The following is a 119033-nucleotide window of genomic DNA, read 5'->3' as shown; positions in this document are numbered from 1 at the left end:
AACTTTTTTGTTTTCACGCCGGGAGGCTCTTAACAATATTTAGGTTATGAAAGAATATGAAAAAAAAAATCTTGTTTTTTTATTTGAAAAAAAAAAAGAAACTTTGGGACTGCTAAATAACAAACGAAATAAATATATAAAGCAACGGAGCCATCATAGTATTTTTGAACTACTCCAAAAACAAAAAGAATGGTGGTTATTGGATCATTTACCAACCCGAGTCTGATAGACCCTATATTTAATTTATTTGATATTTAAGTAAGGTAAAAATGAATTCCATTATAGAGCCGTATACTATGCAATGCGTAAAAGATGCATGTACGGTTGTTCCATTCTATATTTTATTATTCTTTATCTCTTCACCTTATCATCATGCGAGATAGAATAAACATTTATTATGTTATATCATCAAGGTAATGATCCATCAACCTGCTAGTTCTTTTTATGAGGCACATATGGGAGAATTTATCTTGGAAGCGGAAGAACTTTTGAAGCTGCGCGAAACCGTCACAAGGGTTTATGTACAAAGGATAGGCAAACCCTTATGGGTTGTATCCGAAAATATGGAAAGAGATGTTTTTATGTTAGCAACAGAAACCCAAGCTCATGGAATTGTTGATCTTGTAGTGACTGAATAAAAAAGAAAAAATAACAAAAATTTCAGACGAATTGGTGATTTGAGATTTTATCTTCTTACCGAATTTAATAATCTATTCATTAATCTATTAATATAGAAATAAAATAATTTATAATCATCCGATTAAGATCAATCTAAACCAGGCCATTATGTATATGATTCAATATGCCAACCATTAAACAACTTATTAAAAACACAAGACAGCCAATCAGAAATGTCACGAAATCCCCCGTTCTTGGGAGATGTCCTCAGCGACGAGGAACAAGTACTAGGGTGTATGTGCGACTCGTTCAGATCATGGGCTAGGACAAAAGAAAGAAAACAATTGATCCAGTATCAACGATCAGTACCAGTGAATAGACTAGAATGGAAGAACTCCATTCAATATCTAAAAATAAAAAATATCTATCCTTCTATTATGGTATCAAATGTATGGTTTCCGTTGGTGCAAATCCAATCAACTCCGTTTTAAATTTAAGATGAGAAAGAATTCTCCATAGATAGCAAATGATATCCATTAAGCAGGGGAAATACTATTTTAAAAAGCAGAAAAAGTATGCCTTACTCTTGCAAGAACGGACTAACAGGGTCAGCTACTCAGCTAATCTTCATAATTAAATACCGTTACTGTATAAGTAGATCTCATTGTGAAAGACCTCGTACTGGATAATTATGGGTAAAGCCAAAGAGTGTGAACTGTACAAGTTAACAATAACATCGACTAAACGAAAGAAGGGCTCCGGTGTATAGAGAGGACCTCACCGTTTAAAAAGTAACCATAGAAACGATGGAACCCACTATATCCATTTATATTTACTACTTTTATGTGTTTTTGATACCTAATATCAATACAATTTTTTTCTAGGCATTTCACCTAGAAAAAAAAATCGTGGTAGGGAAGGTTATAGTAGCAAAAGCCATTAGAATTTAAATTTTATACATTGGAAGAATCCGTTTTGTTATTAATAGACTAGGATACAGGAAGGGAATAACTGAAAGAAAGGAAATCGATTAGTTATTCATCAAAGTTTCATTTATTCAATGACCAGAATTAAACGAGGGTATATAGCTCGAAGACGTAGAACAAAAATTCGTTTATTTGCATCAACCTTTCGAGGGGCTCATTCAAGACTTACTCGTACTATTACTCAACAGAAAATAAGAGCTTTAGTTTCGGCTCATCGGGATAAAGGTAGACAAAAGAGAGATTTTCGTCGGTTGTGGATCACTCGGATAAATGCAGTAATTCGTGAGAATAAAGTATACTTCAGTTATAGTAAATTTATACACAATCTGTACAAGAGACAGTTACTTCTTAATTGTAAAATACTTGCACAAATAGCTATATTAAATAAGAGTTGTCTTTATATGATTTCCAATGAGATCATAAAATAAAGAGATTGGAAGGAATCCGTTGGAATAGTTTAAATGGAGTTCCCTGGAGAATGAACTCTGGGAATGTAGAGTAGAAATTAGTATGATAAAATATGATAAAGTCATCAAAATGAAGAAAGACGTTAAATAAAAAATATTTATTCCTCTTCTCCCATTTTTTTTCTTACGACAGGACATTTCGATTTTACGATTTTTCAAACAAAAAAAAAACGTCAATCCGCATTTGAGTTTGGATTGGAATTTTATTTTGATTCAATTCAATTGAAGAGTCAACCTATTTTTTTTCTGGTTCTAAGACCAGAAGCTCTAGCGGTTGACTCGCTTCTTTCAAATTGTTTCTCATTATTAAGAAAAGGTAACGGAGATCAAATACGAGCTTGTTTTATAGCACTAGTAATTAATCGTTGTTGTTTTAAGGTCAATATATTCACCCGTCTAGATAATATTTTTCCTTGTTCGCTAATAAATCGACTAATTAAACTCATGTTTCTATAATCAATTCGATCCCCCGATTGGATCGGAGGCAAACGCCTACGAAAAGATCACTTAGATTTAAGAAAGATTCGCTTGGATTTATCCATGGTTTGCTTATTCCTTATCCTGAAAATCCCAATCATATTTCTTAATTCTACATCATCTTTGATCCGATCGAAATAGGATTTGGTTTGTTTCTATTTATTTGTTTATATTTATTTATATTTAAATAAATTCAAAAATAAATTTTATATATATATATATATATATATTGTTATATATAATATGTAATTTTTCATCTTCCTTGGAAGACTGACACGAGCGATCGGTTCGATCTATTTCTTTATCTCCCCATGAATCGTATGTTTGTAACAACAGGGACAAAATTTTCTCAATTCCAATTGTACGCGGATGTGTATATGTAGTTAATGACTTACCACTTGTACGCAGAGTTCATAATTCAAATTGAAATGTACAAAATAGATATTTATTAAAAGAAAAAATACGTCCATTTCCGCCTTAAATTCCAAAAAAATATTAATTTTTTTGTGGTAGATTTCATATTTATTTCATACTTTATATAAGTCTTTTACCATATTATATGTTTGTTATATGATATATGAGACCAAAAGGAAGAAGGAAGAAATGATAAGATAGTTTGTGTATATCAATGTAGGAAATAAAGATGTGGAAAACAAGACAGGGATTCTCTACAATGACACTGTAGACCAATTGAAAGGGATGTAGCGCCATTTGGTAGCGCGCTTGTTTTGGGTACAAAATGTCATGGGTTCAAATCATGTCATCCCTACCTATTACTTATCTTCTGAGCAGTAACGAGGGATCAATTGAGATCAATTAATAAAATTGTACATACATAATTAAATAAATATTTCATTTTTATTTTTTATAGTATATATATATATATATATATATATATGCAAGATAAATTGGGGTTACAAAATATTTATTGTGATAATAAAGTGCTCTTAGTTCAGCTCGGTAGAACGTGGGTCTCCAAAACCCGATGTCGTAGGTTCAAATCCTACAGGGCGTGATTTTGTGTTCTTGTTAATCGCGGGAGGTCAAAATTACACTAATATAATTGAGCAGTAACCTAAATTTGACATCCCGCGGATTAAAGGAAGTAGGAGGTCAATAAAAAACGAGATGTTAATTAATCAAAGATCCAATTGATCACCACGTCTGTATTGTAAATAGGCAGTTACGAATAATCCAGCCAAAGTAATAGGAATTAGACCTAAGACGATTCCAAATAGAAGAACTTTAATCATTTCAATTTGTTTGAAAGAGGGAAGGGAGAGGTAATATTTATCCTTAAATATTAATCTGTATTGACTATTGTTGACCCTAAAAACTACCAAGCCTACGTGGCGCGCAGGCCGAGTAATTAGTAAGTTAACTACGTCCTTCGGTTGTATGCGGAGCGTGCCAACTCGTCGGCCGAGCTCGGCCGACGAGTAAAATTTGTTGATATTGCATTGGGTGCGCTGCTGACTTCTGAATCTCGCGATTGCGGCCGAGGAAGGAACTTGTCTCGGCACTCTCTATGACAGAAATAGTCTCTTCAAAAGTTTTTGTCATAAGGCTCGCAATGCGCACCCTGTATTTCTTCTTCCAACATTCATTCTTCCAACATTCAAAAGGTCGTTGGGGAGGCAGTAGTATTCCTAGTGTTATATGTAGATGACATATTACTATTCGGGAATGACACTGCAGTACTTTCTTCTGTAAAAATGTGGTTGTCCAAAACCTTCCACATGAAAGATTTAGGAGATGCATCTTATGTACTTGGGATAAAGCTCTATCGTGATAGATCCAGAAAATTAATTGGATTATCCCAATCTATATACATTGATAAGGTGCTAAGTAGGTTCCAAATGGAACAATCTAAGAAAGGTTTTCTTCCTGTTGGACATGGAATTCACCTTTCTAAATCCATGGAACCTAAGACTCCTGAAGAGATACGGCAAATGAGTTGTATTCCTTATGCTTCTGCCATAGGGAGTCTCATGTATGCCATGATATGCACAAGGCCTGATATCGCATATGCTGTGAGCATTACTAGTCGATATCAATCTAACCCAGGATCAGAACACTGGACAGCTGTCAAGACGGTCCTTAAGTACTTAAGAAGAACTAAGGACATGTTCCTTGTATATGGAGGAGCAGCAGAGTTGCGAGTGGAAGGCTATACAGACGCAGATTTCCAATCTGACGTCGATGATAGAAGTTCCAACTCCGGATATGTATTCACTCTGAATGGTGGGGCTGTCAGTTGGAAAAGCAAGAAGCAAAGTGTAATTGCTGATTCCACGACAGAGGCTGAATATGTCGCTGCAGCTGAAGCCGGCAAAGAAGCGTTCTGGATGAAGAAGTTCATTACTGAACTTGGAGTGGTTCCAACCATTACATCACCAGTAACTTTGTACTGTGATAATAGTGGGGCGATAGCTCAAGCCAAGGAACCCAGGGCACATCAAAAGAACAAGCATATTGACAGACGCTTTAATATCATTAGAAGATATGCTGCCGAGGGGAAAATAAACATCCTCAAAGTTGCTTCAGCCGATAACGTAGCAGATCCACTAACAAAGCCAATGTCTCAAATCCAGCTTGACCGTCATATGGAAAAGATGGGTATTAGATACATGGGAAGGTGGCTTTGAGTGCAAGTGGGAGATTGTTGGAAGTATGCCCATAAAGCCACTCATTTGATGTAATAGTTTTTGGAATACTTATTATGTTAAACTTTTATATGTTTAATGGAGGGCAAATCTTATTGTTAATCACTGTTTATTGCATCATGTGTTTAAGCAATAAGTGAATCCAAGGAATGTATTTGTTCTAAGAGATAAGTGATCTAAGTGAGTTAGATTATCGAGACCTTTCTCTTATGTTCATTCCTAAAACGTTCCTAGCCATAGGATTGCCAATTGGGCATTGACAATCCGCTAAGGTTAGTATGTGTTATGTTGACTCAAGCGTGAGTATGACTAGTCTCAAGTGATTTGGTGTTGGACACTAAGACAGACACATAGGTGCTCGAAAGAGTAATCGAGTACACTGAACTACGATCAAATCAGAGTTCGAACATACATGTCATGTAAGAACTCTAAGGTTGCAATATGCAAAGTAGTCCTTTGACCTGAGGCATCATAGATGTCTAATGGTTAGGTCCTTGATCTTTGATCCTGTCAATGGCATTCCCTCGGAGTGTCCACGGCATTGTTGGGGTCAAGCTATCTAGTCATGTAGGCATATGAATGTACAACAAGGGATCTCTAACCTTCCATGGTGGAGGGAGAATACTCTAAGATATGATTCTAAAGTCTTTGGCCAAAGCAAATGAATATGACTAAAGGAAGGATGTTCCAAATCATATTCAAGGGAATCATATAAGAAAGTATCACATTGGATAGTAGACATGAAACAAACTATCACTTAAACTATGTGATTAAGAGTATTGTATTAGAGAATGACCGTATTGCATTGTAGTTGTAACTGGATAGGTTCTCCAACCAATTCTACTTAGCTTGGCTAACCATGACATGCTGCTAGGCGTCAACCATGGTTTGTGGAAGCCCTAATGGTTAGCAAATACTAATCAATAAAAGGGAGAATTGAAATGTGGTTTCAATTCACAATCGATAGTTAAGAGTAACATCGCCCACTGCCTCGCTAATTAGAACCTAATGGATCGTACACCGAGTAAGGATGTATGTGAAGAAATCAAATGAAATGGATAAGCAATTAAATGGTTTAATTGAAGAATGGTCAAGATTAATTAATTAGTTAATTAATTATACGAAAGGTTCGTATTGGGCTTATATGTTGGTTTTGGGTTTCGGGGCCCAAAAGCGTTTTGGTCCAAAATGCCCATTATGTTTAAGTTGTATGACAACTAAAACAAAATGGGCAAATAGCCCAATAACACCAAGGAGGCCGGCCATTAGGGTTGGAAGGGCAAAGTTTACTTAATTGCAAGTTTGCCACTCACCAAAGAAATGAAGTATAAATTCAACTTTATAGCTTCAAGGGTTTTCAAGTTGAAATTGGGTGAGACATTTTCTCTCTATTTCTTCTAAGAGGCCGGCCATTAAAGGAAGAAACATCTAGCAATCTCTTCTTCTTTTAATCATCCATATCATCTTCACAAGATACAACCTTGGTGAAAAGACTTAGAGACATCAAGCTTTTGGTGTTTTGGAGAACAAATCTTTTTTCCTCAAATCATCAAAGGAGCACTAAAGGGAGGAAAACACAAGAAGGATTCAAGGAGCATGGAGGTGACTTGAAGGCCCTCCACTTGGGTGAATCCCTTGTGTAAACAAGGATGAGCTTCAAGGGTAAAGAATCACTAAATTCTTCTTTCTCTTTAATGTTGTTAAAGAGTTTATTTTGGTTCACCATATACTAGGCTTTGAAAGTCATGGGTTTTATTGAATTGTTTTTGGATGCATGCCTATATTAATGAGTTAATAGTATGCATATGTATTCAAATGTTCATACTTGTTCTTAGCTAGGACAAAATTTTTCCTTCAGCTTTCATAGTGCTGTTGATGCCAACGGAAGATGTGTCAGTGAGAGTTGTTAATGCCAACGGAAGATGTGTCAGTGAGAGTTGTTAATGCCAACGGCTGATTCAAGTTGTTGAGAGAGTTTGCGCAGGGCAGTTGTGTGTTGAATTGGAGGGGGTTTCAACGTTGCACCGAGCCTTGTATTTATAATATTCATATTTTTTGCTTGGCAAGGTCTGACAATATTTGTAAAGTCCAACTGCAACTTAAACTTGTGAAAAGAAATTTGATCCATATCAGAGGGCAATCCTTCAACTGCCGTGCCTTCTCAAACAAATCAAAAGCCTGTCAAGGCTTATCACATCATCTGACCAAATAGTGATAACCACTATTTTATATATATATATATAGATATTTGGGAGACTCACGGCATAGCCGTATAGGCATGCAGGCTATATATATAATAGATATTTGGGAGACTTACGACTCACGGTATAGCAGTATAGGCATGCAGGCCTACTATATATATATATATATATATATATAATAGAGTAGATATTTGAGAGATTTTCGCACGCACGGCATCTCATCATACTGATCATCCCATTACATCCTTGTAGAATTACTCCACGCAGTTCTGTATGCAAGATATAATCACATAACCTCAATTAATTCGAACTCTATTGTTGTTGCCTTCATTGGAGGTAATGAGAATCCCACTTATCCCGTCGTAAAAAGAAAATGAATCTAAAAGATAATTATTACGATAATGATCATAATAACAAAACTATTTTCATCTTTCATCCAACGGTTAGGAACTAGCTCTCTCAACGGCCTCGATTACTTGGGCCGATGGTGTAAAATCGGCTCCAAACAACTATACATCTCAATGACCAAGAATTGAACTACCATATAAAGATTTTTTTATAAATTGTTCATTAAATTAATTTCAAATAAGTCGTATCTTGCTCAGACCAATAAATAGAGCTGAGGTTATAGTCAAAGATGCTAGTAGAAAACCAAAATAACTAGTTATAGTAGGCATGAAAATGCTAAATAAAATATGCGATTACAAATTTCTTTAATTTTCATTAAAGGTAACCGATATTATTATTCTTAATTTTTTATATTAAATTTGTATATCAACATTTCCAGCTCACAGCCACCAAGGCCCGCATAGCCACAAAAGATCTCTCAAAAAGAGCAAAAGAAAAGAAAAGGAATGAAAGAAAGCCCCTGAGGCGGGCACTTGCGCCGTCATTCCGTCTGTGACTTTGCGGGCAGTCAGTGTCACCCTAATCGACCAAACCCAACTCCAAAGGAAGTCTCCAATCTTCATCCATGAATCCAATTATTTCACAAACTCCATTAATAATCTCTACTACTGATACTCTTAATCCTGATTATCCATTAATCCACCTCCAAATTCAATGAAACCTCTGCTTGCTTAACCAAAAACCCACCATAAAGTCCCCATCTTGGTACCCAGTTCATCACTCTTTCCACCCAAAAGAGGTAAGCAAGAGTTTCTCTCTCCTCTCTTTTTTTTTTTTTGTCCTTTGACTTTCTTTACTGGCAATTGGGTTCTTACTTCTTAATCCTCGAAAACCATTTAGTTGAATTTGTAGTCCGAGGATGACAGTGTTCTTGGATTTAAGGTTGTAGGGTTGGGAGCTGGTTCTTGTATTTGCAGAATTTCCCAAAAAAGTTAGCAGCTTGAGGTGCATCATAGAAAATATTTAGGACATATGTTGTTGATGGAATGGAAAATCTAGCAACTTGGTTGTTCTTATGTTACTTTTGCTGTTTTTTTTATGGCTTAAATTTGTGGGATTGTGACATGATTGGGAAGCAACTGTAATGCTTTTTTTTTTTTTTTTTTTTTTTTTTTGTGGCTTAAATTTGCAGGATTGACATTTGCTGTTTTTATGTTACATACATTTGTTGTTATTAATGACTGAAGATGTATGATAATGTTGTTATAGGCGCCGCGGCCGCGGTTGATGGATGAATTTGATGAGATGGGATATTCACTCAGTAGATTGATACCAGAATCCGACCATTTTGATCATGGAAATGCTGCCCTCCATCCCAACAAACCATTGCATAATATAGAGCATGAAGTAGCCCAGCTCACAAAGTTGAGATCAAATCCCAATGAGCGGCTTACCCGAATTGGACCTAGAAGGCAGGACTTACCTGTTTCCACGATCAGGATGCTTGCTGGTCGAGAGGGTAATTATTCGGGAAGAGGGGGAAGGTTCTCATCCGCAGATCGTTGCCATGTTCTAAGTAGATATTTGCCGGTCAATGGTCCTTGGCTTGTCGACAAAATGTCTAGCCGAGCTTATGTATCTCAGTTTTCGGCAGATGGATCTCTTTTCATTGCTGGGTTTCAGGTAACATGTTTATTGCTCGCACTCGATGCTAAAGTTGGCAAATTGTCCTGGCCTCTATTCTTTATTGAGTTCATCTACCAATTGAAAAGAAATCAAAAGATAGCGGCGTTGTTTCTTCAGTTACGAAGCTGAAAGATATTTGAACTTGGAAATGTGTAAATTTCAAATACAGGGGTTGTCGATGATATGATGGGCTTGACTTTAGTTATTGTTCAAATGTTTGTTGCAGGATAGCCATATTAGAATATACAATGTGGATAGAGGGTGGAAAGTCCAGAAGAACATCCATGCCAAAAGTATGCAATGGTCTGTCACTGATACGTCTCTTTCCCCGGATCAACGCCATCTTGTGAGGCCCTGTATATTGTTATCTTAATTTCATGAAAAATTAGTCCCTTGGCCTTCGATATGAAACAAGAAATCATGATTAATGAAATGATGGTGTAAGGAAGGATATCAAAGTACTATATATGCATATCAAGCACTAAATGTACGGAAATAGGAAGCTATTAATAATCTCTCAAAACACCCAGAGGTCTACATGGCAATGCTTCTCAAAAATCTAATCTTTATTTAATTTGTGTTCCGCAATTTCAGGTTTATGCGAGTATGTCCCCTATTGTTCATATGGTAGATGTGGGATCTTCTGAAACGGAGTCTCCTGCAAATATAACGGTATACAAATGTGCTCTCTTATGTTTTTTCGAATTTTCTAGAGTTTGCATTTTCAACAATTCTCTTGTCTTCTACAGTTCTACTTGTTAGAAACACTCAGGGAAGATATTGGGTGTGCAAAATTTCTTCTGAAACTGGGATTTAGTTTTGCTTTGATGATAAGTTTGCTGACATTCAGAGAATGATTTTATATGCAGGAAATCCATGAGGGTTTGGATTTTTCCTCTGGTGATGATGATGGAGGGTACTCATTTGGTATTTTCTCCATAAAATTCTCAACAGATGGGCATGAACTTGTTGCTGGAAGTAGTGATGATTCCATATATGTTTATGATCTTGAAGCCAATAAGCTCTCCCTTCGGATTCCGGCACACTCTGTATAAGCATTTCTGAACGCTTTTATGATTCTATCTTGTCCTTTTGTATTTCATCTATTGATTGTCCTTATTCTTCAATATTGTTGTTTTCTTTTACTGTTTTCCTTGTCATATTGAAGAATACTGAAGTGTAATGTGTTGACTGCTCTTTGAATGAGAGTGGAACCTTAGAGGTTGGAAATTTGAATGGTGCTTTATTTTGCAGTCTGATGTGAACACTGTATGCTTTGCCGATGAAAGTGACCATCTTATTTATTCTGGGAGTGACGATACTCTCTGTAAGGTAAACTTGTCGTCCATGTTACTTCTAGTTTTGAGTTTCCCGTTGTCCATAACTACGTCTGAGAGTGATGATACTCTCTGTTAGGTAAAATTTCTGTCATTATTTGACTCACATGAGATGCATCTGGAAACTCATATAAGGTGTGGCTTTGTGCAGGTGTGGGACAGACGTTGCCTTAAAACCACAGGGAAGCCAGCAGGAGTCTTGACAGGACACCTAGAAGGTATTGCATTCATTGACAGCAAGGGAGATGGTCGTTATTTCATTTCGAATGGTAAAGATCAGACCATTAAACTTTGGGATATCAGGAAAATTTCTTCTAGTCCCACTCGGTATGTTAACATCCTAGCTTCCCCTGGTTCCCTTGGAATCATATGAATTTAATGTTTCTACTATTTAATCATGGTCGGTGAACACTATGATATTGCAAGTGGCTTGTAGCTCGGTTAAGAGCATTTGCGCATGCACTTGAGGTCCCATGTTTGAATCCCCCTCCCCGTAGTTTAGTAGATTGTCCTATCGTTTATCCCAAAAAAAAGTGAACACTGATATTAATCCTGTTACAAACATCAAAATATCATCTTTTCATTCAAGATCAGGATAGTTTGGAAGGGCTTCGTTGTATAGCTCTAAATTACTTTATTCGGGCCATGAAAGTTTGGTCGCTTGAAATTTCCAGTTATTTTGCTACTGCTAGAGAATAACAATCCTTCAATTTGTTCCAGCACTCCAGGGATTAGGATTTCTGATTGGGATTACGGATGGATGGACTACCCATCTCAGGCAAAAGATATGAAACATCCCTCTGATCAATCAGTAGCCACGTATAGAGGACATTCAGTCTTGCGCACGCTTATTCGCTGCTACTTTTCTCCGGCATATAGGTAAGCGTTAGTAAAAATCTTTTTCTTCATATTTCTCTAGAGGTCTGGAATCTGTTTTCAGATCCTAGTCAAGTTTTTTATGTTCAAATGCAGTGTTCAACTGCTTTCGACTCAATTAAATTTCGGTACAAGCTTCTTACCCCGTTTTCAGTATTGTCATTTGTATTGTTCGAGACTTTTTGACAGATTTCATCTACCTTAAATTTGCAGCACCGGTCAGAAGTACATCTACACGGGGTCTCATAACTCTTACGTTTATATATATGATTTGGTATGTGCTGTGCATTTTATTCTCTCTGCTAGGAATTCAGTCCGTAGTTTATGGTAATTTCGGTTAAATCTTTGTAGGTGACTGGAGCCCAAGTTGCAACGCTCAAGCATCATAAAGAACCTGTAAGAGACTGTAGCTGGCACCCCTATTACCCGATGCTCATAAGCTCTTCTTGGGACGGGGGAGTTGTTAGATGGGAATTCCCCGGGAGTGGAGAAGCGCCGGCGCCTTACCCCCGAAAGAGACTCTGGAGGAGACAGTTTTATTGAACAAACTGAACGGAGTTTCACACGATCCGGCGAATGTATCTGCATTGGATGCGTGCATTAATAATTTCATTCACCAGATTCAGTTGTACATAAATAAATAGCCATGTACGTGCTAAATATGATTTATCGATCTTCCAAACCATTCCTATTTGTACTGGTTCTTGTTTTTTCGTTTGGTTACTTTCGAGTGCTCCCAGATTTTCGAAAAGAAATCATATGATGCTTTGTCGCATTGGACCGGAAATTTTGAGTTCGATTCCTGTAACTTGAAACCAAATTCACACAATCAGCCGGAAATTTGAGTTCAATTTGAGCCCAAGTTGCCACATCTTTTGAACTCACAGAGTCACACTGTTATCAACGGTGTTATGAAATAAATCTCGGGAAGTCAAATTTACAATAGCAATAGAAAATAAAATTCTTTTCATGCAACTAAAAATTTACGTTAAACTGTATTATAAGTCGGTCAAATATGTTTAGGGGAAAAACCTTAATAGGGAAAGTAGATCCCTTTCTTGGTTTCATCCTCACTCTGAAACTCTGTACATTATGGTTAATCTGGCCTCGTTCGTGTCGACGTGACAACTTTTTAGTAACTTATCTTACATGTACGATCACGTGACACCCTTACTGAAGTTTCTCTTCATTTTTATAGGAAAACTTCAAAATACATGTTAAGGCGTGATTCGTCTATAATACTATCACAGTGACATCCTATGTGTGGGGACTAGGGAATAAAGAAATTGGGTTGAGTTTGGCCTGCAGTAACCAAAACCCTAGAGACCAAGAAGAAGAGACAACAAAGGAGTCAATTGGTTTTCTTTTTATTTTAGTTGAAGTGTCATTACCTTGTTGTAGCTTGTGTTGCCTGCTAGCTTTGTTCTTCTCCTTTCATGGGCTCCCTCTCTCTCCTCTCTGTACTCTTTGTCGATCCAACTCCCACCTAATCCCAGCTACCTTCACATGTCCTCTCCCATGGCTTACATAAGAAAGAAGGGCAAGATTATATAGCTTTCAAGAGGAAAAATACAACCATAGACTCTCTAGGTTGAACTAAATATGCCCTTGTTCTACTATTTTAACGTGTTATTTTGCGACTTGCCAGCATATATCCACGATTGGCTCGAGATTCTTGCATACAACCGGATATTTCTCTTTTTTTCTCTCTACCTATTCTTATGGTACTAATCATGTGGCTAAGCCGCATATAGCACCCACTTATCAACACTGTACATGACAGAATAATAAATTATCCTATAGAACTCATCATGTGATGAATGTCGTAGGAAGAGACAGATATATCTTCGGAAAAGGCCATGTCTTTCTCTATCACCACCCACCATTATAGGTGTTAAAAACAGGTTGTGTTATATTTTATATTGAATCGCATATATGCAATATGCAATACAAGTATCGCAGATATACAATGTGAAGGTCAAAGTGTCAACTGTCAATTACCTAACTGCAGCATAAGATAAACTATTGTTATACGATGGAGTGAATAAAGCATCAGGTTCCCAAAGTGTGAAATAATGAGAGACTGTTGCTTCACATTTCTCGCAACTAGCCATGCAGCTGGCTCCAATCATGAATAGTGTAATTTGGTCTGAAGCCCGTGCATGGCAAAAGCTGAAAAGCAGAAGCACCCCACACAGTGCTTCTCTATCTTCTTCTATCAGAAAGAAAGCAAATGAAGAGGAGGCTGCTCATCAAAACAATCATAACTCGAAAAAATTTCAGTGTGACTGTCACATCTTAGCGTTTGTAAAACAAACTTAGGGAGGGCTTTGTGATCAAGGTTGACATGAGGTTGCATAATATTACCCAATTTCTTCAATCTCCCAACCCAATTTTTCTTTCTCATCAAAGTAATTCAGCAATTTATGAATTCTAAAAACTAATCATTCAAAACTCAAACCAAGCAACCGCACGTAACAATTTGTCTAGCATCTAGCGGCACACAGCCTCCACTTTATTCCATAAAACTTCAATTTAATGATTTGTTTAGCGGCACACAGTCTTTACACACCACGAAATATTCATGTTTATGTCAAAAAATTCTTCATATTTATAATAACAAAATAGTAGAGCATGAATTTCCCTACATGGTTACACTATCTCTGACTATCCACAATCTTTTCATTATTCATATTTCACCCCAAAATAAATAAATGAATCTTAAAATAACCCCCAACCCACAAAACGTAACAAAATATTAACTCTCCTTTAAAAATAAAATAAAAAATAAATGCCATACGAATTTCCCAATTTAACCCCTCCACTCGTTACACTGCGCCGTCGGCCGAGTCTTCTGGTTCCCAGCCTTGAGCGGGCACGGCGTCTGTATGGGCGGGACCATGCAATTATACTGCAGACACAGCGAGCTGCTCACCGGAATCTCAGCGGTCGGATTGATCTGAATCCCCGTCAGAAAGTTGTGCTGTAAATACAGTATCTGTATGTTCGCCGCCAATAGCCGGTCCACGAAGCTACCCGGAACCTGACCCGTGAACCGGTTGTTGTTCAAGTAGAGGCTCTGTACGGTCGAGAACAACGGCGAGATTTCACCGGATAGCCGATTGTAGCTGAGATCAATGGTAGCGATTGAAACTTGATTATCCGGTAGGATCCGACCCGAAAACGAGTTTCTCTGCAGTTGGAGGTTTGTGATTGGGAATGTGAAGATCCGACCCGGAATCGTACCCGTGAACTGGTTCATGCTTAGGTCGAGGTAGTTGAGCTGGTCGAGCCGGTTCAGAAGTCGGTCGACCGGACCGGAGAGCCGGTTCCAGGAGAGAGAGAGGTATTGGAGAGATGGAGGGAGGGAGTCGGGGGCGAGCGAACCGGAGAGGTCGTTGTGCTTTAAGTCGAGCCGGGTCAGGGTTTGGGAGGTGAACGGAGGGACAGAACCGGAGAGGCGGTTGTGGCAGAGTATGAGGTTGGAAAGCTCCGGGAGGGATGCGACGGAGGTGGGGATTGCTCCGGCGAAGAGGTTGTAGCTGAGGTCGAGCGTTCTGAGGTTGCTGAGCTGGCCCAGACTCGCCGGAATCGGACCGGAGATGAAGTTGCGGCTGACGGCGAGGAACCGGAGGCTCTTCAGCTGGGAGATTGACTGGGGCAGAGCGCCGAAGATCCGACCCGGAACGATTGATAGCTCGGCGAGTGCAGAAAGCCTGCCGATTGCCGAGTCGAGCCGACCCGTCAGACCCGGCGCATCGGCTCTTGGGTCGCCGAGATTGAGGGAAATAACCTTGTCGGAGTCGCAGTAGACGCCGGCGAAGTTGCAGGGGTCGGAGGTGAAGTCCCAGGAAGAGAAGTAATTTGATCCCGGCATGTCTTCCAGCGACTTCCGAATCGATTGCAGAGCCAGGAAATCAACCGGTTCGAGAATGGCGACGGCGACAGGAATGGGAATGGGATTCCACTGAATCAAACAGAGGAAGAACACAATGCACACAAACCCATTACTCCTCTGCTTTTCCGCCATTGGAAGCAAGCTCCGACACTCTGTGAGTGAAAGAAATGGGTTTGGCGGTATGGGTTTTATAGGGGGGAGGAAGAAAGTGCTTCTGGTGGGGAAGAAAAGCGCTTTTCCGTGAGAGAAGCTACAGATTTCTCGTGGGAAAGGGGAAATCACAGAGCGGTGATAACTTTAATGGTGGGAAACATTAAGCATCCACAAAAAAAGATGGTGGCTTGGAGAAGAAGGCAATCGATTGAATCTTATACTGTAATTCTACTCGAGCTCAGATTTCATCCAAAGATTTCTGCTTTTTTTCTGATTATTTTTGGGGGTTTTGGCTTCTCGGAGAAGACGCAGTAACTCACTCTGCTGCTATACTGTAAACAGAGCCACTGAAGGAGTTCTTCAATTTTTATTTATTTTATTATTATTATTAATGTTACTGTTTTTGTTTCTTTATTGGGCGTTGGATTCGGGGTCAAACGGCTGTCCGAGCCTACGTGGAAGGCGGGGCCTCAGGTTCGGGATCCAGGTTGGCGCACTATGGACGGCGGGGATCACGTGACATTGCGGTTTAACATCCAACAGGATCCTCCTGAACCCTTTTAGTGAGGATCTTGAAGATTCGTGAATTATATTCGTTTTTCGTACATTGTACGATCAGTTTTTGTCAAGTACTGTTTGTGTTTAATTTTAAATAAAAATATTCAAAATAATTTCTTATCACACGATGTACGATTAACGTACATGATTTATGGATTCCCGGATTCTGGTAAAGAGGATCCGGCGAGGACCCGGATTCGTTTAACATGAGATTTTTTATCTGACGTGGAACTTGAGAGGTTGGAAAATGATCATTGCCGGATCCTTTTCCTAGGGATCTTAGGGATTCTATGATCGTGACTGTTCATTGCATATCGTGAGATCAATTTTCGTTAGGTACTATTTATATTTAATTTTAAACTTTAAATTTTGAAATGATTTCTGATTGTACAATATACGATAAACGATTACGATCATAAAATCTCTAGGATTTCCAAAAAAATAATCCGGCAAGGATCCTATTCCGCTAATTGCCAGCAGGGTTTGGTCCTTCTACTTACAATAAAAGGGTACTACTTGTCGTTGGTAGGGCTTGGATTCCTACTCACAAAGGAGAATATTGTAATTTGCTTTTTGTTTATAATACTTTCATGCGTTTTTACTAGGAAAGGAATAGGTATGTGTTTTCGTGTCATAATCGATAATCTAATATTTTTTTGGTTGAATCATATTTTAATTCGTAAATAGATTGATTTGGGGTAGTTATATCGACTTATACTCCTTTATTATGTCTTTAATTTTTAATTTTTTCTAATTCACGATAGTTCTCAAATAAGTAAATATGTCGTTAGAGCATTTTCAAATAAGATGTTAAATATAATATGTCAAAATTTTATTTGATGGCTGATGTATCAAATTGAATACAAGTGCTAAATTCTCTTATTTTCCAATTGATGTGTCAAATATTTATTTTATTATTTTATTGGGCCTAAAGTTACATTAACTATTTAAAAATAAGCAAAATTAATTGTAATTTTTATTTTATTGGTTGTTAATGGGACCCATATATTAAAAAAATCAATTAAATATATTTGACTCATTTTTTATTTGCTGTAAAAAAAGACAGCTAAAAAGCAAGGAGTCAAATAACTCACATGCCACATCATATATGACATATCCATTGGAGAACACCTAAATATCTTTTAATCCTATTTGGTATATTTGACATCTCCTTTTAAAATAGTCTTAGAAATTACAGTTAAACTACCAAAAAATTGCTCATAAAATATAATTGAGGTTTTTCCACTTGGGGAAGTGTTTTGGGAAAGAAAAAGCTTTCACTAATAAAAACTTAGATTTGATTTGGGATTTTGGATTGTACGTAAAAGCTCACCAAAGATCAAAATTCCACAATAATAAGGAGAAATTTTCAGTGTTCGGAAACACAACCTAGTACACTAAGTATCATAATGCAGATAGTTAAAAAAAAAATTAGTTTTCAACCACTTGTGTTATGATACTTAGTGTATCAAACTTATTCTCGGCACACTGAAATCTCTCTCCAATAACAAGAGTTTATTACGGTGGTATAGGCAGAACTTTTACTTTCTATTAAATTTTTGTTACTTTTCTATTTATGTAGGCTGTCAAATGTTCTTCAAAACTTTAAATTCTTAGCTAATTTGTTAGAATTGCTCTCAACACCCACTCTTTTCAATTAATTAATATCCTACCAAAATCTTTTATGAAGTTGCATAATTGCCTTCACCTCTCAATTCAATTGTACAAAGAAATTATAACAAATTAAAAAGGAGAAATGCTAGGAAAACTCTCTTAAAAATGAAAATTTTCATGGACTCTCTGTCACCTCACGTTTTTTGCACAATATTTTATAATGTTGTTACATAAATTAACTTTAAAATATGAGGTGATAGAACGTCTATAAAAAGAGTTATACTTTAAGTGAGTCTCCTTAGCATTTCTCATTAGAAAAATGGCATTTATTCTTGAAACTTCCTCTCCATTTCGTTGGATGTTGGGAGTATTGGAGTATCCAACGAAAGATGGTAAAACAAAAGTTGCTAACTTCTTGTCCACTCCTCCGTCTTTGTGGTCCTTTCTTGGTTTCACAAACTGCCTGGCTGGAGTAAAAAAGTTTAGCAAGAAATAAAAAATCATATTAGGTAACTGCTTTAAATTATTACAAGATGGAATATATAACTACGCTCGACTCTTTACGTGTGTAAAAAGTCATTTACTCTTACAAGGGATTATTATTTTGTACGCATTTATAATGCATAGTTATAGTTTTCTAATAAATAATATCTTTGATGATTTACTAATGAAAATAATGATTACAAACTTGTCAAACTGTAATTTGCAGCGAGTCGAAAACAATCGATGTTCACAAAATTACATGAGCAAATAACGTGTGTGTGTACAAATATGTACCAATGTGGATGGTATTATTATGGAAGCATAAATTTGGCAGGTAATGTTGAGCAGGAAGCAAGAAAGCAAAGCTAGCAACCCTATCTGGCATATGCAATGACGCCCCACAGATGGAGAGATTTATATGTATGTGCCAAGAACACAGTCTGGTACATCAAGCGTAATAGTACAATTGTTGAAAACTTAAAAAAAAATTCTAACCAATTATATTTTGACACTTGACATACCGAGTCGTGTTCTCGCATATTGGAAATTTTCTCTCACAGATGTCATAACCACTCCAACAACTAAAACACCCCCACATTCCTCCTCTTGGTTTTTGGATATGGTACATTTGCCATACTTGATAGAGCTTGCAATCTTCGTGTCCCTTTCATCAAGCTACACCACCTTCCACACAAAATGAGCTTCCTCTGTGTGAGTACTAGGAGACGAGTTGTGCGTGAGAAGATAATTAATCTGCCTTACCATTAGAGATATATCTTGTTGTTTGTGAGTGATGTAAGCACAAAATGGTTATGCCTCGATTGCAACATATTTGATCGCCTGAAGCAAGTTAATACAATTGAGGAGATATTTAAGTTGTCGATGAGTGCTCAAAACAGAACAGGATTATCCTTGATAACAAGAGATTTTTTTGTGTCAGATGTTAATCTGTCATATAATCAAAGATAATCTAATTACTAATGAGTGCGGTAAACACAAGAAGGCTTTTCCGAGACGGCAACGTATTTTGTTGTGTGAGGTAAGTTGTCGAGTGCGACGTATGCGGTTGCTAGAGCAAGGAGAGAAACAAATACTAACAATGTACATGATAGTAGGGTTTTTGTCCACTCTCAAGATTTTTAGGCATTTATGGGTTCATTTGTTTTTTGTCATAGAAGCTAACAAACACTTGAAGGATGACAAAAAACTTGCTCTAACTGGTAGCCTTTGAAGGGAATCAAATCCACCCTGGATCTCTGTGCTTGAATCCCACAAATTGAGAGATTTGCACGTTTCAAGAAAGAGATTTCGACTGTTCAAGTTTTTGAGTTTTTGTGAAATGGATCAATAAGAAGGGCTAATAGGGGCTGTAGGATTGGAACATAATGGTCCATGCCTCTCTCAATCCGCAGGATCTGGTGTGGATCTCAATCCATAAGTATTATTTGTAGAAAAAGTTGTGGCTTAACTTCTACCTTTGAGCGACAAAAACAACTTTCAAGAAAAGCACTTTTGTGGTTCTTAATCTTATGATCCAACAGGCCCAAACAATAATAGAGAAAAATCAATCTTATGATCCAAGTTTTGGTGAAATAGTGGGCTGTGGGGGAGCATTTTAACCAAACTGGATCATATAGGCTTTTGCCAAGTTCAACGATAAAAGTTTCCTCACTAACAAAATAACAAGAAAGATGATCAATTACTGCGTCCGATGAAGGGAGCCTTGCATTACATTCCTCCAAGAAGGTTATTACGCTACATCGTCACGAAAATGCTAGGCGGAATACACGAAAATTTTCACTACATCAAAGTAAAATCGATCACGCTAAAGGACTTACGAAAACTCTGATATGCATATTTCTTGACAAATTTCATAGCAGTGGATTCCATTGCAGGATTTACTCCATCGTAGGAATTGACCCGCCAGCAGCCACGATCTGTTGCTCAAACTACAGAAACCAAAGGGGCAAAGTCAATGAGCGGACGAGATATAGGCAAAGAAGCTAATATGAAATCCAAACTGAGATTGTTCGTGGTAGCAGTCCGAGGATGCTTTGGAGGATCCAAAGCGATGAATATGTCAAGGACAGAACGTAAGTTATATCCCCGAGCTCACAAGCAGGGGTTATGCCAAGGAGGTCCTTTAGATAATCAATCCCGGAAAATGCAAGCTGCCTAGTAAAATTTTCATGTACTTACGCTAAATAGAGTTTCGAGCTTGTTCTTCAGTGCAGAGCTTTCTTGCTGCAGTTGTTGCAAACATCTCAAACACCTACACCAAACATTATTGTGTCACAATTAGGTGCAACTGCCCTGCTACAAACCCTTTCTTCATCGCGAGAGTCGAGTACAAACACAAATGAAATACAAGTCGAACATCAGATCCCTGCTTCTCTTGAATCATAGTGGGAATGTTCATTATTTTTTTTTTAACATTATTGTAGTTGAACTATGATTTTCTGTCAATGAAATAACCGGCTTACAAATTTCTAGTCCGAATTGTGATTAATATTATAGAGTTAATGGAAGGAAGAGCATATACATTGACAAATTTCCGATTGATGGTATAATATAAATCAATCACTGAAAACATCACCAATCACCATGAAGCAAAAACACTTACCCTTCAAGGTTCTGGGCCTCACAAAAATTTCTGAAGTTGATGCATGCATTTTTAAGTCTCAATGCACCTATCCTGCAAACCGACGAAATCAATTTCCAATTAGAAACCTCAAAAACCAACGAAGTACAAAAAATTAGCGTACCATATATATAAGAACGATAAGAACAGCCGTTCACAGCAAGTTAGGCATTCAAGTGACACAGAGAATTGACAATCAAATAAGTAAGGAAAAGAGCTTGGAATTACCAGGCACTGCTACCCTTGAATTGATGAACATAGACATCTACCTGTTCGAAATTTACAACGTTCTGTTCTCTACGAAAAATAAACGAAACCCAAATTAACATTGTTTTCACACAGCTACCAACAACAACAACAAAGCCTTTTCCCACTAAGTGGGGTTGGCTATATGAATCATAGAACGCCATTGTGCTCGGTTCTGTTTTCACACAGCTACCACCACAAAATTTGTCCGAAAGCGAAGCAAATCAAAGAATATCACTCAGGGTTAAGACAAGAGAACTCACAGAGCCCTGGCCATATTGTTGAGAAGCTTCTCAGTATCTTGAAAGAAAAGAGAAACAACTTCAACTACAAAATCTGGGCTGTTTTCATCCTGCAGCTTCTTTAGCTGAGCAAATTGATCGTCCAAGAATCCCTTTTCACCACCACAAAAACCCCACAAATTAAAATTAGTTCAACGGCCCAAAATTCCAAAAACAAGGGGAATAAAAATTCCACTTTTAAACCACAAATGGAAGTGCTTCTGGAAAACTAATTCTGGTATCCAGTAATTCTACAAACATTTCATCCTTTTAATCTGAAAGTTCCTTTTTTTTTTTTTTTTATCAAAGTAATCTCAAAGTTCCCAACTTTTTAAGTTTTATGGTGAAATTAACAAAACCCATAAAACTTTTCCACTGAAAACAAACAGTTGCCAGCAGAGAAAACCCAGAAAACTTTCCACGCAAACAAACAGATACCAGCAGAGAAACCCCAGAAAATTTTCCATGGAAACAAACAGAGGCCAGCAGAGAAAACCCAAAAAATTTCCATGGAAACAAACAGAATTCAGCAGAGAAAACCCAGTGGAGATAAACTAAAACATCAACGGACAAAAGGGAAAAAACCAGAAAAACCTCTCGGTGCAGATACTGAGTGTAGTCGAACCACTGCTTCTGCCACTGAGTCACGGCGTCCATGGCTGCCTTCTCGCTCAGTTCCTACCTCCACAGCGGCTAGTTTTTCACTCGGCAGACAACTCAGGAACAATAATGCGGAAGCGGGCAGATCTTATATAATATGTGTACAGGAGGAAAAACGAGTTATAAATGTGTGGAAATTGAAATGGAAAGGCTCTTTCTTTTTTCCTGGAAGCAAACGTTTCGAAGAAAAACGTCTTTAGCGACAAAATACAGAGTAACTGACTGACTGACAGAGACCGCCTAGGAGGGAAGATTTTTGTCAACGTCACCGGAATAAGCTCTATTTTTATTTAATTTCCCCAAATAATTATAAATATAGGCTATCTTAGTCTATTACCAAATAAAAATAGAGAGTTTTAACGACATTTCATGTACTGTTCATTTTTAAAGAAAAACTACATTTTTACTTTTATTTGATACTATTTATTACACATTTATTTGTCATTTTCCTTTAAAACTAAAGTTTTTTTGGACCTTTCGTTAGTTTTTCTATAAAAATAATGTTCTTTTTTCCACCTAGTATTGCAGTGTGCAATTTGTGTAAGTTGTACGTCCGAATCTTATAAATGATAAGTTCGACACCAATTTATTTCTCTATTGTTCACGTAAGGTGTCTTTTGCAGCTAACACATGCACATTCAAAAGAAATGCAAAAGAGGACCAACTGGTGGCATTTCTTGACCACCATTGTGTAATTTACCAGTGCTAAAAAATCTAATCCATGACACGTCACTTTTGCACTTGGGATTTAATTATGATCATTTTAGACAAGTATCTCTATAAATTTTACTTTTTCAAGAAAAAAATAATCTACACGAAATTAATTTAAATTATTAAAAAAATTTAAATTTGTACGTAGAGAAAGAAGCCCACTACTCTCAACATTTTTCAAATTTATTAATTTAAACTACGAAAGAAATTCGAACTTACGCAGGTTGCAGAAAAAGAAATATACTGCTCTGGACAATTTGAATTCATTAATGGACATCCTTATCCTAACGTTCTGGTTGCTTACTAAAAAAAGTCCGCGACCGGCTTTGACAAGTCCTTTTTTGGGTGGACACACGGCGGCAGCCACCACCACACAAGCCGTATGAGGTGTCCTCATGACTAATTTGGTATTATGCTTTGATTAAACACGTGTCAATTTCTTAGGCATACAAGGAAATTAAATTATTCGACCAAAACACAAACAAATTAAAATTAAGGATTTGAAACAATCAATAAAATTCTATATGTTGGTGGGGCGGTGCATGATCCATGGAGGATCCATATCCAAATCCACGTAAGCGGTCATATATTGTTGCCCACAGATTTTGGAAACTTGGCATAGGAAGAGGATTCTCCGAATCAGGGTCTTTATATTCTAGCTGTTCATTGTATATCGTACGGTTAGTTTCGTTAGGTACTATTTATGTTTAATTTTAAATAAAAAAATCAAATAATTTCTGACTGCATGATACATGATGAATGACTAAAATATGAGGATTCTTAGAAAGAAAAACTATTGAAAAATGTTTGAAAATTTTGAGTTTTAATAATAAGGATAAAATAAAAGGTAAAATAAATAGTACCAATATTAAATTTTTAGTGTAAAAATATATTTTTTCATTAAAGTAAATTTTACCAAAAAAATTTTGTTAAAATTTCCTACTTACCATAAATGGATCCGGGTAGAATCCAAATTCTGATAGAATGTCAAGCCCACGACCAAATCCAATGTTGGAGATTCACTACTTTTCGGAAAGCTTCCACCCAAGAGGCCATCAAATCAATATTCGGATTCATGGATATGGCTACTTTTAAAGAAATTGTGAAGTGCATGTATGGCACGAAAGTTGAAGGAAAAGTTTTATAGGACTAAAATAATGTTACTGATGCTTCATGACACGAAATATTGAGCGTTTAAAATATAGCATGTGCAAAAAAAAAATAATGTAAGAGAGATTAGAATACTTCGTTAGATGTGTGAGCATACGAAAAATAGTAAGATTAAGAACATGGACATCAGAGGTAAAGTGAACCAAAGATCTAGAGATGTTCCAGTTAGAGGATGCACTATGAGCTTAAAGAGTGTAGAGGAAGATTTGGAAATAGACTTCAAGAAAAATATGAAGTACTTGGGAGTTAAAGGATGACTTGGCGCAAAACCAAGCAGATTACGTTCTAGAATTTATATAGCCGATCCTACTTAATGGAATACGCCTTTGTTTATGTTGTATGTATGCAAGCACATGAATATTCGATTTAGCGTCATTCAATCCATGTTTGTTGGATTTTTATGTCATTTAGTCTACTTTTGTTGAAAAGTTCCAAGTTCGAATCATATAAAAACAATTGTTGATAGGTCTCAATTTTGTTAACATTATAAGTTTTGGCATTTGCCTGTTGCATGCACGCCCGTATTATTGTTGAAGAAACCAACTAGGTTATAGTTTAGTTGCACTTCTCTTCCCAATGTCGAAAGATGTTTCGAATTCAAAACCATATTTAGATCTTCAAATCAAAGCAAAACCATATTTGGATCTTCAAATCAAAGGCATTTGTAAATCTTGTAGCTTAACTTGTGAGAATGCACATCACACAATCAAACCGTGTACTCCGTTTTGACAAAACTGGCCTGATTTGCACTCACGGTTGTGTAATTCCAACCAGAACAACCAAGCCTTATCTCACTAAGCGAGGTCGTCGGTATGAATCTTAAAACGCCATTGCGCTTCGTTTTGCGGCCTGTGAAATTGCAATTTACAAAAATTACAAGTAATAGCATTTTCTTTTCTTTTTTTTTTTTTGGGGTTTCCATTTCATCATATCAGAAGAATAAAAGTATAGTTGTACAAACTTGGAGAGAACTTTGTTTCATACCAAATTTATCTGTACAGGACATAAGAGGAGGATCGGCAAATAGTTAAACGCGAGCAATACCAATTCCAAAATCCACTTTCTACAAAGCCTTGTCAACCCACAGCTACCACAATCCATAAAACCTTTTGAATTTCCATCTACAATATGTACAACTCCGAGAGCGAGAGAAGAGAAGTTACCTTTGCTTTGGCGACAGATTAACGTCGTGCATTTCTTATTGATTGTCGGAATAGGCAACACGCAGCTTGAACTTATAGATCAACCTGCCAGAAGAAAATCCAACGACGCCGTTGCTATCAACTCATTTAAACATGTTATTGAAATCAAAAGTTAGCTTGTGCGATGATGCAGTGAAGCAATAGCTTTATAGTTTAACCTTCATCAGAAAAAGCAAACATGCCTCCAAGCATTTCACCATCTTCCTCATTTTCGGGTTTCACCTTATCGCAGTGGCTACTGTCGCTGTCAACATCATCGGCTACGACTTCAGTTAACCCATTGCATCCGTTCTTCTCCAGTGCGTTACAATGCTCCTCCTGGAAAAACTGTGAAAGATCTATTGGATGCTGCAAAGTGGAAGCCCCCTCTGCAACAATATCGGTACTCGAAGCATGTTGATCAGAGTATAAAACTGAGACCTCCCTGATCCCAATTGCTTTCAATGCTAGGCCTTCTTCGGCAGAAACTCTTCCTCCTGGAATCATGGTACTTTCTAACACAGGCAAACCGTTGGTGACACAGCTGTTGATTTGAGAATTGATGTTCTTAAAATGTTCAGATGGAGTACACAGAATGCTGAAAGAGATATGGTTTTCTAATGAAGGCTCAACAATTGTATTGGCCCTTCTTTCCGAGCCATTCAAGGTCTGATAAACTGTTGTGCGGGGCTTCTCATTGTTTATTTGATCGAAGTCAACAAAATGCTCAATTCTTCTTGACGAACCTGATAGAGATTCAAAATAGTAATTATGTGGACATAATTAGTTAAAATGATCAGGATGGAACATCAGCTATAAGAAAGAATTTTGTAAGAGCCCCAACACCGGGCACTTGGAAAATTTTCTCTAAAACAGATGGAGAAGTCGCAACGTAAAATGGACAGAGAGTTCTCATTTTTATCCATTTGGAGAACTGAAAGATATTAAATAATGATTGAAGCATATTTTTTATCATTGTATCATACCCCCATCTGAGCTTTCAGTGGAGCTAAGCGATGCAGGCTTCGAGTGACATATAACAGTCTCTTCCAAGATCTTGTTTTCAGCTTGATGAGGCGGCGAAGTATGACTGGGATACCTCCCACCAGCAAGGCCTCTGAATCATACAATGAAGGCAGAATTTAACAAGTATCAGAATTGTGGAAGGACAAAACACACAGAGGACCATGCTTAAGCATGAAACATATAATATAACAGTATCTTTACCCAGCGCCTGGTAAGCTCAGACGCCAGCTTATATTATTTAGATTATAGAGTTACAACAATGTGTGTGGAACTATAGATAAAACGGTCGTCACCTGTCATCCCAGCTTGATTTGATGGAATGGAACTGCTCGAAAACAGGGACCTTTTCAATTTCAAACTCTCCACCAGTGAAACTATCAGCTCTTGGATCGCCCATCGTGTAAAAACAAATCTAGAACAGTGAAAAGTAAATTACCACCAAAACATAGAAAAATGTTAACTGGATATGTAACTTTGAATTTTGAAATAAGAACTACCGTAGACTTTTGCCATATTGGTAATCTCAAAGAACTGATCTGCACCTCTGCATTAGAGAGGTACCAGTGGGACCCATCATGGACCTTCCCAGAATAAGTTTCCGGTCTCCTTTTCCCCCCAACAGCACCATTTAAGTCTAGAGATTCCATTCCATGAATACCATCAGAACCTGATTTGTTCTGAAGAATGCCAGCCACCTCTTGTCTATCGAATGTGGTACCAAGACTACTGTCCTCTCTTTCCTGCCAGTCTGACCGCCTACATACATCCCACCATTGAATGGGTTCAACTTTCACTCTCAGCTCTTCGTCCTGAATATACATAGACGTGGCTGCCTGGGTACTTAGACCGCTATGACTCTGTTCTACCCCTATCCTTGGCTGAAGTTCATGTTGAACTACATGACCTGACGGAGTATAAACTAATAGATGTTCCAAGGTACTGGTCCTTGAGTTACTGTGCTGAACACTTTGAGATAAGGAATTATGGAAAACTGCAGCAACAGCACCAGATGGCACAAAGACCTTCCCTGTCGCTGAAGCAGTGGCATTGTTGGCTGTGCTAAGCCATCCAAAACTACTGTACTTTATCCTGCTCACCACAGAAAGAGCAACGGATGGTGGCGGTGGAAAAGATTGCTGATTAATGACCCAAGAAGAAGCAGACCACCAAGGTAGAGATAAAACTGGACACAGGGAGGGTTCTTCACCGTGACTATTAAGAAGCCGAAATCCAGCATCGCCACCAAAAGGGGATAAAACAAAAACATGGCAGGTCCCCTTGGATGAAACAATTGCAACCCACTGACTGTAATGACTAAAGCAAATGTCCTGGATCATCTGTCAGAATGATAAAAAATCAGAAAAATGTGGGTGGAAAATACAACAAAGATTACAGAACATCTCAAAAACTCATATATACTAACAGCTGATGTTATTCCACGATGCAGTTTGTAAAGATGCACATGAGAAGTGCTCCAATCGAAGTTTTGACCACCTGATCCAGTGCGTTTACATGAAGGCATTATCCGGAAAATGTTAATATTATTTCCATACACTGAGGCAGTAACCAGAAGGGTCCCACTAGGATCGAAACACAGCGCAGATATTGGACTAGTATGAGCCTTAAACTGTGATATAACAGCTCGGGTAACAAAATCTTTGACAACAACCTGCAAGAAATTATTTTACCAAGTAATGAATAAGAGCTTTTGAGTTTTGACTCAAAAGCATAACACAAAATTGTCCTGAACATCTGATAACCAACACGTAATAGTTTCATATCTCATTTCTTTTTCCTCAAGGTTATAGTTCTTATAGGCTAAAATATTAACAACTCAATTTACGTTTATATTCAAAATAGTAAAGGCAAAGAGGGCAGTCTATAAGGATGCAATATTGCTTTGTGCTCTATGTCAGTCTTGAGTGTAATATAGATAAGTATCATGGTGAAAAGCTAGCAGCATACGGTATGAAATCGTCTAACTAATCTAATCTAGCAATCATACTGAAGATATATCAAGTATTGTCAAGAGCTATTTCAAGAATGAAATGAAGTTAAGAATTGTTATAAGAAAAACTTGCGCACATTATCATCCTAAAGCAAACAACAACAGAGTCTCAGACACCATTTCCAGGATAAAGAACAAAGAGAGACTCAATATGAGGAATAGATTCTCCAATTTCGTAGCTTCCAAGCCTAGACAAGAGACCATTGGTGAGATTTCATTAAGTTAATGAAAAGATGCAGTGCTTAAATATTCATTCTGAGTAAAGAACTAACCATCCCTGCATTATCCATTTCTGTGCCTGCATGCCTGCTAACTTTCCAGCCTGAATTTGACGATATTGGAGAGTTAGATCCATCAGGGAGCATCTCTTGACAGTATTTATACAAGGTTTTGCATCCCATGTCACCCAGGTTAATTATTCCAGCAGCCAACTGTTTACTAGACTCCATTGCATAACGAGCCACATAACTACCATTGCCAGGTGATGTAGATGGACTAACTCCTGGGGAAGGAGTTAGGTTTTGGGGGCCTAAGCGACTTGCGTTTGACGCTAGAGGGCTGTTGGAAGCATAGGCTAACCACCTTGGACCCACAGCCATTGGGCCGTAACCAACATTAAACCCATTTGATCCTTGCCCTGCTAGCTGAGGAACAGGATAGGTAAGAACACTGAATCTGTTTTCGAGGGTGAGCGCATCAAAACAGTAAATCTGCAGCCGAATGTCTGGAAGGTCAGTAATATAGATCCAATCTCTTTATACAGAAGGTGTAATTTAAAATTATTCAATCTCAGTCTAAACTTCTCAAATTATATTATATGTCACATGTAACCAAGTGCTTACTTGAGTTGCAAGACCCACAGCTACAATCCGAGGACTGCATCTAATCATGCACACAGCAGACCGAAACCTCAGAACATGTACATAACCTTGGGACCTAATAGAGTAAAACCGAACAGCTGTAGGAGAGCTGACAGGGTTCCCTGGCCGAGACTCCAAATTACCATCTCTGCCTGCCACTCCCAAGTAGCTAGTACTATGAACAGTTCCCGCACCAGTAGTGTCATCTCCAGCAACAACCAGCAGCAAAGGATGTGTCGTTCTGAACCCTTGGTTACCATCAGATGCAGCAGGAAAGGGCTGCATCTGTAAGAATGAAACCGAGCCATCAAGCTTTGAAACTAGTTCACTGAAATTAGAGGCATCCTCCATATCGAAAACTTGAAACCCATTTTGATAACCGAGTAAGAGAACATGCTTGAAGGTAGACTGACTAAACTCTAGCCTGTCAAAGCCAGCCCAGGTTACCTGTTTCGCCAATGGAAGTTAGCAAGTAGTCTAGTATATATGCAGTAATATCAAAACCTCGATAAGAAAAAACATGATAGCAACCGCCAAATCCAACAAGAAGTTTGCTAATTCACTTAAAGCAACATAAACTGAAGATAGCATTCACCATTAGAGTAAAAACATTCATTTTGAAGTGCTTTTAAAATGACTAAAGGTGCTTTTAGAGAAAATGTTTTTGGGTTCCAAAATCACTTGAACTGCTTCGTGCAAGTGCTTTTTCAAAATTCACTTGCAATTTTACTAAAGATTTCAAAAATATTTTCACCAAAAACGCTTTTAGTAAAAAGCACTCACGCAATTCGACAAGAAGTTTGCTCATTCACTTAAAGCAACATAAAACCGAACTAAACATTCAGATCACTACAACAAAAATAAATCATTTTTCACCAAAATCCAAACACGAATCCAGCGAATCGACCTACTTAACGCTGCCATTGACTATAACCTCTCTCCCGCCCTAAAATTTCATAAATAATCACTACTCCAACAAACAATCCGGAAACTAAAATCCAACAATAATCTCCAGAATAATTACAACATGAATAATCAGCACTTCAAAAGCTTAAATAGGAAACAAAAATTCAACTAAACAGAAGCAAAATTAGGAAATCGCTTTCACACCTGATCCTTCTGATCCTCGGAAGCAGAAATCGAAGCAGCTACAGACGCACCGGCAGAGCGAACAGTAGAAGCGACGGTGCTCGCATTCGTCGACACAGTTTTAAGGCACGACGAAATAATCCTAAGCGAGTTCGGCAACAAGCCATTGTTCTTCCCCTTACTCTTCTTCATCCTCCACCGCCACGGCCTTCACCTAGCACTTTGTATCTTCCTTCAGCCTCCACCGCCGCTTCCGGAGCTATCCTCTCCACCTTCGCCGCTGCCGATGAGCATCTCCGATCGCCGGCGATCGGATTATATAGCATCCGCTGATTACAGTTGACGATTACGATTAGGAAGGTCTTTGACTTCAACTGCAACAACAGCAAAGCTCCTCAACAAGGCGTGTGTGGTCTCGTCGTGTTCATCTATATTCTCTCTCCTCTCTTTCTCTCTCTAAATGATCAGAGACTCCGTATTTTTCTTTCTTTATTTTTTCTCTTTCGCTTTCAGTTTTTTTTCTCTCTCTTCTGTGCGCGCTGGGAGTTGTGGTTTATGTCTCGCTTCTGTGGCGCAAATCAAATGACAGTCAGTAAAAGTGATTTTTTTACTGTGTAAAATTTGGTTATTTACTGTTTGGATTTGGTTATTAACTATGAGTTAAACGCGTTTTGTTAGATAGTCCGGCAAAATCATTGTACCTTTTTGTTTTGATCTGGTTATCGTTAGGAATAGGCAACAGTTATGACGGGCGGATAATCGTGATTATTTACCCATAATCGTTTATATTCATACCCGTATAACCGTTTATCCGTTGAGTAATTACACCTATAACTGTTTATAAATGGTTAATCATATCCATAATCGTGTATCAACTTAACCATAACCGTTTACCTATTTAACCATAATCATTTACTCATTTACCCTTTTTTGAACCCCTTTATCTTTTTTTTACCCATTTACCCATTTTTCACCTGTTTACATGTTTTTTTTTTTAACAACTTGAAAATTACAAAAGAAATTAGTTTTCTGACAATTAAACACCGTTATAGGTACATTTTAGCATGCATTTCCCTATTTTAATCATTTAAGTCCTTATACAATTCCAATAATTGAAATAATAGTTTACGAATAATATTTTTCTGTTACACCCAAGCAAGTCTTTAATTATAATCCATATGATTACAACATGGCATTTGCAACTGTTCCTTTAGGATAAGGGAATGAAGATTCAAAACCAACTGATATAAAACACCACCCAATCAATTGTTCCTTTACTAACAAAATGGCATTATGCAAAACCAACTAATATAAGGGAATGAAGAGAGAAGATATGAGAGAGAGGGCGGCGGAGATGAGATAGAGGGCAGTGAGGAGAGATAGATGAGCGGTGAAGATGAGAGAGAGGGCAGTGAGGAGGGAGAGATGAATGGAGGAGAGGGCGTTTGAGACTCTGAGTCTGGCGGAAATATTGAAATTTTGGGGTTTTTAATTTTTTTTTTTAATTTACATATATTAAATTAAATAGGTAAATGGATACCCATTATAATTACGGGTAATACTCATAATCGCCCATTTAAATTTCACAGATAAACGGTTGTACTCATAACCATTTGTTCATCTAAATGGTTACCCATAACCGTAACTGTGAATTTTAAATGGGCGGGTAACCTCTGTTACCCAAACTCATGAGTATTTTGCCCATCCCTAGTCATCGTATTAAATTTTAATTTGTATTCTAAGCGGTATTTAAAATATCATATATATACAAAGAAAATTTTTGGCTCAATACTCCCATCTTAACGGCATAAAAAAATGATCAAATTTTGTTGAGTCGGACTCATAGTGATCGTTTATCAAAGAATGATTTTAGTTATCAAATGATTGAACAACTAGAAGCCATTTACTTACGAAACTTAATTGACATTCATAAAAAGTATCTAATGGCTAACCGGCAATTATTAGCGATTCCGCTTCATGTAGGCAAGTTGCAGCCTACAATCCGAACTGAGGACGGATTTTTTGAGTTAGTTCACTCTTGCGGGATCGCGGCCCTTTGTCTCAGCCATTGTAGCATGTGTGTCGCCCAATATATCGAAATCGATATTAGTGGATTTCGATAGAAATTTAAATGAAACTTTAGGGGATGTCAAACACCGGTTTATACAAAATATAACACTGTCTCCGATATTTAACGGATGTATCTGACATATACATCGGCGACATTGTCAATTTTAGCCAAAATTTAAGAGTTTCTCCGATGCGAGGACTTCACCCCTTCCATATACCTTTATTTGACTTTTTTGATATTATCACGGAAATATTGACGAAATCTAAGTTTGTGCACTAATTTAGGTAACATAGGTAATAACTAGAAAGGAAAAAAGAACCTATGTAGAAATCTAAGGCTTCGGTTAAAAAGTATAATTGTGTGTGACTAGTACTAGTTGATCCAGCGTTGTTTGTACCATACTTGACCAATCCCGAAACTACCGAGCACCGGCCAACGCTATACTGTCAAGGACCCAGAAGAGTTCCCCTCCGACCAGGAGGCCAATCACTACTCGACACGTGTCAAGATTAGAAGCCAATCAGAGCGCAGCACGTGTCGACATCAAGAACCAATCATAACATGACACATGTCAATGTGACAAAGCTACAAGTTTTTCTATAAATAGGGGTCATTCCCCCACAATATTGCCTAATGCCATTTGTGTTAAATCATTCACAGGAACTCACTAAATTGAGAGCTTGATCCTTTGTACTTGTGTAAGCCCTTCACTACTAATAAGAACTCCTCTACTCCGTGGACGTAGCCAATCTGGGTGAACCACGTACATCCTGTGTTTGCTTCTCTGTCTCTATTCATTTACGTACTTATCCTCACTAGTGACCGAAGCAACCAAGCGAAGGTCATAAAACCTGACATTTTCTGTTGTACCAAAGTCTTCGCTGATTTTGTGCATCAACATTTGGCGCCGTCTGTGGGAAACGACACTTTTTCCTACTCTCTTCAGCTGTGTCAAGCTGGTTTCTATCATTCGTACACTTTCTTTTGATCAGGCATCCCTCTCCAACATGGGAAGCGAAGGAAGCCACAGCACACAGAATGACACCCCCCTTGCACATAGTGCGAAACAACGAAAGAAGGAAGGAAAACGAGTTCTTCTTCAAGCTAAAGTCGATGAGTTGGAAGCTCAGAACAACAAGATAGCAATGAGGAATGAGGTCCTCCATGAGCAATATGAGAAGCTCTTCGAGACACTCCACGAAGCTAGGCAAGCTCAGACACGCGAGATTGTTGCCCCCGTGGAAGTCAACCATCAACTGGGTGCCCTCCAACATGGAGGGTCACATGCATTCGACATAGATATCCCTAATAGGGAACAGATTACCCCTCGACTTGATAATCAACATGAGGCTTCTCTTAACCCAGTTGCTTCGACCCGAACCATGAGAAGTGGAGGGAGACACCTCTTTGCTGAAGGGGCAGAAGGATCGAAAGCCGTCTTTCGCGATTGTCGGGATTTCCTGAAGCAACGTCGAGAGAATTCCATCCATATAAGCTCAAAGATTAATGACCCAAGGATTTCTGAGAGACTCGGTCCCCTGCCACGGCCCAAGCCGGCCACCAATTTGGGGAAGGGGCAACAAGTCCCAGAGAGACATGAGGGTACAGGGGACTCAGAGGTGTTCCGACAGACATACCCTGGAAGCCAGTACAGCGAGTCCAGGGAAAAATCACATGCCCTTGATCAAACCTTCCTAACTCCAATAGGAGATGGAGATTTACGAAAGAAAGCTCCAGTGACACATAACTCCGCTCAGGACCCCCTTGTCCTACAAATTCTTGAGGAAGTAAACAAGTTGAAGGCTGAACGTCAGGCTGAAATACCTGACTGGAACCAACCCAGGCCTGGCCCTCTTACAAGGAGGATCCTCAACACCCCCCTTCAAGCAAAGACAAAGCAAAAGCTTGGCTTTCAACTTTATACTGGAAAAGAGGACCCGATTGAGCACCTTAACCTCTTTGAGTCCACCATGGCATACCGGATGCACACCGACGAAGAACGATGTCTTCTCTTCCCCTCCACCCTCTCTAGTGGAGCTCTAAATTGGTATTGTCGTCTTACACCTGAGACGGTAGACTCATTTGAGGAATTGAGGAAACTATTTGTTTCCCAACACATTTTCCAAACTGATCGCTTGCACTCTGCAGATGACTTGTACACTATCCGCCAGAAGCCAGACGAGTCATTACGTATGTATGCTGGCCGCTTCAGCCATGAATACTCCCGGTGTGCCGAGGCAGACGACAAGACTGCCCTCAAAGCCTTCACGGCAGGCCTACGTGATTGTTTCTTTAAATACATGATCAATGCCAATACTTGGAAGACTTACTCTGAGGTGATGGCGCAGGCTTATAACCATGCCTCCGCCGAGGCAAAGACATATCAGGAGAAACCCCCTACAACCATCCTTTATCAACAAGTGGGTGGTGGAAGCCAAACTCACCTAAATGAGAAGACCTCGACTTTCCAAACAGCAGTGGCACCTCCCCATGCCTTGCATAATGCTTCGCCGAATCAACAGACATATCAATTTCAAGGCAAGAGGAAGGATTTCCATCCTCACCACTCTCATTTCAGTAAAAAGAGTAAGGGACACTATCCCGATAACCAAGGGTATCGCCACAATAACGCTCGCCCCCAGGCAGTCAATGCAGTGGGTCAAACTCGCGTCAAGATACCCCCTACCCCAAGGTATGAGACATACACGCCCTTGAATGCCACATGCGCGGCCATTTACCCCAGCATAGCTCACCTGATACCAAAGCCAAAGCCGAGGCACCCAGATTACACGCCCCCGAATAACGCGGGCATGTTTTGTTGCTATCATGAGCATAACGGCCATGATAGCGAGAAATGTATCATCCTCCGTGATCGTATTGAAGCTTTGGCACGAGAAGGAAAAATTGATCAATTCCTCCTTCACCCTCAAAGGGATAACCGTAACCAACGCCAGGTGAATGTCATATATTCCATAAGCGGCGGCACACCCATATCTGAATCTTCCAATAGGGCCTTGAAAAACAGTGAACGAATTCTGAGGCCTGGTCACCAAGTGTTTCACGTGGAAGACATCAGGGGAGGGAAGTATCAAAAGCCTAACTGGGATCCGATATGTTTCTACCCTGAGGAAGAAAGAGGCATCATCTACCCTCATAACGACCCATTGATCGTGGAGGCTCACATAGCCAACTTTGATGTTCGACGAATCCTCGTAGACACAGGGGCTTCGGTCAATATCATGTTTGCCGAAGCTTTCAGGGCACTCAGTGTAGCTGAACACTTGCTCGATCGCTCGATTTCTCCTCTGATAAGCTTCTCCGGTGATATCGTGCAACCCTTAGGGAGCATACATTTACCCTTTACTATTGGTACAGGCCCTTACATGGCTACCATTACCACTAACTTCCTAGTGGTTGACTGCCCAACGGCATACAATGTCATCTTTGGGCGCACAGGCATCAATGATCTCAAGGCTATGGTATCCACGCATATGCTGTTGATGAAATTTCCAACCCCCCATGGAAACGGCTACATCAGAGGAGATCAGCTTAGTGCACGATCATGTTACAACACTTCAGTTAAGCAACAACACTTGCCCGGACCCAAGGAAACCCTGTCTGTACATGACCAAGTCACAAAGACCAGCCTAGATGAAGCAAACTTAGATCTTCCTGATAGCAACAATCAACCCGATGATCCTCGAGATGACTCTTTCACCCAGCAAGCCCAACCTGCTGAAGAGTTGGAGAAGGTACCTATCTCCAGAGATTATCCAGATCGCATGGTGAAGATTGGCACCACATTGTCACCACCCCTTCGGTTAGCATTGATATCTTTTTTGAAAGAGAACACTGAAGTCTTCGCCTGGTCATACGAGGACATGCCAGGCATCTCTCCCGATGTCATCTGTCATCGTTTGAGTATTGACCCCAAGATCAAGCCGGTGAGACAGAAGCGAAGATCTTATGACGCTGAACGATACGAGGCAATGAAAGCAGAAGTTGAAAAACTCAAAGGCATAGGCTTTGTCCGCGAAGTCAATTACCCGACATGGGTAGCAAATGTGGTCCTTGTTAAGAAAAATCCGACCAAAGAAAGTCTTTTGCTTCAAAAGGTCTTGTGGAGAATGTGTGTTGACTACACCGACCTAAACAAAGGGTGTCCGAAAGATAGCTTCCCTCTTCCTCTTATTGACAGACTTATAGACTCTACGGCCGGGTGTGAACTCCTGAGCTTCATGGATGCTTACTCAGGATACAACCAAATCCTCATGAACCCTTCGGATCAAGAACACACAGCCTTCACTACCGACAGAGGACTATACTGCTATAAAGTCATGCCTTTCGGCCTAAAGAATGCAGGAGCGACTTATCAGAGACTAGTCAACTCAATGTTCGCCGAGCAGATTGGGAAGAGCATGGAAGTTTACGTTGATGATATGTTAGTCAAGAGCAAACATGCTGACCAACACATCACCAACCTATCTGAAACTTTCACTATTTTGAAGAGGTATCGAATGAGGTTAAACCCCAACAAATGTGCCTTCGGCGTAGGCTCTGGCAAATTCTTAGGTTTCATGATTAGCCAACGAGGCATTGAAGCTAATCCCGAGAAGATCAAAGCAATCCTCGACATGAAGGAACCGGTAACTTCAAAGGACATCCAGAGCCTTACTGGCAAGGTGGCAGCCTTAACCAGGTTCATTTCTAAGGCCACAGACAAATGTGCTCCCTTTTTTAAAGCACTTAAGGGAAGTAGGAAGTACATTACATGGACTGATGAATGTGCCGAGGCATTCAAAAACCTCAAGGAGTACATGAGTAAAGCCCCTCTACTCTCCAAGCCCGAGGTAGGAGACATTCTCATTATCTACCTATCGGTATCAGCTTCAGCCGTAAGTTCCGTTCTCATTCGAAAGGATGGGAATATTGAGCAACCTGTCTACTACGCTAGCAAAGCCTTACAAGATGCGGAGACACGGTACTCTAACATTGAGAAATTGGCTCTGGCATTGGTCATGTCTGCTCGAAAACTCCGCCCTTACTTCCAAGCGCACTCCATCATCGTGCTTACCAATTATCCTCTTCGACAGATACTCCAAAGTCCTGACACTTCAGGGCGAATGATCAAATGGGCAATAGCGTTGGGTGAGTTTGACATCTCCTACCAACCAAAGCCAGCTGAGAAGGGCCAAGCAGTGGCAGACTTCATTGCCGACTTCACATATCCGGTTGACATTGCTTCTACACCTGAAGCAGTGGCTTCATTACCCCCGGAAGCTCAGAAGATAGAACCAACAACCCCAGCATGGAGTCTGTATGTTGATGGCTCATCCAACCAACAGGGCTGTGGAGCGGGACTAGTCTTGACTACACCCGACAAAGTAGCAATGGAGTATGCTCTTCGTTTCAAATTCAAGGCATCAAATAATGAGGCCGAGTATGAAGCCCTTCTAGCAGGATTACATTTGGCCAAACACCTCGGGGTTAAACAAATTGATATTTTCAGTGACTCCCAATTGGTGGTCAACCAGGTTACCAACAACTTTGATGCTAAGGACAGCTCCATGGCAGCATATCTTGCGCAAACACAACTTTTGCTCAAGCACTTCCACTACCAGATCACCCAAGTTCCTCGAGCGGCAAACAGTCATGCAGACGCCCTGGCTCGCCTCGCCTCGGCTGTGGAAGACAAGATTGGAAGAAAAATTCATGTCGAACTGTTGGCAACACCAAGCACCATGGCCGCAGAAGTATGCAACTTACAACAGGGGGATAGTTGGATCACCCCGATCTATAATTTCCTTGCTCATGGCACCCTCCCAAATGATAAAGTCCAGGCTAAGCAAATTCGATACAAGTCTACCCGCTACCTGATCATCAATGATCAACTCTATAAGCGAGGTTTTAGCCTGCCATACTTAAGGTGTCTTACGCCTGCCGAGGCGGAAATCGTCCTTCGGGAAATACATGAGGGAGTCTGTGGAGATCATGCTGGATCTCGGTCCCTAGCACACAAGACTTTTCGCCAAGGATATTACTGGCCAACACTCCACCAGGATGCCATCAAAGTATCCCGCTCATGTGACAAATGTCAACGATATGCAACTATTTCTCATTCCCCTCCAGAGCCTCTTACTCCTATGATCAGCCCTTGGCCCTTCGCCCAGTGGGGACTTGATTTGATCGGCCCAATGCCGGCAGGGAAGGGCAAAGTCTGTTACGCAGTCGTTGCAGTGGACTACTTCACAAAGTGGGCCGAAGTAGAACCCTTGGCAACCATTACTGAGGCAAAGATAGAAGACTTCGTGTGGAAGAACATCCTTTGTAGATTCGGCATTCCCAATGCGATAGTCACTGACAATGGGCGACAGTTTGACAACAAGAAGTTCAGGTTGTTCTGCTCTAAGTTCAACATCAACTTATGCTTTGCCTCTCCAGCTCATCCCCAGTCTAATGGACAAGTTGAGGCCATCAACAAAATAATCAAGCGCACTTTGAAAACCAGCTTGGACAAAGCTAAAGGCTGTTGGCCAGAATTTGTACCCCAAGTTCTTTGGTCATATCGCACTTCATATCGGACTTCAACAGGAGAAACTCCATTCTCACTTGCCTTTGGCACAGAGGCGGTTGTCCCTGTTGAGCTCGAGCAAGCAACATTCCGAGTCCAGAACTACATTCAAAGTGAAAATGACAAACAACTCACCCTCAACTTGGATTTAGTCGAGGAACACAGAAACCAAGCTCACTTGAGGAATGTCGCCTACAAGCAGCGCATCTCCAACTATTATGACTCTAAGGTCAAGCCTCGTTCTTTCAAAATAGGAGATTGGGTCTTAAAGAAAAGATTACTCTGCGACAGAGTCCCGAGTGAAGGCACACTTAGTCCAAACTGGGATGGACCGTATGAAGTCATTGGCATCAGTCGCCCTGGCTCTTACACACTTAGAAGCTCCGATGGCAAGACCCTTGGCCATCCATGGAACGCTGATCACTTGAAGTACTACTACAAATAGACTTACGATGTACAAGTGTTGAGCTATAACCGTTCGGCATCCTATGTAATGAAGGCCATTTGGCAATGAATTCAATAAAGAGGTAATTTAGCCAACTCAGCCCTCACTCTTTTACATTCATAGCAAGCGATGCCGGAACCCTTCTCAATCAGAAAGCAATCCGTCTTCCACAGTCCCTACAAAACAAGCAAATGAAGACCGTGTCAAGCGCCAAAAAAAAAAAAAAAAAAAAAACAGCTTCATCCAAAAAGCTTCACCCGAAAAGCTTCACCTAAAAAGCTTCACCCAAAAAGCTTCACCCGAAAAGCTTCACCTCCAAAGCTTCACCCACAAAGCTTCACCTAAAAAGCTTCACCCACAAAGCTTCACCTAAAAAGCTTCACCCAAAAAGCTTCACCCGAAAAGCTTCACCTCCAAAGCTTCACCCACAAAGCTTCACCTAAAAAGCTTCACCCAAAAAAAAAAAACTTCACCCGAAAAGCTTCACTTAAAAAAGCTTCACCTACAAAGCTTCACCTAAAAAATCTTCACCTAGAATGCTCCCTCTACATACATTCACCATCAAAGCTTCACCATCAAAGCTTCCCCTAGAAAGCTTCATCTACAAAGCTTCATCTACAAAGCTTCACCATCAAAGCTTCACCTAGAAAGCTTCATCTACAAAGCTTCACCATCAAAGCTTCACCTAGAAAGCTTCATCTACAAAGCTTCATCTACAAAGCTTCACCATCAAAGCTTCACCTAGAAAGCTTCAATACAAAACCTTGCTCCAAATAAACAAATTTTGTTCACAAAACCCAAGATGCCCTTGAACTTGTACAAAAACACTTGGGTAAACATAAACATTTTTTGTTTTACACCCACAAGGGCCCAAAATTTTCCTTCTTATTTATTCACTTATATATGTTCCCAAACATATTATAATAGATCCAACAACAAGCCAAAGTCCCACGTTTCATAATGGACAAAAGTACAAGCAATTCATCAATAATGAAGGTGCTACAAAAATTGGAATCTGCCCCAAAATAGAAATCCAACCCAAGAGACTTTTTCTCTCTCTCCCTCTTTCGCCTCCTTTCATCTATCAAATTTCTGCAACCTCTGCTCTTCTCCAATGGAGCTGAATTTTAGACACCCTATAGTTCTTGAGCATATGAACAACTTTCAAGAAGGAACCATTTCTGTTTGAGCGACGGAAATTACAGTGTTGAAGCTCCAAACATGATAGTCGGCTTCTTGCAGATTTCGAAGCTGTTGTGATGTTTCGAAGATCTGGAAATATTCAACCGTTAGTTCATCCTGAATTTTTGATATGTTATGAAAGAGTCGATGAGGAACAACTTCAATGAAGAAAGCATGCCGATCTGAACAAGAGCAAATGGAGTTTCGAAGCTCACAACAAATCTGACGGGTTGACAGAAAAATAATAACCAGTCATTCATCATACCTGGATTTCTGGAGTTATACTGCTCCGAGGGATCTCAAATTTGGATATGTTGTAGTTCACAAGCTGAGGAACAACTTCAATGAAGAAAGAATGCTGATCTGAGCAAGAGAAAATAGAGTTTCAAAGCTCACAACAAATCTGACGGGTTGACAGACAAATGATAAACAGTCACTCATCATACCTGGATTTCTGGAGTTATACTGCTCCGAGGGACCTCAAATTTGGATATGTTGTAGTTCACAAGTTAAGGAACAACTTCGATGAAGAAAGTATGTTGATCTGAACAAGAGAAAATGGAGTTTCGAAGCTCACAACAAGTCTGACGGATTAACAGAACATTGATGAACAGTTACTCATCATACTTGAATTTCTGAAGTTGTACTACTCCGATGGATCTCAAATTTGGATATGTTGTAGTTCACAAGATAAGGAAAAACTTTCATGAAGACGACTTTGCAATCTGAGCTATAGAGAAAGGTGTTATCTTGCATCCACTCAGGCTGATTAGTGGAAACGAAAAGTAATTCCACCAAAGAAAAGATGAAAAAGAGAGAAAAGCTACTAATTGCACTTGATCTTGTCTAGTCAATAGCATGCAGCATCAAACACACAAAAGTTGGAAATATTTTTAGATAAAGCATATACGAATGTGTGACATCGAAACAAGGATTCGTTACTTTGACAAATTAGTAACACGCGAGACACCTCATTCGGCAACTCTCTTCGCCTGAAGACTTGGGGGACTCCCACCATATGCTACTGCACCTTGATACTCGGCAGTCTCACAACCACTCAGTGACTTGGATTTTTCAAGTCTCCAACCGAGAAGTTTTCCTCACTCGGGAAATTAAGGGAACACTACCTCAAACTACATGCTTCACTCACAAAGCTTCAACAATACAGGTTTCAACAAAAGCAAAAATTCAAAGAACTTTATGAAGAAGGCTTTGGTGTATTTAATACAATATGTTGAAATGAAGCAAAGCTTATTTATTAATATTTTCGATAAGCCACAAATATGTACATATACATGAGTCAAAATAAACAAACAAAAGGGAGCCTTCACAAAGGTTGCTTAGGGGAAGTCTCAGCAGTCGGTAGAGCCCCAGAAAGAGAAAGCACCGGAGGGTGGTTATCCGGAGCCTCAGTACTTGACAAAACCCCAGAAGGAGGAGGCATTGGAGGTTCATCATTTGAAGCTTCATTACCAGGTACAGCCCCAGAGGACGAAGGCAATAAATGCCTTTGGAACAAACCCACAAACCGCTGATGATCAAGTAAAACCTTACCATCAGATTCCTTCATCTGGTCAAGCTTCCTCTTCATGTTTGTAGCATAGTCATGGGCGAGCCGGTGCAACTGCTTATTCTCATGCTTGAGCCCTCTAATCTCCTGTTTGAGACTCATCACTTCAGCAGCCAATGATTCAACTTGGCGGGTTCTAGCAAATAGGCGTTGGGCCATATTAGACACAGAACCTACACACTGAACACTAAGAGCCAGAGAGTCCTTAACAGCCAACTCATCAGACCGTTTGGAAAGTAGTCTGTTATCTTTGGGAGTGAGAAGGTTCTTGGCCACCACTGCAGCGGTCATATCATTCTTCATCACAGAATCCCCAACGGTAAGAGGACCAGTAAGGGATATGAAGGATGGGCGCCATATGTTGTCTGGAGAAGGCGTGGCTGTCTCTTCTCCAAGGTTCAAGTCAAAACGACGGTCGGAGGGTCCAGACATTTTCAAATGTGTTGAAGAAGGAAGAGGTCAGACAAATCAAGATCTTAGAAGTGCAAGAAATGAGCTTCTACTGGTAGAGATTCAAGTGTGCTGTGGAACTTAATGCCAGCCTCTATAAAAATCTGCACTCGACGGAGCTTCAGAAATCGAAGAGGCGTTTGCTTTCTCAAAAGCTGGGCTGCTCAGAGACCACGAGGGTCGATCTCAGAAATCGAAGAAGCACCTGCTTTTTCAGCCTCGTCAGCACCTGTCACATGCACAATCAGCTTTGCGGAAATTACGGGCACTCTGTCGAAGATTTCTGGTGAAGTAGAAAGCACGTGAATCTTACTGTTCAATCACCGCTCTCCATATGCACCATCAACTCCTCGGGTACCACATATAACTTTGTCAAAGATCTCTGACAAAGTTTAGGCACGAGAATTTCGAAGTTCCAGCTACCCTACTATTACCCATAAGGGTAAAGGAACAGCACCACTGCTTGACAACTGGAAAGTCCCTATGTGTGTCGACCTCCGTGTTTTGCGGCAAGACAGGTTGGCAAGAACGTCCAACCTTTACTCACATTCGAGAAAAGACTCCCAACATAATTACTTTCTCAAAAACCGGAGTAGCACCGCTTTCCGAATCTCGAGAGTCAGATCCTCGACGGGATTGCTTGTTCGAAAACGGAAGAGGCACAACTCTCAGAACTTCGAGAGCCAGATTTCCTTAGATAAAGCTTGTCTGTAATCTTCACACGTAATATCAGCTTTCCAGATACCACATACCACTTTTTCAAAGTGCTTTGACAAAATTAAAACACGTGAAGCTGGCAGCTCCCACTACATTGCTGTGACCAAGAAGGGTAAAGGAATAGCATTACTACTTGTTATTGGGAAATCCCTATATACATTGACCTCCCTCCTCAACGGACAGACAAACCTGCAAAAATGCTCAACCCTTTCTCGCATTCGAAAAGGCACCCTCAACATAACCTCTCGAAATACTCAGCTTTATTTCCCCCCGATAATACCTCAGCAAATAAGCCACACCAAGAACAAGAGTATCTCATATCATCAGGGTCGAAAGCAAGAGTATCCCATATCATGCTTTCTCCCTGTCTTTGTCTTTGTCCTTGTCCACACCTGCAGGACAAGGAGAAAGAGAGCAGTCAGTCGGAACCTGAAATCAAACCTCCAACTTGGAACTGACTGCCTGGAGCCTTTGCCTGGTTGCTTACTTAGCATTGCTCTCGAGTACTCATCCTCAACTGCTGTCAAGGTCACGAATTCCACCGGCAAATACCTCATGACAGTTGATCAGATATTGGCTCTTTACACTGAAGCTGCCAAGCGTGGATGAGTCACTATGAAGGAATGTTCTGAAGGACCATTTAAATGCAAAGGTTGCACACCATTTCTGCCATGCAAAAGATTGAAGCAGAAGGTTCAACGGTGAGCTGAAACAGATCACTACAGCACGACACCTTTCCATACCACATTCATTATTCCGTCAACAGCAAAAGTATCCCATATCATCAAGGTCGAACGTACTCTAGATTTGATGGACTTGTTTTGACCCTCAAATTTTTGAGTCGGCCTTATACTCTGAAGGGCACCAGAAAACCCTCCAGCACAGTTCAAGAATAAGCCTGTGGAAAGTTACTTCTTCAAAAGCAAAAGTATCTCATATCATCTCTTATCCATTTGCTTCTCCTTATCCTGGCAGTTGAATGAGAGACAAGGAGAATGAGAACAATCAACCGGAAGCCGAAGTCAAACCTCTGATCCTGGGTTGCTTACTTGGAAGTTTGACTGCTTATCTTGTCTGTCACCTCTTTCGGCAGATCTCCTAGCTCGGCGACTTGGGGGACTCCTACTATAGGGTTTGTATCACACTTGACCAAGCCCGAAACTACAAGTAAGCTTCAAAGTGAAATTGATACATTACCTTGTGCATCTTCATCAGCTAAATACACCATTCCCGGATGGAGGAAAGGTACTTCCAGAGAAGGGCAGATGAAGATCAGACCACACTTCGGTACTTAGAAGTTTCGTGATTACTCAAGGGATTGGATCTTGCAAGTCCCCAACCGAGGAGTTTCCCTCACTCGGGAACTTAGGGGAGCACTGTTTGTACCATACTTGACCAATCCCGAAACTACCGAGCACCGGCCAACGCTATACTGTCAAGGACCCAGAAGAGTTCCCCTCCGACCAGGAGGCCAATCACTACTCGACACGTGTCAAGATTAGAAGCCAATCAGAGCGCAGCACGTGTCGACATCAAGAACCAATCATAACATGACACATGTCAATGTGACAAAGCTACAAGTTTTTCTATAAATAGGGGTCATTCCCCCACAATATTGCCTAATGCCATTTGTGTTAAATCATTCACAGGAACTCACTAAATTGAGAGCTTGATCCTTTGTACTTGTGTAAGCCCTTCACTACTAATAAGAACTCCTCTACTCCGTGGACGTAGCCAATCTGGGTGAACCACGTACATCCTGTGTTTGCTTCTCTGTCTCTATTCATTTACGTACTTATCCTCACTAGTGACCGAAGCAACCAAGCGAAGGTCATAAAACCTGACACTTTCTGTTGTACCAAAGTCTTCGCTGATTTTGTGCATCAACAAGCGTCATTAAAGTTGTACTGGTTAGAGGATGTATAAGTTTAATTCGTACGGATACTAGATGTATTAGGTTCTGTTAGTACTAAGCTGTGGTATATTGTGATGTATTGACGATGAGTTTACATTGTAAAAGTATTAGTGTAAATATCTTCTGTTTGTTAGAAAAATACGTATTATTGCCGTATGAAGACTAATGTTGGGTTTGGTTTGTGGGCGTGGGAGTTTGAGAATGAAATATTGTTTTTTTTTCTTGTATTTGTTTAACCCATATTGAAAAATGATTTTCTAGCCTTTGAAAATTAAAATAAATAAATAAATAAATAAAAACCCCCCACCTTAAGTTTTATTTTCTTTTTCTATGGCGAAACCCCGAAACCGAACAATAGCTGTTATTTTATGACCAATATACCCCCATTATTAATTTAAATTACCAAATAATAAGGAAACGTACAGAGCGGATAATGAAGTGGCATGGTAACGGAAGGAAGGGACGTTAGCGTCAAAGTAATGAGAAGTTCGGGGGAGTTGTTTGGTTCGAGAGATTTTTTAATATGATCGGAACACGGGTGATACATCATATATCATCTCCTTGCATAAGCAAGTAAATCATCTTCTCTGAGAGTCATTTTATATCGGTAAATTTGATATATATTGTTGACTTATGCTTAACATCTGAAAGTTTTTCGAGGCTAGTAACAATATCTGAATAAGATACCACATAAGTATTTTAAAAATTATGGGATATATATGTTAAAAAGTTAATAACTTAAAAAAATAAAATTTTCTACCACTTATATAAAAGGGAGTGTTAATGAAACACTCTCAGTATTGTTCACTTTTAACGAAAATGATATTTTTACTTTAAAAAGTTACTCATGGTACTATTCACTTATAACACCTTTTTATCCTTTTGATTAAAACTCAACATTATCAAATCATTTTTATTAATTTTTCTTATATAAAAATATATGATATACTACTCGTGTTCCGATCATAAAGAAAATTTTCTCGTTTGATTGGGTGAAATAAGCCATCCGGCGATAAGTTACGTGCCAGCCGGGTTCACAACAAAACTTGCCGATACCACCTATGGCTACCTGCGCCGCGCCGCGTCCCCACTTCATACCCCAGCCTAGCCTACCCTATCTTAGCAATACTTGATTAGACTAAGCAACTTTCGACCATCGTTTAATGGATTTCACATTGTTTAGAAGAAATATTATGATCAGTCGTTCACGCTTTGTTAAAATTATCTTATCATTAATTCGTTGTTGATGTGGAAGTCAGACTTATAGTTAGAGGAGACTAAAATGTATTTGTGAGTCTTTCTAACCCCCGAAAAATGTGTATAATTATAGTTTGCCACCAGTCGTCATTCTTTAAAAAATAAAAATAAAAATAAAAAAAACTTATCTTATCATTAATGCGTATGGTCCATTGGGATGGGAAAATGATTCTAGTCAGATTCTTTTTCTGGGAATCCCATGATCGTGACCGTTTATCGTATATCGTGCGATCAGAAATCATTTTAAATTTTAAATTAAATATAAATAGTACCTAACGAAAACTGATCACACGATATACAATGAACGGTTATGATCACGGGATCCCCAGAAAAAGAATTCTATGAGGATCCTTTTCCATTGGGAATGAGGATCCTCTCCGGATCGAAGGTGGATTGTTTGCCCTCCTATTTCCATACTCTCCAATTCCCCTCTTGTTTGTGTGGTCACGGTTAAGCCACATCAACATTTTATATTCCTATTATTTTTTGTTTTATTATTTATATAAAAAATTAATATAAAATGTTGACGTGACTTAATCGTGACCACACACCGCAGGAAAGCATGGGAAGAGTATGGAAATGGGAGGGTAGACAATCCACCTCCTCCCCCCTGGGAATCCTCTTTATGAGGACCCTAGAGATCCTCAAATTGTGTCTGTAGTTTTCGTCTGGTACTATTCATATTTAATTTTAAATAAAAGTATTTAAAATGATTTCTGATCGTACGATGTACGATACGATGAACGAACACAATTTAGGAATCTCCGAAATTCTCACAAAGAGGATGCGGATAGGATCCTCAATCCTGACGTATATGCTTTGATGCATGGATTATCCCACATGCGACTCTAAAGTTGCTTAACTAGTAAGAAATGTTGATAAGAGTGCCTCACTAAAACAGCTCTCAACCCCTGTAGAACTAAACATTAATGACAATACATGAAGTCACATAATTTTATAAGAAGTGTAAGACAACCAAAGTTGTTCTCTATCGATTGACCATAACCCTCTAATTTTTGTTTTAAAAACGAGGATCAGCTGATGATGAAGCTACGATAGAAATGAGCACGTCACATATGATAACTGATAAGTCAATATCCTAGCAAAAACAAAAATACAACCAATATTGTGGTAGGAAAACATAATGCTTTATCATTACTTAACTTACTAAACATTTTTTTCTTTGATTACGATTTGTATCGGATTCTATCATGTACGTGGTGGGTTGGATAGAACACATTGTCACTCTTTCTTTCTTTCTTTTAACTCTTATATAGTTATATATACACATTACATATGTTGAGAATCGTATTCATTCCTTTCCTTTGTTGGACGGGTTGGACCGAACCACAAAACTCCAACGGTTTCCATGTCCATTACTCCAAGTTTCCGTGTCCCGTTACTTTACCGGCTTCCATGGTTTGAGAACCCGTCCGAATGGTTGCATTACGGTCTTCTGTGTCGATGAGCTCTTCACGCAATGCATTCCGGAAAATTGGCATTGATATGCTTTTCTTCAAGGACTTCAGGCAGCTAAGATCTCCACTCATAAGTTGTACCACCTGTAACCACAGTGCAATTTTAAAAAGGGAATTTTAACGAAAAACTCTCGGTACTGTTCACTTTAACGAGAAACCACATTTTTAACGAAAAACTCAAAGTTTTCAAACCATTTTCATTAGTTTTCCTTTAAAACCCATGTGCTTTGTGAAAAAGTACTTAGAAATGCTTATTGAAGAAGCGTTTGAATGTATTTCTCCCGAAAGCATTTCTATTGTCTAGAAGCACTTTTCAAACCTTTTTACAAAATGCAATCAGAAAAGCTATACCCCTTCCATAAGCAAATCCAAATAGGTCATAATTTATGAAACAAACAGAACAGAACAGAACATACCTGACTCATACTTGGCCGGCGTGTCGAGGACTTGTGTATGCATAGAGAAGCAGCCAACAATACGAGATTCATCTCGCGACGGTTGTACTCATCAGCTAGAGAAGGATCAACCAAGTCTTTGATTGAATTCTTCTTCAGCAAGGGCCTTGCCTATAAAAGTACAGAAATAAACTCTGCGTTCTGAATATTGTTCGACTTATTTAAGCAAAATTAACAAAACGAAGATATACAGCATATGCTTGTGGAATTCAAGTGAGAAAGAACAGTAGAAAACTTGCCCACATAACAAGGCTTTGCTGCGAGTAATCTAGAGCTCGTCGTCCAGTGACTAGTTCCAAGAGCACCACACCATACGCAAACACATCAGTTTTCTCATCTACTATGCCGTGCAGTAGGAACTCGGGCGCAAGATAGCTGCAAATTGTGAGAAAAATATATAAGATCAAGACAACTAGACAAGCTAAAATCTTTGATCGACAACAGAAGATGAAGCGATTATAAGGTTACATACCCAAATGTGCCCTCAAAATTTGATATAGTGTGGTGTGTCCATTTCTCCGGTAGCCATTTTGCAAGACCAAAGTCACAAATCTGTGCGGAAGTCATCCAGAATCAGTCGCCGTGTTCATATAACTTAATAGTCGAAGCAGAAAGAGTACAACAGAACAAAGAAATTCAAGCTACAAAACATAAAAGTTCAAAAGATCATACCTTGGCCTCAAAATCGTCGGTGAGCAAAATATTTGCAGCCTTAATATCTCTGTGGATAATTCTCCTTTGACAACCCTCATGAAGATATTGCAAACCCTTTGCTGCACCCACTGCAATTCTATACCGGATGCCCCAATCGAGTTTCTCTTCCTCCGAAGCTATAAAAATAAATGTCAGTAAACAGATATTACTTTTATTTACAAGACGATATAAATATATTCTAAACTACTCTAATTTATTGGGGAAGGGGATTAAAAAACTGTGGACTAACCATAAAGGACAGAAGCCAAGCTTCCCTTTGTAGACAGCTCAAGAACCAAATGCATGCCACCTTCAACCCCATACCCAATTAGCCTGGCAGTATTAGGATGATTCACATGAGCCATGATACCGATCTCCGCCAAGAAGTCGCCGGTGATCTCCTCCTGCGTTCCCCGGGTTAGCCGCTTGATTGCCACAGGTTGCCCATTTTGCAGACAGCCCTTAAAAACTTCAGCATAACCCCCCTTTCCAATCAGATTTTCTGTATCAAAACACAAGTATAACAAGGTAACCGCTATCACAATGCGTTTATAAAGCGAAATCGCTAACTAATGTTTCCGAAATTGGGATGCCGAAAAGGGAAAAATGTGACAAGTCTACTAACCGTGGCTGAAAGATTTGGTTGCGGCCTGCAGCTCATACAGGGAGAAGTTCTTCCACGGTGACTTGAAAGGGTACAGCATTTCAGCATCATCTGCCTGAAATTTCGGCCCGATAATCTCCCTCATGCTGCTGCTCATTCTCTTTGAGAATTTCCGCAGCGGACGCACTGTCGTGGCTAAAGGGTTTTTGGACTTGGATGTCAACAATTTAACAAATCCACCCCACCTAGAACTCTGTTTTGAATTCTGGTTAGCTTCTGAATCCGGCGTGGGCTCTTTCTCGGAGCTCGTTTCGGAATCCGAGCTCCGAAAATAGTCCTCAAGAACTCCCTTGGGAGAGTAAGCATCAGCCTTCTCCTCCATTTTTTAGAAAGATCAGAACTCGCCAAAAGTCCAAATCTTTTCAATTCACCGAGCTGTTCATCTGTTCCTCTGCATTGAAAAAAACGAAAAAATTAGCTGAAAATTCAGAAAATATTGAAAGGGTTGAGAAAAATTGCATAAAGTTCAAAACTTTAGAACAAAAGTGTGGGAATCCATAAAGTCCGGGTAAAATAATTAAGACCCAATTAAGATAAACAAAAAACTGAAGAATCCCAAGAGGCAGAACAACTAACAGAGCTCTGTCTTAGCATGCAATTACTCACTGTAGCAAAACTACAAACACAAAGTGTGCAAAAACTTAGATGCAAAACTAACAGAAAAACGTATGAGAAATTTTGGAACTTTGAGCACACCATGGCGACTGAGCAGAGAAGGTTCTGTTACATTCCCCATAGAAAAATGGAATCATTAGAGAGAGAGAGTGTGTGTGTGAGTTTTCAGAGATTTGGAAGAGGTGGAAGAAGAAGAAGGAAAACAGGTGGACCTGGATTCAGAGTTACTCTAACCGCTCCAACCGATGGCTTCCTTTTCAAGGTTTCCCGGTAATCTGTTCACAAATCATTTCATTTTGGTTTTTTTATCCATGGTCATTGAGATTAATATAAATTCCTCAATTTTGTGTTTGAAATTAAAATGGATAGAAGTAATTCTTGAAAATGTTCACCGTCAATCATTTTGATCATGCTATGAGAAACATTCATTAAATTGAGAGTATTTCTATCAAATCAATCTCTTATTTTGAATTGGTGGTTTCTTCAATTTTAAACATCAGAAATCATTTAAAAATAATAATATTTGATAATTAAAAATTGTAAATATTTTTTTTTAACAAAAGTACGATATTCATTAAACAAAACAAAATTCGTACAAACTGAGGATATTGTGCAAAATGGGTCTCGATAAAAACCTTGTTGGAGATTTCAACCTGATCGAAAGAAAAAAGTGTCCCGCACAACAATAGACCTATCCTCAAATGAACAATCCAACTTATATATATATATATATATATATATATATATATATATATATATATATATATGGTAGGCAGGGGGGTTTCTGTCCTGTCTATGTGGAGCGTATAACCCTAAATACGATTTGGTCCGGACATACATGGGATTTTGCGGTCAAAGTCGATTTGGTCTCCATTAGGATATGCCATGTTGGATAATCTAGCACGTGGAATTTGACGCTAAACCTTTTTTTTTTACTTAATTCAACGTCGAGATAATAATATTCGAGATTTGAATTCAGAATCTCTTTTAAATTGAATAAAGAATAAACCAAACGGTTGTGGATGACTCTTACGTTCACTTGAGTGAAACTTTAACCTCGTTCTCTTTGCTCCACGATATAATTTATAATATTTGTTTTAATAATTCTATTCTACGTGGGAAATTTTATAATTTGTAAAACAAAAGAGACTATGTAGCTTAAAGGAGATTGGTAAAATGCGGGTAGATATCTTAAGGCCAAATATATGTGTAATAGAAAGAAGAAGGAAAAAAAAAACAAATATACGTTGCATTTTCTCGTCATATTGTGGATGCAGATGATGTAAACTAATGAGAGAATCAAATTTGTGATATAAATGTGAATTCGCGGATAAAGTGTTCTACAGTCGACACTAGAATTTAACAAAAAGATTATGATTACCTTATGCGGCAGAAGTACGCGTTGAATACCAAGTTACCAACTAGCTTTTAGTGTAACAGTGCTTATCTTCCCGATATTAAAATATCTCTCAAGTTCAAAGTCTTCTTGTATGATGAAGTACACAAAGGTTTGGTTAACAATGTGAAACCTACCGAATGTAACTACTTATAAAGGGCTTAGATAGAAAATATATTGCTTTATTACTCTAGGAATCCTTAATGATGTAGTAATTCAAGATCGGAAATAAATTGAAGTAAAAACTAATCCTAAAGATTTTAGGATTTTTTTGTTTCTAAAGGAACAATATTGGTTATGGGAATACCTACTGAGAATATGATTAATTTATTTTTGGGCAAGTTTCCCTAGCGTGGATTTAAGGCTCGTTTATAAGTGCTTTTAAAATGACAGAAATCAAGTGCTTCATGCATAAAGCACTTAAAGTGTTTTTACAGGATTCATTTGAATTTTTAATAAATATTGATTTCATAAACATTTTTACCAAAAACGTTTTTAGTCATTCTAAAAGTAATTCTAAACGGACTCTTAGTATGCACTAAGCGGTGCCAATTTGTGGCAGTCTTCACTCTTGAAGTTAGGGTTTTGGACCTTTGGTTGTATAAGTTTACATACGATTATGCTAATTTTTAGTTATACGGGTTATTTAATATTTGTGTGGTTTTAGTCCGTTTTAGTTTCGTTTTCTTAAGATTAGCGTGCCCTGTTGATAAAAAATCATCATATATATGAGAGATTCTGTAATGTGTCAATAAATGATTCCGTACATCAATAATAATAAAATTAGTCGAAAAGATTTTTTTTTAAGTTTTCAATTAATTGTATTATTATATTTGGTGTACATGGTTGTGTTCCCGACACCCGGCACACTGAAAATTTTCTTCACATACAGGTGTGCCTATCTAATAGTGATGTGGACCTTTGCATAAGACTGCCCAAAGTCAATTCAGTTGAACTTGATAGGATTGGTAACCTAGCTTATCCCTGATGGTTGATGGTTGGTGCCTAATTAATAATTAATAATAATATAAATATAGAATTAACACACAATCCTAGTAAAATAATAATCATTATGTACAGAAGCAAAAGCAATACTGGTCCATGATTAAGACTTTATAAGGTGGTATATCGCATTGCTTTGTGATTTTTGTGTGGAGCATACCATGATTAAAGAGCTATACTGCTATATCTGCTAAAAGTCTGTAATACGAGTACATACGTCATATATGATTATACAAATAAAGGGACACTCAAAAGAAACTTTATCTCCACTTCTATAATGACATATAACATACTGTCTCGGGTTTCAAGCACATTGAAAAATCTCTCATTATCCGCACATGATTAGTTGATATAGTAGAATTCGGTCTTTATTTAGTTAGAGATCTCATATTCAACTCATGAGAAGGACTTACATGGCAAAAGGTCATTGCCACTATGGCGTTTCGTACCACGTAAGTACGTTGAAAATTATTAATTGTTTGTTGTAAAAGTTGTTTATTTTAAAAAATTGTTATTAGCACTAAAAAAAAATTATTTTGCATTTCAAATTTTTTATAATTAAAAAGAAAATACACTTGTTAAGAGTGCGTAATGACTTTTTGAAGTGCTAATAATAGTTCTCTTATTTTGTTTTAAGAGAAATGCTAAGGAGACTCTTTCAAAAGTAAGACTCTCTATGAACTCTCTAACAGCTCTTTGTCTTGTTGTCATCATTCCCTTCAATTCAGTCGACCGATCTTCTTGGCGAAACAAATTATCATTCATGAAATAGAATAAGGTAATTTAATGATTTATTAGGTTTGAATTTAACGTTTTTGTAACAAAATGAGGTGAAATGGGATGAAATGAGTTGAAAATAACAATTTCAACTTTCAACGGGCAATTAAATTAATAAGCCTAAATATTATTGGTTTCGACCCGATGAACACTTCGTTAGTGACTTTGTAATAATTTCAAATGCAATGATCACTCTAGTTCACTTTGCATGAAATATTCAAAACCCTCACGCAAGGAATTTAGATTATGAGAATGATTATGGACAATCTTCAATCGCAAATCAAGAAATCGTTCCAACTAATCATACCCATCATACAATATTAATACATTTTAATGTTGTCTTACATAAACTTGACAATTTTTTGTAAGACTTGATAAGCCAACATAAAACGATACGAAAGTAATAAGTTTCGGATCAACCTGTTAATGAGTGGATCGTTATTGGATCATGCATTAAGGATCCATTAACGAGTAAAGTCAAGTCATCTGTTATGAATCCAATAAGATATCGTTTGCTAGATCTAGACATTAGACATGATAATTAATTTCTTGCATAACCCCTTAACCCGACTCGAAACCACATGAACAGTTTATTAATCGAGTCACGTCACCTGCTAAGAACCCGTTAAGATAACGAACTTGACATGACACGACCCGTTTGTCACGCTATATATATATATAGTTTGATGCATAACTAATTATATATAATCCTACAGAGTCGCTTGTTTCTTAAGCTTATAGATCATACCACCAATCCATGAGTAATAATATAATTTTATGAAAAATAAAAATTATGTCGAAATGATTCAGAGACAGCTCTAAATTATGTATTCCGGTAGGTGGGGAATTTCAATCCAAGCTTATTTAAATCAGGGTCAGATATCCTAACTGACCAACGAACTCTCTTATTCTCACATTAAAACTTAAAATAACAGAAAAAAAAAATCGTTGTAAAATAAGTCTTAGTTTCAATTCACATGAATAGTGAAAGCGACATATATTTGAGATAGGTTCAGTATTTTTAATGAAAAATTATTCTCCTAGCTGTGATTTATCCCCGTTTATGTACTTAGGTCTATTGTGACACTATAATTAACTGCATTATAAAATCTTTATATATCGTCTCGTTTGTTAAAAAAAATAAAAGATTGACGGAGTACTGGTATTGAAAGTTCACATTTTAATTAATTAAATAAATTAAAATAGCTAATTAGGTTATGAAGGATCAACAAGGGATGCATGGCTTAATAACATATTAGCAATGTCTATATCAGAATAATCTGGGATATTCAAGATTATTCTCCGAAACTTGTCAATGGAATTTCTGCATGCGTAATAAATAAAAGAGGTTTTTTTTAGCTAAAATAATTTTTAAGATTGACGTAACTCTTCAATTTAGTCTCTGGCAATGAAAATTGATGGAAGTTGTCTTTGAGTTTGTCCACCATAAATTATTTTGGTCCTTCTAGGAAAAACTTGTCAATATCCTCATTAAGTGGATGGGTCGGTTTAACAAAAACATTTTTAAAAAAGTGGTCGTTCACGTGACAATTTAACGAGGATCTCAACAAAAATTTTCACGGAATGACCAAAATGATTTACGATAGACAAACTCATGGACCGCTTTTGCCAAATTTCATTGTGAGGAACAATGTGAGCCAATCTCAAAGACCATTTTGGCTAAAAAGCCATTTAAATTCCTCAACAAATATAATAGAAAAATAAGTTAAGCTCCTGCATTGCAAATGCTTATATTTGTTATTTGTTTCTTGGATAACAAGAAATTGCAGGACACAGTATTCGTGTGCAAGTTAGCATAGATTATTCTTTTTTTGGATTTTTAGTAATATCACACGCAATACCTTGTGGGGATGATATCAAATAATTGTCCATGTGATGTGGGATGCATTGAGGCAATCACAAGATAAGGAATTTTCTTCCCATTTTTGCGATGACATAAAACGATTTTTTGATCAATAATTAACAATAAATATTATAAAATCAGGGTCGTATACAAGAGAAATTTATGTCTTAACGTGTTATGATATGAGTAGACGATAAAGTTGATATAAAAAACATATATACGTGTTATTATTTGAGTGAAATAATAAAATTATGTGACGGTGTTTTAGTTACAACAAAAAATTGCTCCGCGTATGATGCCGAGATAATTGTTGAGCCAAGTTGGAAGTAGTTTGGTGTTGAAGTTGGTTCCTCCTTGTATTTTACAACAACTTGAGTAGTGAGAGGTGGATTCTCCTCTTTCTGGCTTTTTAGTTGAAAAGAGAGCTGAAAGCTTCAAATCTTGGATAGGGAGAGCATCCAAGTCCCTTAGATAGAATCCAAGTCACTTGCATTGCTTTTGTTGATTCACAAACAATTGGGTGCGGAACTGGTTTGCAGCTCAAGTCGTAGAAAATACTTAATTTTATTTTGAGAATCCACGTGAATTGATTGAGACTTGTTTATTTGATTATATAAGCAGTTTATTATTCGTAATAATTCTTTGAGCTAGTTTCAAGGTACCTCAAACATGTTGAGGTTGTCTATCAAACCTCGTTTTGAACAATCTGTATGCAATATACAATTGTATTCACCGAACCCGAATTCGATTCAACTTAATTTGAAAATCGAATAAGTTTATAGCTCAAGTAATTAAGAACATTCATTCATACTTCGATTACAATTAGATTTGGTTAATCATAATCCAATCCAGCCAGAAATAATGGTGAACAAAAGATAAAGAGAGATCAAGCTTAGTTTCTTGCAATCTATAGAAGCCCAAAAACCAGCCGAAAGACCTTGTCGACTTTAACATATTAAATCCATTGGGCCTAGGGTTAGCTACGTTGGAAGCATCCCCATTTTCACAACTCTGATTTTAATTGCTTTGCATACGAATGTTTTACATGGTCTTCTCTTCGTGACTCGAGAACGACTAACCAGATGATATCTTAAATCTCATACATTATTATATTATATGTTATTTTTCGTAATTGATTAAGAATACCATCACCGTTGCACATCGGATGAAGAAAGTTTCGTAAACCGATTATCCTATATGTCTCACTCATCACATGCACAACGAAATACTAAGACATGTAGTAGGCAGTGGTGAACTTAGGATTCTAATTTTGGGATGTTTCAGTGTTAAAGACTTAGAGTACAAGCTTTTTAGATAGAAACAGATTGTGAACGCGCAAATTATTCTTAGTTTATTTACGGAGGCATTTCGTTGAACATTTGGTGGGCTTGTTGTCGTCAGTCAAATTATGTTGCGCACATGTTAATAGATACGACATTTGCCGAAGCAACCTGATAAGTGATATCGAGAGAATTTGTCCAGTGCTGTAGGAACAACTTGTTGAGATATGCTTGACGAATATTACATCAAACACTTGGTAAGCATAAAAGGGACTCGTAACAAACATTCAAAGAGTCATCGAAAGACATTCACATGTATATTTTTCAAATTCTAAAAAGGTTTAGAATTACCTTGATCTCAAAATACATCCGCCTTAGTCCTAATTAGACACAATTTTTTTTCCCATGAGCTGAGTCACAGTGATAAAGTGGTTGTAGAAAATACGAAACAGACGAACGCATCCTAACGTTTAACCGTGACTAGAAAACAAAAAAAGCACACATTGGCTGGCATTCGGGATTTGGGAATATATACGCACAGCACACACTCGTTGAATTATAATTAACCGGCATATGATTAAAAATAAAAATGTATTATAATTTGCCAAATTGTTATGGAAATGCATGTCTATTATTAATAAGAACAATACTTGGCTGCTGAATAAAAATTAAAATGCATTATAATTTGCCAAATTGTTATGGAAAATGGGCATGTCTATTATTAATAAGAACAATACTTGGCTGTTGAAAATTCAGCAACCACTCATGCTTCTATCTAATTAGATTTGGACACGTGTCCAAATAATTGAAATTGTAAACACAAATTGGACACATGACCAAATCTTATTAGATGAAAGAAGCAATGAGTGCTGAATTTTCAGTAACCGCATATTGTTCTTATTAATATTCGTATATCTAACTAGAATCTCGTAACCTTGTGATATTATTTATGCACTTTTTCTTTCGAGCTGATGTTCCGTTGTCTAAAAAATATTTTTATTCGTATATCAATATAAAAATATAGAACAACATTGTTAAGTCGTGACAAGATGCTAATTAGGTATAAGATCAACTTGGAAAGTGAAGACGACTTTTCAACCAAAAGTAAGATAGTGTTGGCAATAACTTATTGGTTAATTGTATATCTTTGACTTTAACTATTGTGTGCACAAGTGTTATATTTTAAACGTGACACTAATATTTTGTTTTGTTACAGTTTGGTGCATGCATATTAGCGTGTGGAACTTTATTACAATACAATGTATTATTCTATATGCTATGCATGGATTGAGGTTAAGACATCAAACGAGACGATTGATATGCTTATTTATTTGAAATGAGAAGTAAAAAAACGTATGAATTTTACAATACAATAGATATTAAAGAATGAGCATATACAAGAATGTGCATGTATACGATCAAATACTTTTGTAATCAATCTAACTACGTATTTTTTAGTATTGGATTACTTAGGTTGTTTCATATGTGTTGATAAGCTCATGAAAATCTAGAATCGAAACAACCTTAGCCATCGTGGAGTGGTCCAGTAATTGAGACGATTTCTAGCCTCGTATTCCACACAGCACGTCATGCGTTTGATTTATAGCCTTGATGAATCATACGATGATGACAAAAAAGAAGCTAAAATACCTTTATGAATCTTCCCAATTCCCCCCAAAATAAACAACATGATGAAGCCCTAACTGATCTCTTTTTAAAAGGAAAACTAATGAAAATGACTTGAAAACTTTGAGTTTTAATGATAAGGACAAAATAAAGGGTAAAGTGAATAGTACCAGGATTAACTTTTTAGTGTAAAAATGTGATTTTTCGTTAAAGTGAACGGTACCGGATGCTTTTCGTTAAAGTTCCAATTTTTAAAAAAATGGAAACAACCTCAACACCCATTACCATATATATAAATATAAATATAAAAAAGTAAATTTACTCATATGTAAATATAAAAATATAGAATAACATCGTTAAGTCAAGACAAGAAGTTAGGTATGGAATCAACTTGGAAAGTGAAGACGACTTCTAAACCAAAAGTAAGACAGTGCTGGAAATAAATCCTCTCTGAATCCTCTCTAGATCCTTAAATTGTGTTCGTTCATCGTTCGTACATTGTACGACTAGTTTTCATTAGGTACTATTTATATTTAATTTTAAATAAAAGTATTTAAAATAATTTCTGACCGTACGATGTACGATGAATGACACAATTTAAAGATCTCCGGAATCTTCACAAAGAAGATCCGAAGAGGATCCTCATTCGGAAATAACTTATTGGTTAACTGAATATGTTTGAATTTAAATATTGTGCACATGTGTTATTTTTTAAACGTGACACTAATATTTTGTTTTGTTACAGTTTGGTGCATGCATTTAGCGTGTGGAACTTTATTACAATGTATTATTCTATATGCTATGCATGGATTGAGGTTAAGACATCAATCGAGAAGATTGATATGTTTATTTACTTGAAATGAGAAGTAAAAAAATGTATGAAGTTGACAATACAATAGAGATTAGAGAATGAGCATATACAAGAATGTGCATGTATACAATCAAATACTTTTGTAATCAATCTAACTACGTATTTTTTAGTATTGAATTACTTAGGTTGTTTCATACGTGTTGATAAGCTCATGAAAATCTAGAATCGAAACAACCTTAGCCATCACGGAGTGGTCCAGTAATTGGGACGATTTCTAGCCTCGTATTCCATACAGCAAGTCCTACGTTCGATTTCTGGCGCTGGTAAATCATACGATGATGACAAAAAAAAGCTAAAATACCTTTATGAATCTTCTCAATTCCCCAAAAATAAACTACGTGATGAAGCCCCAACTGATATCTTTTAAAAAAAAATGGAAACAACCTCGACACCCGTTACCATTAAAGGTTAGAGAATTCAAATCTTCTTCCATGCAAAAAAAGCTGAAGGACTACTTGTATACCTTCTGGAAGGAGAATCGTTGTTAAAAGGTGGTTCTTTTTGACCATTTTTTTGTTTTACTCGTATTAATATTTCGTTTAAAATATCGTTACAATGTCATTTCTTCCACGGAATATTATGTGTTCGGCTTCAGATACTACAACAACAACGTCTTCTCACTTAACATTGTGTGACCAATTTTAAATACCGCTGCAATAACGTTTTCTCTCAGCTCGCCACCTGCTCCAACTCAGTCATCCCCAGTTCCGTCAACCGTCAAATTGGCTGGCTGGACTAAATTATCCAGCCGCAGTAGGCACTTGTTCTCCGCCGCAGTAAGCAATTTTACTCCGCAGCAGTATGCCCATCCAAAAAGCCCCTTATGAGACCGTAATGTCCTCCTCCTTCCTCTTCCTCTTCCTCCTCATCCTCCTCTCCTCCCTCCCCACCCCATCCCTCTGCCAGCTAAACGCCACCGTTCCGTGCCCCCTCAACTTCACCATCCTCCGCCAGTTCGACCCGGGCTCCCGCAACCGCAAACGCTACGACCGCAACACCGAGTGCCAGTACCTCGTCCAGGGCCTCCGCTTCGTCGACTCCGATTACCTCCGCCGCACCGGCAACTTCCTCCCCCCGCTCAACGCCTCCGAGTCCTGCTGGGTCGATTACCAATCCCTAGCCAACGAGTTCGTCCCCAATTTCGACATTCGCGCCAACTGCGGCTTCCAGACCAGCTGGATCTCCGAAGGATGCACGAACGTCTCCACCCGGTCCCAATTCGAGTCCCAAGTGGGAAACACCTCGCTCAGCGACGTCGCCGCCGCCTGCAGCCAGTCTCTCGAAAACGGCTCGCCCTGCGCCCTCTGCACCACCAGAATGTCCTTGCAGACCTCGCGGTTGACCGGTGAGTCCGTCGGAAACGTCTCCACCTGCACTGCGTACCCGGCCATTTACGTGGCGGCTTTTGTCGGACCGATCGATATGGGCACCGCCGAGTGCTTGTTCTCGCTCAGAAGCCCGGCAAAGAGCTCCGGTAAGAAGAAAAAGACTGTAATTTTGATTGTATTGGTTGTTTGCGGCGTCGGATTGCTGGTTGTGATCGGCGGCGTTTGGTTTTTGTGGCATAAATATGAAGAATTTATGATTAGGAAGAGGAAAAAGGATGCTAGTGATAAAATCGAGCAGGGATTAGGTTCTGCTTTAGATTCAATTAGTGGAAGTACTAATTTAATTAAGTTTAAATACGAGGAGATTAGTGCTGCAACTAAGAATTTCTCTAGGGAAAATATAATTGGGAGAGGAGGATATGGGAATGTGTACAAGGGAATTCTGGATGATGGTTCTGAAGTTGCTTTGAAGAGGTTCAAGAACTGCTCGGCTGCTGGCGACGCGAATTTCGCCCACGAGGTTGAGGTGATTGCGAGTGTTAGGCATGTCAATCTTCTTGCTTTGAGAGGTTATTGCATTGCCACTACTCCTTTGGTGGGTCACCAGAGGATCATTGTGTGTGATTTGATGAAGAATGGGAGTCTCCATGACCATTTGTTCGGTTCGTTTGAGAGCAAGCTTAGTTGGCCTATTCGTCAGAGGATCGCGCTGGGGACTGCGAGGGGATTGGCTTATTTGCATTACGGGGCTCAACCAACTATTATCCATAGGGACATCAAAGCTAATAACATACTTTTGGATGAGACATTCGAGGCCAAGGTAGCAGATTTTGGGCTTGCCAAGTTTACACCTGAGGGAATGACGCATTTGAGCACGAGGGTGGCTGGAACAATGGGTTATCTTGCTCCAGAGTATGCGTTGTACGGGCAGTTGACAGATAAAAGTGATGTGTATAGTTTTGGTGTTGTGCTCCTTGAACTTTTGAGTGGAAAGAAAGCGCTCCATGTGATTGATGATAATCAACCGTCACTTGTGACTGATTGGGCGTGGGAGTTGGTGAGGAAAGGAAGACCGCTGGATGTTATTGAAAATGATATGCCGGAGAAAGGTTCACCCGAAGTTCTAGAGAAGTATGTATTGATTGCCGTTCTTTGTTCTCATCCGCAGTTGTATGCTAGGCCAACGATGGATCAGGCTGTGAAAATGTTGGAAACAGATATATCGGTTCCATCAATTCCCGAAAGACCAATTCCCCTTGTGGCAAATATTGACGATATTGAAAGATATAGCAGCAGTGGCTCAATCCAGCTCTCTACTACAGGTGGTTTTCAGACTTTTACATTCGATAGTAACCTACATTCTAACCCTAATAGAGACGGGGAAAGTTCCGGTACCAGAGAGAATGGTGGTGACTTGTGAGTTAATTAACTCGAAGAAGAAAGGAGTAGCGACACTGTCTTTGACAGTTTCACTAATAGGTATGTTCACCCTGATTTGTTTTGTTGGCGCAAATTGTGTGGTTTTGTATTGAAATTTCTCACTGTAAATATGAAATAGATGTGTGATCAAACCCGATTCTTTACTCAAGTCAAATAGAACACATTAAACATATATTACTGTCATTGTCATCTGTTGCTTGAGCCCCTAGAAGATACCCAATATGGAAGCTTTGTCAATGTCACACTTAAGTTATTGAAGCGTAATCCGAAGATGTCAACTTCGTCCTCACATCGTAGGGTCGTAGTTAAATGTTATCCTTTTGCTACGAGGATCTGATGTTCTTTTTGTTTATTGTGGATGAATACATGCTAAGATGCGTAATTAATAGCGGTCATCGTAGACTGGTTGGTTTAATGGTATTGATGTATATGTTCGATTTGTTATTTCACAGTCCAATGCAATGAAATCAAAAACCAGTACAAGGTAGGTTGTCTCATGTGACACATGAATCGTCTTTTCAAGGACCAATTCTTACTTCCGGCTGCCTGTTTACGTCCCCACCCCCGTCGCGTCTCTTGTAAGTGTGACGCAATATGTGGGCGGATGGACATAAGAATTTCTCCGTCCCCTTAATCTTTGCCTATAATTTGTTTTGACAGAGTGGGCACTGGTGTCTCAAAGCTGTCAATGCGTATGGGAGAGGTAGATCTGCTGTATATGCAAATTGTTTTCAAACGTAGGAGTATGATTAGGCAGCTTCACTTGTCAAATGTCTTGGGTCCACAGCCTTCTCACTATAGAGCTCTGCTCACCCGCACATTTTTCTTCACGTTTGAACGGTTGAGATTTAACCAAATTTTTTTTTTTCAAGTGTGAACCATTCACTTGTGAAGAAAAAATGTGCGGGGAGATTTTCCACCATCAATCAAATTTTCTGTTTAGATATTCTTTTCAAGTCTAAAGTGCGTGACTAATTGGACTGAAGACCGCAAATACTAGATTATCATTGTGATTACAGATACATTTTTACTTTTAGATATGTCTAGTTCAACAACTCTGTCATTTCATTTGAATTTGTGTTCCTATCTTATTTTCTGGGTTACAGACAAATGGAGTCTTGTAGCAACGTCAATGTCTGATCCCTGCACCGGGTGCACCCTAATAGAGCCGATGCACCAACTCTGTTGACATACCAAGTCCGTCGACATACCAACTTAGTCGTCCACTGATATTGTGACATGTAGATTATTAGCTGCTGATATTATAACATGTGGATTATTAGCACCGTCATGAGGGTTAGATAAGATCTAACCATAAATAGAAAATTAAGAATCCGGATCCTCTTTGTGAGGATTCTAGGGATCCGTGAATCGTGTCCGTTCATCGTACATTATGCGGTTAGAAATTATTTTAAATATTTTTATTTAAAATTAAACACAAACAATATCTGACAAAAAATAACTATACGATGTACGATGAACATATACAATTCACAGATCTTCAAAATCCTCGAATCGGAGAGGATCCTGTTGGGAAAATTAAAATGAACAACGCAAAAGCTTGCCTATTTAATTCAAGGTGCAAGGCTGTAAACCCTGAAAAGTGAAATAGAACCTTATGTTTTGTCTATTCTGATAGAAGGTGAAATCGTGAATATGATAAATGACTCTTTGAAAATGTTTTTAAAATGATTGAAAGTGTTCTTTATGAAAATATTTTTTAAACCAATTTTTAGTTAAAACGTAAGAGAATTCTAGAAAAACACTTGAAGTACTTTGTACAAGAAGTACATAATTAGTGTTTTTTGCAGGAAGCACTTCCGTGCCTTTGAACTCAGAAATATTTTCACCAAAAGTGTTTTTAGTTATTTTAAAAATACATCTAAACGACTTCATTAACATGATTAGGATCTCATAGTTGATATTTTTTTTTTATAATTTTTGTAATTAGTTTAATTTAAGGGAACTTTAACGAGAAGCTCTTGGTACTGTTCATTTTAACGAAAAACCACATTTTTACACTAAAAAGTCAATCCTGGTACTATTCATTTTACCTTTTATTTTGTCATTTTCGTTAAAATTCAAAATTTGCAAATTCTTTTCATTAATTTTCCCTTAATTTAATCAATTAATTTTGTTTTTTAGCTTTTGTTCATGTAAGGAAGCTCAAAGCTAACAATCAAAGGTGAACTTTTTCTCCAAAGAATGGTTGTTCAATGGTTGAATTTTCCTTATTAAGAAAGTGATATATCGTTACGTTTCTCTTGGTATATGTTTTTCCTACCAAAAAAATAAATTTCTAAAAATATTAAATATCCGCCGAGATTTATTGGTCCAACAAATTTTCAGATTTTCGGTCTAAAATTAATAATTGCGGCAACCCCCGGCTAAACAAAGAGACAGAAGAGCAAATAATCAATGGAAAATTGGAAATTCTCATAAAGCTTGGATTTTTTTTTCCCGAAATGGCCATTAATCGGACCATAAAATTAATTAATTTCGAAGTAAAAAAAAAAAAATCAAAAGATTATAAAAAGAAAGAAAATTAAAAGATTTACTGGCAGCCACCTTGAGCAGACCAGACACCAGACCACGTTCCACACCTACATCAGCACATCTTATATTCTCTCTGGTGTTTATCTGATCATTTTTCCTCTTATTCTTACGTGTGTATGATATTTCAATCTAATCTTAACTTGACTAATTTTGAGGATGAGCTTTGGCGTAATGGAAATATTGTTCATTTGTGACAAAAAAGTTACGGGTTCGAGTCATGAAAACAACGTCTTCGCAAAGCAAAGGTAAGGTTGGGTACGAGAGATGTCTTCCCCTGACCCTCACAAAGTGGGAAACCTTATTAGCCTGGGGTCGCCCTTAACTTGATCAATCTTAAAATGAATCTGATCTAAACGAGAGGAGATTCTTGAACTTGAATGCAGACAAAGAATACACTGCTCTATCTAACTTGATACGGCATGATATTCCTTTTTATTTTTTTACTTGCGCGGTGATTTTACTGTCTGCATCGTCTGGCATGCAATTGGTAGCAAAGCTTTTGAGGAAGTAAATTTGTAACTACTTGGAACACCACTGTCAATGTGAAGCAGTGCCTAACTTTTACATCCCTTCTGGCACGTTGAAATCTCTCTCTCTCTCTCTCTCTCTCTCTCTCTCTCTCTCTCTCTCTCTCTCTCTCTCTCTCTCTATCTATAAGAAAGAGAGCTTCCATGGTTTCCATTATTTCATAGTTTCTGCTCACACTTCCCATCTCTTTGAATCTTAGTTTGTTTGCTATTTATACAAGTTCTTCGAAGCCGTTCGAGTTAAAGTTTTGTCAGGAGCCTTCTTGTTAACCTTGTTGCCAAACTCCATCTATATAACTCAGGCAGGCATGGCAACCAAGGAGGATGTGGAGAGTGATGCGCAGGAGGGAGTACGAGCGCCGCTTATGGCGAACGTAGCGGGATCAGCTGGTGGAAGCGGGGGAGGGAACCTGTGGATGGTTTATCTCAGCACATTTGTTGCAATTTGTGGCTCTTATGAGTTTGGATGCTGTGTAAGTGATTGTTGTGCGTTTTTTTTTATCTTTTTGTTAAGATTTTAGAGAGACGTGCCAATGGTTCACTGAAAAATTGGGATGTTTAGATAGTATTTCTAACACTCTTGTATCGCTTTCAGGCCGGTTATTCTTCGCCTACTGAGTCCGCAATCCAGGAAGATCTCAGTTTATCATTATCTGAGGTATGGAAGTGATTAAAACATCTATAACTCATCCAAGCTGTTTAGTTTGGATGGTTAAATTACGAGTCAAAATCCCTATCTGCAGTGAGATATGAATGACGGGACGAACTTTCTTACATCTGGGACACCATGGTAGCGGTTGGATATCCCGAGCCAGCGAACTTCCATGTGCTTCAACTTTTTCATGTAACAATTGTGTTACTGCCTTGGGATATACAACCACCTTGGCGTCCCAGGTGCGTTTTGCATTGTCTGCCGAGCCGGCAATACAGGCGAAGCAGACCTACACAGCGTGCGTGAATAGTTTCAGATTCAAGAAACAAAGCGTAAAAATTAGTATCGAATACGATTAAGTGATTTGACAGTACAGTGGGAGAATTTTCTCGAAGCAATTCGATTGTACTTTCAGCACAATGCTTTCGCAAATTTTCTTTCAGTTAACCTGCTGGTTTTTCCTTTGTATGCAGTATTCAATGTTTGGCTCCATTTTGACATTTGGTGCAATGGTAGGAGCTATCACCATCGGACCTATCGCCGATTTTCTCGGCCGAAAAGGGGTATGAATTCAAAATTCGTGTTCAGAACTTTTAGCACTAAAACTTGTGCTGTTTTAATTGGTGTTCTATTCGCTATCTAACGATATCTTCACTGTATAATTGTATGCAGGCCTTAAGAGTGTCATGTGCTTTCTGTGTTGCAGGTTGGCTTGCTATTTACTTCTCCAAGGTTTGTATCATTTTGCACTTGAATTTCTCCGTGCTTTTGGATACCGAGCAAATGTTCTACTCTGAAATTTGAGCTTATTCGTGTTCGTCATTTTTCTCCGTTGAAGGCTGCTTGGTCGTTGGACATTGGGAGACTGCTAACTGGATACGGAATGGGAGCCTTTTCGTACGTGGTGAGTTATTTCCCTCCTCTATAACTTGAGTATTATGTTCCTGACAAGTTATTAACCAAGTCTGATGTGTTATTGGATGAATGACAATTAAGGTACCTATTTTCGTAGCGGAAATTGCACCCAAAAATCTTCGAGGAAGATTAACTGCTGCAAATCAGGTAAACATGTAACAAGAAACGCGATCCTTGAAGCTAGTTAGTAACAATATTTTTTGAGTTTGTTTGGATCTTATCTAACTTCTTCATTTGCTCATCGTATAGTTAATGATCGTAACTGGAGTGTCTGCTTCCTTCATAATCGGGGTATTAGTAAGTTGGCGGACATTAGCATTAATCGGTGAGTTATTTTAGACAAACTGTGCTGAATTTGAATACCCTATGTTATCAAATACAGTAGCAGAGAGGGTTCATTTGTATGGTGCTCGCAGGACTTATTCCCTGCGCTGTGACACTTCTTGGTCTCTTTTTCATTCCCGAGTCTCCAAGATGGTTGGTAAGAACTTCGCTTTTGTTTCCGCATTTACTTAAGTTAGTAGCATTAGACGCAGTGAAGACATTGATTACAGCTTCATCATCAATGCAGGCAAAGATAGGACGGTATAAAGATTTTGAAGATGCGCTACAGAAACTGCGCGGCAAAGATGCTGACATATCTGAGGAAGCAGAAGAAATCCGGGATTATATTGCAACTCTTGACTCGCTCCCTAAAGCCAAATTGCTGGATTTGTTTCAAAGAAGATACTGGAGCTCACTCGTTGTAATGGCTTCTCTCTACATCGCTTGTACTGACAGTTTTGTTGTCTTTCTTTCTCTTCCGAGTAAAACTTTTCTTTGCTAATAAATTTTGTTCGATCAGATCGGAGTTGGGCTGATGTTCTGTCAACAACTGGGAGGAATCAACGGGGTCTGTTTCTATGTGAGCGATATTTTTGAACAAGCAGGTATGAAGACCCCGCTTTAATCTATTTTTTTGGTATTTAAAGCAGATAATCTTGTTCTACGGTTGAAATGTAAACGTTCTATTTCTCAGGATTTTCCTCCAGCATTGGAACCATAACTTATGCTATCCTTCAGGTTCGGAAGTGCTACCGCGGGAGCTCTTGAATTTTTTTAATCTTCCTCCATTGGGCGCATCTTGACGCGGTTCTGTTTTACAGGTTATAGTTACCGCCATTGCTGCAGGCGTGATGGATAAAGCTGGACGAAAGCCTCTAATTTTGGTAAACTAGTGCAAAGCTTTAGCTCTAAGAATGTTCCGAGACAAATTCCAATTCGTATCAGAAGGTTTAATTTTTCCTTCCTATCCTAGGTCTCTGCAGCCGGGTTGGTGCTTGGCTCTCTCTTGACGGCAGTTTCATTCTTTCTGAAGGTAATCCTCAAACGTTGACCCTAACATCTTTCGGTATAAGGTTATCCAACATAAGTCTGACAAGAGATCGCTCTTTGTGGACCAGGTTCATGAATGGGCACTCAACGCAGTTCCCATACTTGCTGTAACCGGCATACTGGTACTTCATTACCTTTGTGGCGACATGTTGCCCACGCTCATCTCTCTTTTGAAACCAAGCTTTTGTTTCTTCTCCTTGAATCTTTAACCGTTCGTTTATGAATTCAGGTCTACATAGGAGCATTTTCGATAGGAATGGGAGCAGTTCCTTGGGTTGTGATGTCCGAGGTATAGGAAATGCATACAATTTGGCTCATTTATCCGTCCATGACTGCGTTGATCATGTCACCTATCTAAACAAATTTACTGTCTGCTGCAGATATTCCCGATAAACATTAAGGGGCAGGCCGGAAGCTTAGCAACGCTAGTGAATTGGCTCTGCGCATGGTTGTGTTCCTACACTTTCAACTATCTTATGATTTGGAGCTCCTACGGTAACTACATTTTCCTTTCTTGCTACAGAAGCCAACTCTTTTGGAAGCTAAAAGTTCATGCTTAAGGATTTGCAGTTTTGTAGAGCTGATGATTTACTCGCGCTCGCGCGCGATTTTCAGGTACCTTCATTCTCTACGCCGGAATCAACGCCCTGGCGATTTTGTTCGTGGTGGCGCTGGTGCCGGAAACGAAGGGGAAAACCCTGGAACATATTCAAGCAGCCATAAATAAATAGAACTGAAGAGCATTCTTTTTAGAAGATAAATCCTCATTCAAATTAAAACCACAAAATTATTGTACTGCTATTTTTACGATGATTAATTAAGTTTTATTTAGGGTAAATTACATTTTGCATCATCAGATTTCAGTACAATTGCAATTTTATACATTTTAAAACATTTTACGTTCATATGTTTACTTAATATTTATTGTAATTTCAAACATTCGTCAGGTAAACCGTTAATTTGACTGTTAAGTGATGATGTGACAATGATAGAGTCTCGACTGGTCAATAAATTATAAAATAAAGATATAATTATTTAAATAAAGCCAAAATAAAATAAATAAATAAAACAAAAAGAAGATTGCTAGTGCTGGCTGGACTCAACACACTCGACGGCGAGACTATCCTGGCTCCTATCCAAGGTCCGACCCGACCTCATCCTCCCTCCACAACCCAACCCCGGCTCGCCGCTGGACTTCCTGGAGCCACCGTGATTTAGGCCTCCACGGTGTTCTTCGACACTCCGACATCAATCTTCGGGCTCCGTCTCTGGGTCGTCATTGGAATCATCGTCGGTACTCTGATAGTCCTGACCCTCTTCCTCCTCTCCCTCTGCCTCACCTCCCGCCACCGTTCCCGGGCCTAGAAGGCCCAGCCCAAGTCCGCCGCCGCCGTCCAGCTGGCTCCGCCTAACCACATCCACCACTGCGAGGTCCGATTTCTCCCCGAGTTCTTCGATTCTTGCTCGAACTCGACGGTTTTCGAGTGGAGCGGGTCGCCATGGCCTGCAGCAATTTCGCCCATTGGACCCCTGTGCGATTCTGAAGCCGACGATGTGAATCTTGGTGAGATGGCGGCATCGTCGTCGTTAAATCTGAAGAAGAAGAATGAGGGATTGTGATGGATAAAGTGGATGAGAGGGTGCTTGTATGTGGCGTGCGAGATGAGAGAGAGAGGAGAGAGGAGAGAGCAGAGGAAAGCCTGCATGTTGGGCGTTTCATCCTGCTTTTCTACATATTTTGGGACTGCGGAAGTGAGGATTTTAAGAGTGGGATTTGGGAAGCAGATGATATTTGCATCTGGGTTCTGCTGACGAGTTTTCAAGGGGGGTGAGAGTGAGAAATTTGGTGTGTGGGATTTGTTAAGAATGGAAATTTCATGGTGCTAAATGCTAGAGTGATTGGGGGTTTGGAGCTGGGAGGGATTTGAAGGTGTTTCCATGGAAGATGGAGATGCAAATTGGAAAGATGGAGATGCAGAGAGAGAGAGAGAGAGAGAGAGAGAGAGGGGTAGCTGGACAAAGAAAAAGGGAAGGTTTCGTTTTTAATTTAATTTTTTTTAATATTTAATTATTTTGGTTTGCCACATCACCAAAACATATTAGTTTTATATTTGTCACATCATTACTTAACGATCATATTAACGGTTGGACTAATAAATGTATGAAATTGCAATAAAATGATAAATAATGTATGAAATTGAAATGTTTTAAAGATATTGCATGAGGTTGCAATATCATCCAAACTTGAAGGGATAAAATGTAATTGACCTTTTTTTTATTGATTTAAATCGGGCATGTCCAATCAATCACGATGACAGTTTTGTTTGTTTCTTTCTGGGTAACGCCTGGCAACAACGATGTTTGACGTGTCATGATGTGAGAGTTAGTGCGTCAAAGTGTTAGAAAAACGCATGTCATGACTTGTCTTGACACAATGACCTTTGCATCATGGCACACTAGAACTTTGATGTTGGCCACGACATGACAAGCGTCGCGAATTGTCGGCATAATGCATGTCATGACACGCCATGCATTATGTCGACAATTCGAAAGGCTTGTTATGGTGCCACATTGCGAGGGTTAGCGTGTCAAGACAAGTCATTACACACCATGCATTTTTCTAACACTTTGCCTACTATTTCAGAATAATTAAAAAAAAAAAGATCTAGGAAATATATGAAGCGTTCTTACCGGTAATAACCTTCGTAAATATGTAGCTCAGAAAATGAATATGTTCTTACCAGTAAGAAGTTGTATAAATATTCAACTCAAATGATTGAATGTCTTCTTACTGGTAAGAAGCTGTGCAAATAAAAGATGCATGTCATGACTTGTCTTGACACGCTAATCCTTGCATCGTGGCACGGCAAAACATCGTTGCTGGCATGCGATGACATGTCATGGCATGGCATGCATTTTGTAGACGTTTTGCATGCTTGTCATGACTTGTCTTGACATTGCAACCCTCTCATCGTGGCACGCCTAACTATCGTTTCATATAGGTTGTTTCAACCTTCATCGGAAATTTTCGTTTGTCCCTATTAATGACATTTATTTCCCTAAGGCCCTTGAGCTTCCTCATGGCGTTGTGATTAAGTTATTTAAAGAGAAAAGTACAAAGGAGGGGGGGCATGTAGCTAAAATCTGTGATGAAGGTTGAAACAACCTATACGAAACGATAGGTAGGCATGCCCAAAAAATGGGACTTTTTGTTTGTCTCGATTAATGCCGTTTATGTCCCTAAAGCCCCTGAGCTTCCTCATAGCGTTGTGATTAAGTTATTTAAGCAGTTGATTTCCAAGGTAATCTCATCTTTCAGTCAGTAATTAAACGAACTTTTCAGTTTTCAACCAAAAATTTGGTGAATTCCCGAACTTGATCTTCAAGGGTTTACGTTGGTATCCCTTGTTAGCTTCGTGATGAGTCCTGAAAGAAACAAAAAAATAAAAAATTATATGAACCTGTCAACACCATATCACATCGAAGGATGGAAGTCTAGCATAAGAACTTAAAATATCGTTAGCCCCACCACCCATTGTCTATATTCGTTTTCGGGAAATAATGACATTCTAACATAGTATCAGAGCAGAGCAACTTATACGTCCATGTGTCATGCCCAACAGCCCTACGTGCTCCCACATTTCGCTGAAAAATTTGTCCCCGTGTGACGCGCAAAAAGACGACACTGCCTTGTCAAGTTTATAACTACTTGTCCTCAAGATTTGCTCACTTTTATCTCTTTGTTAGACACTTGAAATCAACAAAGCCAGTGTCAGTGCAGATCAAAACTTTTACGAGCTCAGGAAAATAAAAAAAATGATGTTATTGGATAAGGATTTACTGGTTTCCATTATTTGATAGTTTCTTGATTACATAGTCCATATCTTTTAATCCTTTCTCTTTTCCATTTATACAAGTTCATCGCGACGTTTCGAGTTTGTAAAATTCAGGCAGACATGGCCATCAAAGAGAATGTAGAGAGGGATGTGCAGAAGGAGGAAGTAAGAGAGCCACTCATGAGGGTGGTGGAGAATAAAATGGACGGTGAAGATGGAAGCAGCAGAGGGGATCAATGGATGGTTTATCTCAGCACATTTGTTGCAGTTTGTGGCTCTTTTGAATTTGGATCCTGTGTAAGTGCTTAATTAATAGGGAAATCGACTGAAAATGATCGTTTTACAAATATTGACGACATATCGATCAAATACTGAAAAGTACTCATTTCAACAATTGGGATTTGTAAGAATTTTTGATCATTTCATCCATTTTTCCTAATTAGTAGCATTTAGCTCTTCATTGATGCACAGAAAAATTTGGGATCTTTGGAAGGTAAATTCTGACACTCTTTTGTGGATTCCAGGTTGGTTATTCATCGCCGACTCAATCTGCCATCAGGGAAGATCTCGGTTTAACATTAGCAGAGGTATGGAAAGTGATCATAACATGTAGGAATACAAATACAATCAATGGTTCATGAGTTGAGATTGTTGAAGAAATCGAAAAGCCTTACATCGGAAAGTTGACAAAATAAATACAAATACAATGAATAGTTCTACTTCTAATTGTACCTAGATCTTTTGTGCATGATCTATACGCAGTTTTCAGTGTTTGGATCCATATTGACATTCGGCGCAATGATAGGTGCTATCACAATTGGTCCCATAACTGATTTTCTAGGCCGGAAAGGGGTACGAATTTGCAAAACTAACCTGAATACACTTGTTCTGAAACTAGTTCTGTTTCCACTGATATGTTCACTGTAAAATTGTATGCAGGCATTGCGAGTTTCCTGTGCTTTCTGTGTTGTAGGTTGGCTCGCTATTTACTTCTCGAAGGTTCGTGTCATTTTACCTGCTACGCAAATATTTGTCCTCCGATATTTGACCTTAATTTATGTTCTTCATCGTATTGTGATTGAAGGGAGTTTTGTCTCTGGACATTGGGAGACTGGCAAGTGGATATGGAATGGGAGCCTTTTCATACGTGGTGAGCTGTTACCCTCTTCTACATCTTGAGTATTTTCCGAGACCAAAAAATACATATAAGTACCATGTAGATAATAAGGTACTAACAGAGTTTGATGCAATATTGGGTGGTTGATAATAAGGTACCTGTTTTCGTAGCTGAAATCGCACCCAAACATCTTCGAGGAAGACTAACTGCTGTAAATCAGGTAAAAATGTAACAAGAAATGCAATCCCTGAAGCTAACTAGTAACAGTACCGATCTTATTTCAACAACAGAATAATCGGTTTTGATGACATCTAACTTTGTCTGTTAATTGTTTTTTTTTTTTCAGTTAATGATCTGCATTGGAGGGTCCATGTCGTTCATTTTTGGGGTAGTAGTAAGTTGGAGGGATTTAGCATTAATCGGTGAATTGCTTAGACACACTGTGCTTAATCAGAAAACCCTGAGTTATCTAATACAGTAGCAGCTGGCTTATTTGTGTGGTGATTGCAGGAATTGTTCCATGTGCTGTGACCATTCTCGGTCTCTTTTTCATTCCTGAGTCTCCAAGATGGTTGGTAAGAAACCGATTTTCTTTTCTCTAATTATTTAGTGGTAACATTCAACCAAATGAAGACGAGGAATGTGACTTCATATTCAATGCAGGCAAAGACAGGACACCAGAAAGATTTCGAAGTTGCGCTGCAGAAACTTCGTGGTAAAGATGCTGACATCTCTCACGAAGCAGCAGAAATCCAGGTTCTTTATCTCCTAACCTACATGAAAGTAGCATTCGGAAGATCACAAATATTAAGATAAGAAGTACCTTGACAGGATTATATAGCAACTCTTGAACGGCTCCCAAAAGCTAAATTACTGGATTTTTTTCAAAAGAGATACTTGCGCTCAATCATTGTAAGCTTCTTTTTGCCATCAATTTGTATACTCAGATTTAAGTTTTCTTGCCTTTAAGTTTGAGTAACTTTGCTTGACATTGCTTTTTTGTTTGATCAGATTGCGGTTGGGCTGATGGTCTGTCAACAATTGGGGGGAATTAACGGGGTCTGTTTCTACACCAGCAATATTTTTAAGCAAGCAGGTACAAAGGCCCTACTTAGAATTCTGACACTACTGTAATCTATGTTTTCAGTATCTATAATTTCACCATATGCTTCTGTATCTTTCATCTTCTTGAGTGCAAATTGAATGGCTTAAAGCAGATAATTTGATCTATATGTTATATGTTATATGGCAGGATTTTCGCCTAGTGTTGGAACCATATCCTTTGCTATCCTTCAGGTTCTAAACTCCTACTGTTACAGTACTTTGAATCTTTTAATTTCTCTCCATTGGAAGCATCTTGAAGCGGTTTTGTTTTACAGGTTGTGGTTACAGGCATTGGTGCATCTGTGATGGATAAAGCCGGAAGAAAGCCTCTAATTCTGGTAAACTAGTGTACAGCTAGTTTTAATTCTAGGAATTTTCTGGGACAAATTCCTATTCATATTCGGAAGGTTAACTCTTCTCGATTTTTCTAGATTTCTGCATCAGGCTTGGTACTCGGATGCCTCCTGACTGCCATTTCATTCTTTCTGAAGGTAATCCTCAACCGTCCCTAACATCTCTTTTCAGCTAGTGATCTGACAAGAAAGCACTTCATGAACCAGGTTCATGACTTGGCACACAAGGCATCTCCCATACTTGCTGTAACTGGCATTCTGGTAAATCTTTAGCCTTATTGAAATACTTCATCCACACAGATCAGTCTCCTTTAGTATCGTGCTTTCGTTTATTGTACTTACTTTCTTTAACAACTAGTTTCCGAATTCAGGTCTATATAGGATCCTTTGCGATAGGAATGGGAGCAGTTCCTTGGGTCATTATGTCTGAGGTATATGAAAATTTCAAGATTTACCTTAATCTATCCATACATTACTGATCATCTCGCTAATCTAAACGAATATCTATTGCCGCAGATATTCCCTATAAATATCAAAGGGCAGGCTGGGAGCTTAGCGACATTGGTGAACTGGTTCGTTGCATGGTTGTGTTCCTACACTTTCAACTATCTTATGAGTTGGAGCTCCTACGGTAACTACAATTTCCCTTGCTACTATAAGGACTCTAGCAAGTTATTTGATCTGATAATTTACGTATGTGCGCGCGATTCTCAGGTACCTTCATTCTGTATGCAGCAATCAACGCTCTGGCCATAGTGTTTGTGGTTTCGATGGTACCTGAAACGAAGGGGAAAACCCTAGAACAAATCCAAGGAGCCATTAACTAGTAGGGAACAAAAGGAAGGAAAGGAAGAGCATTCGTTGCAGTAAATTCTCAGTGAAAATTTTGACAAATCAATGCAGCAATTTTGTATATGAAATCTTCAAAGAAACAAAAAGAACATTGTACTTCTGTTTTTACAGATAAATTTCATGTCAATCTTTCCTCTCATATTTATCTGTGTGACTAGTGGCAGAGCTAGCTAGGGTTCAAAACTCGGCTGTTTTTTAAACCAATTCTTACTTAAAATGCAAGTTAATTCTAGAAAAGTACTTGAAGTTTTTTCTACAAGAAGCATCTCCTTAGTTAAAATGCAAGTTATGTGATTTTTGTAGGAAGCACTTGTGCCTTTGGAACCTAAAAATATTTTCTCTAAAAGCGTTTTCAGTAATTTAAAACCACATCTCAAATGAGCTCTAATTCATTTTAACTCCGTTTTGCACACCGTTTACGCCCACACACTCGTAACAACAAGTACCATAATCTTGGAAGACAAGTTTTTCCTTTGTTTTTTGTGGTAAGTGTTCACGAGATTCACTTTCTCTTGGAAATACTCTAAATATTAATCACTTACTAAACATAGAAGATTCACTTTCTCTTGCATATATACAATTATTATATATGCCTCACCCTGTTCATTTGGAAGTAGGTGCTCCATCAGACAGACTACCATCATGTTTTATATAATCGAAAAGTATAACAAATTGAATTATATGAGCTTATGATGGCACAACTTAACTACAACGAAAATGCCACTTTAACAGTATTTCAAGTTAATTACGCACTTCTCATCTCCTTCTTAATACATCATTCTACATGGTCGTGTAATTTCTCCGCCAAGAAAATGAATGTAAAGGGAGTTGTCCTTGAATTGCAAGTCTGGTAAACTACATGGTCAATTGGCAGAACCGAAACTACATGGACTAAAATGGAACTCGGAGCAAACTACAAGGACCAAAAAAGAAATTTGGCCTTATACTATGGGATGGTGCTATCCACACCTTCTTTTTACCTCTCACACACCGCTTGTTAATTTCTATCTTTTAATCTTGTTCAATTCATTCGATTCACGGCTGAAAATTGAGAGGAGTGTAAAAGATAAAAAGATGTGTGTGGATAGCACCAACCACCCATATAATATTCCTGCCTTGTCAGCTTATGCTTGAGTACAAGAATTACTTACTTTTAAAGCTTTGTTAATTACTTCAAAACAAGAAGCATCGGTTAGAGGGAGAGCATCAAAATTTCATAAGTTTAGAAAAAGATAAAAAGGTAAAAAGATGCTTTTGCATATAAGGTTCACATCCCTTTTGTCCAAGAAGATAAAAATTTCATGGTTTCCATTATTTCACAGTTTCTTGCTCACACAAATCATCTGTTTGAATCACTTTCTCTTTGCCATTTGTACTAGTTCATTGAGACGTTTCGAGTTTATATAATCCAGGGCAGACATGGCTGATGGAATAAGAGAACCACTCATGGCTGATGAAGGCAGAAGAGGGGATCAATGGATGGTTTATCTCAGCACACTTGTTGCTGTCTGTGGCTCTTACGAATTTGGATGCTGTGTAAGTGCTTATTCTGCTTGGAAAAAAAAGTGCTTATTCTGCAGTTTTTTTCCTTCTTTAGCTTTTTATGGATGGTAAATTCTGACAGTAAATCTATGGCTGCCAGGTCGGTTATTCGTCACCTACCCAGTCTGCAATTACGGAAGATCTTAATTTAACATTAGCAGAGGTATGTATAGCTGGTGTGCCATTGCTTTCGGTCTCTAGACGCTGCTCGTGAAGCAGACCTACATAGAGAGAATGCAGGATGACTTTTTGGAGCAGAAATAGCAGCTCCCTAATGCATTAGATTAATCTTGACAACTTCAAAAGCTGAAGTTTCTTCTTCTTCCTTTACATATGTATGCAGTATTCAGTGGTTGGCTCCATTTTGACAATTGGTGCAATGGTAGGAGCCATAACTATCGGGCCTATTGCGGATTTTCTTGGCCGCAAAGGGGTACGATTGGGACTTCGTGTCCAGAACTTTTAGCAGGAAATGAATTCTGTTTCGACTGGTATTCGCTATCCAACAATATCTTCACTATAAAATTGTATGCAGGCCTTGAGAGTGTCTTCTGCTTTCTGTTTTGCAGGTTGGCTTGCTATTTACTTCTCTGAGGTTCGTATTACACCTGAAACTTTTCTGTACTTCTACCTACTAAACGAATATTTTCCTCGAAGATTTGGCCCTAATTTATGCTTTCCATCTTATTGCTTTTGAAGGGGGTTTTGTCTCTGGACATTGGGAGAATGGCAAGTGGATACGGAATGGGAGCCTTTTCGTACTTGGTGAGCTATTACTCTCCTCTATAGCTTGAGTATTTTCTGAGACAGAAAAATTACATATAAATACCTTATAGATGATATTTCAAAACATGTTAAGGTACCTGTTTTCATAGCTGAAATCGCACCCAAAAATCTTCGAGGAAGACTAACTGCTGTAAATCAGGTAAACATGTAACAAGAAATGCAATACTTCGAGCTAACGAGCAACAATTCCGATTATTCATATCTAACTTCTCTTATTCATTTTGTTTCAGTTAATGATCTGTGTTGGAAGCTCTGTTTCCTTCATAATCGGGGTTGTAGTAAGTTGGAGGGCATTAGCATTAATCGGTGAATTACTTAGACAACTGTATTCTTTAAACTCCACGTTATCTAACACATTAGTAGAGGGCTCATTTGTGTTGTGATTTCAGGAATTGTGCCGTGTGCTGTGACTATTTTCGGTCTTTTTTTCATTCCCGAGTCTCCACGATGGTTGGTAAGAAACTACTTTTATTTTACTTTTTACTAATCATTCAGAGGTAAAATTCAACGAAATGAAGACATGGAATATGACTTCACGATCAATGCAGGCAAAGACAGGACGCCATAAAGATTTCGAGGCTGCACTGCAGAAACTTCGTGGCAAAGACGCTGACATCTCTCACGAAGCAGCAGAAATCCAGGTTCTCATCTCCTAACCTACATGACAGAATCTTAAGAGCATCCGTAAGATCGTTTATGTTAAGAAATTCCTTGACAGGATTACATAGCAACTCTTGAACGACTCCCTAAAGCGAAGTTGCTGGATTTGTTTCAAACGAGATACTTGCGCTCAGTCGTTGTAAGCTTCTCTCTTCCATTTCTATAGTCATTTCTATCTTTCCTTGCGTTTGAGTTCACCTTCCATTTGGTTGTTTTTTGTTTGATCAGATTGGCATCGGGCTGATGGTCTGCCAACAATTAGGGGGAATTAACGGGGTTGGTTTCTATGTCAGTGATATTTTTGAGCAAGCAGGTAAAAAGGCCATACTTTCGACAGTACATCTTTGCATTCTGACACTTCTACTACTACTTTATATGTTTTCAGTCTATAACACTCAACTTACGTTCAGTCTGTTATTATCTCCATGAGTGCAAATTGAATCATTTACTTAAGCAAATAATCTTGTTCTACAATTGAAATCTTGATGTTATTGGTCAGGATTCTCATCCAGCGTTGGGACTATATCCTTTGCTGTTCTTCAGGTTCTCAATTCCTACTGTGACAGCATTCGGAATCTTTTAATTTCTGTCCGTAAGAACTGTCTTGAAGTGGTTCTGTTTTACAGGTTGTGGTTACTGGTATTGGTGCATCCGTGATGGATAAAGCCGGAAGAAGGCCTCTAATTGTGGTAAGCCAGTGCGTGATTTTAGTTCCGCGAATTTTCTGAGACAGATTCCTTTTCCTATCCAATATGTTTTAATTTTTATCTCTCTAGCTCTCTGCATCAGGCTTGGTACTCGGATCTCTCCTGACTGCCATTTCATTCTTTCTCAAGGTAATCCTCAACCTTCATTGGTTGACCCTGCCATAGCATGCTCTAGATTTATCCGAAAATAACCTGACAAAGACTGCGCTTTGTGAACCAGGTTCATGACTTGGCACACAAGGCATCTCCCATACTTGCTGTAACCGGCATTCTGGTAAATCTTTAGCCTCGTTGAAATACATCATCCACACAGATCAGTCTCCTTTGACATCGGGTTGTCGTTTATTGTAATTGCATTCTTTAACAACTAGTTTCCGGATTCAGGTCTATATAGGATCCTTTGCGATAGGAATGGGAGCAGTTCCTTGGGTCATTATGTCTGAGGTATACATAACTACTAAGATTTTCACAAATCTATCCATTAATTACCGCTCATCCTGCTAATCTAAACAAATTTCCTGTCGCTGCAGATATTCCCGATAAACATTAAAGGGCAGGCCGGAAGCGTAGCAACACTGGTGAACTGGTTCGGCGCATGGTTGTGTTCCTACACTTTCAACTATCTTATGAGTTGGAGCTCCTACGGTAACTACATTTTCCTTTCTTGTTACACAAGAACTAAAGACTAATACTTATAAATCTCCAAAAGTTATAAGATCTGATAACTTACGTGCCCGCGATTTTCAGGCACCTTCGTTTTGTATGCCGCAATCAACGCACTGGCCATAGCTTTCGTGGTTTCGATGGTACCTGAAACGAAAGGGAAAACCCTGGAACAGATTCAAGGAGCCATTAACAAGTAGAGAACAAAAGGAAGAAAACGAAAAGAAATGAGGAGCATTTGTTTACTGCAGTAATTCTGCGTGAAAATTTAGACAAATGAATGCAGAAACTTGGCAGATGAAATCTTTGAAAACCAGAAGAATATTTTGCTGCTATTTTCCCAGATAATAAAACCAATTCGCGACACAATTAGGTTTTCTTTTGTTGCAAGAAATGTTTGATATTTTATTATTTATTTGCTTCATTTTTGCCTTTTGTTTAACCATTAATAGACCAGAAAATTAATTTTCACCTGTGGGAAAAAGGAGGAAAAGGAAATGGCTTATTTGCGCTAATGCAGAACTTACCTACAATATCTTAAACCAATCACATCCAATCATGTGAGAAACTTAAACGTGCGACATCCATGTTATTTTCTCTTGGATTGGGGTCTTTTTTGCATGTTGTTAGTGTTTTAACTTTTAAAAGAAAAGTGAACGACATGTTGATATTTTCAATTTGAATAGAACAATAATATTAAGTGTGTTCTAAAATTTCTGCCTAATGCTACCTAGGCCCTGCCTAGACACTAAGTAGGCGACTAGCCACCTCCTTGATTTATTCTTAGGCATTTGAATAAGAAAAGACGCCCACACCTGGCTAGGCGCCCGCCTAATTCACCTAAACCCGCCTAAGTAGTGATTCTCATTTAGATATAAAATAGATAACTTTTATTTTGCATTTTAGTTTTTCAATAAATTTTAAGACACTTGTTGAATACTTGGATGAGCACTCATTAAATTTTAAGAGCCCCATGTTTCCAATATGTTCTGATACCTTATAGACTATATATCATTTTATTTTATAATTTATGTATCCAAAAAGTATTACATAATAAATTTAATCAAAACTTAAAAAAACCGCCTAGTACTCACGTAGATACCGAGGCCCTAGACCTCTGCCTCCGACTGACTAGCGCCTAGCGTTTTTTAACTCCGTGTTCCACCTTCGAAAACAATGAAGAAACCAACTGTTTTTAACATTATCCAACTCTGCCATGCTTATCTGGAAGAGGAAACATGTCTCCTTAATTATTTGCATGCAAACAAATTCAAAACGATAAAGATTATTATTATTATTATCGTCGTTTTATTAAAAGGATTAGTGCTGGGATGCACTGCCTTGTCAGCAAATACACAATTTGCAGCAATCTTTTGAGCAAGTCAAGTTTTTAACTAATTGAGCACCAGAATTGCCTACTTTTCAGCTCCTTTGTTCAAACGTATTAAACAGAAACAGAAACAATGCCATCAAAGAGGCAGTTTAGATCAAACTTAGAAGCTCGAAAATGATTCTTACGTCGAAAATTTAGAAGTTTTTTACATCCCTTCTGATCTCGGTTTGAATCTTCCTTCCTTTTGACATTTGTAAAGATTCATAAACGTACCAGAGAGTCATATAATCGGGCAGGCATGGCCATTGAAGATCTATCAAAGAATGCTGCATGGGAGGAGATGAGAGAGCCGCTGGTGAGGGCAGTGCAAGCGGCTGATGGAGATGGATCAGGTCATGGAAGCGCCAAAGGCGATCAATGGATGGTTTACCTCAGCACATTTGTAGCAGTCTGCGGCTCTTATGAATTTGGTTGCGGCGTAAGTGCTTAGGATTTATTCAGCTTTTCGTTGCTACAGCAGCGATCTCTGGACAGGCGAGTTGTTTTGGTATTTTTGGTTCTGACACTCTCCGTATGACTTCTTCCAGGTTGGTTACTCGTCGCCTACTCAGTCTGGCATCATGAAAGATCTCGGTTTGTCATTAGCAGAGGTATGAAGGTGATTAGGATTACACAAAATGCATGCATGTTAATGTAGTGAATGAATGAAAATATGCATTGTGGCAGACTGGCAGTTTCAATCAGATTCATGGCTGTTGAGCCATTGCTTTCGATCTCTGAGGCGCTACCAGTAACCATAGGGAGAAGTTTTCGATTCAAGAAAAGATGTAAACATTCTGCATCATAATTTATGGATTTGAAAACTGAAAATCTTACCTTCTTGTGCATCTGTATGCAGTATTCAATGTTTGGCTCCATTTTGACATTTGGTGCAATGATAGGTGCTATCACAATCGGGCCGATCACTGATTTTCTTGGTCGAAAAGGGGTATGAGTTCGAAAATTATGTCACATATAGACATCACCTAATTTGGTTCACCGATATTCGCTGTCTAACAGTATCAATACTGTAAAATTGTGTGCAGGCATTGAGAATGTCCTGCGTTTTCTGTGTTGCAGGCTGGCTTGCTATTTACTTCTCCAAGGTTCGTACTAATTTTATGCTGGAATTTCTCTGTGATTTTACCTTCTCAGTAAATATTTGACCTTATTCGCGTTCTTCATCATTTTCTGTTGAAGGGGGCTGTGTCTCTGGATGTCGGAAGAGTGGCAACTGGGTACGGAAGTGGAGCATTTTCGTACATTGTGAGTCATCACCCTCTTCTGCATTTGAGTATTTTGTGACACCAAACTATAACTATTTAAAGATTCAACACATGTTATCGACATAGTCTGATGGAATAATGGGTGGATTGTAATAAGGTACCTGTTTTCGTAGCTGAGATTGCGCCAAAAAATCTTCGAGGAAGACTAACTGCTGTAAATCAGGTAAACATGTAATGAGAAATGAATTCCATTTTGGACCATAACTAACGTTGCCTTATGCACATTTTATAGTTAATGATCGTTTCTGGAGTGTCCGTTTCCTTCATTATCGGGGTGGTAGTGCATTGGCGGGCTTTAGCACTAATTGGTGAATTTCTGAGACAAAATGTGCTTTTAGTTAGAACACCCTATGATATGTAATTAAGTGAGTACTCACCTGTGCGATGATTGCAGGAATTGTTCCCTGTGCTGTGATCATTTTCGGTCTCTTTTTCATTCCCGAGTCTCCAAGATGGTTGGTAAGAAAGTACTCTTTTGCATTTTCTGTTTATCTGATGGCAACATTCAATAAAAAGAAGACATACATTACAAATTCATCATGGATGCAGGCAAAGACAGGACGCCGGAAAGAGTTTGAATTAGCTCTGCAGAAACTTCGCGGCAAAGACGCTGACATATCTGATGAAGCAGCAGAAATCCAGGTTCTTATTTTTAATACCTGCTCTCCATCTCCTTGACCATAATGACAATATGTTTGAGCATTTCGAAGATCATATATTTAAAGTAATACTGTGTAATACATTGGCAGGAGTATATCGCAACTCTTGATCGGCTCCCTCAATCCAAATTGCTCGATTTGTTTCAAACGAGATACTTGCGCTCGGTCATTGTAAGAACTTCTCCCTACACCATGTGTACAGTCAATTTTATTGTTCTTTCCCTGAAGCCAAATTGCTTGATTTGTTTCAGATTGCAGTCGGGTTGATGGTCTGTCAACAATTGGGGGGAATCAACGGGGTCTGTTTCTATGTCAGTGATATATTTGAGCAAGCAGGTATATATATACAATTTCAATATACCTGTCTGTATCTTTTTCATTTTCCAGAGTGCAAACTGACTCACTTAAGAAAGATATTGTTTTCTACATCAGGATTTTCTCCAGACATCGGAACTATAACCTACGCCATTCTTCAGGTTCTACATACATACTGTGACAACTCTTGGAATATTTCAATTTCTCTCAGTTATAAGCATCTTGATCTGGTTCTGATCTACAGGTTGTCGTAACTGGCCTTGGTGCAGCCGTGATGGATAAAGCGGGAAGAAAGCCTCTAATTTTGGTAAGTTAGAGCACAGTTTTAGTTCTTGAGAATTTTATGAGACAGATTCCTATTCATACGCGGAAGTTTTAACTTTTTCCCAATTTACTCTAGGCTTCTGCATCAGGGTTGATACTTGGCTGTGTCCTTGTTGCCATTTCATTCTTTCTGAAGGTAATCCTCGAACATTGACCCTAATCTTGGTGTTTAGCTTTATCTAAACGATGACAAGAGAGCTCTTTGTTAACCAGGTTCATGAATTGGTACTCGACGCAGCTCCCATATTTGCTGTAGCAGGCATATTGGTAAGTAACTCCTTTAATTCATCCATGCAGATCAGTTTGAAAACTATCTTTTTCGTGTATTTTCTTCTCCTTACATTCTTTAACTAACAGTTAGTTTCTGAATTCAGATCTTTATAGGATCTTTTTCGATAGGAATGGGAGCAGTTCCGTGGGTTATAATGTCGGAGGTATATAAGATTTGCAAGATTTACTCATTTCTCCATCAATCGTTGTCTTGATCAAGTCACCAATCTAAAGAAAAATTCTATCCTCTACAGATATTCCCTATAAACATTAAAGGACAGGCCGGAAGCTTAACAACGTTGGTGAACTGGGTTGGTGCATGGTTGTGTTCCTACACTTTCAACTTTCTTATGAGTTGGAACTCATATGGTAAATAAAATCAACACTTTCCATTCTAATTACATTGGAAGGAGTAATATTCGGTAGAGTAAACTTATAAAGCTATCTAAATGTACATGGTAGTTACTAATGAAAGTTATAAAGCAAGTTGTTAACTTACTTGTGCGTGATTTTCAGGTACCTTCATTCTGTATGCAGTGGTCAACGTTCTCGCTGTGTTGTTCGTGATTGCTCTTGTACCTGAAACAAAGGGAAAAACCCTGGAACAAATCCAAGGAGAAATTAACAATTAAAAGGAACCAAAGAAATGAAGAGCAACCGTTGTCCAAAATCCTCATTGAAAATGGACTGCTTTATTTAGATAATTAAATTGATTCATGATAGAACTACATTTGTTGTAATATATATATATATATATATATATATATATATATATATATAATGCTTTTATTTACCACGCAAGAGCAGTAAAGTAACAAGAACCAGAATATAAACAGACTAGCAGACATCCTGGTTATCGAACAAATATTACAAGATTCGTTTTACAACAATGATGGTACACTATGTCTGTAATTTGGGATCCAACATGACATATCTGACAGCAACAGAACTCATCCTGCCAAGAGTAAATGTTGTATTATTTTCCCAATGAATAATTCAGGTAATCGTAATAAGAGAAGATTCTTCAAGCAACCGAACAATTTCACTATTTCTTATGATCTTGGGTGGTTTATATTGACTAGCTGGTGCTCCATTCCGGATGGCTACCTGTGATAGTCTGTTAAAGCTACCGGACTTTACAACATATAACAGCAAAGGGCCTGCTTCACCTCTATCTCTCTGCACCTTGTAAATGCTTCCCAAACCATCCTCGATGGAGGAACAACACCTCCTAAGAACTACAAGCGAGTCCTCTATCTTCTCCTGTGTAAACAACATGCATCCCTCTCCAACTTCTGCAAATACCTTCAACTGTTTTGGGCTCAACTCAGTATCTAAAAAACTTGCAAACTCAGTAATCTCCATTGCCATTGCATTTTCAAGCATAAGCTGGAAACCTTGCATTGCACACATCAAGTCCTTCTCGGTTATAATCTCACCTGGGCCTTTGGGTGCTCTCATCACAAATTCAACTTCTGGAGACAAATTATAAAAACCAACAACTCTCACTATATCACCCAAATGGTACCGGTAAAATCCTCTGTAAGTAGTAACAACCACTTGATACATCTTCCCCACCTCAACACCAGAAACATCGACCGTTTCTGTACCGGCATCATTAGTCTCGTTCATATCGAATGGAAGAAACTCAAAATAGGCGGCAGTTGGAAGCAAAACAAATTTAGTTTTCTCAGGGGGTTGCGTAATATCCAAGTTGATACCCACACAGCATTCCGAAGCGAAGTAGTCTCCACCTAACAGAGGTATCTCTCCTGCATATTGCTTAAGTTTTGGATAATACTGCTGCATACTTCCAGTAGCAACACACTTAACATAACGAGCATTTGGCCACAACTTGCTCACAATCCCACTCCAACTCTTCCCCTCAAAAACTGTCCGAAGTCTCTTTGCCAAGTCCGGTTGAGGCCCACCAAGGACATCAACAACAGAATCCCTCATTGCAACATCAGCAATCTCCAAACTCGGGATCCCGTGTTCAAGGTCATTACACATCTGCTCCCACTTGGACTCAAGGAGGCGAAACACTTTGATCAAGCCTATTGCATAAGGGGCTCGAATTGCATCGATTGAATCACAGTTCCTGAGGCCACAAAGGAGATGGCAATACATCTGGTGCTCAACATTCGACCCGAGAATGACTTCCGGGGGACTCGAAATAAAGCTAAGCTGAGACCAATTTGCATTGCCACTCTGCAAAGGGTATGTCGAAGCAGCCATAACCTTAAAACCACCTCGTGTAGTTGTCACATTATCGGCATATATAAACCACATTATCTTATTCACTGAGGGCCTCGGAGGAAACAGCCTAGTGCAAATTTTTAAGACAAACCCATTACTCAAAATCCAAATATCATAACAAAATAAAAAATAAAAAAAAAACTACAAATTTACAGGTAAAAATCATTAAAAGTCATAAGAAATTCGAGAAAAAAGAGCAAATTACTGGTAAAATTCAATTTTTTTTTCTTTTCAAAAATTATACCTTCTGAGAATTGCAGAACTGCCCTGGTGAGCTATAAAGGAGGCGGCTTTGGAGAGTTTGGAATCGAAGTAAGGTATCAACTTTGGCCTCGGTGAGCTTGTCCCGGAGCTTCAAAACCCCAAATAAAAAGAATCGATTTTTCATTCGATTGACGAAGAATCAAAGCAGAAAGTGATTTTATATACATATATGTACGTATATGTATATCAATACATGTATATTATACCTGTAGAAGAAGCAGAGCAGTGGATCGACTGAGAGGAGAGGCTGTTGACGATGAATATGTGGAGTGTCGGCCATTTGATTGATGAATTCGGCGTAGTCGTCGTAGGTAGACAGCGGCACGGAGCGACGGAATGCGGCGGCGTCCGGCGGCGTATCCTGGGGAGAGAGGTAAGGCTGGAGATAGGCGACGGAGCCGTTCTGGTCGAGGATGGAGCGGAGGGCGTCGATCTGGTGTAGCGCGGCGCTTCTGGTGGAGTCATCGAGTTTGGTTAGCAGCTCGTCGTCCGTCATGTCGTTCGGGAGGGGCGATCGCGCGGAAGAAGAAGAACAGAGAAACAGCGCGCTTTGGTTTCAACGGAGGTGGCACGTAGAGCACTAATTAACGCCCAAAAGACAATTATGCCAATATAGGGAAAATGGTAATTGTATCTTTACTATTTGAAAATTTATTTATTTATTTATTTTTTTTTTTTTTGTTATTGACATCGGAGGATAAGCTCGAAAGAAAAAGAAAGATTACATAAAAATATTTAGAGGTGACGAAACTTCAGTTATATCTGCAACTAGTAATAGACGACAAAAAGGAAGAGTTTTTTGTTAAGAAAAACTGGACCCAAACTGCATGACAAACTCAAACGAGCAAAATTAATAGCAACAAAATTCTTTTGTCGATAAATAGTTTTTTGTTAAGAAAAACTGGACCCAAACTGCATGGCAAACTCAAACGAGCAAAATTAACAGCAACAAAATTCTTTTGTCGATAAATATGAAGAATTCACAAAATCATCTTTGATACGTAATAGCATGACAATTCAATACTAAACTTCCCAAGAGGATCATTCATTGGGGGGTCTCCATTCTGTTTGCACCATTTTCTCAAAACAATGGAAGAAGCAGAGAGGCTAAACAGAGTCTACAGAGGGAGGCTACGATGATGTGGACTATCAGGCCATTTTAACCCATCAATTCGGCGTAGCCGTCTTTCGAAGACAACGGCGTGGCGGTATGCGGTGGCGCTTTGTGGTTGTTCTTGCGGCGGGAGGTAAGGCTAGAGACAATATACGACGCCGTTGGTGGATGTTGAAGCAGCAGGGTATCCAATACATATAGTTAGTGATTAAAACTGATACAGTTAAGTAAATAAAAATTACAAACTATAAATTAAATACATATGTAAAGAGAAGATAGTGGAAACTAAACCGAGTGACTTTATGCAAAATCGAGCGTAATGGCGTTCAATGATTCGCCGACACCACTCAGTCAGATAAGCCTTGTTTGTTGACAGCAGAAATGCATGCAAGAATGCTTAATTAACAATTGTGCTCTGCTTAATTAGATAATTAATTGGGGGATGAAGTCTTGGAAGTTGAAGACAGAGAGCAGTAAGAAAACCAAAGCTACTGCAAATGGACCCACCGCCGCAGAAAGGAGGAAGATCGTCAGGTGAGGACGGCGACGATCGTGACCGTCGGAAGAATCGCCGTAGTGTTGGTTTTCTTGAACATTCCGACAGGCAGAGGCAGTTGTTGGGTGGTGGCATTGGAAATTATGGGATCGTCGGTACGGGAACGGACGGTCAAGATTCACTGGAAGATAAGGAGGATCGTTACTACGCTAGCTGCAGAGGCGGCGGCCGCTGTGACAGTCGGAGGTTGGACTTCGACTTCAAGATGAGTACGGAAATCCTAGGCTCCGAGAGCGGCGATCATTTCACGGCGGAGGACGACGACGGCTTACTGCCAACAAGATTAATATCGTCGTCTTCTTCAGCAACATCAGCACTGAAAACGACGTCGGGGATGTTGAAAACAGAAAGGTCGGTGACGGCGAGGGATTTCCCGCCAAATTTGGCGCCAATTCAATTCTTGTCGACGCTCAACAGGTGCGGACGGCCTAAATTCATTGTCGAGAAAGTGAGTATGAGCGATGGACGGCTCTTGATTTACATGGACAAGGACCGCCGCCCCAGGGCTGCTCCAGCTGATAATTGGAGGAGGAGCACCGATAGTAATGCCGCAGGCGGAGGAGTTAATAACGGAGCCGCCGTGAGCAAGAAACTTGTGCTTTCTTACAATTCTGATTCTGATCAAGAACAAGAAGATGATGATCAGATATTGGTGGAAAAAGATGGTCAAGAAAATTAGAAGAACGTAGAATTTTTTACCCAATTTTGATTTTCTAAATTTCATATAACTCAGCATTAATCACCTGTTAATTAGCCCATATTAGTGATAAAGAAATTTTTAGTGTGCCGGAAAAACAGGTTCATATACCAAGTGTCATATACAATTTGATTGCGTTTATAGCCTTCTTTTGATTTTATATATAGATATTTTAGCTTAATCTAATCTTAAACTCGAAGAAGGGGAATTTGAACTTGATTTCATAGGAGTACACATCCACTCTAATTTGCCTAAATTAAGCATTGGAGTTAAATAATGTGGTCTTAATCAATTAATTAGGAGTTTCCAATTAATTCAACAGGTACACGTATCTTTTCCACTGAAAGAAAGCGTTGTATACCATTAGTCAAATGATGTCGAATTAGTTATGAAAAGTCACATTTTTTTAATACGCAATACCTGGGTCTCATAAAACCATTGACATTTAGTGTAGAAAATTAGAATTAATTCTTACTCTTGAGAAATAGGTTTTCCCACTATGTTTCTCTCGTTCTTTGTTGTTCAATTTCAAGTCGTGTCTTGAAAATACGAAATATATAAAGTTTGTCAGAGTCCGAAAATGACGGTCCTTTGACTTCGGATTTATAGATTGTTGAATTCTGGGAGACAGATGCCTACCAAACTACAACCACAAGTAGCAGGGACGAAGCTAGAAATTTGTAAGAATGGGCGCATCCTCAAACAACAAAGTTACAATTAAAAAACACAAGAATTTACTAAATAAAACACTTATATAATAATCCATAAAGTTTTTTTCATAGAACATATTACAATATCCCTCGACTCGTATTCATGTTTAGTAGGGCATTGGGTGTAACAACTCGTCCCTTATTTTACGATTTTATTAATTTTAAAGGAGTGAGTTGACGAAAATGCCCTTTGAGGCAAGATTGTTGACTTTCGTTGAACGTCTTTTCTTTATGCGTACGAGCTATTATTTTACCGTATTCTCGAAGTACTCGACGGTATGAATGCATAGGTGCAAGCGGAATCGAATTCGGAATGACGGCGAAGATTTTATGAAACTACAAATCTGAAAATACTTTTGCCAAAATTACTATTTTAATTTTTTTTCATAATTATTATATTATTATTTTAATATTTTCTGATTGAATGTTTTAAATATTATATTAATTTATTTTTGTCATGTGGGCCCGCACCTCACGACTCTCCACTTTCCTCTTGCCATGTGTCCCTCTCTCCAAATTGTCAGTCTCTTTCTAATCTCTCATCTCTATCAGCTTTCTCTCTCTCACCTCTCCAGTAGCTTTTTCCCCAATAGAAACAACAACAATGCCCACCGCCACTCTTCCTCCAGTGAACCACCCAGACCACCAACCCTTTTCATTTTCAAACACCACAAGCGAAAAGCCGCCACAAGCACCATGTCTAGGTAGCCATTCTGAGAACCTAGTTGCTGTCGTTGAGCCAAGGAGCTATGGCGAGGAATTTTAGTTTCCCAATGAAAATCTCGTAAATTCTAGTGAAGGTAACGTTTGAAAACCCTTTAAAACCTAGTAGATCATGTTTTGGTGTACATTTCGAGTAGTTTTGAGAAGTTTGGTGACTTTTGGAACGCAGAGACCTCAGAGAAAATGATTCTCCAATTTTTCGACGATTTTCAAGCCCTTTTCCGACCAACTCTAGCCACGGTCGAGGAACCCAATGGTATATTTTGATTCCTTATTTCTTGGGCTTCAACTTGATATATTGGGTTGCTAGTTTTAGTTGATATTTGAAGCTAAATAGAGCCGGGGAAGTTTCCCGGCCAAATTTTCCAATTTCGACCTTTCTCCTTTGTTGGGTCCGGCCGACCTGCAAGCCCAACAGGTCAACCCGACCAAAGAAAAAAAAGGAAGATTTGCGGCCCAGATCCGAATCCGAACTTGGGATCTGGCCCGGCCCACTTACCAAATGGAATATTCCAGGAATATTTTCTGGAATATTTCTTGGCATATTCTTTAGAATATATTCTATTGACTTTTTCGAAGTTTTCTCGGAAACTCTCCTAATCTAATTTCGTGAGCCCCTTTTTTATATTCATTTAGTGAAATTCCCAAGTTTTGGACCCCTCTTAACGAATTTCAACGCCCTGATTCCAAATTCGCACTATGTTTCCCAAATTTAATCATTTTATTTGAGTTTTACTAATGAGTCCCATTATTATGCTTAGGTACGTTTAACATCGGCGATCCATATTTACTCGTTCGAACGGCTGCAACTTCAAAAGTATCTGTGAGTGGGTCTTTTTTTTTATATAGTATATATATTTGTTAGTTTCCACACACACACACACACACGTATATTTATATATATATATATATATATATATTAATGAATTTTCTATGTGATTGCCATAATTAAAGTAACGGTTATAAGGAAACGTCGTATTGTTTGGAAATTATCATTAATCATACGGGATGCACAGGTAAGCGGACTATGGGGAATGCCTTAAATATATTTACAGCTCATAAATAGTATTATATTGACTATAATTGTTGAATTATTGTGGCATGATCATATTTACGTTATATGCTCATCGTGTGCTACACTGGTGTTAGTACTTGTCTGGGCCAGTCTTCACTTGTATGTTGACATCGCACCGTACGCTTACTTTGGATCCATTGTAGGTGCTAGTCATGTCCTAGATTGCTATAGGTAATTAGGACTAGTATGTGACACGCATAGCGCTAGTCTTTATGTAATTGTAGTACTAGAGCGTAAATTATTATTACACCCAGTCATGTTCATGCCAGAATACCTCTGCATGAATTCATGTGTCAACATATGTCGATGAGCACCCGTTTTGATATTCGTTTATGTGAGTTATTATGGTTGTCGTACGCTATGGGTTATTTATGAAATATTGTCGTATGTTATGTGTTGGAAACTATACTTGTTTTACGGCAATGGGTTATTACGTTTTCAAAAAGGTTTTATAAAGATTTATTTTTAGGCCCACTCACCCTTGTTTTTCGCCCATCCAGGTTTTAGTAGCTGAGCTTTCGTGTCTACGAGGACTCCTGGTAAATCTTGGTATAGGTGACTACCTTCTATGGTATAATTCTTAATGTACTTCTACTGTACTTTACTTATGCTCTGACATTACGTGTGAATTGGGTTCAATCCCACTCACGGCCAACACAGCTCGATTCAGAGTCCAGGTGGACATTTCAGGTCGGGAATGCAAAACGATGAACTATTTTAATTGTTTACCCATTTTTTATTTTAATTAGGCTAACATTGGAATTGAAATGCAATTTGTAGTTTAACGGGGCTTGAGAATTGGAATACAAAAGTACACAATTTATTATTTTTTTTGAATTTTTTTTTTGAGTGGGGGCGGATGCCTCCCTAGGCCCTTAAAAGCTTCGTCCTTGACAAGTAGGGATGAAATGTTGTCTTTTAAGACATTGCATTTGTTCAAGTTTCAATCTCTAGTTATTCATGTTAATCTTGTACACAATTAATGTTGTGATAATGGCAGCTCTCGAAGGAGTTAGGAGAAGGATGAAGGATTTCCCACCATTGTTGTCCACGCTGAATGGAAACAGACGGCTGAGATTCACTATGACCAAAGTTAGGAGCGACAAAGGGCTATTGATTTCGCGGTGGAGAACCAATGTCGGGGCTTGTAAAAAAAGGACAAGGCGAGGAAGCAAATTGTGTTACCGTTTTGAACAAGGCCACAACCAATTGGTGCATAATTACTTGATTAATTAGACCATCTCCAATCGAATGGTCCAGAAGGCTAGAGGGCCAAAAATAGCCCAAAAACCGTCTCCAACTGAGGGTTAAGCCAATGGGCTCGTGGGCCCCACTGGACAAAAAAAGGGCCAAAGGGCCAACCAGACGACCTAAATGAGCTAGCCAGCAGGCCCCGGTGGGGCCACATGCTAACGTCATATTTGACTTTTTTATTTTATTTTTACATTAAGTAACATGAAACAACATTAAACAATATTAAACAACATTAAATAACATTAAGTAACATTAAACAATATAAAAAAATTAACAACATGAAACTTAAACAATATTTTTAAAAACATTTAACAACATGAAAATTATTGACAATCCATAACATAAAATTATTGAGGTAATTTAATTTGAGTAACCATAGTAATTCAGTTAAAATAATAAATTATGTTTGGCCCTCGGTTGGAGATAGTTTTTTGTGACAAGGCTATGCATGGTCTGGCCCTCGGTTGGAGGCGGTAAGAAATATGGTCATGCACTGTTCATTAAAATATTAATTTTTTGGAGGGCTAAAGGGCTCCTTCAGTTGGAGATGGTCTTACATGATTTACATTGGATGGTCGAATTAATTGTTCGATTTTCATAAGTTGCATTTGGATGTTTTCACATAGTTATATTCGACCTTCCCTTTTGAATTTGTATAATTGTTAATTTTTGTTTCAACTTTGTTGAGAAAATAGAAACTTCGATAGAGTTGCTTGATTAGGCAATTCTCACTTTAATTAAACAAACATACTTAGTGTTGAGTACGACCAAAATACATGGTGTTTAGTAACTTTTTTTTAGTACAACGATATAGGGAATTTCCCTACGAATGACTTTGGGTGCAGTCAATAGATGCCTTTGAAAATTTAGGGGCACGCCTATACCCATTTTTCTATTGAGGTTTGCCCTGTAGAGAATAAACTGCTTTGGACATTCAACAATATATCAACGGATTTTTGGACATGTAAACTCGCATTCAATACAATGCATTTAAGTGATAAAGAGAAACTTTATTAGCGTGCATATTCTTGTATCTCTACCTCAGTTATCACATGATTTTACACGTTACAAAAAAGATAAAAAGAAAATGTACATTTTGTGACTTGACATGAAAGTTCTTGTTTAAGTTTTAAGAGAGCTAACCTTTTGTAATCACATTTTATTCAATTGGGCCATAATAAATATGCATGAAATTGTCAAGCCTACATACTTCACTTATGTTTTGGCCCATACATTTACAATTAATTTATTTTAGTAATTAATGTGGTGCTAAGTAATTCATTAACACCTTTCCAAATCTAATTAGGAGAATAAATTAACTAATTAGGAAAAGCCAAACCAATACAATAAATTTGTAATTCATGTTAGAACAAGGTGGGACAAATCAAAACTGCTATAAATATTCGCCCGATTGGGTTGAAGAACCATTTATCTTTTCGCGATACGAGAAACCAGTGAGAAATTAGTCCCATAACAACAATCGTGTGCGACTACTCCTAGCTGTGACAATGGCAGCAGCTCGTGACGGAATGAGGAGGGACTTCCTGCCGCCATTGTCAACGCTGAACGGAAATGGATGGCCGAGATTCACCATGACCAAAGTCAGGAGTGACGGACGGCTCTTGATTTTCATGGAGGAGGACCAAGGCCGGGCGATTGTGAAGCAGCCATCTGAAGAAAAAGAAGAAGCAACTTCTGTGCTTTACAGCTTTGAGAAAGATCAGAGCCAGTTGATGGTGCATGATTACTTTAGTTAATTATAATTTAGATTAGATTAGGTCGGATTAATAAGTGATTTGAGCATGGTTTTTCTTAATCTTCGAATTAAATAAGATGTATTTTGGAGATTTCATCCGACCAAAAATAAATAAATAAAATTCAGTTTGTCCTTTTTATTATTATTTTATTTAATTTTGCATGGCTTTGAACACCAATACCATCTTATTCAATCTGCAATTTGTTTGAATGTTTGTGTGTTGAGATAAATTAGGAGGGAAGCTTCGATGGACTGTCTGATTATATAAGTTCTTAAAATACATGATGAATCAGTATGAGTTCGAATGAGATTAAAATAAAATATATTTATATTTTATGAGAGTTTCCATGTGAAATATATTAAATGTTCTACGTAAGTTTTTCTCGTGATTTTCCATGCGTATATATCGTCGTCTTCTCCATTCTTTTTGCACCATTTTCTCAAAACAATAGAAGAAGCAGAGAGGCTAAACAGGGTCTACAGAGGGAGGCTACGACGATGTGGACTATCAGGCCATTTTAACTCATCAATTCGGCGTAGCCGTCTTTCGAAGACAACGGTGTGGCGGTATGCGGTGGCGCTTTGTATTTTTTCTTGATGTTCTTGAATATTCCGACAGGCAGAGGCAGTTGTTGGGTGTTGGCATTGGAAATTATGGGATTGTCGGTGCGGGAACGGACGGTCAAGATTCACTGGAAGATGAGGAGGATCGTTACTACGCTAGCTGCAGAGGCGGCGGCCGCTGTGGCAGTCGGAGGTTGGACTTTGACTTGAATATGTGTACGGAAATCCTAGGCTCCGAGAGCGGCGATCATTTCACTGCGGAGGACGACGACGGCTTACTGTCAACAAGATTAATATCTTCGTCTTCTTCAGCAACATCAGTACTGAAAACGACGTCGTGGATGTTGAAAACAGGGAGGTCGGTGATAGCGAGGGATTTCCCGCCAAATTTGGCGCCAATTCAATTTTTGTCGATGCTCAACAGGTACGGACGGTCGAGATTCATTGTGGAGAAAGTGAGTATGAGCGATGGACGGCTCTTGATTTACATGGACAAGGACCGCCGCCCGAGGGCTTTTCCAGCTGATAAGTGGAGGAGGAGCACCGGTAGTAATGCCGCAGGCGGAGGAGTTAATAACGGAGCCGCCGTGAGCAAGAAACTTGTGCTTTCTTACAATTCTGATTCTGATCAAGAACAAGAAGATGATGATCAGATATTGGAGGAAGAAGATGATCAAGAAATTAGTAGAATGTAGAATTTTTTCCCAATCTTGATTTTCTAAATTTCATATAACTCAGCATTAATCACTTGTTAATTAGCCTATACGAGTGATAGAAAAAAAATTCAATCTGCCGGAAAAACGGGTCGGTACACCAAGTTATAGTCCAATTTACTAGATTTTTTTTTTTTAAAGTTTCTAACTAATTGTATTATTATAAAAAAATTACATCTTTTAATAAGCAATACTTGAGTTCTATATAAACTCATGAAATCATTGGCATTTAGGGTAGAAAATTAGAGTTAATTCTTTACTCTTGAGAAATAGGTTTTCCCATTATGTTTCTCTCATTCTTTGTTGTTTAATTCTGAGTCATGTCTTAAAAGTATGAAATATATAAAGTTCGTCAGAGTCCGAAGATTGTAGTCGTTCGACTTCGGATTATGATTGCTGAATTCTGAGAGACAGATGCCTACCGAACTACTAGCACAAGTAGGGACGAAATTTTGTCTTTTACGATATTGCATTTGTGTAAGTCTCAATCTCCAAATTTATCGGTCTTCCTTCATCTCTAGTTATCTTTTTAATTAAATTGTTATTCGTTGGCAATTTCAAACAGTTGAATCAAAACGTGATGGTTATTGGTGAGTGCCAAATTTGATTGAGTCGTTTAGAAACGATGTTCAAGTCTTCTCCTTAATTAATTAGCCTTTGCCTTAAGTTTCTCGGAAGGTAGACCACAGACCAAGGAACTTTTTTCTGCCCGTGTCTTTGAAGTTGATCTGTTGCACGAATAACTCATGAAAGCAAATAATTAATTAACAATCCTAGCTACAGAAAAATTCATACATAAGACTAATATATAAATTAAATAGAAAAAAATTTCTGTGTGCTGAAAATATAGTCCGGTATTCAAGTGTCATAATACAATTAGTTGGATTTTTTTATATTATTTTCACGTATTTAACCACTTGTATTATGACACTTGATGTACCGAGTCAGGTTCTCAAAACACTAAAAAATCTCTCAATTAAATGATATCAATGATGAGCGACGAACATGCACGCCATTGCATGGAAATGCGTATATATTGCAATAGTTTACATTTCTTACTAATGATGAGTTGACGTCACTTTGAAAAAGTGTAATGTGGATACTTGATTTTTAAATCAAATTTTGTAAACTAAATGATATGAATGTTGATAATTGAATTATTACTTAAGTATTGATTAACGTGCTTATTTCTTATTGATGACACGTTATTTGATTTGCAAATTTGGTCTTCTTAGCATATTCCCTTTAAAAATCTTTGGTGCTATGATAACCTAAGTGTCGCATCATCACTCTAACCGAACTTTAAATAGAATTACACGGCAAGTGTAGCATTGATGTGGAGAGAAAAATGAGGAGAAGAACATTGATCGCTTAAAGGTAAAAGAGTAATGCTAGGTAAACTAAATTTATACACTAAATTTGTAAACTAAATGATGTGTCACTAATAAAAAATAAATACGTTTATTAACAATTAAGAAATAATCCAATCATTAGCTTCCATGTTATTTAGATTACAAAATCTAGTTTATATTAATCTTGTACACAATTAATGTTGTGATAATGGCAGCTCTAGAAGGAGTGAGGAGGAGGATGAATGATTTCCCGCCATTGTTGTCCACGCTGAATGGAAACGGGCGGCCGAGATTCACTATGACCAAAGTCATGAGCGACGGATGGCTCTTGATTTCGCGGCAGAGAACCAACGCCGGCGCTTGTAAAAAAACGACAAGGTGAGGAAGCAACCTGTGTTACCCTTTTGAACGAGATCACAACCAATTGATCGTGCATGATTACTTTACTTGATTAAATACATAATTTACATTAGATGGTCGAATTAATTGTTCGATTTTCATAAGTTGTATTTGGATGTTTTCACGTAGTTATATTCGGCCTGCCCTTTTGAATTTGTATAATTGTTATTTTTTGTTTCTTGAGAAGATAGAAACTTTGGTAGGGTTACTTGATTAGACCATCTCCAAATGAGATGTCAAATTTTAAACCTAAAATTTAAATTTGAAGGCTTACGTGGCACTTTGACATATTTTAAAGTTTTTCTCTCTAACCGATATGCCAAATTTTAAACATAAAATAAAAATTCATATGTATTTTCTCTGCACTGGGAATGAAAAGTGTGACATCCCGTCCCAAATTTTACATTTTTATTAATTTTAAAAGTGTGATTTTATGAAAATGCCCTTAGAGGCGAGGGTATTGACTTTCGTTGATCAGCATATAGTTAGGTGTATGAATTAATCCCTTAGCGTTTTCCTAAAGTACTCGACATTACGGACTCGTAGGAGCAAGCAGAAGAGGATTTGGGGTTACGGTTAAAGTTTTACGGAACTGTAAACTCGAGAAGTATTTTTGTTTTAGTCACTATTTATATATTTTTATAATGGTTATAATTATTTATCATCTAGTTATTTTAAAAGAGGAAGAAGAAGAGAAAGAAGAAGTGGGGGAGTGGGAGAAGGGAAGAAAGAAGGGCTATTGCCCAATAAGAAAGAAGAGAGAGAGGGTGGACGAATAGGGAGAGGGGAGAGGAGAAGGTGACCAACCAGAGAAGGGGGTAAGGAGGGAAAGGAGGGAGAAGAAAATGAAGGGGAAAAACCAGGTTTCCCCTTGACCCGCTAGACCCAACAAGCACCACGGCCAAATTCGGTCAAATTTTTCCGGCAAATCAAAGCAAACCACCACCTAGAAACAACTTCCTAGCCTTCCCTCTTCCATTTCCATCCAAAATTAGAAGGAATTTGGTGGTAATTTTAGGAAAAAATGCACCGGTGGTGTGTGTAGGTGTACAGCGGCAATCCACAAAACGTGAAGCTAACTCAGCCAATTACCACCACTAGAGCACTCCCTTAGAACCTAGGAACAAAGCCCAGGCAATGGTGGATGCGTTGGAGCAAGCTTGGAGGTCGAATCGAGCACACCTAAGTATAGGGTTCCGACGAGTTTTAATGAAATTGAAGCTTTTCTCGACCTATTTGGCCTTGGTCATAGGTATGAAAGTTACTCTACTCATTGAGATTTTTATTCCTGTAAATTTAGAAATTTTTTGAAATAGTTGGATTTTCTGGTGAGTCAAGAAGGCCGACCGCCACCCGCAGCCGCGCGTGGCCAAGGGACCGTCGATGTTATCCTTAGGCTAAATTAGATGTCTTAAGTTCAGTTTTGGCAATTGTATATCTTAGGTTGATCGTTTGGACCTAAACTCATTAGGATACATTACTTGGTAAAGATATGAATCGATGATCCGATCGTTGGATCGTCACCAAACTTTAGTATGTTATAGTACGTAATATTTGAGGACCATATAAACTTACGGATTGGGAATCCGATATATATATATATATATATGTGGAAGCACTACGATATGGTTAAGTTTTGGATTGCATCAGGGCATGTCCATAAGTATATTATTGTGCAAAATTATTGTGAACACTTTAAAGTACGAAGGTGAACACAGGATGCACAGATAAGTTCAGGTGAGTATATGTTGTGAAATGTGGGATGCATGGTTATGATTACATTTTATTTGGAACGATTGAGCGATGACATGACTATATTTATGTTTTAAGCAACTCTGACACTGTCGTACATGTTGCAATAGAGGCAACTCCGACATTGTCGTATAAGTTGTCGATAAGTCGTACATGCCATATTAGATGCATTTAGAGCTCATAACCCTACACCCCAGTTTAGTGCTCTTGCCCGAGGACAGGACCTAGCCTTCACATGATCGTTCACCTCCTGCACCACACTCTCACCTTGGATTCAAGGTAAGTGCCAACCTGTCGTACATACCACATTAGGTGGTTCCGACTTGTGTGCAGGGATATGTGATGAGTTATGAGTTCAGCCGTACAGGCCACAAGAGGTAGATACGATTGACATATTACTGGGATATTAACTGATGAGATATGGATAAGTCGTACAGGTCACTATAGGTGACTCCGACTTATGTGCTAGCGTTGATTGATGAAATATGGGTGCAGTCATACAAGTCACATTAGGTGACTCCAATTTGCGTGCTAATAAAGATTATTGAGCACATGATTATTTATGTTACTAATAAGTTGATGTGTCGTGGTATAGTTATGGAATTACGGTTGATGTATTTTTTATTTCACATTGATACGTGATATGATTATCTGGAAACTATACAGGTGTTGCATCGAGGGGTTATAACGTTTTAGAAGGCTCCTATTGAAAATTTTATTTCTAGGGCCACTCACCCTTGTTTTGTTTTCACCCTCCAGGTTTTATTAGCTGAGCTTTCTTATCATTGAGGATTCGTGGCAAATCTTAGTATTAGAGATTTCTTTCGAGGGTATTATTCTTAATCCACTTTACTATACTTACTTATGCTCTAACGTTACGTGTGAAGTGGGTTCATTCCCGCTCACCAGCGCAGTCTGGTTTTTAGGCACTATTAAGTTTAAATTTATTCACATTTTTCCACATCATCATACTTTATGGCTTCGTCACCTTCCAGGTGTCAGCCAGCACAGCTCGATTCGGAGTCTTAGTGGACATTTCGGGTCAGGGTGTGTTAGTTAATTGTCACATCCTGGCCCGGGCTCCCACCACATCCCAAACTCGACTCCACCGTAGCACGATATTGTCCGCTTTGGGCCCTGATCATGTCCTCAAGGTTTTGTTTCAAGGAACTCACACGAGAACTTCCCAGTGGGTCACCAATCATGAGATTGCTCTCACACACTACTCGCTTAACTTTGGAGTTCCAATGGAACCCAAAGCCAATGAGCACCCCAAATGCCTCATGCTAAATAGAGATTGGAATATAAATATAAGGCTTACAGGATCTACCCTGGGCGATGTGAGATGTTACAAAAAGAAACAAAAGGATAATGCTTTAAACCAATAAAAATTAATAAAAAGCATTTAATAATTAATTAAAAAATTTGAAGGTGCTGTCAAATTTGGCAGCAAGGGGGAGAGATGTCATTACATATCATGCCACATCAGATTTGGGTTCTCGGTTGGAAAACATTAATGTGTATTTTGTTACTGTTATTGCTAATTTCGACATTTTGACATCTCATTTGGAGATGCTCTTAGGCAATTCTCACTTTAATTTAAACAAACATACATAGAATTGAGTATGACCAAAATAGATGGTATTTAGTAACATTTTTTTAAGTACAATGATATAGGGAATTTCCCTACGAATGACTTTGGGTACAGTAAATAGATGCCTTTGAAAATTTTGGGGCATGCCTATACAGATATTTCTATTGAGGTTTGCCCTGTAGAGAATAAACTGCTTTGGACATTCAACAATATATCAACGGATTATCTTTGGACATATAAACTCGTATTCAATACAAAGCTTTTATGTGATGAAGATAAACTTATAATAGTGTGCAGATTTTTTTTTCTCCACCTCTTTTATTACATGACCTTACACGCTGTGAGAAAGATACAAAAAATGTACATTCTGTGACTTGACATGAAAGTTCTTGTTTAAGTTTTGATAGAGCTGGCCCTTTGTAATCGCATTTTGTTCAATTGGGCCATAATAACCGTGCAAGAAATTGTCAAGTGTGCATACTTCACTTATTTTTTTGGCCTATACATTTACAATTAATTTATTTATGATTAATTTATTTTAGTAATTAATGTGGTGCTAAGTAATTCATTAACACCTTTCCAAATCTAATTAGGCGAGTAAATTAGGGGTGGGTTCGGTTCGGTTTTTGGCCAAAACCGGAAACCAAACTGAAGTTACTATTCGGTTCGGTTTGGTTTTTCTTCGGTTTTTTGCGGTTTCGTTTTTTTTCATATCGGTTTTGGTCTTGTTCGGTTTTTTCCATGATTTTTTTTTTTTAAATCTGGATATTGGTAAAGGCTAGGGTTGAAAGAAAATAAGGAAGAGAAATAATAAGTTAGGGTTTAGAGTTGCTAAAAGGAACAAGAATAAAACATAAAATTTAATAAAAGAAACTTGTATAGAAAGGGAACAAGAATTATCAATCGCCAATAGCAGAGGAGTTTCTCGAGGAGGCAGCCATAGACAAGAAACATGTAGACACTTCCAATGACCAATACGAAGGACCAAAGTCGGCGTTGGGGGAGTGCGACCAATTCCATGGCACAGGGTCCCAAAATTTTGGGGGCCCTGAAAAATATTTTTTATTGAATATAATAATATATATATATATAATAATATTATATAGAAATACTAATCAAATCAAAATATATACATATAAAAATCTAATGGGCCAAAAACCATCAGACTACCACCTAAAAGTCATCATAGTCAAACTACTACCTAAAAGGCTAAAAGCCATCAGACTACTAGTAGTACTACCTACAACTTGTACGAAAATATATAAAATAATAATTAATAAGGGGCAAATTAATCAATTAAAGTGGAAAATCCATTCACCGAGGCAAACAATTCAGAGATAGACTACTTCTCTCATGCCAAAATCTCATCATTGTGTTCCATTTTTCTTCTTTTCACACCAGACTACCATCACTACCGAGGCAAACAATTCAGTGCAGAGCACCAGAATGTGTGCCAGTGTGAGTGTCCCAGACTCCCAGTGTAATTCTCTTCTCTCTTCGTCCCATTGTTATATTTCCCACAAATTATTAAACCCTAATTTATAAATTTATGAAAAAGACATTTTGATGAGAAAAGCGTTGAGTTCGTAGAAAAAGCGTCAAGTTCGTAGAAAAAGACATTTTGATGAGAATGAAGGTGAATCATCCCAACCAACTGAACAATCAGTGGAGGAATCTTTTAGGGTTCATTACTTCTTGTATATAATAGATCAAGCTATTGGTTCATTGAATAGAAGGTTTGAAGAATATCAAGCGTATAATGATATATTTGGGTTTTTGTTCACTTCAGAACGACTGAATTCGATAGACAATGATAAATTGAAAGATTGTTGTGATCGGCTTCAAAGCTTTTACGAGAGCGTTTGCCAAAAGAAATAAAGACATTCATTGACATATTGAACTACTTGTTTCCTGGCTGTAAGCATTGCATACAGAATTTTGTTGACTATACATGTTACCGTTGCATCTGCAGAAAGGAGTTTCTCAAAATTAAAGTTATTAAAATCATACTTGCAGTCAACCATGTTGCAGGAAAGGTTAAATGGACTAGCTTTGATATTGATTGAAAGTGATTTTTTAGACAAAATTGATTATGAAGGTTTAATTGATGATTTTGCAGCAAAGAATGCACGAAGAGCCATTTTTAAGTGAAGCTTCAGTGCTAGACTTTTTTAAGTTTTGTTTATTTGGTTTCTTTAGATTGAACTTATTGTTAGTTATTAATACTATGGTTATTTTGTAGCTTTCCTTACTTTTAATAATATTTAGAAACAGATGGTTAGTTAGTTTTAAAGTTTATTTCGATATTGCTTTTTAACATCAATATGTTGTTCAATTTTTTTTTTAAGATGTCTTATAAGAAGGGTCCCTTTGAATTTCGCACAGGGCATCCGAAATCTCATAGACGGCCTTGACGAAGGACATACAAAATTGTAAGACAAACAAAACTAAATTATGGATATAAGCTTCAGGAAGACTTTTCCCACACACTATAAGAACAATCATAAATAATCATAAATCACAAGTAAGTGTATAATTTAAATATATAATTATTGTTTCGCAGTGCTGATGAACATCACGTCCACTGATAATCAAATAGTTCTCACTGCTGATAAACCTGTTAAATTTCTCAAACTAGTGAACCTTGCGCATATGTGAAATGCTAGCAACAACTTTTTCCTGCAAGTTATTTGAAACAAGGTGGAATTAAAAAATTGAAGATAGCTATTTTCTAAGATTTTATTGGATCATGGTAACAAAGGTTTTTTTTTATAAATATTTTGGGCTTAAAGTTTGGCAACTCATTGAACTTACAAATTGGGTTTAGAAAATAATACCTAAAACAAATAATTAAATAAATAAAATATAAAAAACTATTAATTTAATTAATTTGGTTCGGTTCGGTTTCTTGATCACTAAAACCGAAACCGAACCAAAAGAATTCGGTTTGGTTCGGTTTTTTCAATTCGGTTCGGTTTTTTTGTTTTCGATTTTTTGAACTCACCTCTAGAGTAAATTAACTAATTAGGAAAAGCCAAACCAATACAATAAATTTGTAATTCATGTTAGAACAAGGTGAGACGAATCAAAATCACTATAAATATTCGCGCAATTGGGTTGAAGAACTATTTATCTTTTCGTGATACGAGAAACCAAAGAGAAATTAGTCCCATAACAAAAGTAGTGTGTGACTACTCCTAGCTGTGGCAATGGCAGCAGCTCGCCACGGAATGAGGAGGGACTTCCCGCCGTTGTTGTCAACGCTGAACGGGAATGGACGGCCGAGATTCACCATGACCAAAGTCAGGAGCGACGGACGGCTCTTGATTTTCATGGAGGAGGACCAACGCCGGGCGATTGTGAAGCAGCCATCTGAAGAAAAAGAAGAAGCAATCTCTGTGCTTTACAGCTTTGAGAAAGATCAGAACCAGTTGATGGTGCATGATTACTTTAGTTAATTAGAATTTAGATTAGATTAGGTCGGATTAATGAGTGATTTGAGCATGGTTTTTAATAAGTGATTTGAGCATGGTTTTTCTTAATCTTTGAATTAAATAAGATGTATTTTGGAGATTTCATCCGACCAAAATATATATATATATATATATATATATATATAATAATAATATTCAGTTTGTTGTCCTCTTTATTGTTATTTTATTTAATTTTGCATGGCTTTGAACACCAATATCATCTTATTCGCTCTGCAATTTGTTTGAATGTTCGTGTGTTGAGTAAATTGGGACGAAAGTTTTGATAGACTGCCTGATTAGATCAGTCTTTAAAATAGATGAGGAATCAATATCAAGTCGAATAAGATTAAAATAAAATGTATTTATATTTTATAAGAATTGTCATATGAAATATGTCAGATGCTTTACGTAAGTTTTTCTCATGATTTTTTTTGCATAGACAATTTGGACGCCCCACGATAAATTAAAAAGGTGATGTTGGAACATCCGAGGTCATATTCAATATAATACTTTTAAGTGTTGAAAAGAAACTTACTTCTAACTGACTATATTTATCCTTTCTCTATCTTCTGCCTCGTCTGAGTTGACGCGTATGGAGAAGGATACAGACTGAAGAGTATACACCAGTTGACCATGAAATTTTTCTCAAAGTGCGAAGAGAGATGGCAATTTGCATGTTGCATTTACTCCATTTGGGCCACGCTAATGTACGTGATAACCCAATCACTTGATTTCTTTTATATGGCGGCCCAAGTTGATATGGAACTTGGACTCTTGGACTTGGCCTAATTGGACACTATTTGCTTCAGTTTCTGATCAATCCGGAGATCATTTCGATTCCATTAGTATTGAGTATTCAGAATATCACATATTGATCAATAAAAAAAGATTCAACAACTAAAAGAAATATTGATTTTTTGGGATCTTTATTTTCTTCAAACGGAATGAACAAAGATAGAATCAGATCGATTCCCTAAATGTCTTTTTGGATATTCCTTAATGTCACGGTTATTCACGAAACATGTAAGCATCTTCTTCAAGAAGAAACCAAAGAATTTACTGGGAATTTTACAAGATTCATTTGTTCTTTTTTCTCTGACAGATTATCAAAACTTCATTTGGGTTTTTTTTATTGGAATATTTGTTTTACGTTTTGGGAAATGTTAAGGGGACTTTCTCAAAAGTGGGACTCTCCATGGATTCTTTGCAACTGCATGTTTTTTGCACAATGTCTTATAATATTGCCATGATAAATGACGTTAAACTGTAAGGTGGCAAACAGTTCAAAAATCTCACTTCAAGAGAGTTCCCCATAAACATTTCTCTTTAGGTTTTACTTTCAAACTCCTAGGCCATATAATAACTTATAGGACCTTGTTTTGCATAATTTATGCTTATCGATTGCACAAAATACGATGGTTTGATGAAGAAAATATGTCTTACATATTGAGGACAAAATTTCCCTTTGCAATAGTTGTTACTTGTACCGCACCCTTGAATTATGTATTAAGAAATGAGAAGGATTTAGTTGATTAAAGAGTGAAACTAACATGGGTAGATGATTCACTCATGAATAAGAGTGCACTTGTTGACCAAAATATAAGATAAGACCGCACTCAATGTGGAAGGTTGACTAGATTAATGGTCAAATTAACGAAATGCATACTCATATATAGGAGCAGAAGATACTTTTAGTGCAGTGATTGAAGGTAATTATGTCCATGCATTATGATGCAGATTTGATTCTTACAGACTTTCTTTTCACTAATTAACAATTTACTAGCTGACTCACTTACGCTATTTAATGTTTGGTGTAACAGAATGAAAAGCAAATAACAAAGAAAAGATGGTGTTATACACACACACCTTTTTTTTATCTCTCACACAACCCTATTAATTTATGTCCTTTGATTTACTTCAATTCAAATGTGTGTGGAAGGTAAAAATAGTTTATGGAAGAAAAGAGTTTGACTCCTTAAGGTTAAGGCGGAGTTCATCTTCAAAATACTTTGTGGCCTATTTATAGAACTCTAAATAGCATTTATAGAACTTTATGTTTAGATTGGAACTGTTTATATTATAAATAACTATATATGCAAAGATAATCTCTACAAAAAAAATCAATTAAAAATAAGATTGTTTAGTTAATAAATTGTAGCAAATGAATAGATAGTTTGTAAAGCTTTTATTGAACTTGTCAATTGGTTTTTATGAAGTTCAAATCGATGACTAAACGATTTTAATTTTAATTGATTTTAATAGAGATAATCTTTGAATAGTGATTTATAATATAAAAAGTTTCGATTATAAGCATAAAATATTGTGAGTAGAACACAAGGTATTACAAAAAGAGTTTCTCAATCCTTGAGGATGCAAGTCTTTCTCGTATGGATGGCACCACCCCAAAGAAATCACTCTCAAAATATATTACTTTATAACTCTACTGTACAATTTGAAGAAGTAAGAAATTGCGAACCAACCAAATCAAATTTCACCTTTTCCTTGGCACGTTTTATCCCCAACAAGCCATGCAGACACTAAATATTCTACTAACTGTAGGAGATAAAAGCAGATCCAAAGCCAAAACCTGCCCTTCCTTCAACAAAGCAAACCCTAAACCTAAACCGTCAAAAGTAAAAGTCAATTATTATCTGTGTTTTTTCTTCATATACGTGGGATTTTCCATAGCCCTTTTGATGGAGAAGTAGTGTTTGTTATCTTGGTAACTTTCTGCTTCACCTGCCTTCTTCTGGTGTTATTTTCTTCAGCACAGTTATCCACTTTTACCACATCAACTCTTACTATATGATGATCTGAAGTTCCCTTGGAAGAAAACACTGAGTATGATCCAGGAACAAATTTGTAAGGTGAATTTGCAGATGCCAATATATAATCGACTCTCGTTCCGTACTTGCATGTTCCCTGCACGCCTGCGTCAAAGTACAAATTTAGGCATTAGAAAACAGTAGTGCTGAAGTGCAAACCAGTTAATAAGTTAATGTTAGGGTTTCGAGTTGGTTTACTTTGGCCTTTGGCAATCATCACTACTGACTCATATTCTCCTTCAAAGTCCTTAGCATCTGTGTATTGCTTGCTCTTCAAGTATCTCATTACTTCAACCTTAGGCCTTGGTTTCCCCATATCCTCGTAATACTGCAGCCAAAACAAATTAAAGGGTTGTTAAGTATATAATTTGTACAGTTCTTCTCTGAACATGACGTTTTTTTTTTAAAGAACGAATTGCTGAAAATATTGATAGATTAGATGTAAATGACAAAATGGATAGACATGCTATCCATACAAAATCGGTCCTTTTGATAAAAACCGGATGTTCTGCACAGAGAATTTCTGATAATTTGGAAGTGTAATCATGTCTCACCTTTACAATATCAGTCCATCTTTCTTGAGAATAGTCTGACTCATCCAAAGAATTGAGGCCTCCAGCCAAGATATGGGGCTCATTGCTTGATTGGATTATAGCATTGATCTGTCTCATCCTCCAGCTCTCATCAAGATGATCGAGGTGGGTGCAATGGAAGTTTACTTCTCCAGCTTCAGGAACATCAATGGTGGCCTTCAGGACATTCCTGTGTGTCGTTTTCATCAAGCACCCAAAATTCGATTAATCTTTTGCCTTACACGAGAATATTCTAAACTACTTCACTTTACATGATTAAGACTCCAACTCAAATGTAAGGAGTTTGACACATTGTCTTGACTAACTGACCTAACCTAAATCAACATATTTCTGGATGACAAATGATATTCTACATTATGATCATTCAAGTGAAGACTTGAACATAGATGCAAAAGAGCAACCATCCAAGAGTAACCTACATTCATCTTTATGCCTGATTTTCACTTAAATGAATTTATGAGAAATTAGGTTCTCATCCCTCTTTTTTTCAACTCCATTGAATAAAACCTTATTCATTTTCAATTTTTTTTATCAAGGTCCCCTGGTTTTAATAAACGTTATTAATAATTTCAATAATAAAATATTTTACAATGTCATGATATTAAATTTTATTTCTAAAAATATTCATTTAGAGTTAGAAATGTTACATTTGATATATATATTTGTGGCTAAATTTTGTATCATATATTTTTATTTAGTTTGTACCCATTTTAATTTGCAACATTTTTTTGAAATTGTACCAATTTTCCTTTCAGTTTTAGTTTATACCTATATATTAATTTCTTTTTGTGTCCATATTTTTCAAAAATTTTATTTCTACTCTTTTTTTTAACCTTTTATTTGTACCAATAATTTATTAATAATGCACCCATTTGTCTTTAAAAATGTACCACTTTGTTATATGTAAAATGTACCCATTGTTTTTTTTTTTATATAAAATGTACCCATTTTTTCATATAAAACGTACCACCTTTTTTGTATAAAATGTATCATATAAATATTACCAATTTTTGTATGTAAAATGTCATTAATATAAGCAATGACAAATCATGGGCTCTATTAAAATATAATTTATCTTAATGACAAATCATGTCATTAAGATCAATTATAATTTTTATACAAGTATAATTTATTTTTTAATATTTTCAATCCCACAAATCATGGATTTTATTTAAAATCTCATTAATATAAGTAACTGCAAATATCAAGTTTTAATTTAAAATTATAATAACCTACATAGAAATGTATTATTGTATTAATTTCAGGAACTTCAATAAAAAAATGAAAACCAAAAAGGTTTCAATCAAAGAATGTTCATAAATAGGGACCACATCCAAAGTCACCTAATGATTTAACTTGGCACTAATCATGATGTTCTCATTGCTAACAGAAAAGAAGAGTATAATTTTTTTCCCTACCAGTCTTATTATATTTGAATGATTACGATTAAGCTACGTAAACATTTGATGTTGATTTCTTTATAAAGAGATAAAGAAAAAGAGGAGAGTGAAAGAGGAGGGACTGGCCGGGGAGAAAAAAAATCCTACTCCGAAAAAATAAATCACAAACAGTTAAGGAGGAATGCTGCCTTCTCAATCATGCAAATTATATGTCTGAGAGAGGAGGGACCGGCGGGGGAGAAGAAAATCTTACTCCGAAAAAATAAATCACAAACAGTTAAGGGGAATGCTCCGAAAAAATAAATCACAAACAGTTAAGGGGAATGCTGCCTTCTCAATCATGCAAATTATATGTCTGAGAGAGGAGGGACCGGCGGGGTAGAAGAAAATCTTACTCCGAAAAAATAAATCACAAACAGTTAAGGGGAATGCTGCCTTCTCAATCATGCAAATTATTTAATTAATATAATCCACCTATATCGCAGACTTGCAGGGACACCAATGCGATGCTCACCTAACATTTACTTTTTTAATACTTGTTAACAGAGATATTTCGCTTTCATTAAAAGGGGGCTTAAGGTTAGCTAAGTAGGATTAAGGCCTTCTGAAAAGATTTTCCCATCATTTCAAACCTTTCCCAAAAGAAACCTCATTAGATAATAATGCATGCAATTCTTTCTCTGGTTCCAAGTTCCAATCCATCAAGTACAATCTCAACTAACTTCTCAACCAACAGTTATATTTGTAAACTTGAAATTTTAGGTACAAACGTGTGTTCGGTCAGTTGAAATTGAATGAATGAATGTGGAAGTCACTAGAAAAACCAAAAGATAATATTAAAAAGGATTTTTATTCAAAATGGTCCTTGAGATTTACATCATCCATAAGTTTGGTTCATGAGATTTAAAATTAATAGAAGTAGTCCCTGAGATTTTCCACCATCCATGATTTTGGTCCTTCAGCTGAAGCTTTTGGCCGGAAGTTTGGACAATTTTCAAAGCTTCGTAACTCAATCGTTTCTTAACCAAATTCGACCCGTAATATATCAAAATGAAGATAGGAAAGTATAGAATAAGATTATATCTATTTGGAAGCCCAATGGTTGCCGGAGATGGTTGGAAAATAGCCTCAAAATTGACTGGTTCGAGGGAAAACTAGAAAACTCACCGGAAATTGGGTAAACTTTAAACGTTCATAACTTCTTCAATACTCAACGAAATTAAGTGATTCAAAAACAAAAATCATACTTCTCGACGAGAAGAAGAGAATGGTACCCTTTTTAATGGCTAAATCGCCATGGTTTGGCCGGAAATGCTCGAAAGTTGCTGACTCGTTTTTCAACAGCCACTTTCGAGCCGTTTTTCGGCCAAACCACAGCGAGTTAGCCGTTGAAAAAGGTACCATTCTCTTCTTCTCATTGAGAAGTATGATTTTCATTTTTGAATCACTTGATTTCGTTGAGTATTGAAGAACGTTTAAAGGTTACCCAGTTTTCAGAGAGTTTCCGGCAAGTTTTCCAGTTTTCCCTCGGACCAGTCAACTTTGAGACTATTTTTTACTATCTCCGGCAATCATTAGGCTTCCAAATAGATATAATCTTATTCTACACTTTCCTATCTTCATTTTGATATATTATGGGTCGAATTTGGTTAAGAAACGATTGAGTTACGAAGCTTTGAAAATTGCCCAAACTTCCGGCCAAAAGATTCAGCGGAAGGACCAAAATCATGGATGGTGGACAATCTTAGGACTACTTCTATTGATTTTAAATCTCATGGACCAAACTTATGGATGATGCAAATCTCAGAGACCATTTTGAATAAAAAAACCTATTAAAAATTTGCAAATTTGGTAGACAACTCTGCAAAGCACAGCTGTTACTGAGATAATTACAGACCCAGTAAAACACCAAAAGTTTCTACCTACTACATAAAGATATCCCAGACAGGCAATTCAAGCACATAAACAGATAGACCATCGAATTTATTTAAAAAACAGGTTTCAATTCTGAGAGAAATTTTTCAGTGTGCCGAAAATACGATTTAGTATATTGTCATAATAAAAGTGGTTCAATTTTTTTTTTCAAGTATATAATCACTTGTATTATGACACTTGTATACCGAGCAATAAAAAAAATCTCTCCAATTCTGATATGGACAAATATGCCCTGGCCTTTGAAAAGTTACCCAAATAATTTTAGACTGTAATTTGTACTAAAGTTTGGAACTTTATAATAATTGATGACCTTATGAAAGAAAATGAAGGGATAAAAACAAGTGAAAATGTCTTTAAATTTGTTTTTTGTAAAGTTTGGGACCATAAACTTTGCATTCAAATGAAAGATATTTGCTTTGGAATTAGACCACTTTAATTAGTCAACATAAAAGCAGCATAATCATTATCTCTATCAAAAGACAAAAGGATTTTAATGAGAAATTAATAATCCGGCGACGTTCGTAATTTAATAAACTATTAATTTAATAGACTGTTTTTTTTTTCATCGTAATTTAATAAACTGTTAATATATGGAGAATTTACTTAGTCAAGTTAATAGTTCGGCTATGGAATAGAGATTCATATTTTAACGAATAGACGTTATGCGCAGAGAATTTCTAACCTGAAATCGGTGTCGTCAAAGATTTTGACGATCTTGGACCGCTTAATTGGCCATTTCGACAAAATAGCGTTGCCGTACTCCGGCGCCCAGCTCTCGGCAAAAACGTAATTCATTCCCAACGCCGCCGCCAAGTCAGACAGCGGCTTCATATCCTTCTCCTCCTCCGCCTTCACATCCTGCAGCGCCAAAACATCGGCATCCATCTCTCTCAAAACTTCAAGAACCGTCCGATGACTTGTGTACAAATCTCCATCCGCCGCAGCCCCACTTCTTAAAACTCCAGAAAATCTCACGCTCGACGATCTAAGAGGAGATTTTCCGGTGACCGGAGAAAAAGCATCTTCCTTTGCTCTGCCTTCCGAAAAGCTCAACTGCCGGTTTTTTAGCAGCGAAATCTCGTTATCCGGCAGATTGATAGAAACCCTTAACTTAGATTTCGAGAACTTCTGCTGTTTCGTGAGATTATCCGAATTGTTCATTGAATTCGGATGCAGGGGACTCTGTTTCAGAATGCTCTTCGGACGTTCGCTTCCCGAAGACTTTGTTCGACTAACGTGCTTATGAAGCTTCAAGCTACTACCTCCATTTTCGCCGTCCAAGTTCCCGAATTTCTCGGCTTTCGGAACCGCCGGCGCCATTGAGAAGAGAGCGGCGTTGAAAGTCGCCACTCGAATCGGCCGCTCTGGTTTTGAGTCGGTATTGGGGTGTACTGCCGCCGACGCATGAGTGGCATTCGTTTCATTTTCGGGTTGGGATTTTCTGGAGCTTGTTTTTCCGAACTTTTTGATGACGACTTTGGGGCGGGAACGGCGGCGGGCCGGCCAACGGAGGCGGGAGCAGAGGCGGAGGAGCTTCTTGTTGAGGATTTTTAGCATTGTGGTGGAGTTTTTGTTGGTGGGAGTTTGAGAGAGCGTGGGGCTTTTTAAAGGGAGGAATTGGAGAGAAGGGAAGATGCAGAGTTGTTTTCAACTGTGGCTCTGTGAGGGTTGTTTTGGTGTGAGATGAAAATGTTTGAAGGAGTCTTCTGAGAAATGGGTTGGTGACATTTGGCAGTCAACCATAGTCATGATGATTTTAGCCTAAGTTAGTCGCATCAATACGCTTTCGCCTTTGCACTTAAGTTTGAATCATTTATTAACGGTGAAGGGCATGTTTATTTACAAGAAAAAAGAATTAGAATTATTTTGATTTTTAAGTTTCTTGCGTTTACTAAAATATGGGTAACGGAATTATTTGACGCTTTTAACCTTTTTTTTGCGTTTACCTACACGCAGGAATTTGAAAAAGTGTAACAAAAAATTTGAAATTCGTAATCAAATACCTAATAATAAAAAATTAGATTAATTAGGAGACTAGTTGATATGATTCCCTTTTCTTACCTCTCTTATGTTTAAACTTTCTGATTCTTTCCTATTTCCATTTTTGTTAAGTAAAAAAGCCCTTAGTTTAATTTATAACACATTTATACTTACTGATGTTAGAAATCGAAATGATTTTGATTTTCAATTTCCTGGGTATGTTAAAATATGGGTATCGAAATCATTCCAATTTCTAAGCTCTCTTCACATATGGAATTGACGGGATCTAACTTGAAATCCGTAATCAAATACTTGAAAAATCAAGAATCAAATAAACTAGGAGGACTATAGTTCGAATCACATTACTTTTTCCCTTACCCAATTCATGACTTCTATTCGACCAAGTAAATAAACATAGAGTGTAGGCCCCTGCTCAAGTTGTTTTAGAGAATAGTAGACACATGTAATAAATAAGAGAATACTAAAGATTCGAGCCATATAATTATGTCGAACTAAAGTACAATAACGAGTTATAACTAAGCCATGCATTATAAAATGTGTGGATTAAGGTACCGTTTGGTACGTGAGACGGGACGAGACGGGACAGAATGGGACGAGCCGTTCCGTCCTACGTTTGGTGCGCCTAAAAACTGTGGAACGGGTTGTCCCATGGGACAAAATTTGGCTGATTTTTCGTTCCACCTCTTCCCCCTGGAACGACCTGTTCCACATCCGTAGAACACAAATTTATAACATTTTATGACAAAATTTCTCCTTATCTTTTTCAATATTTACATCATCCGTTCCGTCCTATTCCGTCATGTCCCGTCCCGTCTGCGTACCAAACGGTACCTAAGGTACCGTTTGGTACGTGGGACGGGACGAAACGGAGTGAGACGAGGTGTTCCGTCTCACGTTTGGTGCGCCTAAAACGGGTGGAACGCGCTGTTCTACGGGACGAGTTTCGGATGAATTTTCGTTTCGTCTCACCACCCTGGAACGACTCGTTCCACATCCGTGGAACACAAAATTATAACCTCTTCGTCTCCTTCTTCTTCCTCCTTGTTTCCATCCGAGGGCATCTTTGCTCCCTCTCCATTTCATCCCGTCCTGTCCCGTCCCGTCCCGTCCCATTCCGTTCCGTCCTGTCTCGTCTGCATACCAAACGATACCTAAGTCATGCATGTGTAAGCATGAAAAAAATCAAATAGTGAAACTGCAAATGACTCATTAAATTAGTTATAGTTTGTTTAATGGTATCTGCTATCCGGATAACTATAGTAATTCTAGAGTTAATGTATATATAAACCCAAACTTTTGAAAGAGATGCATTTATTAGATAAAAGGTCAACATTGGCTCTACCCGTTGATCTAATGATTCATGATAACTCGACGGATCGCACATCCATCGTGCTAGCGATGCATTACTCAAATATTTGCCCTATCAACTTTTGTGGTAGGATAGTAGCCTACCATGGTGGTGATGGGGGATGGGGAATTAGGGTTCGTTTTCGGAGAGAAAGCCTGAGAAATAGCTAACACATCTAAGGAACGTAGCAAGCGCGCAAATTACCTAATCTTGACACGAGGAGGCAGTGAAACAAAAATAACAATATCGGGCTTTATAAGTCTGGTAATTGGAATGAGTACAATCTAAATCTCTTAACGAGGATCCATTGAAGAGCAAGTCTAGTGCCAGCAACAACGATAATTTCAACTCCAATAACTAATATTTAAGTTGCTGCAGTTAAAAAGCTCGTAGTTGGACCTTGAGTTGGGTCAACTGGTCTGCCTCTTGTGTGCACCTGTCAACTCGTCCCATATTTTCAAATAACTAATATTTAGTTGGCCAAGTTATGCCTCCAATGTTGTTACTTTGAAGAAATTAGAGTGATAAGAAAGATCCCATATTTTTTTTGTTGAAAAGATGTTTTTATTCAAATAGAAACCTAAAAAGCAAATTTAAATTGGCTCTAAGCTTTATAAAAACCAAAATAACCACCACTATAAAAGATTGAATGCATACTTCAAAATGAGATACATCAACTGTATCGTCCGTAATATGTGACATGTTGTACCACGTGATTATATTTAATTCCAATTCCGTACAAAAATGTTTCGAGAAGGTGAATCCTACAATCCTATTCCCAACTGCTCCAGGAAAAGAAAGAAATGGTGATGCATTTTTACTATTTGTATATAGCCTGCCTAATTGTTTATTGGACTCTAGAGCAATGTCGTTTTTGGGATTTTGATTAAGATAATGTTAATTATTTTTCAAGTAACGACGTTCAATAATAACTATAGAAAAATAAATGTAAATAATTATTATTTGAAAGAGGGAAGAAAAAATTAATATGAAAATTGAGAACCCGACAACCACAGACCATGGATGCAATGCAAGTAGGATTCTTATTGCGAAAGCCACGTCACCTGAAATCCGGCGTATCCAACTCTCCTGTGCTAGCCTAGTGGGAGAGATTTTTGAATGTATTGGAAATACCCTCCCGTATACCAACTGTAATAATACAATTGGTTGAAAATTAAAAAAATAAAATAAAATTCAACAACTTATATTATGACACTTATTATATCAAATTGTATTCCCAGCACATTAAAAAATTTCTCACCTAATGAGAGCTGGACTGCTCGGAGTGGAGCCCAATATTTTGAGAACGAGGTGGTGTGTAGGGCCCGTGGGCTCCCCTTCTCATCATCATAAAATCTAAAAAAGGCCCATTATTCTTGAAGTATACGTAACGTAATACGTATACATACACATACGAAAAGAACATCACCTTCTTGTTGAACATGTTATGTTGTCAAATTATCGTTAAGCCAATTCTCTTGTTTAATATTCGATGTCAGGTTAATACAATTTGACAAAGTAACAGGTCAAATATTTGACATGGTACATAAAATTCTAAGGATCTTGGCCTGACTAAGGAGGGCTCATTTGGAAGTATTTTTAAAATGACCGAAATTGTTTTTAGAGAAAATGTTTATAGGTTCCAAAATCACTTAAAATAATTTCTGCAAGAAGCGCCAGTTATGTGCTTCTTGTAAGATTCACTTCAAATGTTTTTCTAAAATCCACTTGTATTTTTACTAAAGATTGACTTCATAAACAATTTCACAAAAAACGCTTTCAAACCAATTTAAAACACTTCCAAATGGATTGTAAGTCTCTTAAGGTGAAATCCTTATATATATGTACGTGTCACCTCATGAGAAGCTAACAAATGAGGCAAGACCTACAAACGAGGAGAACTTACCTATAACTCGGATGCCTTTGTTAAAAAATGTTTTTGGATTCCAAAAGCACTTCAAGTGCTTCTTGCAAGAAGCACCAATTATGTGTTTCTTGTATGAAGCACTTTAAGTGTTATTCCAGGATTCACTTTAAGTGCTTACCCATAATTCACTTGCATTTTTATTAAAGATTGGTTTCAAAAACATTTTCACAAAAGCGATTTCAGCCATTTTAAAAGAGTTTCAAATGAGTCATAAGCCTCTTAAGGTGAAATTCCTTATATATAGATATATATCACCTCGTGAGCAGTTGACATATGGGGCAATACCTGAAAACGAGAAGAATGAAAATTTTGGCCCAGCCCGGCGCTGGCTAGCTGGCTGCTTTGGGCCAGCCAATTGGTCCTTTGGCCCTTTTTTGTCCAGTGAGGCCCATGAGCCCTTTAGCCTAGCATTCGGTTTGAGACGGTTTTCAGACTATTTTCGGCCCTTTGACCCTCTTGACCCTTCGGTTGGAGATTGCCTTACCTACAACTCAGATACCTTTGTCAATACGTGAAAAAGTTAAAATTCATAACAGTGCTTGGTTGATTGCTTAATCTACCGTCACATAAATATCCCAGAATAGAGTTCCCTCCTCCACAAGACACTCCCTTGACTAAGAACGGTATCAGCCTGCAAAATACAGATAAAATGGTGACAATATATCAGAAAAGCCAAGAGTGCTGGACAACAAATGTTGACAAAAATGGAATCCGCATTCTCTGAAAGATGGAAGAATTATTAAATGAGGGTAGGGAGGCACAGATAATTACATACATGTATGTATAAAAGATTAGGTAAGTTGGGGATTTGTTAATTTATGAATTAAAGGGGTGGGTCTAGCTGGATTTGATGCATCAAGAAAGAAGCCGATTGCATGGCCATGGACCCTGTAAGCACTTAGTACGCACCTATGTTTTCAGTAAATTGACAGCTCTTTTCTGATGTCCCCACGTATAATTCTCATCATTCATATCATTCTTTTCCATTTAGATACACTGAAACATAACAGCATTTTCGATGGTTCAATATCAAACAACGTTTTGAAAGGCAAAGATGAAGTCAAGGCATTTTATGAATACCTCGCCTAGGAGAAAGGCTTAAGGTGTGAGGTAAAATCTCACGGGATCTAAAATTATTAATATATATATTATATATATTTATAATATAATCAATAATAGAGTCGAAATCAAACATTATTGTAGAATAATCAACAATCAAGTAAAAAGTTTCTTCACCGTTGGAGAGAAACCTAACCTTAAAAAAAAAAAAAAAAAAAAAAAAAAAAAAAAAAAAAAAAAGAAAAGAAAAGAAAAGAGGCCCCAACTAACACCTCAGGCGTCTAGCGAGAGTAGGGCCAGTTTAAGTCTACTCTCGTTAGGCAGAGGCATCTCTTCACTACCCCGCCTCGAAGGCCAGCTAGCTAGGCGCGCCTCAAAGGCTTGTTTTTAAAACACTGATATCAAATAATGCAGTTTTAGGTTTTTCACTTTTGAAAGACGGAAACGATCAGTGAGAATATATATCTGAGTGCCTCCCCTTGTCCTTGTCTCTCCTACGTACAGAGAGAGAGAGAGAGAGAGAGAGAGAGATGCGTGAATGTGGAATTATTAAAGATGTTCTTGTTGTCTGCTAGAGATCATGGGAAGTAGGGTTTTTCAGTTTTGGTTTTTAGCAGAGGGTCAGCTGGCTACTGGTCTCTCTAACATGCATGTAGGGTTTACCTTCTGGGCACAATTTCATCATGCATATGACATAGCATTGAAGGTGCTGTAGTGGTTTGGTGCCAAACGTTTGGGGTCCGAATACTCCTGGCTCTTTTGAGTTTTGGCATATTTTTTTATGACTTCGGCCGGTTATGTTGCACCGACAGCTCTCGATTTTGAAAACCGGTTCGACATCCAACTAGATCAATTCAGTTACAAAACCGAACGAAATTAGGCAATTACTGAATTTGTGGCAAACCAAGCGGGTCAATCTGGTCGGTTTGGGCTTTAGGGTTTCTTTCGACGATGTAATACTCTAAATTACTTTATTTTGATGATATCGTGTAATTAAGAGGAATGAACATACTATTATGATCAACTGACCTAATTCGAGTCTGCTTAAAATGTTGAGGTTAAACTATAATGAAATTGGCATGACGAAAAAATACATCTCAGTGTCAGATCAAGAAATATATTCAATATTCTTGTGTAAGAGAATAAATATTGATTGGCACTGTATCATGCTATGCAAATAGGAATCCGGGCCCTCTTTGTGAGAATCTGGGGATCCGTAAATTGTATCCGTTCATCGTACATCATACGGTTAGAAATTATTTAAAATATTTTTATTTAAAATTAAATATAAGTCGTACTTGATAAAAACTAACTCGTTGTAAGATGAACAAACATGATTAACAGATTTCTAGGATCCTCACCAAAAGGATCCGGAGAGGATCCTGTTGGTGCAATTAGTAGGTAGCTTTTTATGAGAAAATGAACCAATCATTGGCCTATTTATGGCCAGAGCTTTCAATGGTGTACGGATGCTGTTTTTCCCACCTTTAATTTGATGGGTATTTTTAGAAGCCTAATTCACATTGCCAGATGCCCCAAAGATTTGCAGTTTTTAAAAGAGAATGTTATTGGCATTTCAAAAATCTCATTCTATATTTTTTATAAGTGTATTTTTCTTTCTTAATATAGAAAGTTTGAAGTGTAGAATAAGATTTTTAGAGTAATAATAACAATTCCCTTTTTAAATAATACTAAACATTGAGTGGTGCGGAAAATGAATGGATGAGATTGAAAATAAAAGATTTAATAGTTGTGGAAATTAAATCTAACAACTAAAACACATGTAGCTTTAACAAGGTTCTAAAAGGTGCTAGACGCTAGTCGGGGGGCGGATAAGGGTCTAGTGCCTAGGCGGTTTTTTTAATTTGAATTAAATTTATTATATAACATATAAATAAATGTCTACTTATAT

At 38.0% G+C, this 119033-nt stretch overlaps 12 protein-coding genes, 2 long non-coding RNA genes and 1 other non-coding gene across 24 annotated transcripts; 7 read left to right on the top strand and 8 right to left on the bottom strand.

Annotated features, from left to right (window-relative positions):
- The first annotated feature begins 3489 nt into the window (after positions 1-3489).
- On the top strand, positions 3490-3563 carry TRNAW-CCA (transfer RNA tryptophan (anticodon CCA)). The gene has a single exon. It is a non-coding gene; the product is annotated as a tRNA-Trp (tRNA).
- A 4653-nt stretch (positions 3564-8216) lies between these two features.
- Positions 8217-12355, top strand: LOC103449092 (LEC14B protein-like). 2 transcript variants are annotated; one of them, XM_008388368.4, is made up of 10 exons: positions 8217-8562; positions 9033-9446; positions 9676-9795; positions 10044-10121; positions 10319-10498; positions 10704-10781; positions 10938-11113; positions 11507-11665; positions 11876-11936; positions 12014-12355. In XM_008388368.4, the coding sequence occupies exons 2-10, from the start codon at positions 9051-9053 to the stop codon at positions 12203-12205; spliced, it is 1440 nt and encodes a 479-aa protein (XP_008386590.3). In that variant the 5' UTR covers positions 8217-8562; positions 9033-9050; the 3' UTR covers positions 12206-12355. The 2 variants fall into 2 exon arrangements, with proteins under 2 accessions (XP_008386590.3, XP_028945060.2); XM_029089227.2 differs by lacking the exon at positions 8217-8562 and adding an exon at positions 8631-8768.
- Positions 12356-14249: 1894 nt separating this feature from the next.
- On the bottom strand, positions 14250-16388 carry LOC103423114 (DNA damage-repair/toleration protein DRT100-like). Its single transcript, XM_008361183.4, has one exon. The coding sequence runs from the start codon at positions 15690-15692 to the stop codon at positions 14475-14477; it is 1218 nt and encodes a 405-aa protein (XP_008359405.3). The 5' UTR covers positions 15693-16388; the 3' UTR covers positions 14250-14474.
- A 3660-nt stretch (positions 16389-20048) lies between these two features.
- On the bottom strand, positions 20049-22452 carry LOC103423113 (histidine-containing phosphotransfer protein 1). The gene is made up of 6 exons (XM_008361181.4): positions 22131-22452; positions 21519-21649; positions 21238-21306; positions 20992-21063; positions 20568-20640; positions 20049-20317 (listed from the first exon to the last, which is right to left on the bottom strand). Exons 1-6 carry the CDS (start codon positions 22191-22193, stop codon positions 20267-20269), a joined length of 459 nt encoding a protein of 152 aa, XP_008359403.3. The 5' UTR covers positions 22194-22452; the 3' UTR covers positions 20049-20266.
- A 2498-nt stretch (positions 22453-24950) lies between these two features.
- Positions 24951-30809, bottom strand: LOC103423112 (autophagy-related protein 18g-like). 3 transcript variants are annotated; one of them, XM_008361178.4, is made up of 9 exons: positions 30263-30809; positions 29135-29599; positions 28565-29002; positions 27708-27953; positions 26782-27621; positions 26578-26696; positions 26245-26375; positions 25438-26004; positions 24951-25324 (listed from the first exon to the last, which is right to left on the bottom strand). In XM_008361178.4, exons 1-9 carry the CDS (start codon positions 30431-30433, stop codon positions 25320-25322), a joined length of 2982 nt encoding a protein of 993 aa, XP_008359400.3. In that variant the 5' UTR covers positions 30434-30809; the 3' UTR covers positions 24951-25319. The 3 variants fall into 3 exon arrangements, with proteins under 3 accessions (XP_008359400.3, XP_008359402.3, XP_028945059.2); XM_008361180.4 differs by having other exon boundaries at positions 26827-27621; XM_029089226.2 differs by lacking the exon at positions 24951-25324 and having other exon boundaries at positions 25433-26004.
- Positions 30810-40417: 9608 nt separating this feature from the next.
- Positions 40418-41154, bottom strand: LOC139189612 (uncharacterized). The gene is made up of 3 exons (XR_011573424.1): positions 40957-41154; positions 40776-40873; positions 40418-40600 (listed from the first exon to the last, which is right to left on the bottom strand). It is a non-coding gene; the product is annotated as an uncharacterized lncRNA (long non-coding RNA).
- Positions 41155-47545: 6391 nt separating this feature from the next.
- LOC103449080 (receptor-like cytosolic serine/threonine-protein kinase RBK2) lies at positions 47546-50740 on the bottom strand. Of its 2 annotated transcripts, none has more exons than XM_008388359.4 (8): positions 50537-50740; positions 49671-50100; positions 49296-49547; positions 49025-49182; positions 48825-48904; positions 48592-48727; positions 48314-48463; positions 47546-47981 (listed from the first exon to the last, which is right to left on the bottom strand). In XM_008388359.4, exons 2-8 carry the CDS (start codon positions 50029-50031, stop codon positions 47796-47798), a joined length of 1323 nt encoding a protein of 440 aa, XP_008386581.3. In that variant the 5' UTR covers positions 50032-50100; positions 50537-50740; the 3' UTR covers positions 47546-47795. The 2 variants fall into 2 exon arrangements, with proteins under 2 accessions (XP_008386581.3, XP_008386577.3); XM_008388355.4 differs by having other exon boundaries at positions 50406-50550.
- Positions 50741-59709: 8969 nt separating this feature from the next.
- Positions 59710-63343, top strand: LOC103449082 (probable LRR receptor-like serine/threonine-protein kinase RKF3). 3 transcript variants are annotated; one of them, XM_070808330.1, is made up of 2 exons: positions 59710-61947; positions 62569-62982. In XM_070808330.1, the coding sequence occupies exon 1, from the start codon at positions 59942-59944 to the stop codon at positions 61886-61888; it is 1947 nt and encodes a 648-aa protein (XP_070664431.1). In that variant the 5' UTR covers positions 59710-59941; the 3' UTR covers positions 61889-61947; positions 62569-62982. The 3 variants fall into 3 exon arrangements, with proteins under 3 accessions (XP_070664431.1, XP_070664430.1, XP_070664432.1); XM_070808329.1 differs by lacking the exon at positions 62569-62982 and adding an exon at positions 63015-63343 and having other exon boundaries at positions 59716-61947; XM_070808331.1 differs by having other exon boundaries at positions 59716-61947; positions 62361-62963.
- A 1237-nt stretch (positions 63344-64580) lies between these two features.
- On the top strand, positions 64581-68770 carry LOC103449083 (sugar transporter ERD6-like 7). The gene is made up of 17 exons (XM_008388362.4): positions 64581-65464; positions 65587-65649; positions 66117-66206; positions 66316-66375; positions 66482-66547; positions 66640-66705; positions 66808-66883; positions 66975-67039; positions 67130-67303; positions 67403-67487; positions 67577-67620; positions 67704-67766; positions 67856-67915; positions 68001-68054; positions 68162-68221; positions 68313-68427; positions 68548-68770. Exons 1-17 carry the CDS (start codon positions 65300-65302, stop codon positions 68661-68663), a joined length of 1422 nt encoding a protein of 473 aa, XP_008386584.3. The 5' UTR covers positions 64581-65299; the 3' UTR covers positions 68664-68770.
- Positions 68771-71666: 2896 nt separating this feature from the next.
- On the top strand, positions 71667-75333 carry LOC139187476 (sugar transporter ERD6-like 7). Of its 4 annotated transcripts, none has more exons than XM_070808325.1 (18): positions 71667-72065; positions 72293-72355; positions 72531-72620; positions 72708-72767; positions 72853-72918; positions 73040-73105; positions 73232-73307; positions 73396-73460; positions 73549-73641; positions 73717-73797; positions 73897-73981; positions 74138-74181; positions 74265-74327; positions 74421-74480; positions 74550-74603; positions 74714-74773; positions 74859-74973; positions 75057-75333. In XM_070808325.1, the coding sequence occupies exons 1-18, from the start codon at positions 71889-71891 to the stop codon at positions 75167-75169; spliced, it is 1431 nt and encodes a 476-aa protein (XP_070664426.1). In that variant the 5' UTR covers positions 71667-71888; the 3' UTR covers positions 75170-75333. The 4 variants fall into 4 exon arrangements, with proteins under 4 accessions (XP_070664426.1, XP_070664427.1, XP_070664428.1 ...); XM_070808327.1 differs by having other exon boundaries at positions 72031-72171; XM_070808326.1 differs by lacking the exon at positions 72531-72620 and having other exon boundaries at positions 71745-72065.
- Positions 75334-76387: 1054 nt separating this feature from the next.
- LOC139187407 (sugar transporter ERD6-like 7) lies at positions 76388-79921 on the top strand. The gene is made up of 19 exons (XM_029089223.2): positions 76388-76434; positions 76607-76730; positions 76837-76899; positions 77080-77169; positions 77272-77331; positions 77436-77501; positions 77596-77661; positions 77753-77828; positions 77912-77976; positions 78071-78163; positions 78241-78321; positions 78411-78495; positions 78682-78725; positions 78809-78871; positions 78959-79018; positions 79110-79163; positions 79274-79333; positions 79420-79534; positions 79637-79921. The coding sequence occupies exons 2-19, from the start codon at positions 76614-76616 to the stop codon at positions 79750-79752; spliced, it is 1374 nt and encodes a 457-aa protein (XP_028945056.1). The 5' UTR covers positions 76388-76434; positions 76607-76613; the 3' UTR covers positions 79753-79921.
- A 1124-nt stretch (positions 79922-81045) lies between these two features.
- LOC114819685 (uncharacterized) lies at positions 81046-83091 on the bottom strand. The gene is made up of 5 exons (XR_011573316.1): positions 82952-83091; positions 82588-82702; positions 82312-82359; positions 81762-82208; positions 81046-81497 (listed from the first exon to the last, which is right to left on the bottom strand). It is a non-coding gene; the product is annotated as an uncharacterized lncRNA (long non-coding RNA).
- Positions 81184-84655, top strand: LOC139187490 (sugar transporter ERD6-like 7). The gene is made up of 18 exons (XM_070808324.1): positions 81184-81363; positions 81473-81535; positions 81784-81873; positions 81971-82030; positions 82125-82190; positions 82308-82373; positions 82443-82518; positions 82605-82669; positions 82760-82852; positions 82960-83040; positions 83121-83205; positions 83302-83345; positions 83429-83491; positions 83585-83644; positions 83722-83775; positions 83883-83942; positions 84033-84147; positions 84295-84655. The coding sequence occupies exons 1-18, from the start codon at positions 81184-81186 to the stop codon at positions 84408-84410; spliced, it is 1437 nt and encodes a 478-aa protein (XP_070664425.1). The 3' UTR covers positions 84411-84655.
- LOC103449087 (probable indole-3-acetic acid-amido synthetase GH3.6) lies at positions 84548-86901 on the bottom strand. The gene is made up of 3 exons (XM_008388365.4): positions 86508-86901; positions 86282-86389; positions 84548-86104 (listed from the first exon to the last, which is right to left on the bottom strand). Exons 1-3 carry the CDS (start codon positions 86795-86797, stop codon positions 84775-84777), a joined length of 1728 nt encoding a protein of 575 aa, XP_008386587.3. The 5' UTR covers positions 86798-86901; the 3' UTR covers positions 84548-84774.
- Positions 86902-106374: 19473 nt separating this feature from the next.
- Positions 106375-112467, bottom strand: LOC103449088 (uncharacterized). The gene is made up of 4 exons (XM_008388366.4): positions 111469-112467; positions 107413-107620; positions 107057-107186; positions 106375-106963 (listed from the first exon to the last, which is right to left on the bottom strand). The coding sequence occupies exons 1-4, from the start codon at positions 112341-112343 to the stop codon at positions 106698-106700; spliced, it is 1479 nt and encodes a 492-aa protein (XP_008386588.1). The 5' UTR covers positions 112344-112467; the 3' UTR covers positions 106375-106697.
- Between the last annotated feature and the right edge of the window lie 6566 nt (positions 112468-119033).

This window comes from Malus domestica, chromosome 11 (genome assembly GCF_042453785.1).
Source record: "Malus domestica chromosome 11, GDT2T_hap1".
Lineage (NCBI taxonomy): Eukaryota > Viridiplantae > Streptophyta > Magnoliopsida > Rosales > Rosaceae > Malus > Malus domestica.
This window is presented reverse-complemented; position numbering and strand designations above follow the sequence as displayed.

Coding starts and splice junctions, on each gene's coding strand:
- LOC103449087 (XM_008388365.4), bottom strand. CDS start 86,797: ATGACGGACGACGAGCTGCTAACCAAACTCGATGACTCCACCAGAAGC. Junction 86,390..86,507: donor CTGCTCTGCTTCTTCTACAG/GTATAATATACA, acceptor GGGGTTTTGAAG/CTCCGGGACAAGCTCACCGA. Junction 86,105..86,281: donor AGTTCTGCAATTCTCAGAAG/GTATAATTTTTG, acceptor AATTTGCACTAG/GCTGTTTCCTCCGAGGCCCT.
- LOC103449082 (XM_070808329.1), top strand. CDS start 59,942: ATGCCCATCCAAAAAGCCCCTTATGAGACCGTAATGTCCTCCTCCTTC.
- LOC103449080 (XM_008388359.4), bottom strand. CDS start 50,031: ATGGAGGAGAAGGCTGATGCTTACTCTCCCAAGGGAGTTCTTGAGGAC. Junction 48,728..48,824: donor AATTTTGAGGGCACATTTGG/GTATGTAACCTT, acceptor CACAATTTGCAG/CTATCTTGCGCCCGAGTTCC. Junction 48,464..48,591: donor AGCAAAGCCTTGTTATGTGG/GCAAGTTTTCTA, acceptor GTACTTTTATAG/GCAAGGCCCTTGCTGAAGAA.
- LOC103449092 (XM_008388368.4), top strand. CDS start 9,051: ATGGATGAATTTGATGAGATGGGATATTCACTCAGTAGATTGATACCA. Junction 9,796..10,043: donor CCCCGGATCAACGCCATCTT/GTGAGGCCCTGT, acceptor CCGCAATTTCAG/GTTTATGCGAGTATGTCCCC. Junction 10,499..10,703: donor TTCGGATTCCGGCACACTCT/GTATAAGCATTT, acceptor TTTATTTTGCAG/TCTGATGTGAACACTGTATG.
- LOC103449088 (XM_008388366.4), bottom strand. CDS start 112,343: ATGCTAAAAATCCTCAACAAGAAGCTCCTCCGCCTCTGCTCCCGCCTC. Junction 107,621..111,468: donor TTTGACGACACCGATTTCAG/GTTAGAAATTCT, acceptor AACGACACACAG/GAATGTCCTGAAGGCCACCA. Junction 106,964..107,056: donor GATGATTGCCAAAGGCCAAA/GTAAACCAACTC, acceptor ACTTTGACGCAG/GCGTGCAGGGAACATGCAAG.
- LOC139187476 (XM_070808325.1), top strand. CDS start 71,889: ATGGCCATCAAAGAGAATGTAGAGAGGGATGTGCAGAAGGAGGAAGTA. Junction 73,798..73,896: donor GATACTTGCGCTCAATCATT/GTAAGCTTCTTT, acceptor TTGTTTGATCAG/ATTGCGGTTGGGCTGATGGT. Junction 74,182..74,264: donor TATCCTTTGCTATCCTTCAG/GTTCTAAACTCC, acceptor TTTGTTTTACAG/GTTGTGGTTACAGGCATTGG.
- LOC139187490 (XM_070808324.1), top strand. CDS start 81,184: ATGGCCATTGAAGATCTATCAAAGAATGCTGCATGGGAGGAGATGAGA. Junction 82,191..82,307: donor GTGGAGCATTTTCGTACATT/GTGAGTCATCAC, acceptor GATTGTAATAAG/GTACCTGTTTTCGTAGCTGA. Junction 83,492..83,584: donor GAAGAAAGCCTCTAATTTTG/GTAAGTTAGAGC, acceptor AATTTACTCTAG/GCTTCTGCATCAGGGTTGAT.
- LOC103423112 (XM_008361178.4), bottom strand. CDS start 30,433: ATGAAGAAGAGTAAGGGGAAGAACAATGGCTTGTTGCCGAACTCGCTT. Junction 27,622..27,707: donor ATCGTGGAATAACATCAGCT/GTTAGTATATAT, acceptor TCATTCTGACAG/ATGATCCAGGACATTTGCTT. Junction 26,697..26,781: donor CAATATGGCAAAAGTCTACG/GTAGTTCTTATT, acceptor TCACTGTTCTAG/ATTTGTTTTTACACGATGGG.
- LOC103423114 (XM_008361183.4), bottom strand. CDS start 15,692: ATGGCGGAAAAGCAGAGGAGTAATGGGTTTGTGTGCATTGTGTTCTTC.
- LOC103449083 (XM_008388362.4), top strand. CDS start 65,300: ATGGCAACCAAGGAGGATGTGGAGAGTGATGCGCAGGAGGGAGTACGA. Junction 65,465..65,586: donor CTTATGAGTTTGGATGCTGT/GTAAGTGATTGT, acceptor TATCGCTTTCAG/GCCGGTTATTCTTCGCCTAC. Junction 68,055..68,161: donor TTGCTGTAACCGGCATACTG/GTACTTCATTAC, acceptor TTATGAATTCAG/GTCTACATAGGAGCATTTTC.
- LOC103423113 (XM_008361181.4), bottom strand. CDS start 22,193: ATGGACGCCGTGACTCAGTGGCAGAAGCAGTGGTTCGACTACACTCAG. Junction 21,650..22,130: donor CTCAGTATCTGCACCGAGAG/GTTTTTCTGGTT, acceptor GGTGGTGAAAAG/GGATTCTTGGACGATCAATT. Junction 20,641..20,991: donor GAGGCCCAGAACCTTGAAGG/GTAAGTGTTTTT, acceptor TGTTTGGTGTAG/GTGTTTGAGATGTTTGCAAC.
- LOC139187407 (XM_029089223.2), top strand. CDS start 76,614: ATGGCTGATGGAATAAGAGAACCACTCATGGCTGATGAAGGCAGAAGA. Junction 77,662..77,752: donor GACTAACTGCTGTAAATCAG/GTAAACATGTAA, acceptor ATTTTGTTTCAG/TTAATGATCTGTGTTGGAAG. Junction 79,535..79,636: donor TATGAGTTGGAGCTCCTACG/GTAACTACATTT, acceptor CGCGATTTTCAG/GCACCTTCGTTTTGTATGCC.